The sequence below is a fragment of the Electrona antarctica genome (genome assembly GCF_951216825.1).
Source record: "Electrona antarctica genome assembly, chromosome: 10".
NCBI classification, from domain to species: Eukaryota; Metazoa; Chordata; class Actinopteri; order Myctophiformes; family Myctophidae; genus Electrona; species Electrona antarctica.
Window position 1 is genome coordinate 14,469,265 of NC_136791.1, and position 124,792 is coordinate 14,594,056.

Below are 124,792 nucleotides of genomic sequence, written 5' to 3' on the forward strand. Positions count from 1 at the left end.
TGAAAACATTTTGCTGTTAATAGGGCAGATTTGGCACTTGTTATCGGCATTATCATGATCATTCAGTAATCATCTTTATCCGAGGCTATGCTGGCTAATGCATGAAAACAACACGACATGACCCACGCGGACGCTATAGGGTTTAACCCTTTAAGACCGGGAAAGCATCTGTGTCTTTTTAGATTTTGAGCTAAAAGAAAATCATTATTTGATACTTTGGCTACTCAAAAATAGCAGATATGGTAGCGTGACACAAAGATGGAACAAAAGAAAATGTGGGATGGGGTTGGCGGCCAAATGCATATAATTTTGGGGGTCCTTGACATGAAAAACTGCACCACTGCATGACACCCTGGAAACATTCGGAAAACGGTTAGGATTTAGAAGACATGTGTGTAGCGTCGGCCTCATGAAGCTGTTAACTGGGTTAAGTGGATGACATGTGGTATGACACATCGACCCAGACCAGAGTGTTATTAGGATCTTATAATTGAGCCGGTATTACATCTGTCTTGTTTGTAGAAAGGCCCGGTCAGTGAATAGCGGGGCTGTGTTGGTAACATCGAGCCTGCATGCAGCCTCTGATGCTCTGCCAGTTAGCACAGCACACACAGCGGAGACGGAGTATAGCTCTAAGAGGACGTCCGCAACACACACGCGTACACACACACACACACACACACACACACACACACACACACACACACACACACACACACACACACACACACACACACACACACACACAGCCTCATCCGGCCCTTTCGCCGAAGGAACATAAATCCCCTTGATGTAAATTACAACAACTTTGGTTTGCTTTCAGAAAGCATTACATCTCATTACGATGTCGGCCTTTCAAAGCCTTGATTTTTCTTTTTTTTTTCAAAGCACTGAAGCTTTTTTTGCTATTCATAAATGTTAAAAAGAAATCTCTAAAGATGAAAAAACGGCTGGTCCGCTCTGGCCTCCTTTTCAGCATGCAGGAACGCATGAAGCAGTGGTGTAATGTAACTACGTACATTTGTACTTAATTCATTCTCTGCTAAGTACGAGATATCTCGTACATAAAGCTTTACACCAAATATGAAACGGTTTAGCCGAAAATCTACTCTTAACATTGGCCCGGTTGCTACGCAACGCCTTCGATCGTCACCCCCTGCACCAACCTCCATAGAGCTCCATTCAAAGTAGGATCTTCTATGCCTCGTATCTCTGAAACTACGAGCGTTTTGATCATCCATCCGAGATGTGATTTGTGATCGTTCGCACCTGACATGGTAATGTTTCTGGCTAAAGGTAAACTGCTAACATTAGCCGATCCTTACAATAGCGGCTTATCTACCCTCTGCTGGCAGAGAAAGAGTAAAGTACAATTTTGAGGTAGCCTATAATTTGTACTTTACTTGAGTAATTCCAATTTCCAAAACTTTTACTTCTATTCCACTACATCCCGGATACAACATGGAGATCCCTGATGTCATCAATATCAAGCCCATATATGGAGATCCCTGATATCATCAATATTGGCCAGAAACTCTACAGCTGACCTCAAACCTCAAACCCTTAGATCTCCATATATGGAACTGACCTGTTCTGACATTCCATTATGTTGATCCTTCCCCATCCATCCTTCCTCTTCGATGTCTCCCTTTTGACTGATACCTGTCCACTCAAACTCTAGACGGGCCTGCCCCAAAGTTATTAGTGCAGCTGCGCCCGGCAGCCGGCGAACTAGAGTTGTTAACAGGCCCAACAATTAAGATCTTACCCCCCATGCCAAAGCGCCAGCGCTCGCCCAGCAGTCTGCTGTCACCCAGGCAGATATGTTGATCTGACCCAGCATTCCAAAGTGCCAGCCCTCGCCCAGCAGTCTGCTGTCACCCAGGCGGATGCGTGTTTCTCGCCCACAGGCGATTTACTGGTTATTATTATGTGGCTAATTCGTTGAGTAATATGTGACACTTTAAAATGTGTATATGAATTGTAATGTCTCTGGACATTTGGGGAATTAACTGGTTAGCCTATTTCAGAAGGGAGATGACCTGCCACTGCTTGGTAGTGACGTAGTGACTCTTGAGGAGTAGACCCAGGGCCAATCTATCCAGTCAGTGCTGTATGGAGTTTTGCTGTGCTTCATTTCTTTTAATGAAAACAAACACCACCACTGGCATGCAGTACGTATGTAGCACGTGCTACGTTGTGTTGTGCACGGTTCTATCTATCTGCTGTTAGTTGTTGACGGATGTGGTCGGGGTCGCGCACAGATGGCCTCGAAGCCATCAACTGGAACGGTGGAACAAAGAGTGTCGAGGCCATGCAGGGCGACGCAATTAAGCTGTTTTCTTGTTGTTAATTAAAAGCAAATTAGCCGCTGAGACAGGAGTTGCAGTCTAGGCGTAATCGCTGGCAGCATGCATGCCCCCACACACACCTGGCGCTGTCTCTCCACTAGTGTTAATGATGTTGACTAACTATGACAATACAATGTGTGTTGCCTGTCTTTTTCCACTGACGAAAACAAAATAAAAGCTAAGCTATGATGACTAAAACTATGACTAAATATAGAACAAGTAATTTTATGTATTGGCTGCGTGCTGCGTGCTGACCAAATCTCCAGCTCAATCATTCATATCCTGTTTTCTTTTTGTTCTCCCACCTGTTTGCATTAGGGACGGCGAGGCAAGCCCGGAGAGCCCGGTCCCAGAGGTCAACCTGTAAGTACTGACATGACAAACACCTCATGAACACACCTGTGATTTTTTAAAATGAACATTTTAACTGAAATCTTTGCTTCTGGTGGTCCCTGGAACAAAATAATCAGCCAAATGCATATACAATTGGGGTAATATAGGGGTCCTTGAGGAGTTACGGGTCTGCAGGGCCGGATCTACCATATGGGCACTTTAAGCACGGGCCCCAGGGCACGTGCCACGTTCCACAGAAATGTCCCCACTAATCTGAAAGAAATGAATGGAATAAAAGACGTGAGTCCGCCATCCGGCATTGCTTTGTTTTCATTCTGCACGCATAGTGCGTCAGGTGGCTCGACAAAAAAGGTAAAGACACTGAAATACAGGGGGGGAACTTCCCTCAGAGGTGCTAATCCAGCCCTGCAGGTCTGTAACTCTGAGAGTAGTCCACTCCATACGGCAGGGTTCCCCAATTAATTTTCCTCAAGGGCCATATTTCGACTAGGGAACCAGGTTGGGGGCCGAGTCCGCACGCGCGAAAAATTGGGTTTTTCATTAATTAATTAAAATCACACCTGTGTGAACTGAGTGGTGCAACTCCCCCCCCCCCCCCCCCCCCCCTCTCTCTCTCTCTCTCTCTCTCTCATTAGCAGGCAACAGTGCAGCACTATCTCTCTCTCTCTGTTTCTGGCACGACAGCGCCCCTACTGGTACTCATGAGTCACACATGAGTCACACACACACATAGGTTAACACGGACATTGCTGTTCCTTGGAGTGGTTGCACCACTCAAAAATTGTTCTCAACCAGTGGTCCGGGGACCACCAGTGGTCCTTGAGGGGGTGCCCAGTTTGACATGCATAGGCTACTGACCCCCATTTAATGCCATTTATATCTGGGACACCCCCGAAAACAAAACAAAAAACTGAAATTCTTCTAGGGGCCACAAGGGGCGCTCTGCGGGCCGCAAATGGCCCAAGGGCCGCCTATTGGGGAACCCTGCCATACGGTATATGTATCCATTTGGGTTCCATTTGAACACTCTCGAGTTACTGAGGATTTCACAATGTAGATTGGGGTCCAGGAGGTAAATCAAAATAATAATATCAAGCTAGGTTTGAGAATCCCTGTGGGGTTGTCTCAATTCATGTAGCGTAACCTTTGGGACACAACAGGAAGTGAATATGGAACGTCCTTAATGAGGTACTAGGTTCTGTGGTGGGCTGTGAGGATACTGCAAGTGGTCAGTGGTGGAAAGAGTATCAATAAAGAAGAAGTACTCTGAGTAAAAGTCAGGAATTTCAAATTTACTTGAGTAAAGGGTATTGGTATCAAAATGTACAACGGGAACCTCTTTTTGTGACTAGGAGGACGGGAACACCTTTTGGGGTGTAGTTGTTGCTATATGTTTAGTCATGTTTGAATAAATATTTGAAGGTTTTCAGAAAACTTAGATCAGGATTTAGAATGTGTTTTTAGAATCGGCCTCAGTCCTTAAAGTACCAAAAGTAGAATCTCCCATTTCAAGTTGTATGATGTATGATATGTATGATAATGTGTCGCATCGCAACGCATTGTGAGCTTGTAGATCAGCTATGTTCAAATGAACAAAATGTATAATAGGACTGAAGTGGTTACTGTATGTTTTGTAATAATAATACAAATCTACAAAGTAACTTGTAACTAATATTTTCAAATAATTGTAGTGGGGTAAAAGTACAATAATTGCCTCTGAGATCAGTGGAGTAGAAGTAAAAGACTGAAAATGTATATATTCCAGTAACGTAAAAAAACAACAACTATGTCTACATAAAATGCTATCCAAAATCCATAAGTTCAGCCTTTGCATATGCCAATAATGTCGTCGAGGCTAGGGCAAGTGCTACAGCAAGTGCTACGGGCAAAGATGGAGTCTGAAGAGGTGGGTTTTCAGAGTACGGCGGAAGATTGGGAGTGAGTGAAGTTCTGATTGCAATAGAAATTGCGTTGCATAGTTTTGGAACCAGAAGGGAGAAGAGTTTGGAACGTGTGGAGCGTTGTCCCGTCGTTTTTAGTGAATGTTCTTCCAGCTTCCCTGTGTTGGCTGATCTGAGTGCGCGGAAGGGTTTGTAGGGTCCGATCAGACTTTGAACATATGGGGGTACCATACCTTTGGTTGCTTTGAAGGCCAGCATGGCAGCATCAGAGTTTTGTACTCTGTGCAGGCAGCGACTGGGAGCCAATGGAGGGAGCAGAGAAGGGGGAAGACATGTGAGAATTTTGGCTGGTTGAAGACCAAGCGAGCTGCGGCATTCTGGATCAATTGGAGAGGCTTAAGTGTGCTAGGCCAGTAAGGAGTGAGTTACAATAGTCAAGTTTTGATATGACTGATGTCTGGACAAGGAGCTGGGCTGACTCCTGGGTCTGACCACTCTACCCCTGAGCCACCCCCCCCCCCCCCCCCCCCCCCCCCCCACAGTGTAAACCTACAGGATCAAGTGACCGCTGTAATGTGTGCTTTGAATGAGAGCTGACTGTCCAGGACAACACCAAGGTTCTTGGCTTTTGAAACTTGGAACCGAAGTTACCAAGGCGTCTATGGAAATAGTTAGCTCCTCCATGGGGCAGGACTTATAGCTGGGAAGAAGAGAAGCACAGTCTTGTCTGCAGGTTCAGATACTTAGTTACTTTACAACCACTGCAAGTGCCCCCAAATGATTGTAAATTGTAAATGTTCAAATGTCATGGTACTTTTTCGATTTACACAATTGATTGATATTCATCATTAAAATAAAATGTGCTCTGAAAATGCAGAATGCCCACCCATCTGACCGAGGCAGCTGGTTGCCATGTTAAGTGGCACATGATGGATGGACCGTGGACAATTTTAGGTATTTTCTAAGTGTGCCATGCAATCTGTTAAAATTTACCATTAGGTGCATTTTAATTCTTGCAATGCATTAGCCACTAATATTTTCAAATAATTGTAATGGGGTAAAAGTACAATAATTGCCTCTGAGATCAGTAAAAGTACAATAATTGCCTCTGAGATCAGTGGAGTAGAAGTAAAAGACTAAAAATTTATATATTCCAGTAACGTAAAAAAACAACAACTGTCTACATAAAATGCTATCCAAAATCCATAAGTTCAGCCTTTGCATATGCCAGTAAGGTCGTCGAGGCTAGGGCAAGTGCTACAGCAAGTGCTACAGGCAAAGATGGAGTCTGAAGAGGTGGGTTTTCAGAGTACGGCGGAAGATTTTTCTACAAGAGCGCCTTAGTCTCTTCTTTTTTGCATCAATTCTGTCACCCAGTTGTACCAAAGAAGACCTTTTTGAAGGTCAAACAGATGCGCTCCTTCCTCTCTTTTTTCTACCCCCTACTAGATGATTGGATTCATCTCTTTTGTTCTTTGAGGCCATTATTATATGAAAGTGTAAACTGCCATTTCCTGTTCTGCCATGACAAGACTAGAAGAGTGTCAGTAGAAACCTGCAGGGGGTAGATTAATGTCTACCCATAAGGCCTGTGTGTGTGTGTGTGTGTGTGTGTGTGTGTGTGTGTGTGTGTGTGTGTGTGTGTGTGTGTGTGTGTGTGTGTGTGTGTGTGTGTGTGTGTGTGTGTGTGTGTGTGTGTGTGTGTGTGTGTGTGTGTGTGTGTGTGTGTGTGTGTGTGTACTACCCTCAACATCCGTATTGTAGGGGAAAGAAGCTATTTTCAGCGAATATCAGAAAACAGAAAATACACTAGTATGGAGCCCTAAGGGACACCCGATGCTCAACTACAGTATATATGCTTTAGGTGGTTCATTGAATTAGTAAAATCAATAGAACAATATGTAAGAAGCTCATCGACACAGTTGCAGCCCTATAGTCAGCTTCCTCGCTATATACTCTGAATTAAGGACAAGCAGTCATTTTTAGTCATCATAAGATAATACTGTACCCCACAAAAAAGAAGAAGAAGAATATATTAAAGCCTCTGTTCTTTGTCGGGGGCTGATTGTTTTCACACACCGGTGCTCTGATTTAAGCGTCCGATCAGGGACACGTAGTTTATTTTATTTTTATTCCATCCAAGAAATCCCAGAAAGGTCTCCTTTCGGCTTCCTATCACCGTTATGCTCAATAGATTCCATTATGTTTGGTATAATTGAGGCTGCTCACTGTTAAGTCTCTCCCACATGACTCAATGTATCCTCCTTTAATATCTCATAAAGCTAGAGGACACGCAGTCATTGGTGGAAAATGTACTCTTGTTTTTTTTGTTTTTTTACTTACTGTAAGTAGAAATACCACACTATAGAAATAGACTGTTTCACTTTCAAGTAAAGGGCCTGTATTCAAAATGTTATCGGAAGTAAAAGTGAACTATGATTAGCATGAACATATACTTAAAGATGGAGTGCCATGATTTTTTTCCACCCTAAAACATGATCATCAGGTATTATTATAATATAAGGAGGAAGAAATTTGTGTACAGTATTTGTTAAAATCATGCTTTTATGTGGACACGCCCACCAGTTCATTAAGTATGCCAGGTTTGCCTGGTGGGTGGTGATGGATGGTGATCCACCTGAACTGAAGCCGCACCCACAGCTGTAGTTGTTTGATAAAGGGGGAGGGGTTAGGGGAGGGGCTGATAATGTGATGTCACTATATTTCTGTTTATTTAATTGGCCCGTTTGTCTGTCAAGGGTTCAGCCTCCAGGAAGAAACCCTAAATACAAAGTTAATACACCATTGCACATAAAAACAACTCCAGGGTGTCTAATGAAGTACTGTCACCTCATAGAAAACACATGAAAAACTGGAAAAATACAAACATTGTGGCACTCCATCTTTAAAGTACCAAAGTAAAAGTATGATTTTATTCATACAAATAAATATAATACAAATAAAGTCCAACTTTTTGGGCATCACAACACAAAGCACCATGCATCATGCACTTGTAGATCAGCTATTATGAAATAGCCAACAGTAGGCCTATCAATTAGGGTTTATTGGTTAAAATTGCCCGGAACTATTTAATCCATTACATTCATGCGCCCAGTCGATTTATAAACACGGACGCCTTTTCCGGACGGACTGGCGGAAGTTCATGATGTTGTGTAGCAGCTAACAATAGCCACACCACTCTAGAGTCGATCGACAACAACGGGAGACAAGAATATATCTATCGAGACTAGCGACTGGACCGCGGAGCGCCGTCTAACACAGGATCTTTTTTCAGAAAAAGACGGGATGACAATACTTCGTCCTGGGCATCGGGCGTTATTAATAGAAAAAAAACTAATCTAAATCTATAAAGTAACGTTAAAGGTTACTTTAGTAACCACGGTTGTATATATAAATTGAACGAAATACCTTTCGTTTATGGGTAGGTTTCCTTCAAAACCTAGCTGCAGAACATTATTTTATGTACTCCCAGGACAGAAAATTCTAGAATTTTCGCTGTCCTGGGCTCTAAGGGTGACGTAGGAAGCCACGCCTATCCCGTATAGATACCTGCGTGGCTACGTCAGCCCTCATTCGGAACTTTTCTTCTGCTTTAGAGAACAGAAGGGCGTTCCACGAAAGGTATTTCGTTCAATTTATATATACAACCGTGGTTACTAAAGTAACCTTTAACGTTGTATTATATAGAAATTTCACGAAATACCTTTCGTTTATGGGACTTTATGAACTCCCGTGACCTGAACTTCCAGTGGGTCCCAGGTAAACCTTTTGGGAGGGGCTCGGACCCTTTTGGGTCCAGAACCTAGTCCTTGTGGAGAGCAGGAGGCAGCGCTATGCTGCCCTGATGCTTTACTGAGCAGCGGCCCCCAAGACCGCGTGCGCTAGCGAAGGCGCTGCCACATCTAGGTTATAGTATGTGGCGAAAGTCGAGGGTGTAGACCAGCTTGCTGCTGTGCAGACTTCCTGAATGGAGACACCCTTGTAGAGTGCCCAGGAAGCTGCCACACCTCTTGTGGAGTGGGCCCTCAGGGCTTGAGGGGAATCCACGCCTTGGCTAGTGTAGGCCAGACGGATGGCTTCCACTATCCAGTTAGAGATAGTGACCTTCGTGACGGGCTTTCCTTTGGTCCTGGCACCCCAGGACACAAAGAGTTGGCTTCCTTGTCTGAAGGGAGCCAGTCTATCCGCGTATATGCGTAAAGCTCTGACTGGGCAGAGGCAATTAAGCCTGCTGTCTTCGTCAGAGGAGAACGGCGGGGGATGGAAAGCCTGTAGGTTCACTGGCACACACACTGAGAGAGCATTTTTGGGAATGAAGGCGGGGTTTGCCTTTAGGGTGACCTTGGTCGACCCCTCATCGAACCTCATGCAGTCTGGAGAGATCGAGAGCGCATGTAGGTCGCTGACCCTTTTTGCTGTCGTGAGTGCGATCAGGAGAGCCACCTTCAGGGTTAGGAGCTTGAGGCTCACGGTTTGTAGTGGTTCAAAGGGTGCTGTAGCCAGAGCCTTTAGAACCAGGGACAAATCCCACGAGGGAACGAGGGATCTGCATGTCCTATGTTCCCTGCGTACACCCTTCATGAATTGTTTTACCAGCGGGTGCTTCCACACCGTCTGGTTATCAAAGCCTGGGTGGCAGGCAGAGATTGCCGCCAAATGGACCTTGACTGAGGAGAGGCCTAGACACCTGTCTAGGAGCTCCTGCAGGAATGACAGGACGTCGATCACTGAGGCCTGGTAGGGGACTGTTTGGTCTGGTCTTCGTGAGCACCAATGCTCGAAGACGCGCCAGGCTGTGTCGTAACGGTCCCTTGTTGACTGGGCTCTGCCTTTCTGAATCGTTTCGATTACGTTCGGAGGTAGACCCACGGCAGTCAACATCACCCTTTGACGGGCCAGACCCATAGGTCTAGGTCCTGGGGGTGAGGGTGGAAGATCTCCCCCCTCGCTTGAGAGAGGAGATCCGCTCGAAGGGGAATTCTCCACGGCTGGTCGTAGAGGAGAGGGGTTATTTCCGACCTCCAGACCCCCCACGACGGGGCTATTAGGAGCACCTTCAGACCCTGAGTCCTCACTCTGTCCAGAGTGGGGCTGATGAGGGATAGCGGGGGAAAGGCGTAGAGAAGGGTTTTGGGCCATTGGTGTGACAGAGCGTCTAGCCCCAACGTTGATGGTCCCCTGATTGCGAAGAAGAGGGGACACTTCGTGTTCTCCTCTGTGGCAAAGAGATCCACCTTGGATTTCCCAAACCTGCTCCAGACCTGGGCCACTGCATGAGGGTGTAGTGACCAGTCTGAGTAGCGGAGAGGTCCTCTGGACAGCAGGTCTGCCCCTGTGTTCAGAAGACCTGGGACGTGACACGCTACTATTGAGAGGACGCGTGTGTTGCACCACAGGATCAGTTTCTGAGCCAGTTGATGAAGACGAGGGGACCTGAGTCCACCTTGTCTGTTGATGTAGCACATGGCCGTGGTGTTGTCTGTCCTGACTAGGACATGGCAACCCAGGATGCGCTGCTCGAAGTGTTTCAGGGCGAGGAAGACTGCCATGAGCTCTAAGTAATTTATGTGAAGGGCACGTAGTGGCCCCAACCATAAACCTCTGGCTGTGAGTCCTTCCATCGTGGCTCCCCAGCCTGTCATGCTGGCGTCTGTAGTGATGACTTTCCTGATCAGAGGCTTTCCCATGGGGACGCCCTCTGAGAGGGTTTTCCTGTCTGACCACCATTGAAGGGCTAGTATGCATTGTGATGTTACTGTTACCTTCTGGTGCCGACGGTGCATTGGTACATGTAGAGAGCCTATCCATCGTTGGAAAGGTCTCATATGTAGCCTTGCTAGGCGGATTAAATAGACCGCAGAGGCCATTAACCCCGCCATCCGGAGGCATGCATGAAAAGGAATCGAGCGTCCCCTTTTGAATGACGTCACGCACTGCAGTGTTGCGTCTATTCTCTCTTGGCTCAGGCGGGCCGTGTAAGAGATTGAGTTCAGTGTTATGCCTATAAAGTCTATTGACTGTGTTGGCATAAGCATGCTCTTCTCGTGGTTTATTATAAACCCAAGCGAGTCGAGGTGGCTGAGCACACGATGTGTGTGCGACAGTGCTTCTCGTGGAGAGTCTGCAAGTAGGATCCAGTCGTCTACGTATGTAGCGAGACGGATCCCTTGCTGTCGGAGCGGAGCGATAGCTGCCGCGGTGCACTTTATGAAGACTCTGGGACTCAGTGACATTCCGAAGGGAAGGACTGTGTACTCGTACACTTTTCCTCTGAACCCGAAGCGCAGAAATTTTCTGTGCGGCGGGTAAATCGGAATGTGGAAATATGCGTCTTGCAGGTCTATCGACGTAAACCAGTCCCCTTCGCGAATTAGGCGTAGGAGGACTGGTGGAGTAAGCATTTTGAATCGCAGCTTTTTTAAGTGACGATTCAATGCCCTCAGGTCTAGAATGGGACGGAGTCCGCCCCCCTTTTTCTTTACCAAGAAATAGCGGGAGTAAAAACCGTTCATTGATTGGTCGAGGGCCACCTCTGTGATGGCGCCTTTCTGCATTAATGAATTGATTTCCTCTTGCAGAATGGCGGCCTTTTGCCCGCTCGCTTCTGAGAAAATAATTTTCCTGGAAGTGGGCGGTTTCGAGGCGAACTGAAGCCTGTATCCTGTCTGAATTGTACGGATTATCCACGGGGAAGCCCCGGATATCCGCCATTGTGACAGATGACGTGACAAAGGGTTCCCTGTGCTTGTCAGCGTGGTGCATTGCCTGCCTAGGGGAAGACTTACTTTGTGTGAAATGTCTCCCTCTAGTGAATTTTTTCGGTATTGAGTTTGGAAAAAATTGGCGTGGAGTTTTTGGACTGTGACAGCTAAAGCTGTCACAGTGTGGGTTATCTTTCCCACTGGGCCTATGCCCTTCAGAGTTGGTTTTATTGTTTTTTGTGTTTTTTGTTTTTTTGTTTTCTTTATTGAACAACGTGGAAAAACATACACATGTGAATTGCACATAACAATTTTGGGGGTCTGTACAACGGTGCTCACAGCACTGTGTACAGGCCCCCTTAAGCGCTTCAGCGCAGGCTCTGAGGTGAGATCTGTGATCCCCACCTCTGGCCTTGAACTCTGAGTGTGGTGGGGAAGATGACCCGGCCCGGGCAGGTCATTTGCGCTTCCCCTGGCCTCGGCCTCTGGGAGCGCTCCTGGCCTTGTAGGGCGGCGGAGAGGTGCGGCGGTCTGCTCTGCCTCGGCCTGCAGGCTGTCGCTGTCTATCTCCGCTCCGGTCCTGGGACCTGGGTTTGTCATCGGTCTTGGCCTTCCAGGGTGCCTTCTTAGCCTTGGGGCGGCCTACCGGGGCGGCCTGGTTGGCCAGCGGTTCGAGCGCCTTCATCGTCTTGGTGGAGGACTCGAGCTGTTGGATGGTCTCTGACATTTTGGCCAGAGCGTCCTTAAACATACTGTCTGGGTGGATATTTCCAGCCACAAACTCTTTCTTTGTCTCCAGGGAGATGGCGCTGGTCTGATCGACCCAACGCCATCTCTCCTGGAGGATGGAACATGCCATTGCCTTGGCGTTGTGGAGAGTGGAGTCCCTCTGGAGGGTGGCCATCTCGTGATTCAAGCGGCGTAACTCGGCCAGGTCTTCTGGCAGTTCCGCTAGCTGGACTTTAATGGACTTCTGTCCCATCTCAATGAGGAGGCTCTTCATGGAACCCTGGAGAAGTGCTCCTGCATTGAGGGCCTTCGCCACGAATGACATGTGTGCATACTGCCACTTGTTCAGTTTTGAGGCTTCCCTCACGCTGCTGGACAGGAGCTGCGGTTCCTTTACGTGGTGATCCACTCTAGGAGCTGCAGGGTTGGCCAGGTAGGCCGCTATAGCCTTGTCCATAGCTGGCATGAAGTCTATGGCGAGGGTTTGTTTATCTGGTATGTCGTTGGGCCCCTTGGCGCTGGCCTTGGGAAAATCCACCTTCAGGAGGGGTTCGTCCCAGGCGTGCATCATGGCCTCCTCGAAGCCCTGTGCCATAGGGAGCTTCTGTCTTCTAGGTGCAGGGGGGGGGGCGGACTCATCAGTCCTGCCTTCCCATGGTAGTACCTTGACAGTTGACTTAGGCCATGTGTGGTTACAACGTGCACTAGCCTTCCTGTATATCTCGTAAATATTGGAGTCATCCATGGGGGGTACAGGAGGCGGGGGGACAGGAGCCCTGGCTTGCTGGTGCTCCTGTATTTCCATGGCATCCAGGTCGTCGAAGGGGCGACGAGTGGTGCTGACGTAGTCCCCGGGGGAGACGTCATCATGGCCATCTCGCTCGTCCGCGTAGGCCTCGTCCAGGACGTGGTAGTCCTGGAGTTGCTCCTGGAAGGAAGGGAGCTCGTCATCACGAAGCTCCCCTTCCTCCCTGGTAGTCCAATGCTCCCCACCGGGAGACATTGCGCGGTCTGGGGAAGGGTCCAGGCGGTCCACCATATAGCTGGGTGCAACAGCAGGCTGTCTGCGTCTAGCTGTATGTCTGGGCGGGCACTCAATGGTGGCCTGCACGACGTGTTGTCGAGCACGTGGAGCTGGGGAAGAGCGGCGCGGTGCGAAGGTATCCCTTGGCCTCGCGCCATGAGCCTCGTAATCAGTGGCCTCGTGAGCCCTGGTTGCAGAGGCTGAAGTAGCGTACCTGTCTCGGCTAGCGCCGGCAGGTGCTGCTCTTGAAGAAGAGGCTCCGGTTGGGGCTCTGTTGCCCGAGTAGTCGAGCCTCTGTCTCGGGGTAGCTCGTTGTCCCTTTGGCGGGACTTGTATGCGAGCTCGTCGCGGGGGAGGAGTGGGGCTCCTCTCTCGGAGTCCGTGGGCGGCAAAGTTGTCATAATACCTTTGGACACGTCCGAGCCTGTTGTTTAGGACGTCGTCGTCCATTTCCTCACAATGGAGGCAAACGGGACCGATTTCCTCCATGGACTCACGGGTGTGGGTGAGGCCGAGACAATACATGCACTCGTCATGCCCGTCTTTGCCCGACATCGTGTTCCCGCATCCCCAGGTGGAGCACGTCTTTTGTTTGGGGCCTTCTTGACAGTCGGCGGGCACCGGCTGTCGTCGATGGCGTCTTTCCCCGGGCTGGGTCTCCCTCGTCAGCGACATGGTTGCTTGTAGAGAGAGGAGTCCGGGTGCTTAACAGCCACAGGTTTATCTTCCTCGTGGCGTGTAATAGTAGACCACAGGCGTATCTGCCTAGTAGCGCTAAGCTAACTATCGATAGCTTTAAGCTAACAAACGCTAGCTTTAGCGAGAGAGAAAAAGAGGCGCGAGCTGTTTTTTCGACAAGCTAGCGTAGCAACAAGTTGCCTAGAACTCACTTGTGTCGAAGTTCGGCTTTTTTTTCTCGAGAAGTATCCTTCTGTTTGCTTCGAGAGTGTGCCAGAGATCTCACGGTCCTAAAGAATTAATCTCTCGGCCGAGTTTGCGAGATATATTACCCTGCACACACTGGAATGTTAAAGTTCGTTCTCGCAGCTTAGCAGAAGAAAAGTTGAATGAGGGCTGACGTAGCCACGCAGGTATCTATACGGGATAGGCGTGGCTTCCTACGTCACCCTTAGAGCCCAGGACAGCGAAAATTCTAGAATTTTCTGTCCTGGGAGTACATAAAATAATGTTCTGCAGCTAGGTTTTGAAGGAAACCTACCCATAAACGAAAGGTATTTCGTGAAATTTCTATATAATACAACTAACTGTTAAGTATGTGTAGTAGAGTAAAAAGTACAATATTTGCCTCTGAGACGTAGTGGAATAGAAGTGTTGGAAATCCATCAAGAGCTCCACCAGAGAGCTCCAGAATGATTTCCCTCTCCAGAGCAACATTAGTAACTTCCTCCTGGGGGATCCCGAGGCGTTCCAAGGCCAGTGAGTCGATGTAATCCCTCCATCTCATCCTTGGTCTGCCCGGGGGTCTCCGCACAGTGGGACGTGCCTCGAGGACCTAGAGAGACGCTCGAGAGGCATCCTATGATCCTAACCAGATGTGTTAGAAATACTCAAGTAAAGTGAAAGTACTTAAAAATGGTACTTAAGTGCGATACTTACTTAAAGTAAATGTATTTTCCACAACTGCTCAGCATTATGCTCCATTGCGTCTCCTTAAACCATTAAGTCCTGAGGCCGATTAGTCTATACGAATGTCTTCTAAATCTTGTCTTTACAGCACTTCATGGCAGTGCGGAGTGTTGGAAATATTCAAATAAAGTGAAAGTACTTAAAAATTGTACTTATAGTGCGATACTTACTTAAAGTAAATGTATTTTCCACAACTGCTCAGCATTATGCTCCATTACGTCTCCTTAATAACTCATAAAGCTGTAGGACGCAAAGTCATTGAAGAAGGGGGAGGCGGGAGGCGGAGGGGGAGGTGTGACATTTGGAAATGGCACCGTACCCATAATAATACCTACTGTATAGCCAAGTGCCAGCTTTCCTGCTGTCCTCTGGTAGATGCTGGCATTTATGACTCACCTCTTCTGCTGAGTTTAGATCTGCAGGGGTTAACTGTATATGAACCCCGGCAATCTTCCTGATGTGGTAATGTCATATCTTGAGCGAAAGTAGCCGAGCGACACTCGGCGAAAGCATGCTGTGTGGATGAAGGCCGTTTTCTATATTTGATGTGATGAAGTTATTTTCTTGGGTTAAAACGAAACTTTGTTGTGAGTGAAACGGTTGAAGCTTAATATTCTGATGGCAATCATACCTACAGAGAGTGTTGTTCAATAACAGGGGTCTCTCCCTGTCTCTTAGAAAAACAGAAAGTATTATTATTTTATTTTTTTCAGGTGGGTTGACAATTTCATCCAATCGTGAAAGAGTACCTACCCATTCAGTGATGTAAATAGGTTTTCAATGTAATGAGTCCCGGGATGCAGGGGTGGTCTTTTAGATGAGTCCCAGGGACATTTGATGAGTCCCACTTCAGCGACGTTTAAGAGTCATATTTTGCCATTTTTACAAATTGCAGCATTTAACTCCCATTTCATCTTATATGGTTATAATGTGGTTATATTCATGTAGAAAACGAAGAAGAAATTATTATTATAACTAAAGCTAGCAAAATAAATTATAATAAAAAAAAACCTCTACATTCATACTACATACATATTTCATATGATTTTGGCTATATGAAATCTATAATAATTCTGCCAGTTTTAACTGTTAAAAATCTTTATGTTGTTTTCATGACACATTACACAATACATACAAAATAAAAATGAATGCTACAAAACTAACCTGGAGATTAAGTAGAAGCAGTCATGGAGGAGGTAGGCTGTGCACAGCAGCACACATCATCATCATTAGCAGATGATGATGTTAGATTTAGGGTTGCTAATATTTTTTGTTGCCCTGCAGTTGGCTTTGGCACTTCTTTTTTTGGGGGGTGGGTGGGGGCATGTTAATGTGTGGTGGCACCGGTCCACAACGCACAACATACAACAGTGTCGGCGTTTGTTACAGTACACAATGTGTGTTTCCCATTCAATCGGGTCTACTCTGTTTGTCATGCTCAAAACTGTTCGCCTGTCTTTCTGTCGGAGGCAGCGCCGTGTAGATGAGAGAGTTGCGACAACCGCGTTCACTGTTTATTCACGGAGCTTCATGAGTCACTGAACGGTATGTTGTCGTCACTCTCTCTCTCTAAACGGCTCTGGTCTCCAGGCTGCGCTCCGCTCAGCGCTCGACTCTGAGCAAGATGGCGGCGCCCGTCAGACTGTGTTGTTGTTAACTTACAAACTAGTGGTTCTACAACGAGTCCTACGTGGATTTTATCGTTTATAACGTAGGATGAGGTCGCATGCGGCCATGCAAAAATGATCGTGTCCGTAGATTATTTGTTTTACCGCATTTTTTCCCGCGATTTTTATTTCTCACGTGGATTATTATTACTGTACACTGAGTACAGTAGTGCATCCCGTGGACGCACGCATGTTTTTGAAGTGCGGCCCAAAACTATAAAGTGCGTTTTGGGACGCAAAACGCACCCTATTTACATCTTTTCCAGTTTAAAATGTGTCAAATTTAACTTGTTTATCCTGTATGAGGTTTCTCTCTGGAAATAAGTGGGATCCCAACCTGAAAATGCTTTTTCCCTTGTCACTGTAACAAACACTTTTAGAAGGTTTTTTGGCATTTTTAGAAGTAGCCTAAACGTGGGTTAAGAATATAAAGCTATTTGACATTTATCTAACAAAAGAACATCATTTTCTGCACATTTAAAACGCCCACTCTAAACACATCTCAGCCTCGTGTTTAGTGATGCCCTATGAATGTACGTCGTAATTATTTTTCAGGGTCCAAACATAAAAAGCGATCATTGTACCATGAAGATGCTTCATGCACCGTGACAGGAACACGGGCAAACACGCACCGTACCTCAATGATGAGTGATCATCACAACCATGTATGCTGCAAAATAACACGTGTTCATTAAACTCTGAAATGTCCGAGTCAACACTCAATAGTCTTTGTAGCCTAAAGGTAAGACCTTGAAACTTGAAAATCCTCTGGGTAGTCAGAGGATTTTAATAAAATCTGGGAATACATTTCTTACCATGACTTTTCTTCACCAATGTATTTGTAAGGGTGTCTACTAACATATCCCACATTGGTTAATTTCTATGCAACGACCCTAGGGGAATTTTTGCTGCTGAAAGTTGGCGTACCATCAACAACCAATATAAGGCAAAATGTTCTAAATGTCATTATGCATAGCACATGCTAAGCATGTGACAAAATTGTGACATGTCAAACTAGGGGGTTTTCATGATTCTGAATCCATTCCAAGCATTAGTTTTCTTTTTGGGCATTTGGGCAAGTGGCTATGGCTGAATTTAGCCCAAGGAGTGTTTTTTCGTGCAAAACTAATGCTTGAATAGATTCAGAATCATGAAAACCCGCTAGTTTGACATGTCACATGCTACAAAGCATTATGACATTTAGAACATTTATTATCCTTATAATGGTTGTTGATGGTCAAAAATTCCACTAGGGAGGAATACATAGGATAAATTTGTGCGACTGTAAAGACGAAACGGAAGTGGCTTCACTTCCGCTTTATCGCTTGATCATGAGAGCCTCCGTTCTGACGGAAAACCTTTGGGCTCCCACGGGTCACAGACAAAGTCAGAGAGAGAAGGATGAGGCTGGCTGGGCACTGCGTCAGGAACCCAAACATGGTGACAAGCAAACTGACACTCAGTGTCAACACAAGGCACAGCCTGCAAGGGAAATGGGCGAGCTCCAGCAAACTGACACTGTGGGAGCCAACCCAGGGCAAAACCAGAAAGGTGAAAAGGCAAGCTCAAGACCATGATGCCAGTCAGCTAGGTCAGCGATTCAGGAGTCCCGAGTTGGTGTTGGCTACGTCTGCACTCTCGCATCACATCATCACATTTGTAATTTTATGGATAATCTCTATTATAAATTATCTCAAATATAGTGAAAATATTGAGTTGTGAATACTTAAGTATATCCAAACCACTTTATTTACATAGAACATTTTACAACTCGAGGTTTACAAAGTGTTGCACAGGAAAAAACAAAACAAAAAAAATGCAACAGCATGCACATTTGAATACTTAGTATTATTAAGTTTGAGTCTGAAAAGGAAACCTCAGTCTTAACCGGCCACATAGATTGGACTAACAGACTTATGGGCATTCCCCTAAGGAAGCCTGTTGTGCCTCAGGCTATGGGATTTATGCTATGATATCTCACTGCAGCGAGAGAAGGCTAATGTTTGTAGCCTGTAGCTCGCACAGCCCAAGGGAGAGAGAAAGAGGGGCAGTGCTGAAGTTAGTATGTTCATGTTACTCATTTCTCAACTTGAATGTTTTCAGGTACATATTGTAGTTTATCATTAATTTAAGTGATTCACTGTCCGGACGTAATCTTGAATAAGACCCAAAACAGAGCAGCCCTGTATGACTAAAATCACATGTGTATATGCTATGGGAATCACACAATGGATGCAATCTTGTTGCATATTTATTGATCATATGGGTTTGCTGATCATGTAATCATGCAGTATGTTTGCATTTGACAGAAAGTAATTTAAGATTAGACTTTTAGGGACATTTGAATTTATTGGTATGCCCTCGTTATGAACACCTAGATGCTATAAAAGCGTGAAACCTTTTATTATTTTATTTCATCTGCACTTTGAAGGTCATGTTTTATTGGTTAACAATTACTTTGGCTGGCTAAAATGCCAGCCATTCTACAGTAGCACTTGTGTTGCACAGTTTGTCAAATGTTATTGTTTGTGCCGTGTACAAGGACTGGTAAAAAATACCCCAGTGTTAAGGTGTATCCTCTTCTCTGTCTCTCTGTGTTCTTCGTACTGCAGGGTCCACTGGGAATCTCTGAAGCGGCAAGAGTTAAGGTATTGTGTGAAAAAATATTCATCACCAAACTAATTACTGACACTTGGCATTTGAAGCTGATGTATCAGATTTGATACTGTATTTGAACATACATACATACATATACGATACGCTTATCCCAGTAAAGGTGAATTCTTGAGTTTAATTATTAGAATAATGGTTTTTGGCTTTGAAAATCCTGTTATATAATGGAGGCTCAATGGAGCTGGATTTAAAAATCCCATAGCTGGTGGGGACGGAGGCTCTCCATACTAACTGGAGCAATGCTAAAAGGTAAATTGACGGTCGCCGCTGTCATATATAGAGTATACGGTTGTCTACGAACATACGCGTAGTGAGCACCTTTAGGTACCGATAGCCTAGCTACGTTTATAAACGTAGATAACAGCGAAAAAGTTAATGAGTCATGCTTGATGTAAACAAGTCTTCATACTTCTTATGCCCTGTCTTGTCTCCCTTCCTATGCTCTTCTGTCCTCCGTTTTCCTCTTTAACATCCCACTTTAAATCCATTTTACACTTGTCTACTCACACACAGAATTCATCCTTTTATTGGTCGTAGACATGCTACACTATTAGACACTATAACAATAATCCCCGGGAGCATTTATTTTGTGCGATTAATTTGCATTCATTTAAATCCACATTCATTTTAATATGAATGATGCATTTTGCATAAACAAATTAATAGTTTGACGTGCGACATTCACATCATTTCTTCGCGGTGGCTTTGGTAGTTCAGCTGTATGCTGGGTTTGGTGAGTGACTCATAGAGCCATGCGGCTGTGGAGCCCAAACAGTCTCAATGAATAGATGGGTCACAGCCAGGACCCTTAAGATGCAATGCGCTACACCAGAATCAATCGTTTTGGACGAACAAAGTCATGTGCACATTTGGCACATTCTATAGATTTCCTGCCACGACGACACACGCACACACACACACACACACACCCCGCAACCCCAACTTGCTGTGCCCTTGACTGACATTTCAATGCTGTCAGAAAGCAAAAAAAGAAAAAGGTGCTCATCTCCTTTCCCCCGGCACCTCTCAGTCAATCGACAGAGTCTATCTGCTGTGCAAATTAAATAGCTTTTCCTCACAGTCATCTGCTCTGCTCTTCCCGTGGCCCGGCGCAGCGTGACTCACCGCTCGCTCTCATAACAGACAGATGGCCATTATGCGCGATGCCTTTTGAAAAGAACGGAGAAAAAACATTAGAAAAATATATATAACTAAGGAAAGAAAAAGAAAAAGGGTCCTGCAATCATTTTCATGAAGAGGTGATGTAGCTCAGCAGAGGCATAGGAGATGCATCCTGTAAAGAAGCTGTGTGATGCACAGCTTCACACACACACACACACACACACACACACACACACACACATGCTGGGCCTTTGGGGTTGGTTGATAATCTGTTTCCTTTGAAAACCTTACACCCACCTCTCCACCCACCCTCTCCAATGCACTCACACATAGAGTACACCTCTACCCACCCTCCCCATTGTACTCACACATACAGTACACCTCTACCCACCCTCCCCATTGTACTCACACATACAGTACACCTCTACCCACCCTCCCCATTGTACTCACACATACAGTACACCTCTACCCACCCTCCCCATTGTACTCACACATACAGTACACCTCTACCCACCCTCTCCATTGCACTCACACATACAGTACACCTCTACCCACCCTCCCCAATGCACTCACACATACAGTACACCTCTACCCACCCTCCCCAATGCACTCACACATACAGTACACCTCTACCCACCCTCTCCAATGCACTCACACATAGAGTACACCTCTACCCACCCTCCCCATTGCACTCACACATAGAGTACACCTCTACCCACCCTCCCCATTGCACTCACACATACTGTAGAGTACACCTCTACCCACCCTCCCCATTGTACTCACACATACAGTACACCTCTACCCACCCTCCCCATTGTACTCACACATACAGTACACCTCTACCCACCCTCTCCATTGCACTCACACATACAGTACACCTCTACCCACCCTCCCCAATGCACTCACACATACAGTACACCTCTACCCACCCTCCCCAATGCACTCACACATACAGTACACCTCTACCCACCCTCTCCAATGCACTCACACATAGAGTACACCTCTACCCACCCTCCCCATTGCACTCACACATAGAGTACACCTCTACCCACCCTCCCCATTGCACTCACACATAGAGTACACCTCTACCCACCCTCCCCATTGCACTCACACATAGAGTACACCTCTACCCACCCTCCCCATTGCACTCACACATAGAGTACACCTCTACCCACCCTCTCCAATGCACTCACACATAGAGTACACCTCTACCTACCCTCTCCAATGCACTCACACATAGAGTACACCTCTACCCACCCTCTCCAATGCACTCACACATAGAGTACACCTCTACCCACCCTCCCCATTGTACTCACACATAGAGTACACCTCTACCCACCCTCTCCAATGCACTCACACATAGAGTACACCTCTACCCACCCTCCCCATTGCACTCACACATAGAGTACACCTCTACCCACCCTCCCCATTGCACTCACACATAGAGTACACCTCTACCCACCCTCTCCAATGCACTCACACATAGAGTACACCTCTACCCACCCTCCCCATTGCACTCACACATAGAGTACACCTCTACCCACCCTCCCCATTGCACTCACACATAGAGTACACCTCTACCTACCCTCTCCAATGCACTCACACATAGAGTACACCTCTACCCACCCTCTCCAATGCACTCACACATAGAGTACACCTCTACCCACCCTCCCCATTGTACTCACACATAGAGTACACCTCTACCCACCCTCCCCATTGTACTCACACATAGAGTACACCTCTACCCACCCTCTCCAATGCACTCACACATACAGTACACCTCTACCCACCCTCTCCATTGTACTCACACATAGAGTACACCTCTACCCACCCTCCCCATTGCACTCACACATACAGTACACCTCTACCCACCCTCCCCATTGCACTCACACATACAGTACACCTCTACCCACCCTCTCCATTGCACTCACACATACAGTACACCTCTACCCACCCTCTCCATTGCACTCACACATACAGTACACCTCTACCCACCCTCTCCATTGCACTCACACATAGAGTACACACCTCTACCCACCCTCCCCATTGCACTCACACATACAGTACACCTCTACCCACCCTCTCCATTGCACTCACACATAGAGTACACCTCTACCCACCCTCTCCAATGCACTCACACATACAGTACACCTCTACCCACCCTCTCCAATGCACTCACACATAGAGTACACCTCTACCCACCCTCTCCAATGCACTCACACATAGAGTACACCTCTACCCACCCTCTCCAATGCACTCACACATACAGTACACCTCGACTTGGGGTGTATTTTTGCGCTGTGTCTCCTCAGAGGTGAGAAGCCCTTTTTGTGAATAGGTTTTCAATGTAATGGGTCCCGGGATCCCAGGGGTGGTCTTTTAGATGGGTCCCAGGGACATTCAGGGAGTCCTACTTCAACAACGTTAGAGTACAGTACTAAGTAGAGTATTGCATCCCAGGACCCCCAGAGGGTGACATGATTGCGTCTTTTCTCAATTTAGTGAGTCTAAGGATGCAGGATGCAGGCTATTTGCATCACTGGCCTATCCCTAAACTTTGCCTTTTTGAGTCGTGCCTACAAAGACTGGCCGCGTGTGTGTGTCTGTCTGTATGTGTGTCTGCAATACCGCTGGGTGACCTAAACAGTGGCACTGTTGAGCAGCCTAAAAGGCCATTCACACTGAGCACTATAACTATCACTGCAGTCAGCCAGCGGTGTTGTTGAGCACCCTGCACCGCTCGGTTCGCACTAGTGTGATTATTATTATTCTTTTTAAAACATTTTAAAATTGTTCAACCAGCCGATCTACATCAACACATTGTGAGTGTGTGTGTGTGTGTGTGTGTGTGTGTGTGTGTGTGTGTGTGTGTGTGTGTGTGTGTGTGTGTGTGTGTGTGCATAAGCCACATAAACCTATTTTAATTTTGTGTCGCATTCCTGAGCACACCGTGGTCTACATGAGATCCACATGATTAGATGTTTGGGCTGTTGTGTGAAGGTATTCACACGTATCACATTATAAACAACATTTTTAATTGGGTATTATTTTGACAGCCTGTGCTGAATTCACAAAGAAGTGAACTACCCACCATCAGCAGGCAGCTAAGAAGATCACCTCTTTGTTTTTTGAATTGGACATTACACACACACACACACACACACACACACACACACACACACACACACACACACACACACACACACACACACACACACACACACACACACACACACACACACACAGGCTAACAAAATAGATGCGGCCGGGTTGGCAGGACCAAATGCATAATCATTTTGGGGGTCCTTGACGTGAAAAAGTTTGAGAACCACTGATATACTGTAGAAACATACTGGTACATGTTTTTTCAGAAAACTGTTAGGATTCGGAAGGCATTCGTAGAATAGGCCTCGGGTCTTAATATAACAGGTTAATTTCACCGCATATAATACATTACTGTACCCTCGGCCTCCAGTGGCCCACTTGTGATCAAGCCACGGAGTGAAAGCTATTGTGTAGCGGATGCCCTCCTGACCTCAGCTGTTCACTTGATGTATAGGCGCGCGTGTTGGTTCCGTGATGTTGTCGAGCTCAGGCCGCGTACGGCACATTCCTCCTGCTCTCTCTCTCCCTCGGCCCAGAGGGGAGGGGGAGCCGTGTCGGGCCGGGCCGGCTGGCGGTGCCAACCTTGGAAAAAGGAAAGTTATCTGAGCTGCGAGGACACTCTCCGTTTTTGTACCTGGAAACGAATGGGATTGCAACAACTGTACTGTGCCACGCCCGCCTGCCCGGGCCATGCCACGGTTTTGTTTTTAGCCAATAAAGACCTGAGGAGGAGGCCAATTCTACAAAATGTTCTGCCGGTTTTCTGAGAAACATGCGTTTTCTGTCAGTGGTGCTCAAATGTTTTCATATCAAGGACCACCCACAATTATATGTATTTGGCCTGGAAACCCCCAAATCAAAATATGTTGTGACCCACCCAGAAGCAACGATTTGAGTTAAAAAAAAAAAATTATTTAAATTTTAGCCAACGCGTATAAAATGACACAGGTGCTTTCCCGGGCTTAATAGAGGGAAAATGCCATGGCGTTGCCTTCGTCCTAGTATTGTGCAGTACACTTCGTCCTAGTATTGTGCAGTACACTTCGAAGGATGGAACAACCGACAGAGGTTACCTCGATTAGCTTTTCATCAATCAGTTTCAGACTTTTACTCCAGGCAAAACATTTCTTCAGCAAATTGGCCACTGAGTTGTACATTTATTATCTTTGACTTGAGTCTGAAACGTCTCAGAGAATGGATGACTCCAGACTGGAGCTGGGGAAAAAGGAAAATGGCTTTCCACGTTGCAAGGAGTTGTGCACACCTGTATCTGAACGTAATTAATTTCCTTGTCTGTGCCAGTCTCTTAAACAGAAGGCTGGTGGAGTTTAGCCTCGCGTAGCGATACTAATATAATATAATATCACTGCGTGGATATTAGTCTCGTCCCTCTCAGTATTAGATTGTCTTCTGCAATGTCCTGCCCCATATTTGCATACTGGGCCCTGGTTGGTTATAGCCTGGTTCCAGACAAATCTGGTCGGCTCGTCACCACCTCGGCTGTGAAGTCCTACCACAATTGAGAGGGGCCAGACTTAAGGCTCATACATAGTCTGGATTTTCGGTGGTTAGGTGACCACCGAACTACAACGTCACAAGCCGCGGTGAAGAGCAAACCACCGCCACCGCTCCAGCCCTTCTCTCTGTTTTTACTCACCACCGCTCAACGTTATTTCAGCTCCGGTGGTCAGCTCACCACCGGAGCGGTGGTCACCTCACCACCGAAAATCCAAACTATGAATAGGCCTTTAATCTGCCTGGGGCAATATGCATTGCAATTTGCAAAGGTAGATGAAGGCTGGCTACGCGAGTCTTGGTGCATTTACAACTTAAGCTTCCGTGTGTGCTGTTCTGTTTGACAGGAGATGATCCACTAAGTTTATACAAAGTCTTTTGTAGTGTATTGTATTCTATTGATTAGGATAGTGTGGTTGATCGCAGATGGGCCAGCCTATTCTACCATTATGGCCGCTGGATATCTGTCTTCTAATGTTTTAGATCTTCATGTTCAATGCGATGTAGTTTTTATACTATGAATGTACAAACATGCCTGGAGAATGCCACTTCTCAAGCACCTGGACGGTTTTTAGACTTTCTCCTTCACATTTTTATTGACATTGTGTATAATTTTTTAAATATTTTTGTACAAAAATATTAAAAAAATGGTGGTCCCCTGCTTAGGAAACCAGACACCTGCAGCCGTACAGAGCTCGTCCAGAATTGACTAGTGCAGGACAGGCACAGGATTTAATTCAGAATGCTTGTTAGTAACTGCTTTAATGCTTGTTTTAAAAGTGATTTCCAGACATTGCATTCGGCTTTAATCACTCATACGATGCCGTCAAAGGAGAGATCATAGCATTATCATTATACATCCCTGTGTTCTCTGGCTGACGAGAACACTTGTGTATCCCATGGCATCGCTTTCTATTTTAAACTGACATAATGAAATGACTACAGCCATCCATTTGGAGGAGTTTAAAGAACACACGAGGGACTGCCGTACGAGAAGTTAAATCATGACACCGCTGACAAGAATGACAGGAAACAATTGCCATGTTCAGTCATAAGAGACAGCCATCAGGGATTCAGTCACTCCATTATTATTATTTTTTTTTAGCTTAAAAAAAGACTCTGGTAAGACTAAACCGCTGCTTGGGCAACATCTGTGAATGTGAGCCGAGCCGTCTCTCACTCAGTCAGCGGAGGCTGAACAAGTTTAAGTAATGTGGGGAAAAAAGGTTTGAGTGGCACATGATGTGCAAGGACTGGGAAGAGACGGCGTGCTCATGAATCATGTCTTTGTAACTGTGTTTCTCTCTCTCCCGTCTTGACGGTCTCAAATGGGCCACGTCCAACGCTGCAGATATTGATGGAGAGGTGGTGTAGGAGGACACAGACAGGTGTAATTGCAGTTGGATGACTAGAGGTGTCCCAAAGTAAACAACTCAACTGGTGGACCCAGAGCTAGCCAGCAAAAAATAAATCTAGTCTATCTGGGTACTTTTACCAGTTTAGTCCCCCCCCGCTCTTCTGTAGAGACATTTTGACCCTGGAGTTGCATATACAGTACTAGACCGGCTAGTGTAAGATTGGATCCACTTCTGGTTCACATGAGGTTTCACAGTTCACAGGATCCACAGTTCACATGAGGTATTGCATGAATCTCAAAGCATAATATCTCCCGTAATCTCTACCGCAATGATGATGACATCTATATGCTTTTGTTCGTTTGATTCCTACACTGGCGGTGTTGTTATGACAGGCCGACGGAACCGCATTTTATAAATGTTGCCTTGTTATTTCCCTCGATTCTTGTGTGCTTATTATGACATGCTTTTTGGATCCGCTGCTGGGAGCCCAACACAGTGGGCTATTTATGTCACTGATACATCAGCACACAAATTGGCTGTCAGATATCTCCCAAATAGGGGGGGGGGGGGGGGGGCTGCTACACCACTGATGTGAGGGCTTTTAATGTCAAAGGCTCTGAATGTCACATGAATTGAACGATGCCATGCGTCCCTTCATGGCAACTGTAGCATTTGTCATTGTTTTAACACCCCTGTAGTGCTGCTGCTATGTGCCCATGAGCAAGACACTGAACTGCTCCCCGGGTAGTGTTGATTTTGACAGCAGATTTAGTTGTAGTCATAGTGTTTTGAATAAAATTCCATTTGGTTTTAGTCACATTTTAGTCATCTGAAAAGTTTAGTCAACTAAATATATTATGATTTATATTATAATATACAGTTGATTTAGTCACCTAAAATGTATTCTGGCAGGCCTTGATGGCGTCTTAATGGCAGATTTTACACTTGGTTGCATGCTGAAAATAGCCGATGTACTTGTAGATCTGCTGTTTTTAGCGTGCAACCTAACATAAAATGACTTGTCTTTTAGTTCTAAAAGCCGCTAATTGCTGACCGCTTTGGCGGTGCTTTTTGCCTTGCCCTGCGGTCCCAAACCTGTGCAGGGCCACATTAGGGCCCTGCAAAGGCCCCTGAGTATTGGAGTTCGACACACCGCGCTATGGCGCTGCTAAGGACCATGTGCAAATAGTGTGCGACTTCTTTCACAGTGTCACTGTGACCTCTCTACCACTACTGTGTCCACTACAGAGCAGCTGGTGATATCTCAGTGCAGACACCGTGTACATAATGCAATGCCTGTACCTATCCCCCCTCATTGCGTCGTAGAAAACAACCATTTTCATTAATAAGTAACCTTAGTGTCACTGTCTGTGACATCTCTACCACTACTGTGGCCACTACAGAGCAGCTGGTGATATCTCAGCGCAGACACAGTGTACCCTCATACTGCGTGACCTGAGATCAGATTCTAAAAATGTCTTCTACATCCTGACAGTTTTCTGAAAAAGCTATGTTTCTATGTCAGTGGTTCTTCGATTTTTCAAAAATAGCAGACCTACAAGCTCGTAGCGCGCCACTCGGTGGCGCGCTATGAGCTTGTAGATCTGCTATTTTTCAATAGCTAAAGCATAACATAATGCCAAAAGGGGTTCCCGCCCAAAATGGGTTAATAAGCCCCCCTTGTCTGAAAGTGTGTCTTTCTAGTTGGATAGGTGAAACTTGGCTGGGAAAACTGGGGGCGAATGTTCTCGGGTGAACATCCTGCAAAACTAGCTGATCTACAAACTCACAGCACATTGCGTCGCACCACACTGTGAGCTCGTAGATCGGCTGTTTTCGGCAGAGATATTTGGCATATAGAGGGAGACAAGGGGTGGGGGGGGGTTCGGGGGTCATAGAGCCCTGGGGTCACCGGTCTAGTCTGCTACATTGTATTCTGAAGGGCCGGTTTTAAGCAGTTAGTAACTGCATTTTTCAAGTTTATAGCAACTTACTTAGTGGTTTAACTTTCAGATCATAATAACAAAAATAATGCCAATAATATCCTGGGATTTCCAAATGTTTTCCAGCTGTATAACAATGACAACAGCGAGAAGATTGACAGCAGTAAAATCTCAAGCTGTAGAAGTAGAATTTGCATACCTGTACGTGCGACACTATTCCTAAAGTCCCCAAGGAAATGAGTTGGTCGCTTGCTTGTACTGTATATTCAAATATATACAGTACAGTATAAGCACTGTATTGCCTCATACACTATTTAACATGTTATAATCCTGCATAGTGCATGCAGTACCTGGGCTTAATATAAGACAAGTGCATGCTGTTGTGCAGTGGTACTTTTGAGGTATCTTTACTTTACTTGAGTATTTCAAATTTTCAATACTTTTACTTCTGCTCTACGACATCTTAGAGGTAAATATTCTACAATTATTTGAAAACTTAGTTAGATTTAGATTAATATTACAAAACATGCATTACCCACTTCAGCCCTATATACGCTGAAAATAGCCAATCTACAAGTTCACAACAAAAATCGACTCATTGAAGTTATGTGTCTTGCCGATGTGAAGGAATTAAATAATGAATGCAGTGGTGTAAAAATATCCATACATACCGTAACATAACAATGCTGTTACAAGTAAAAGTCCTTGAATAAAATAATTGGCTTCACATCATACCAGAAGTAAAAGTACAGAATGTCCATTTCAGAATTATATATAATCTTGTTGCTGCCTGGGCAGGAATTATTGATCATTAATGCACTTAAAAGGTCCAATGACACGCCCCGAAAATATAATCGATGATACTGTACATTACGTGGTCTCACTGAAAACAGTCTGAAACTGCACGTGACGCTATAGCGACTAGGCAGGCTTAGTGGCTAGCAGGTTAGGCTAGTCATTTGGATGGCACATTTGCGTTCGTACTGGCTAAATATGGCATTACAAAAATATGAATTTCTATTGAATATCTTAGTTACAATGCAATTGAGGTTGACGTGTTTTTTTTTAGGGTAACTGTTGCACAATCGCATACTGTATATAACACTCAAGTCCCACTCCCTCTGTCTCCTCCCGGTCACCAAGCCCTTGTCTCCCCACTGAGCCCCTGTCTCCCTCTGTCTCCTCCCGGTCACCAAGCCCCTGTCTCCCCACTGAGCCCCTGTCTCCCTCTGTCTCCTCCCGGTCACCAAGCCCCTGTCTCCCCACTGAGCCCCTGTCTCCCTCTGTCTCCTCCCGGTCACCAAGCCCCTGTCTCCCCACTGAGCCCCTGTCTCCCTCTGTCTCCTCCCGGTCACCAAGCCCCTGTCTCCCCACTGAGCCCCTGTCTCCCTCTGTCTCCTCCCGGTCACCAAGCCCCTGTCTCCCCACTGAGCCCCTGTCTCCCTCTGTCTCCTCCCGGTCACCAAGCCCCTGTCTCCCCACTGAGCCCCTGTCTTCCTCTGTCTCCTCCCGGTCACCAAGCCCCTGTCTCCCCACTGAGCCCCTGTCTCCCTCTGTCTCCTCCCGGTCACCAAGCCCCTGTCTCCCTCTGTCTCCTCCCGGTCACCAAGCCCCTGTCTCCCCACTGAGCCCCTGTCTCCCTCTGTCTCCTCCCGGTCACCAAGCCCCTGTCTCCCCACTGAGCCCCTGTCTCCCTCTGTCTCCTCCCGGTCACCAAGCCCCTGTCTCCCCACTGAGCCCCTGTCTCCCTCTGTCTCCTCCCGGTCACCAAGCCCCTGTCTCCCCACTGAGCCCCTGTCTCCCTCTGTCTCCTCCCGGTCACCAAGCCCCTGTCTCCCCAATGAGCCCCTGTCTCCCTCTGTCTCCTCCCGGTCACCAAGCCCCTGTCTCCCCACTGAGCCCCTGTCTCCCTCTGTCTCCTCCCGGTCACCAAGCCCCTGTCTCCCCACTGAGCCCCTGTCTCCCTCTGTCTCCTCCCGGTCACCAAGCCCCTGTCTCCCCAATGAGCCCCTGTCTCCCTCTGTCTCCTCCCGGTCACCAAGCCCCTGTCTCCCCACTGAGCCCCTGTCTCCCTCTGTCTCCTCCCGGTCACCAAGCCCCTGTCTCCCCACTGAGCCCCTGTCTCCCTCTGTCTCCTCCCGGTCACCAAGCCCCTGTCTCCCCACTGAGCCCCTGTCTCCCTCTGTCTCCTCCCGGTCACCAAGCCCCTGTCTCCCCAATGAGCCCCTGTCTCCCTCTGTCTCCTCCCGGTCACCAAGCCCCTGTCTCCCCACTGAGCCCCTGTCTCCCTCTGTCTCCTCCCGGTCACCAAGCCCCTGTCTCCCCACTGAGCCCCTGTCTCCCTCTGTCTCCTCCCGGTCACCAAGCCCCGTCTCCCCACTGAGCCCCTGTCTCCCTCTGTCTCCTCCCGGTCACCAAGCCCCTGTCTCCCCACTGAGCCCCTGTCTCCCTCTGTCTCCTCCCGGTCACCAAGCCCCTGTCTCCCCACTGAGCCCCTGTCTCCCTCTGTCTCCTCCCGGTCACCAAGCCCCTGTCTCCCCACTGAGCCCCTGTCTCCCTCTGTCTCCTCCCGGTCACCAAGCCCCTGTCTCCCCACTGAGCGAGGACTGTCTGTCTGCTCAGTTCCATTCCGTTCCACCCCTACCCTCCCACCCCCATCCAGCTGAATACAATCTCAAGTTGTTGAAAACCCCCCCTTCTTCCAAATGATTGAACTCCAGCCATTTTTGCGAAGCCGCGGGTAGGGTTAATTATGGGGAAAGGGGAAAAGAGAGTGGAAGTTGGCACAATGAAAAACACAGTGACGATGTTGAGGCATGTCTACTCTTCTAGTGTTGTTTGTTAGTTGTCGACTTCTCTTGTATTCTTCCTTCTGCTCTGAGTCTGACTGAGTCTGAATGTCAGTTCACGTGAAATAAGAAGTTGACTAACAAAGGGCGGGCCGGGGACATAAACATCCGATACAAAAATAAATCAATGAATCAAATCAATCGATGATATCAACCAGAGTTCTGGCTCTGGTTGATATGAGGATAAATAAAATAGTGAATGGCCACGCTGTGGCAGTTCCTGCGATGTATATATGTCCATCCATCTCTCCATCCATCTCTCCCCGGTCCATCCATCTCTCCCCGGTCAGCAAGTGCCTCTGTCCCCAGTATCAGATGCTTGGAGTCCGGCCATACATTTATGCTGACATCTGCGGATAGGCTCGGAGACCCAGTGCGCTGAATCATGATTGAATGACCAGCGATTTATATAATTTTTATACATTTACAAAAACAAATTACTTCACATGAACAATATGTATAAGATTTGGTGGGGGATATAATAAAGTTAGTAAGTTATTTTCCTCTGGTATGTAGTGGAGTAGAAGTTTCAAAGAAATGGCAATACTCAATTTTTATTTTTAAAGTAAAAGTACTTCTGTACACAATTTAGTACAGTTCTTGAGTAAATGTACTTAGTTATATTCCACCACACTACTGTTTCTTGACTTTTTCCCACATCCTTGAAAGAGAGAAATCCTGTTTTACAAACTATTGGAAGCACTTTTCACCTGCAATCATCAAGTGCCATCTGTTGGCAGTGAGAGGAATGACTCAGAAAAGCCAGAAAAGTGCTGCAATGCAACAGGGGCTCCACTCATTCATTATTTCACTATAGCCTAGAAAGTCAACCTTTTTAAGCAGTCATATTTAAGCAGTAATTTAATTGCACTTTCAAGCAGTAAATGTTGTCTGTCAAAAGACTGGGAGATGAGCAAAAAGTACTCAGATTTTTTCAATACCACAATGTAGAAGTACTTAGAAGTAGAAGTCCTGTGTTAAAAAAATATATATTCAAGTAAAAGTGCAAATCAAAAGTAAATCAAAAGTCTACATTGCAGTATAATGATATACTTTTACTTAAGTAAAACATGTGAGTGTTTTTTCCCCCACCACTGACGTGTAGGTACATGTATTATTATTTCCAGCAGTGTCAGGGAGTAGGAGGCAGAGTTCCCCTGGGGTACTGAGAACAAAGCCAGCAGCAACAATGACATCAGGCTTTATAACGTTGCAGGAATCAGACAAGCAGAACAGGAGGATCTGTGGGTTGAAGGTTGCTTCAGCGAACACTTGTGGGTGTGGCCATGTAGATGCACTGACTCGGATAGGATATAGGCAGGAGGAGGCTGTTTGAAGACCTGAGTCCCATTCTACAAAATGTCTTCTATATACAGTATCCTAACAGATTTATGGAAAAAAAACTCATGTTTCTATGGCAGTGCATGGTTCTCAAACGTGTTACTGTCACAAAAGCTCCAGGCGTCTGTTGAGTTTAGAGAGCCCGACTCAAGCTGCTGCTGTAATTACAGTAGCATTATTAGACCCGACCAAATGGAGATATGGCGATCCCTGATGTCATCAGGAACCGCTAGTGTTGTGTTGATTCTTTCACAGAAGCCGATGGGTCGGTTTTGACCAGTCAGGGAAACCGCTGCCTACGCCCCACAAACACGTCACCACAGACTGACCCATGGACAGATTGATACAGATGTTTGTGTTGTCGTTTTTGAGTGGCGCTACCCGCTCCAACGCGTGGCTCTGTGTGTTTGTCTACTAGGGCTATCACGAATACAAATGTATAAGTTGACGATTGATTGTCACACAAATAATTGCAATTGACTATTTAAGTGTGTTTTTTGCATTGAACATTGGAATGTTAGAGGGTTTGTAATCACAAATTGAACACGGCAGATATGACATAACTTAAATATACAGAAAGAAATCACTGACACGTTTAAGATGTGTCAGTGATTTCTTTGTATATTTAACAAAAATAGCAGAAATAGCAGGTCTGCAAGTAGAAATAGCAGATGTACAAGCCTACAACACGTGTTGTAAGCTAGTAGAACTATTTCTGCAATTTCTTTATTTATTGAAAATGTATGGACTTGGAAACGATTGACAATTATGCAAAAATAATTATCTCAAATTATTGCGATTAGGTGATTATGTAATAATTGTGACAGGCCAATTTATGTCTATTCTGCTCTCTGTTTTGTCACCGCTCACGTCACGCAAGTGTGAAATAGTCTATGTATAAGCATTGTGATACGTACCGTAAGGATTAACATTATGCAACTGCTAATCAGCCATTGCCATTTGAGAGAGAAATGTGTGCAGATAAATATGTCCTTCAACGGCAAATGTAGTCCACTGATGCATGAATGACAATGTTTCTGCACAAATCGGTTTTGTAATTGACGTCATCGGTTCGTGTCATCATCAGACCAGAGCTCCGTTCAGCATGCATAAGATGTGAAGATGTCTTGGAGAACTTACTTTTAGTATGAGTATGGCAAGGAGGTATAGTCTAGGGAAACTAGGGAGTCTCTAGAGAAAAGTCTAGAGAATATATGGACAAAATATTCCAGCCACCAAGAGATTCCGTCCAAGAAAAAGCTTTGACGATGGACCAATCTTCCAAAGCTCAGGTCTTCTGTTCTGAGTGTCCGTACGCCTTCACATCTCGGGTCGTCCTCCATGAACACATGAAGAGAAGTCACAGCGACACCTACTGTCAGATCCCCTCGTCTTCCTGTCAGAGAAGCATCAGCTCTCTCACCGGCCGGAAACGAGGAGACACCGAACAACCGAGATCTCACCATCAGGACTCCATTTCCACCGGGAGAGGGGAAGACACGTCCGATGACTTGTGCGTCGTGAACCACGCGTGCAAACAGTGTTTCAGCCTCTTGGGTGACCTGAAGAAACACCAGCGTGTCCACACTGGAGAAAAACCTTACCAATGTAAATGTTGTAACAAGAGTTTCAGCAATAGTAGTAACCTGAAAAGACACCAGCGTGTCCACACTGGGAAAAGACCTTTCCATTGTAAACAATGTGGCAAGAGTTTCAGTCGGTTGGATAGCCTGAAGGTCCACCAGCGTGTCCACACAGGAGAAAAACCTTACCACTGCGGACGTTGTGACAAGAGTTTCAGTGAGTTTGGTAACCTACAGAAGCACCAGCTCATCCACACGGGAGAAAAACCATTCCTCTGTAAACAGTGTGGCAAGACCTTCAGTCTGTTAGGTAACCTGAAGACACACCAGCGTGGTCACACTGGAGAGAAACCGTTCGATTGTAAACAATGTGACAGGAGTTTCACTCAAGTTTCTGACCTGAAGACGCATCAGCGCATCCACACTGGAGAAAAACCCTTTCACTGTACACAGTGTGACAGGACTTTCTGTCGGTTAAATAATCTGAACGCACACCTGCACGTCCGCCATGGAATACAGCTTTTCCACTGTCAGCAATGTAACAAGGGTTTCGGTCAGTTACGCAACCTGGATAAACACCAGCATAATATCCACACTGGCGACAACCCTTGCAGTGTATGTAAACAATGACATGCGCTAGACACTCAGAAGACGGAAGGGCTTCTCCTCACTTCCACAATTCAGTCCACCAGATGGCGACGAAAACACCAAAACACACATGGCCTGAAACACAACCACCGGAAAGAAGCAGTTCAACTATGCACACCTAGGTTAAGTGACTGGTCAGTCGATCTCAGGACCCTTCTCCATACTTTAGGAGTTCCGATATGTACAATATGTACCGGTAAGACGCCCTGAGGGCGAGAAGCGACCATGACCTAAAGGGCGAGGTCGCGCTGAAACAACAGAGATTCTTAATACGGCACAGTTGAGAAGCAGGAGTTGAACTATTAATCTGGTGTCTGAGGTCAGATGTAGAGTTGCTGGCCGGCTCCATTTGCAGATCTTGTATGTCAAACCATGTATGGTCATCCAGGGTTTGATGAGGTCAGTGTCGTGATTTTCATATATGGAGATCCAGTTGATGATAGTCAACAACAAAAAAAGACGACACCAGCGGTGACTCCCATTGTAACAATGGAATGCGGAAGTGCTCATTACTTGTTCTATCTCAATGGGATAGTTCCAATGTTTTGGAACTACAGTATAGCCCATAGTACCCCGCTTTGTGGCGCTATCAAAGCGTGTCGCGACTCTCTTCTTCTACTGCTCTGATGATAGTCAGCTCCATATGGAGATCCATGTGTTGTAACAACTTGGTTCATTTGCAAGTGTGACTCGTGTTGCGGCAACCACAGTGGTTATCAGCCTTTGCAGTGGCCGCCCCTTCACTACGTGGAACTCACTCCCAACTCACGCCAGAGCTGCCCCACCTTCAAAACGTTCAAAAGCACACTCACAAAACCCACCTTTTCAGACTGGCTTTCCCTACATAAACCCCCTCCCCCACACACTTTGTGTTTGTCCACCTTTGGTTTCTAGTTTTTAACCTTTTTAACCTTTTAATTAGTTTATTTTTCTAATAAAATTGTTTTTATTTTTCTGTTCTGTAAAGCGACTTTGAGTACCTTGAAAAGTGCTATATAAATTATTATTCAATAGTCATGAGGCGTAATGTGGCATGACGTGTCATGAGGTGGTGACCATATAAGGAGCCGTGACACGACACGACTGTTGGGAAATGCAGGTTTTCATAGTAACTGCGACCTACAGTCACAACAAGAGATAGAGAGAGAAGTGAGGGGCGCTCTTCATCGTCATACATCATCATACATCATCTCATTCTGGCCAATCACAATTTGCGTCCTCACTTTAATTTCCGTCCTCACTTTTCTGTCTTCACTTTTCTGTCCTCACTTTAGCCTCAATATGTACTTTGCTCAGCCAATGAAATCATGGCTATATGGGGTGATCAGCCAATCAAATCATTGCTATTATTCACACAAACACACAAAGCTGGGCATAGGAGGGGCTCAAAAACAAACATTAGAATCTTAAACCGGATCCTGTAGCTGACAGGGAGTGTAGGGAGGCGAGAATCAGGGAGATGTGGTCATACTTCTGTGCCACTGTTGGCGAGCGGCCACGTTTTTTACTAACTGTAGTTGTGACAGGCAGGCTTGGGTAACAGCAACTAAACGTACATTTGAGATTTGAGATAAAAGCATGTATATGGAAAAGATCAAACTTGGACACATTGACACATTGATGACCTTATCCTGATTACTGTATATCTTTTTATTCTTTTTTTTAGGGTTTTATAATAACAAGATAGGGTGCCCTTGTAGTTCCACTCTGTCAGCTCTCGGCTCTCTCTGGGTGCTGTCAGTCAGTCATTGTGTGTGTGTGTGTGTGTGTGTGTGTGTGTGTGTGTGTGTGTGTGTGTGTGTGTGTGTGTGTGTGTGTGTGTGTGTGTGTGTGTGTGTGTGTGTGTGTGTGTGTGTGTGTGTGTACAGGGAGTGAAAGGCGATGCTGGGGTCCCAGGAGAGAAGGGCGACCGAGGAGATGGCGTATGTACTTTTCCTCCTTTGCAGTGACATTTGATATGCCTACAGTAGTCTCTGCTACCACCATGCCTACAGTAGTCTCTGCTACCACCATGCCTAGTCTCTGCTACCACCATGCCTAGTCTCTGCTACCACCATGCCTAGTCTCTGCTACCACCATGCCTAGTCTCTGCTACCACCATGCCTACAGTAGTCTCTGCTACCACCATGCCTACAGTAGTCTCTGCTACCACCATGCCTAGTCTCTGCTACCACCATGCCTACAGTAGTCTCTGCTACCACCATGCCTAGTCTCTGCTACCACCATGCCTACAGTAGTCTCTGCTACCACCATGCCTACAGTAGTCTCTGCTACCACCATGCCTAGTCTCTGCTACCACCATGCCTACAGTAGTCTCTGCTACCACCATGCCTAGTCTCTGCTACCACCATGCCTACAGTAGTCTCTGCTACCACCATGCCTACAGTAGTCTCTGCTACCACCATGCCTACATTAGTCTCTGCTACCACCATGCCTAGTCTCTGCTACCACCATGCCTACAGTAGTCTCTGCTACCACCATGCCTAGTCTCTGCTACCACCATGCCTACAGTAGTCTCTGCTACCACCATGCCTAGTCTCTGCTACCACCATGCCTACAGTAGTCTCTGCTACCACCATGCCTAGTCTCTGCTACCACCATGCCTAGTCTCTGCTACCACCATGCCTAGTCTCTGCTACCACCATGCCTAGTCTCTGCTACCACCATGCCTACAGTAGTCTCTGCTACCACCATGCCTAGTCTCTGCTACCACCATGCCTACAGTAGTCTCTGCTACCACCATGCCTACAGTAGTCTCTGCTACCACCATGCCTACAGTAGTCTCTGCTACCACCATGCCTACAGTAGTCTCTGCTACCACCATGCCTACAGTAGTCTCTGCTACCACCATGCCTACAGTAGTCTCTGCTACCACCATGCCTAGTCTCTGCTACCACCATGCCTAGTCTCTGCTACCACCATGCCTAGTCTCTGCTACCACCATGCCTAGTCTCTGCTACCACCATGCCTAGTCTCTGCTACCACCATGCCTAGTCTCTGCTACCACCATGCCTAGTCTCTGCTACCACCATGCCTACAGTAGTCTCTGCTACCACCATGCCTAGTCTCTGCTACCACCATGCCTACAGTAGTCTCTGCTACCACCATGCCTACAGTAGTCTCTGCTACCACCATGCCTACAGTAGTCTCTGCTACCACCATGCCTAGTCTCTGCTACCACCATGCCTACAGTAGTCTCTGCTACCACCATGCCTAGTCTCTGCTACCACCATGCCTACAGTAGTCTCTGCTACCACCATGCCTACAGTAGTCTCTGCTACCACCATGCCTAGTCTCTGCTACCACCATGCCTACAGTAGTCTCTGCTACCACCATGCCTACAGTAGTCTCTGCTACCACCATGCCTACAGTAGTCTCTGCTACCACCATGCCTAGTCTCTGCTACAACCATGCCTAGTCTCTGCTACCACCATGCCTAGTCTCTGCTACCACCATGCCTAGTCTCTGCTACCACCATGCCTAGTCTCTGCTACCACCATGCCTACAGTAGTCTCTGCTACCACCATGCCTAGTCTCTGCTACCACCATGCCTACAGTAGTCTCTGCTACCACCATGCCTACAGTAGTCTCTGCTACCACCATGCCTACAGTAGTCTCTGCTACCACCATGCCTAGTCTCTGCTACCACCATGCCTAGTCTCTGCTACCACCATGCCTAGTCTCTGCTACCACCATGCCTACAGTAGTCTCTGCTACCACCATGCCTAGTCTCTGCTACCACCATGCCTACAGTAGTCTCTGCTACCACCATGCCTAGTCTCTGCTACCACTAGGCTTGGGCAATATACCGATATTACCGTTTATCGTGATATTATATATCGATACCGGTAATATCGCGGAGTATATAAATAATACCGAATACCGGTAATATCGTGGAGTATATAAAACACCACTCAATAATACCGAATACCGTCATAATACCGAATACCGTCATAATACCGGGGAATTTTGACTGGGGAGGGGAGGGGAGGGGAGGGGAAATTTTGACTGGAGAGGAGAGGAGAGGAGAGGAGAGGAGAGGAGAGGAGAGGAGAGGAGAGGAGAGGAGAGTGGAGGGGAGGGGACATTTTGACTGGAGAGGAGAGGAGAGGAGAGGGGAAATTCAGCCCGTCAGTGTGATATATTAATGTTTTATTAATAAAACCGATAATACCGATTATCGCGATATTATTCACGTTATCAATATCGATATCAAAAAATCAATATCGCCCAAGCCTAGCTACCACCATGCCTACAGTAGTCTCTGCTACCACCATGCCTACAGTAGTCTCTGCTACCACCATGCCTAGTCTCTGCTACCACCATGCCTAGTCTCTGCTACCACCATGCCTACAGTAGTCTCTGCTACCACCATGCCTAGTCTCTGCTACCACCATGCCAAGTCTCTGCTACCACCATGCCTAGTCTCTGCTACCACCATGCCTACAGTAGTCTCTGCTACCACCATGCCTAGTCTCTGCTACCACCATGCCTACAGTAGTCTCTGCTACCACCATGCCTAGTCTCTGCTACCACCATGCCTACAGTAGTCTCTGCTACCACCATGCCTACAGTAGTCTCTGCTACCACCATGCCTACAGTAGTCTCTGCTACCACCATGCCTACAGTAGTCTCTGCTACCACCATGCCTACATTAGTCTCTGCTACCACCATGCCTAGTCTCTGCTACCACCATGCCTACAGTAGTCTCTGCTACCACCATGCCTAGTCTCTGCTACCACCATGCCTACAGTAGTCTCTGCTACCACCATGCCTAGTCTCTGCTACCACCATGCCTACAGTAGTCTCTGCTACCACCATGCCTAGTCTCTGCTACCACCATGCCTAGTCTCTGCTACCACCATGCCTAGTCTCTGCTACCACCATGCCTAGTCTCTGCTACCACCATGCCTACAGTAGTCTCTGCTACCACCATGCCTAGTCTCTGCTACCACCATGCCTAGTCTGTGCTACCACCATGACTACAGTAGTCTCTGCTACCACCATGCCTAGTCTCTGCTACCACCATGCCTAGTCTCTGCTACCACCATGCCTACAGTAGTCTCTGCTACCACCATGCCTAGTCTCTGCTACCACCATGCCTACAGTAGTCTGTAATATAATATAATAATCAAATATCACTCAACTACAAGTATTGTGTAATTTATTCAGACTAAAAAAACTAACATAAAAGACATTAATTAGTGCAGGTCCATACCGTACTTAGCTTTAGGACATGACCACCTGTTTTTCTTTATTCGCCGTTGGGTTTACAGGACTGTTGCTGTATATTGTTCAGATTTTTACAAAAACAAAAAGACAAAATATCCTAAATTAATCTGTAAATTGACAAGACTGACAGCATACAGACACAGTCTGCTTGAATAAAAAAATTACAAAGATGTTTTGCTCTGGCTCCTCATCTGAAAACAGAGTTTTCAGAGTTGCACCACTCACTTCACACGGGTGTGATTTTTTTAATTCTTTCTAATTATTTGATCTGCCCAAAACATTGTGTTTATTGTCATGATTTGTCACGAGCCGAGTTGGCTTTGTCCGCGGCATAAACGTCTTTAAATAAATACTTTTTGAAAAGCCGATGGAGAAAATGAATGGGGAATTATTTCCTGGGCCACTCGTTGTTCTGAAAGGGGGCGGGACTGCGACGCTCTATTGTCAGTATATTTAGTCTTAGGTTTAGTCACCGTAGCTTAGATTTTATTTAGTTTTCGTCAGTGAAAAAAGGTAGTTGACAAACATTTCTCGTCATAGTTTTAGTCGACGAAATCAACACTGGGTCTTAACCCATTTTGGGCGGGAACCCCTTTTGGTGTTTTAACTAAGCATTATGTTATACTTTAGCTATTGAAAAATAGCAGATCTACAAGCTTGTAGGTCTGCTATTTTTGGAAAATCGTAAAAATGCGGCACAAATCTTTGAATATATATTCTTTCAGAGCAAACGTTTTTTTTAATTTTGACGCCAGGCCTAAATGGGTTAATATGTAAGGTACAGATACTCCAGTAATATGTACTGGGGTACTGTCCAGTATTGCAGTGACATTTAGAATTCCTCCAGTGGTCCCTGGTGGTTTCATTAACCCTTTATCCTCCTCCTCTTCCTCCCACAGGGGCTGTCAGGTGGTGGCGGCATGAAGGGACAGAAGGTAAGTGACATCGCTGTCAAATGTCAGATATAATGTCATATATGATATCTCCGCCTGTCCATGCTCCCCTGTGTGCGTGCGTGCGTGCGTGCGTGCGTGCGTGCGTGCGTGCGTGCGTGCGTGCGTGCGTGCGTGCGTGTGCAGAGAGAGAGAGAGAGATGCAGGCAGGCAGACAAACAGAGAAACCGATGTGGTATTCTGCCCTAATAAACCTAAAAGGATCTTTTGAAGAAATACAAAAGAGCAGTTGAGACGAAGAACCATCTAAGTACATAATTTATTCTGACCCCTCCCCGAAAGGACCTATCTGCCCTGACCCCTTATCCATGATTTATACATTATGGATAATTAGTATGGACTCATATGGTTATTAACTGCTCAAATATTGATATGATTAAACATGCGCTTCAATTCGAATCTTAATTCATTACAAAGCCTCTAATTTTTTCTTTTTTTCTTAATCGAGTGGAACTACAACTCCCAAAATCAGAGTAAGGAAGCTGCCATTTCGGTTCACGAAAATATATTTTAAAATATCTTGACATTTTCATTTTTTTTCCATTTCTGCTACGCAGCAAGCTTATGCTTAGATTTTGATTCGTATTAGGATAAATTTGCACGACTCTATAGACAAAACGGAAGTGGGGAGGAGGCTTCACTTCCGCTTTTTGCTCAGGATCAGAGCTTCCGTTCTACAGACTGTACGGTGGAAGCATTTGAAAATTGCAGGAGGCAACAGTCTGGCAACACGAGACAACCAGAGTCCAGCACTATGTTTTATGCTATGTTGATTTTTTTGTTTTGTGTTATACTGAATCAATCAATCAAAGACCTCCATGTACAGTACTGTATGTTGAGAAACCGTACCACTAGATGATGTAGGGATTTAAGGTTTGTGCTCAAGGATGCTTCTCCCACTGAATGGTCACTTCCAACCAATGTGATGTGATGGAAGCTGCCAAGCAGATCTGTTTCAACACAACCAATGTGTGTTAGCCTTGCTCTTCCTAAATGCAAATGTGAAAAGTATTGAGTGAATTTGAGTGTTTCTCTGGAATGTAATATTGCAAAAAGCAATACATTAAGTGACCCCCCCTCCCCCCCCCACCCTAACCCCACCACCACCACTTCTCTGCACAAAGTAATATTGTAGTCTTGGTCTTCTTCTACACTGTAACGTCATATTGACACGTCATGCATAACTGTATCCCATAATATGAGATACATGTAAGGTTCTGATTGATTGGTTGATTGATTGATTGATTGAAAATGTTTGCTGAATGGGTACAATTCAAGGAAAGTACAGGTCTATACCAAATCTGTTAAGAGGATAAAACCAGAAAGAGTACTATAAGACTTGTTTGCATAAAGGTCCTCCATTTTCAATTAATAAAAGACTATAAAGTAACAATGTAATTCAGGCGTGCCGTGCATGGACATTTTATTTACTAGGGGTGCCCTGAGTCCAAAAAGTTTGAGAACCACTGGCATAATAGAGTACAGTAGAGTAGAGTATGCGCAGCCCCTCACCTGAAACACTTGTGCTATTAGTTTCTGCTCATGTGTGCGATACATTACTTCACCTGGGAGCAACCTGTTGGATCTTTACCTTGTTCTTTCACACAGTGCACTCATTCAACCTGACAGTGTTCCGAGGTGACATTGAGTTCCCCTGTCCCTCTCCATTACTGTGTTGCTGCTGGGTGCACTGCACACACACTGCACTGTATTAATAGATGAGTAGGGTAGGTAGATTAGATAGCCATACGAGAGAGAGAGATACAGATACAGGTGATACCTCTGCTGTCGGGTAGAAATCAAACTCCAAAATGTTCATTTTTCAGAAAATTCAAAAACATCACACCCGTGTGAAGTGAGGGGCGCTCTTATCATTTGCTCAGACACTATGACGTAAAATTGTCCATTCATTGTCAATGGGAATTTAATGTTTGTGTAGGACGAAAATAGCCGATTTGCTCAGACACATGACGTAAATTCTCCATCCCATGTCAATGTTTGTGTAAAACGAAACAACATAAAGGGTGTTCAATAGCACTGATTTATGCAAAAAAATATAATAATACAAAAAATGTAGTTAGGTGGTTTCCTCCCAACAGCAACGATAATATATAGAGGGGTGGGTGGGTGGGTGGATGGATGGATGGATGGATGGATGGGGGCAGGGGAAGTGAATAATCTTATCTAGATTATTCCGTTCCCCTGCCCCCATTCCATCTGTGTTTCTCTCCAATAGATGGAGAGAAACACAGATAAGTAGATAGATATGATAGTATAGAGAGAGAACAGATAGATAGAGATGATGAATGCATCTCTCTCTCTCTCTCTCTCTCTCTCTCTCTCTCTCTCTGTCTGTTTCAGTGGTTCTCCGAGGACCCCTCCCAACCCCCCCACCCAACCAGGGGTCTTTGGCAGGTTCCAGATGGTCCCCCCACCCAACAAAACGATTCATAGTTGGGAACCAAATGGTCTGACAGTGTACAAATGGTTCCATTTGTACACTGTCAGAGAGTTATGGCCTTATACAGTATTAATTATACCAAACTGGGGTTCCTCGGAATTGAAAAGATTGAGAACCTCTGTCTGTCTGTCTGTCTGTCTGTCTGTCTGTCTGTCTGTCTGTCTGTCTGTCTGTCTGTCTGTCTGTCTGTCTGTCTGTCTGTCTGTCTGTCCGTCCGTCCGTCCGTCCGTCCGTCCGTCCGTCCGTCCGTCCGTCCGTCCGTCCGTCCGTCCGTCCGTCCGTCCGTCCGTCCGTCCGTCCGTCCGTCCGTCCGTCCGTCCGCCCGCCCGCCCGTCTGTCTAGGGACGTGCAGAGAAAGAAATAGAGAGGCGTGGGCTAAAAGGGAACGGCATAAAAACCCATACTGCAACACGGAGCGAGTGGCAACAGAACCTAATGTTACGAGCTAGACAAAAGCCATAACAAAACACAGTGAGTGAACCAACAAAAAGAACGTCGGAAATGAACGAAAACGGGCGCTACAAGAGCTTGTTGCACCTGGCAGTTATGACTGAGTCATTCTTGTTTTTTTACAGGCGGGTGAATGGGCAGAGGCTGAAGCCCCCTTTGATGTGTGCACTTGCCTGTGTCTGTCTGTCTGCTGTGTGTGCGTGCGTGCGTGCGTGTGTTGATGTAGTCTTTGCTGGCCTTCTGTGTGGAGGTGATGGTTGTCCTCACTCACTCACAGCTGTAATGGGTCGGTTCTTCAGCCAGATGATTGATGTGTCCTGTGTTGTTGTGTCTCCACAGGGGGAGCTTGGCTCCAGAGGTCCTCCTGGTCCCGTAAGTACAACGCCCCCTCACAGACCCCCTGCCATGTGTCATTCATGACAGTTCTTTCACAATGGCTCGCAACGGCCTCAAACGGACCTATTTATGTGTTGCGAGTAAATATCTTATTTCAAAAGGAAAAAAATATATCATAAATAAACGTAGACACATGCTACTTGCCTTAAGGTGGCTTCAGTGATTGGCATCAAGAAGGGCCTGTCAAGGGCCTGGCTTAGTAGGCAAACCCACAATGTAAATCTTTGTTTTCAAGAGTGTGACGTCAGTAACATTACATCGTTATTAAAAAAAAACTATTACAATGTTCACCTCTATTTCCCATTCCAAGTGTGTTTGTCACGCCAGCTCATGTAAGGCCAGCACTGCTATTCCAAAGCCCCCTCGGGTACATTTTCAGAAATGGATAATATTTCTTTGGGTTGTTAAGTCATTTTAGAAGTAGTTCTCAAGTCAAAAAAGTGTGGGCACCCATGGCCTGTATATCTATAAGGACTCACAAGACTATAACTATGGGTGATATTGTGCCTCCATGGGCTTTAATGTAGCCACACATGAATACCCACAAGGACAAACTACACATGTACAATTAGGAGAATACTTGTTTTAAGTGTAAATATTACGCTGTGCGACGACAACAGATTAATCTTGCTTTTCAGTCGTCTTTGAACTTGTGTTTTTAGGTTCCCCAAATTGGCCCAATTATATATAATACAGCTGTGTTTCAATTGATCTTTCATCTGGAAAAGAAACAAAACAAAGCGTCTGTAATAAAGAGATAATTGTGTTCATTGTTGTGTGCGAGCCGAGGTGCGAGCCACCCGGGATCCTTATTCCATTGAACAAGGATGTTATAGCACACGTTAATGGTGCAAATGTTGTGTGTGTGTGTGTGTGTGTGTGTGTGTGTGTGTGTGTGTGTGTGTGTGTGTGTGTGTGTGTGTGTGTGTGTGTGTGTGTGTGTGTGTGTGTGTGTGTGTGTGTGTGTGTGTGTGTGTGTGTGTGTGTGTGTGTGTGAGAATCCCAAATTTCCCCACAAATAGTAGAATTTGATTGAACAGAAATGGTTGTTTTATATTCCAAAAAGATTTGGGGAGGTTTACAATTAAGAAAAGTTTCCGACTGGTGTTAGGATTTGGATTAGGCACTTAGAGGTTTATTATAGGAGATTTAGGCTCATTTATACTTTTATATCAGAATGTGTGTGCTGGTGTTACGCACTGAAGATTACTCACAATGCGTAGCAGCGTGACCCGCTGCAAGCTCGGAGTCTTATTTCCGGCTTCAGGACAGAAAATGGCAATAGAAATAAAATCCTCCATGTCCTCACATGTATTGATGTATAGCAATAAGTGCATGCGTGCGTGGACTGTATGTGCACTGTACGTACGTGCGTGTGTGTGTGTGTGTGTGCATGTGCTCTCGGCAGATAATTTTGGCAGTTAAGCATTGATTTTCCTTACTCTGCAGAAGCGAGCGATCAGACCATTACCCTTCCTTCATAAACCTCCCTGCTGCCTCCATGTTTATTAGTGCTGGCTGGGGAGGAGAGCATCCCCCCCCCCCCCCCCCCCCCCCCCCCCACACACACACACACACCCAATGCCCAGCCATAAAAAGCCTTTTGGCTCTAATATACTAGCTCCTGCTTTTTATTGTCAATGTACACTTCTAATATCCCGAGTGTTCATTGAACTCAGAGCACCTTATCGATCAGGCTTATCGAGTCGGGTTCTTATCGAGCCCACTATCGAGCATTTTATATTATTTTGTGGAAAGACGGGAGACAATAACTTCCCAATAGAACCAGTATCTTTTACTATAGGGTCTTCAAATACAGAACTTTTCTGACAGATGGAAGGCATTGGCCTTTTTACCAATACAATAATATTAAAGAAAAAAACAGACATATTTTAGCTTGCTTACCTTGCTGTCGTTATGATAAAAATCGCTGAATAATCCCTCACGTTCATATTTTGAACGAGAGGCAGGTCAGAAGTCAGAAATGAAGAGCTTATTATGTCCATCTGATCAAAACCACAGAGAGCTCCCTAGTTTAGAAGATACGAGGGATTCTTTCTGCAGCGGTAAACAGGGAAGTGAACGGGACTGCGCAAGTGCGAAGAGCAAGGAGTATATGGTGGCCTTGGAGGCCAACTCAAAAAACAAAATTCAGAATATTCTTTGCTTGTTTGATATCAATGAAAATGCTCTAGGACGTGTGTACACGTCCTTTAGATCCGTCTGTTGGATTAGTTATGACGTTCCCACACGTCATACGGTCTGAATGTGTTAAAAGCTACATTTTGTTTACCTGGTCAGCGCTGGTTGGCAGGTATCAATACACTTTAAGACCGACATGTTTGTGCCAGGATGGATGATTACATTTATTTCTTGATCACCTCGTGTCTTGATTGTTTAAACATGACGTCATGGGCCGCTATGCTCGATAACAGGCCCAAAGCTTATTGATAACGGGTACTCAATAAGCTTGTTATTGGATTTTTTCGGGTATCGGTTATCAAGCTCCATCCCTACGTACAACTGGAACCAAATGAGTCCATTTGGTTCCATTTCTAAATTAACACTGAGGGTTTTATGTATGCCAAAAAAAAGAATTTCCGTTTTATATCACAATCTCTAAGCTTAATATGTTGATGTTAAAAGACTGTAAAATGCACTTGATAACAATACTCTTTTTTTGGAGGGACTTGCAATTCGGAGCACGCAGGCTCACAGTTTATGAACGCTTATTATGAAATATTATTCTCGCTGTTCTTCCAATCGTCCAGAAATAAGTTTGCACTTTACTGGAAAGGATAAAAAACACAGACAAAAGGCTGTGTGTGTGTGTGCGTGTGTGTGTGTGTGCGGGGGGGGGGGGGGGGGGGTTTGGGCCAGCCACGTGAGGCACAGTCACATTATTTTCTTGGCAGAGTTTAGCATTCTGGGCAGAAATGTTGACTCACAACTCCGTCTTATTTACAGCAAGGACGTAGGGAGTGTGCATATGCGGGTCAAGGTGGTGCGCGTGCTACAGCTTCACATGCTGTGCATACCAATTCCCCTGGGATGGCGTCCTCCCCCTGAGGTTACTTTGAACATGGGGTGGTTCATTCAATTCATCCACACATGTTCCTGCCTGCAGGCGGATGGAGGGAGGGATGGATGGATGGATGGATGGATGGAGGGATGGATGGATGGAGGGAGGGAGGGAGGGAGGGAGGGAGGGAGGGAGGGAGGGATGGATGGATGGAGGGCGTCAGACCAACATGGAATGAATTCTGTACTGGCCATATAAGGAGCATGTCTTGAGTGTACAGGGTTTGATGAGGTCAGATCAACATATGGAATGTCAGAACAGGTCAGCTCCATATAGTATATGGAGATCTAAGGGTGATAGCGGGGACATTCTCTTGAGTGTACAGGGTGTGATGAGGGCCCAGGTAGGGTCGGGCCTTAATTTTCGGGCCTGTTAAGAACTTTTCGCCGGCTGCACTAATAACTTTGGGGCAGGCCCGTCTATAGTTTGAACAGGTATAAGTCAAAAGGGAGACATCGAAGAGGAAGGATGGATGGGGAAGGATCAACATATGGAATGTCAGAACAGGTTCTGACTTATATCCATATATGGAGATCTAAGGGTTTCCAAATAACTATGAGTTAACTGAGTTAGTTAACCGAATCTATGCCAGACCCACGATTTCTCGGGATTCGTGCTTGCAACCTCCTTTGCCAACATGATAAATCTCGGGTTTGTTTAATGCAATTTAATCCAGAATTAATAGTATTTTATTTACTGTTTTTAGCATCCATCGTTAGCCTCTGGTGGCTCACCATGGTGAGTAATCATCGAATATCCAAAATCTCCTCGTGCACGCAAACATTAATTTGAGGTTGCGCTATGCATAATAATAGTTCACGCATTTCTCAGGCACTAGCCTCACGTTACCGCCTATGGTAATGGGTAATTAGATTAATGCATGCTTAGATCCACGTTCCCAAAGTGGCCATGGGTTTCCGCGAAATAATTCAGATTTTGTCTTTTCTTTTTTTCTTTTTTTGACAGTGATTTTTGTGTTTGTTTGTTTTTGCTGTAGACAGACAGACAGACAGGCAGGCAGGCAGACAGGCAGGCAGGCAGGCAGGCAGGCAGGCAGGCAGGCAGGCAGGGCAGGCAGGGCAGGCAAGGCAGGCAAGGCAGGCAGGCAGGCAGACAGGCAGACAGACAGACAGACAGACAGACAGACAGACAGACAGACAGACAGACAGACAGACAGACAGACAGACAGACAGACAGACCTTTCAGCCTACCAGTTGAAAGCTTGCTTCCCCGTGCAGTGGTCCGCTATACTGCCCTAGTACAGTAACTATGTTTTTGGACACACTGACTTATTTGTGTATCCCAAATTATTCTTTGGGATTTTGGGGGATTATGTCAAGAACAGATATACAATTAGTGTAATATCACTTGCAGCTGATATCTCATTTGCCTGACCAGTTGAAACCCATTTTTCATTTAATTTTTTTGTCGTAGTTACTGCACTTTGGCTTTGCTTAGGGCAGTATTGGCTTCCAACATCAGAGATGGGTTTGAGCTAACCTGGAAACCAGATGAATTCACCATTGCACAAAAACAATATGTCATCGGCTAATTTGGTCTTGCACCACTCAGTTGTAATTGGATTTCACTCCCACCGAAGTAGTGAGGGACTAATCGGGGCCCAGTGTGCAAATATGGGGCGGGGTTATCACCAGAGACATTGTTTTTAATGGCCCTTTGGAAATGTAGGTTCCACACAGAGATTCCAGACTAATATCTACGCAGTGATAGCCTGGCAAGTCGGCCAAGCTATGTGTGAGAATCAGGCAACAGCATACATGCACTATAATAATTACAGTAGCTTGAGGAGGCTGAGGACATTTTTGAGATTTGACGAGTTGGGGACGGAACGCAGGCAAAACCAAAAAAGTAATCTAACAGTCCAGATTGCTTTGCTCAGCTCAAATGTTGATACATTGGCTCAGCCTGAGCACACGGGAGCTCCGAGCTGATTTATGGCGAGGCCCTGGACAATGATGGGTTGCCGGGCAGACCTCAGTCGCTTGGTGTCAAGCCCCTCTTTGCCGTGTTGCTTTTAAACTGTTGTTTTTAAAGTCCCACGCCACTGACCTTACCACCCAATATCTAATCTGTTCTGAAAACACTCTATCTCGAAAAAAGGTGATTTATGTTTGTCTCTGACGCTTGGCCGTAGCCAATCGAAATGAGACACGGGTGAGAAGTGGGGGAGTCGGTCTAGTCGGTCGTGTGTGTGTGTGTGTGTGCGTGTGTGTGTGTGTGTGTGTGTGTGTGTGTGTGTGTGTGTGTGTGTGCGTGTGCGTGTGTGCGTGCGTGCGTACTTGTATTACTATACTTATGATGGCCAAATGTCCCCACAATTATAGTGCAATTTGAATATTAGACTCTATATATACAGTATATGTATACACAGTAAAAATAAGAATGCCTTTTCCCTTTCATGACTTTTAGGTGATGACAGCGCATGGATTAAGACAGATCTCTGGACCGGTAAGCATGTGATCAAACTAACCAATTTAATCCTATCTTGCTTTCATGAGCCTATACTGAATAATGTCATAATTGGCAAACATTTCGCAAAAGTAGACAAGCATTTGGCCCCAAACAATAGCTGATCTACAAGCTCACAAGGTGTCACATTGCGAAACATTGCATGGTAAGCGTGTACATGTAGATCTGCTATTTTCTGCAAAGGGCTTTGGTTTAGAGGGGCAGAAAAGAAGGGGGCTAAGTACACACTTTATACTTCAACTATTCAAAAATAGCAGATATACATGCTCATAGCATGTTACTTTGTGCTGTGCTACGAGCTTGCTATAAATGGTAAATGGTAAATGGTGCATTTATATAGCGCCTTTATCCAAGGCGCTTTACATAGATTGTGCATTACATTCACCCATTCACACACACATTCATACACCGATGGCAGCGGAAACCATGCAAGGCACCAACTAGCACATCGGGAGCAATTAGGGGTTCAGTGTCTTGCTCAAGGACACTTCGACACTGACTCTGGGGGAGCCTGGGTTCGAACTGGCAACCTTGCGGTTCCCATCCAGGCACTCTACCCCTGAGCCACCGCCGCCCCCGCTATCTTTGAAATATCATAAAAATGTGTGCATGACTATAATATTCTCAACATTTTTAACTACATTTTTTTTAAATGGGGGTCGACGACCGAATACATGCTATTGAGTGTCCTTGACATGAAAAAGCACCACTGATAGCAGCAACATACGATTTTCAGAATAATAAGGCATTTGTAGAATCGGCCTCAGGTCTTTATGGGTTTAACCCATTCTGGGCGGGAATCCCTTTTGGTGTTAGCATTATGTTATGCTTTAGCTATTGAAAAATAGCAGACCTACAAGCTCATAGCGCGCCACCGAGTGGCGCGCTACGAGCTTGTAGGTCTGCTATTTTTGAAAAATCGAAGAACCACTGACATAGAAACATAGCTTTTTCAGAAAACTGTCAGGATGTAGAAGACATTTTTAGAATCTGATCTCAAGTCAAAATGGGTTAAGTATGTACGCCGTTCGATAAGATTGCTCCTATGTGTTTTCTTTTTCGTAGGAAGATGACTATAAGGAGAAAGGCCAGAAGGGAGACGAGGTAACAAGTTCTACCAGACATCATACATTCACTATTGATTTCTATTCTCCAACACATTTCACACAGCGGAATGGAAAGTCCTGTTTTCATCGTTTTAATATGGCATCAACCAGTGTAGTGCGGCGCTGGCGTTTAATTAGGGGAATGAGAACGTATGGACAGTGCCTGCTATTGAAATGGAAATGGATTCAGCTTTTTAGTTTCCGTAATATATATTGTCGCTGTCCAATACCATAAGGTCATACAAGAACATTTTAAAACAATTCTAAACAATATAGAACTTTAGACCATGAAAAGTTCAATCATACACTTCAATGCAGCCAGATAAAAGATAAAAAGATAAAAAAGAAAGAAAGAAAGAAAAATCGATTCTGAACTTTGCGATTCAATTTTAATATTGTGGCATTACAAATCGTGATTTATCCCTGCCATATAGAGCAACTTCTGTTCAACTTTGACCCCTCTGTCACGTGGAACTATTTTGTTGTGCTGCTGTTGGCGTAGTGATACTACTGGACACAAAAGATAGGTCCATGTGACAAGCTATTATTGGTCTCTATCTATTTGTGCGTTATCTGACTGAAATGTCATTTTTTTGTATCCCCCTCGACTTATTTCAGCAACAAGAGGGCTTTGCGTGAGAGCTTCCCGTTTGTGTGTACAGTACATTGTGTGTACTGTGTGTGTGTGTGTGTGTGTGTGTGTGTGTGTGTGTGTGTGTGTGTGTGTGTGTGTGTGTGTGTGTGTGTGTGTGTGTGTGTGAGGGCTTTGCGTGAGAGCTTCCCGTTTGTGTGTACAGTACATTGTGTGTACAGTGTGTGTGTGTGTGTGTGTGTGTGTGTGTGTGTGTGTGTGTACAGTGTGTGTGTGTGTGTGTGTGTGTGTGTGTGTGTGTGTGTGTGTGTGTGTGTGTGTGTGTGTGTGTGTGTGTGTGTGTGTGTGTGAGGGCTTTGCGTGAGAGCTTCCCGTTTGTGTGTACAGTACATTGTGTGTGTGTGTGTGTGTGTGTGTGTGTGTGTGTGTGTGTGTGTGTGTGTGTGTGTGTGTGTGTGTGTGTGTGTGTGTGTGTGTGTGTGTGTGTGTGTGTGTGTGCAGTACATTGATAGATGGCATTGTTGTGTGTGTTGTACCTTCTGCAGGGTGAGAAAGGAGCTCAAGGACCTCCAGGATTCAAGGTAACCTCTTAGCTTTTGGAAAAAGCGTAGCAGAGTGTATTTGACAGATGATGAATGCCGCTACGGTCTGATGCTTTGGGCGCACGCACGCACGCACGCACGCACGCACGCACGCACGCACGCACGCACGCACGCACGCACGCACGCACGCTCGCACGCACGCACGCACTCGTCAGTAGTGAAAGAACAGGGAAACCTCGCCACCTAATACAAATCTGAAATCTCTATATGACACAAACATAAATATGTATTAATTAGATATGCCTACATGTACGTGACATCGCAGAAATCAAACACATTGAGCTTATACAGTATGCACTGTAATTAGTAGTGCCAAATATTTCTTTTCTACCCAGATACCTGGGAATACACAGAAATAGCTACAAAAACAGCAGAAAGCTCTGAAACCAGAAGACTGTTGGTGAATTCATTTAACTATGAAATCGTGCATATGTGCATACTGTATGTTGATCTGACCTCATCAAACCCTGTACACTCAAGACACGCTCCATATATGGCCAGTACAGAATTCATTCCATATGTTGATCTGACCCCCATGCCAAAGTGCCAGCGCTCGCCCAGCAGTCTGCTGTCACCCAGGCGGATGTGTGCACGCGACCTCTCCCTTTTGGGCGAGGTCGTTTCTCGCCCTCAGGTGTCTTACTGGTAGGCTACTATAGCATTGCTCCCTATCACAAAGGACACAGTTATTATTTTTAAATCTAAGAAAAGGTGATTTTGGGTGCCCTCAACAAAAATATCAATACTGCAATGTAGAAATAGGGGGTATGTGCTTGCATAAAGTAAGTGGCAAAGTGGCGGCTGTGGCTCAGGAGGTAGAGCAGGTCGTCCAATGATCCATGGGTCGGCGGTTCGAATCCCGGCTCCTCCTGTCTACATGTCGAAGTGTCCTTGGGCAAGACACTGAACCCCAAATTGCTCCCGATGTGCTGGTTGGTACCTTACATGGCTTCGGCCGCAATCGGTGTATGAATTTGTGTGTGAATGGGTGAATGTAATGCACAATCTATGTAAAGCGCCTTGGATAAAGGCGCTATATAAATGCACCATTTTAAAGTTAGTTTAACGTAATGCACTCAGATTCACGCAGCCATGGTGACCATGTGGAGGTCACTCCCGGTGACAGTTCAGTGTGCTAGCCTAGCACTCTTTAGCTTGGTGACCATGTGGAGGTCACTCCCGGTGACAGTTCAGTGTGCTAGCCTAGCACTCTTTAGCTTGGTGACCATGTGGAGGTCACTCCCGGTGACAGTTCAGTGTGCTAGCCTAGCACTCTTTAGCTTGGTGACCATGTGGAGGTCACTCCCGGTGACAGTTCAGTGTGCTAGCCTAGCACTCTTTAGCTTGGTGACCATGTGGAGGTCACTCCCGGTGACAGTTCAGTGTGCTAGCCTAGCACTATTTAGCTTGCAGCCCTTAACAGTTAATCAGCCTTCAGTCTGATATCAGTTTTTATCACTCCCTTCAAAAGGCCCAAATAGAATGCTAGAGCTACTGCTTGTGATAATACCATTTAATAGAAGGCTTTGTCGAATGCTCGACTCCGATGGGTCCGTCGCAGCATTCCGTTGCCTCCGTTTGCATCGCTATAGAAGATGAAAGCTTCTAAAAATCATTTTGAATCCATAGTATGCGTAGGCCTATCGATTTGAAGTAGTTGTGTAATAAGCAGAGGTGGTTATAATTGGAAAATAAACCCCAACAGGACTGACGCGAGGCTTATTTCCCCCCCACCTCCAATAACCGTATTATTATTATCACTGTATTATGCCTTACATATTACATGTCTTTTGTTGTGTGTAAGCCTAGTGCTGCATGGAACACACATTGTCCTGGTGTCATTATAGATAATCAGAGCCTAAAGCATAAAGATAACTCTGCTTAATGGACTATTCTGTGTTCCATACAGTATGTGCCACTTCTCTCTGTAGGTGATCATATAGTAATAAAGAAGATTACCCTGGTTAATCCCTGTGGGGATTCAACTGTACACACGCACACACACACACACACACACACACACACACACACACACACACACACACACACACACACACACATGCAATGTAGGCATTTAGCAGACACTTTTATCCAGAGAGACGTAATCTCATAAATAGAATGAGAGCAGTGTAGTGCCTCAAGAATTGATAGGATAGCAGGTAAACAATGAACCTATAGCATCTATCTGAAACAAAAAATGTGTAGATACGGTGGCCTTACGGCCTGCCACAGGCGCCCGCCTGGGAACAGTTATGGGTTCGCTGCCTTGCTCACGGGCACACGGGCTACCCGGTCCACACACTCACACGCTGCTGGACACCTGGACACCAGTGGTGTAAAGTAACTATAGTGCAAATGAGTACAATTTTGAGGTACTTTTTACTTTACTGGAGTATTTCCAATGTTGCTTACTGCTTACTCGACTACATCTCAGAGGCAATTATTATACTTTTACTCCAATACAAATTTGTTTTTAAACGTTTGTTACTTTGTAGATTTTTGATACATTACCCACTTAGCCCTATATACATTTTGGCCATTTGAATGGCCAAAATGTAGTACTTTCTACTTTTTGTACATACTGTATGAGTACAATAAAAAAAATGTACTTTAACTCAAGTACATTTTTAATTCCAGACTTTTTACTTGTAAGTTGTAACAGAGTATTTCTACAATGCAGTATTGATACTCTTACTTCCTTCCACGCGATACGTCCAACCGGGGAAACTCACCCCCTTGTCTGGTGAAAAGAAGCGGCTTGGACTCCTCATGCATTGAAGTGTAGCGCCCAGGATTACACTAGACAATATAACACTCGGTGAAAAAAGAATCTAATAATAAAAAAGTACATATGAGCATATGAGTACCTTTTCCACCACTGCCCTGTCCCTATAGACTGAGCATTTGCCTCCTCTGGGAACAGAGGGAATCGCAGTGTACTGTATATAGATTCCACAGTGGAGCACGTTGTACCTGTACCGTGAATGTGGATATAACAAAACCTTCAATTAAATCCCATGCTCTCTTTTCCTTTTTGTCTCTCTTCCTCCGTTCATCATCCTTCTTGTGGGGGTTTCAAAGGGATCTTTTGGTCTGCCAGGCCTGAAAGGAGACCCAGGACTGGAGGTGAGTGTCACCATGTCACTGTTGGTTGGGTTGCGAGACCTGTGACGTATGTGGTCAGAGCAGCAGTTAACCTGCTACAGTGCTAGTGACAATACAGTGTTATATACCCTGCTCTGAGAGAGGTTTGCATTGGTAAAACATGTACAGTTAAAACAGTAGATGCTTTTGGCAGTGGACGCCATTTTAAAATGTTTTGTGCCAGGGACCCCCTAAAAGAGAAGATCTAAAGCTTGTGTTAAAAAAATGTAAAATATTCAAAATATTTCCAACACTTCAAAGACATTTCTATCACACGTTCCTCACGTCCCCCCTAAATAAATAAATTGCTGATGTACAAGCTTGCAGCAAGGCACACGGTTTTTGGTTTTTGAGAACATTTAGTAGCCTATATATAGCTAAAATATAAAAAGGCACAGATACATAATACATTAAACTGGACATGAGCATGGCATGTGTGTAAACCTAGAACTGCACAATGACATATTTGGCATAAATTACTGATTAATAAGTGCGTTGCACAGCAGGGTCAGTGTGTCGCTAATTAAAGACTACTAATTAAAAAGTCAATTGGAAGTCAAGTCAGTCGGCGTACCTGGCTGGGCCAACACTGCAAAGCTTCTGTACCGCGACTGCTAAACAAGGATAACCCATTGAAACCGGAAAAGCATCCGTGGCATTTTAGATATTAGAGTTGGGTATTGTAAAATAGCAGATATACAAGTTCACAGTGTATCACTACTGTATGAGCTTGTACATCTGCGATTTTTGAGTCTGTCTGTCTGTCTGTCTGTCTGTCTGTCTGTCTGTACCATCGCAATACCGCTGTATGGCTCTGTTGAGCAGCGTCACACACACACACACACACACACACACACACACACACACACACACACACACACACACATTTTTGGGTATTTTTATATAAAAAGTCCATAAAATCGAATTTTTATTACTTCCTGAAAACGAAAACGTACTGCGTGATGACGTGTCGAGGCCCACATCAATAAAAGCCAATAAAAATGAAGCTCACCCGTTTGATTCCCATTGCTGCATCATCCTCCAAACACAGCTGGTTTTTATGACAAACTACTCATCTTAATCATCACGCTAAAATATGTATATAGGTTGTGTATAGGTTAGAAATAATCCCCTGGCACTTTGTTTACAAACGACACTGCACGTGAGAGGAAGTCACAGACTTAACGTCCCATAGCCTGGAGGGATGTGATGCTTTGATTGGTTCAGAAACTGAGGTCCTAGCGTTTGAGGCTGAAACTTCAAAATAAAATGCCCACCGCTTCCGTTTCATCACGTCTTTAATCTACCAGGCCGAAGGCATGGGGAGAGAGTATGTTTTGCACTCCGTCCGTCCGTGTGTGTGTTCGTCCGTGTGTCCGTCCGTGTGTCCGTCCGTCCGTTACCAACTAATCTCCGGCACCGTTAACCCGGTCATTGCCAAACTTTGCACACACACTCCCTAGATGCCAACATTGAACCTTTCCAGAAAAGCTTGTTATAGCGCCACCAGGAGGCCGACTTTTGTAAAACAATTTTTCTTATATTACTCCTCCAGATTTTGTCCAAAAATCCCGCAAATCATTACACAGTATCTCTATAGTCATGTGCTCAAGACGGATCTGTCCGATATTTCATATTCCATCCAAATTGGCTAACATTGGCTTTCAAAGTTTGCAGGATTGGCCCGTTTTGAACAAAAAGCCTAAAATCTTGAACGCGGCGTGCAAATTACGTGAAATCTTTCACACACCTACTAGGCTGAGGAATATATCCCACCCTTTTCACATTGGCCTGTTATAGCGCCACCAACAGGTGGATTTTTGCAAAACACATTTTTGGAACAAAATGCCTCAAACCATCCAATTGCCATCAAAGGCGTAAGAACAAATGGCACCCTTTTCACATTGGCCTATTATAGCGCCACCAGGAGGCCACAACCTGACCTGGCCTGGTGGAGACCTGTGCCCCGAGGGCACTTTTTCTAGTTGAAAATCTTTTGAAAAATCTTGAATGTACAGTATGAGAACTACTGGTTTAGAAAGCATTAGAATGGGCCTGAGGTCTTAATGGGATAAATAAAACCCAAGTATTGGATCTCTTCTTTCTTTTTCTTCACTTTCCAGGGGAAAGAAGGACCACCTGGCACCATTGGGCTCCCAGGGCACCCTGGAGAACCGGTAAGAATACAGACACAACCTTAGCTTTCAGCTGCTTGTCAAACCTTGCATCCACTCCTTGCTTGATCTGGTTGGTTGCTGTTTTCCTCCCAACGCCGTCTGCCAGATACAAAGAGGGAAGACCTTAATACATTACGACGGCAACTATCCACACGTTTCTTAGTGATTTATTCCATTGACTTTCAATTAATCTGATAGTCAAATAGTTAAAAAATATAAATATTTGTTGTTTTGATATCAACATATCGATTAACCGCCCTAAGCGTTATTTTTTTTGTGTGGTGCATGTGTAATTATTTGGGGGGAATTCGTTTGACTTAATATAGCCTAATCGATTACATTGATTTGTTTGATTAACTGTCACAGCCGTGGTGTACATACAGGTACTGTACTGACTGTACTCTATCAAGGTTAGGAAAACGTCCAAAAATCCGCCCAAAATTTTCGACAGACGACCGGTAATCAAATTTACGAATTAATTAGTGGAAAGAGGCAAATGTGATCCCTTTATGTGAGGGAACAGAGGCAGAGGAACCCAGTCTGTTCTCGGCACCTGCTGCAGTAATGAGCATCTGTCTTTATCCCGCTGACACCGGGAAAGCATCCGTGGTATATTTTAGATTCCCAAAAATGTGCAGATGTACAAGCTGGCGTACAAGCCATGATGTGAGCTTGTAAATCTGCTTTGAGAAAAAGAAGGCATTTTAATGGGCAGTATTATGCGTGTCTTAAGTACCAGGTCTTATTACTTAACTTACGACCTGGAGGTGTGATCAATGCCATTTGGCTATTCTGAGTGGCCAAACAGCATTGACCACGCCTCCAGGTATTAAGTTAAGTAATAAGACCTGGTACTTAAGACACGCATAATACTGCCCAATATTGTGTTGAATGGGCCATTGACGGCTCCGGTCTGAATGGGTTATTCAAAAAGCAAGGGAGGGAAAAATAGGAGCGTTTCATAAATCCTGGCTTGGGGGAATGATGTTGGAACAGAACAGGCGGCTGAAGCTGCCAGAAGGAAGAGGAGAAGGAGGAGGAGGAGATTAAATGTGTGCTGAGAAGAGGAGGATGAAGGTGCTTCTGGTGATATAGATGTCTCTCTTTTCCCTCCACTCTATCTCCAGGGCTCACCGGCCGAACCAGCGGCGTCTGGGAGAGACGGCCCGAAAGGAGAGAAGGTTAGTGCTGTATGTAGACCAGTGGTCCTCAACCTGTAGGTGGGGAGACGGGACCCCCCCCCCGCACATGATCTTGTAGGGGGTCCCCAGGTGACAGTGAAGTGGCAATTTAAGGACTTTTAAGACCCTTGTAATACCTAAAGAAAGAAAAGAAAAGGTTACTGCTTCAAAAGTAGTCAACAAACTATACTATAGAAACTGGTCAAACATTGGCCAAATTGTCAAATAATCTCTGAAAATAAATGGCTGATCTACAAGCTCAAAACGCCTTGCGTTATGAGCTTGTTGCTATTTTCACAATATTTATATGTGGGTCCGAGCCAAAGAAAACGTAATGCCTCGATCACATCTTATATTCCAAGTGCTTGTCAGGGTGGGGGGTCCCCAGTTCAATTATGATTATTTTGGGTAGTCCCCTATTCAAATATGATTATTTTGGGTGGTCCCCAGTTCAAATATGATTATTTTGGGGGTCCCCAGTTCAAATATGATTATTTTGGGGGGTCCCCAGTTCAAATATGATTATTTTGGGTGGTCCTCAGTTCAAATATGATTATTTTGGGGGGTCCCCAGTTCAAATGTGATTATTTTGGGGGGTCCCCAGTTCAAATATGATTATTTTGGGGGGTCCCCAGTTCAAATATGATTATTTTGGGTGGTCCTCAGCTCAAATATGATTATTTTGGGGGGTCCCCAGTTCAAATATGATTATTTTGGGGGGTCCCCAGTTCAAATATGATTATTTTGGGTGATCCCCAGTTCAAATATGATTATTTTGGGTGGTCCCCAGTTCAAATATGATTATTTTGGGTGGTCCCCAGTTCAAATATGATTATGTTGGGGGGTCACGGCCTAAACAGGTTGAGAACCACTGCTGTAGACTTCAAAATGAAGTTCTTACCTCAGAGGCAGGAAAAAAAGGAAAAACATTGTCGCTGTCTGGCGGAAACCTGGATATGACATCCATCATATCTAATTGATGGATATGGGCGCTCAGATCGCTGAACTAATAGGATCCACCGCCTTGTACTCGCCGGCGCCCGCCCTCGCCCCTCTAGACCAGAACTCACACAGGCTACTAGATTGGTCTACTTTTGCCTCCTTTGCCCCACACTCTTGAAACAGGACATTCATTTACGAGAAATAAATTATAAAAACGTTGATTTGACGTTATGGTGATACGGCGTTTCTGCCCGACAGCTATGCTGTTTTATGACAGGTTGTGAACATATTCAGATTACTAACCCCAGCGTGTGTTTTATTACAGGTCGTGAAGATATTCAGATTAGTAACCCAGCGTGCTATTTTCAATAACGCTGTAACTTTACCTCTCTGTGGTTGATGTCTCTTGACTACTCTGTTATTTATATAAATTAGTTTTAGCAGGCAGGACTTCCAGCACAATCTGTGCCAGTGGAAGAAGTGTTACTGTAAGTGGAGTTGCTTGTTTGATAGGGTGCTGGCACCTGTCATAATATAGGGATTATTAATCAAGATGCCCCACCCACCAGAGTTCCCCGCTGCTCCAGGGTAGAGAAATACACTTAAAAGTACACCATCATCCCTCATCCGTCTAAAAAATAATAAAAAATAATAAAAAATAAAAAATAAAATCTCTGTTATCATTACTCACATTGGTTCTGATCAAAGAGAAGGTTCCGTCCGCCTCTACGGTAGAGAGTCATTGTCAGAATGAGAAATAATTTATTTATGATCAAAGGACGAGCAAGTATATACATATATATTACATGGAAGAGGCGCTCGAAAGTTGGACTTCTGCGTCTGTAGTGAGAAAGTTCATTTGGTGAAAGTAATTTGAGATTATTAAATGTTCCAATTTCGTAAGTGCCAAAAAGATGTAACTTACGCTAGAAGACGAGAGGTAAGGTGAGACAGAGGAAGTAAGGCTGACAAGCTGGACACTTTGACTCGAATAATGGGAATCAGGACTTGGGGCTGACTGGAATGCTTTAAGACTGAACTTCACTTGAGACCTGATTAGATTTGACGACTGTAGCAATTGTTTATCCAAAGAAATATGCGACTTTAAAAAGAATCACGTTTTTGTCTTTCAGTAGTGTTTGTTCGAAGTAACCTTGGGCACTCATGGCTGGGCATGCACTGCCAAACCGGCTTGATATTCAATTAGGAGGCTGGGCAGAGCTAGAGACTTGAGACTTGGACTCAACTCTTGGACTTGGACTCAAGAGAGTTGGACTCGACTTGGACTTGTACCAAAAGACTTAAAAGACAGATCTGACAGATCTGCCACGTTTAACAAACTACAAACGAATACATGCACCGGTGCTGGGCATATCACCAGCTCATGTGAGCTGTGATTGGACAAGCCATCTCCTTCCAACCTACTGATATGCAAACGTGATTTTCTTCTTCTCCACTAGCCTCTGTGTGTTTGTGTGTGTGCACAACACAATATTCCCAGGTCTGCTGGGGAAATTTCACCTATAATAATCTGGCATTCTGTCAGAGAGAGATGCCCATGATCTATGTAGCCTCCAGGCCACAGCTTTTCTGTCAGTCCAACTGTCTTGTCTGTCTGTCTGCCTGCCTGTCTGTATGTCTACAGGGCGATTCTGGGGGTGTGACTGGACCCCCGGGCCTACCTGGACTTAAAGGCGAGCCTGGAGAGACTGTACCTGGACATCTGGTGGGTACAGAAGCATATCTTACTTTATACTGTATTTGTTTATTTCAACGGGACAAAGCATATTAATGGTCATTACAAATAAATGCAATGTAAATTCACCAGATTTTGCAAAGATGCTTTGGATTTTCAGCCGCAGTCTCCACACAAAACATAAAAACTAAACAGGCAGGCAGTGAAGCAACATTACACTGCGAGACAAAGCATAAAAACATACATACAAGAAACAATCTACAAGGTATATTCATTTTCTGACCTTGTTAGCTTCTGCCCCAAAGCTCCGGGCTACACAGATCACTATGTCCAAACAAGTACTGGTCAAGACATCATAGGCTTTACTGTTTTGATAGGAACACACATGCTGTGACCAGGCGGTGGCCAAACGTGGTTTTTCAAAGAGGGACATTTTTGAAAATATTAAAAATTCATTCGGGCCGACTACATCTGCAGTCACACGCAGTGGTGGAGAAAGTACTCACATGTTTTTACTTAAGTAAAAGTATCAATCAATCTATCATCTATCTATCAATATAGAAATACTCTGTTACAAGTAAAAGTCCGGAATTCAAAATGTGCTTGAGTAAAAGTATTGGCAAAACTAATAATTGAAAACAATAAATAAAAAACAATTATACAATAAAATGAAAATAGCCTTTCTCACAAGGAACAAACAAGATAAGAACCCTTACAACTTCTACAGAGAATTAACCTATCTGCCCGGGTTAATTTCAAAACACTCTGCAACCATGGTGTATGAATTTCACATGACTATTACCAGCGGGCCATACATAATACATAGCGAGAAGGAGGCTGGGGGGGCTGTATAAAATCTGTCCTCGTGTTATGATTCGCTCCCGGGGCGGACTTTGGACATGTCTGCTGCACACACACACACACACACACACACACACACACACACACACACACACACACACACACACACACACACACACACATACATCACGCAGTAAATTCGGCGTGGACAGGCGGAGCATAGATCAGGTGTAAACAGCTGGGACGGCAGCAGACAGCGCTGAACGGGACCACCTCCCGCCAGCTGCCTCTCTGCCATGACATTATGGAGATGCAATACCATTAACTCAGCCACCATTGGATATAACCTCAGCCTGGGTATAATCACCTATCTGTTCCCATTTTGGGTCTCATGGCTGTCGAGGCACTCTCTTTTATGGAGCATGCGTTGCATACCGACGCTGTCCCGCAGAAACCTTGTATGGCCATATTTCCTTTCTATTTTATTTATTATAACTTTTTCGGTAAATGAATGCCCTCTACTCAAACAACACCATTGTGAGCTTGTAGATCTGCTATTTTCAATTCCGAAGAAACATTCTGAAAGTGAAAATGCAACAAATTCTGTGGGTTTAACCGAAGTATTTAACTGAAAAAGTGGATCAACAAGAACGTGTGACTAAATAACTACATTGGATCCATTGAAACCAGTGTTCTTTTTCCACATTTCCAGAAAAGTTTTTGACATACAAGGTTTCCGCCCTGACGGCGACGCTATAGAAGTGTTTCATTTATTCCGGATACAACGCCACAGCCTATGTGCACCCACGGCCTACTCGGTCTATGTGCACCCACGGCCTACTCGGTCTATGTGCACCCACGGCCTACTCGGTCTTGGTTCGACACAGCCACACTTCCACCTTTCAATCACAAATAAGTACATTACCCTGGCGTCGGACAGTCGTGTTTGTTTGTATTTGGAGGCGCTAAACTGCACATTAAGCGTGACAGCGGACCTACTCATCATTGTGCTGTGGATAATGTGCTCAGTTCAGTGCGGAGTAACAAGGGAAAGGTCGCATTCAGGCAGAATGTTTAAACCTTTTTAATGTGCTTCTGCTCGGTGAGAATGAGAGTTAGATGGGGACAGAAGGGCAGCCTGCGCCCGCGTGCGTGCTGTCTGAATGTGCGTGCGTGCGTGCGTGCGTGCGTGCGTGCGTGCGTGCGTGCGTTCGTGCATTCGTGTGTGCATTCGTGTGTTGTGTGTGTCAGTGTGTGGGTGTGTATTTCAGATAAGCCAGTATAGGCACTCTGGGTAGTGGGTACATAGTTAGACAGAGTTGTTAGAATGAAAACAAATCCACGCTCTCTCCCATAAGCGAACGTCTGTAACTGTGACCTATAGTTTTTACATCCAACAATCTCCTATAGTCGGGTGCTTTGTAGTCTTAAGAAAGTCTGAAGAATGCCATTTAAGGCAAGGCAGGGCAAGTTCAATTTGTATAGCACATTTCAACAACAAGGCAATTCAATGCACTTTACATAAAACATTAAGCAAAGGAAATGCATTACAAAGGGATATTTGAATTTAAATCTAAAAAAGGGAAGAAGTTATACACCTACTGTATCTCCTTAATTGGAAACACCTATTTGGGACATAGAGCAAAACAACACGTACAAGAACCAGTGGTTCTGGATTTGGAGTCCATGCAGGGAGCGCCAAATGTCTTCCCTGTCTTCGGGCATCTTTAATGAATCCACCATCTGTTTATCTATGTCCATTATTTACCAGCAGTCTCCTTCTATTCCAAAATACCTGCAAAGGTTTCAGGCTTCATGTCATCAGAGAACCAATTTACTCAGCTTTCAAAGGAGCGATCCTGACACATTGTCTATTATTATTGTCTATTGTCTATTGTCTGAATTCATCTCAAAGACACACGCGTGGACAGGTGATCATCACATCGTGAAAATGACGACTGCATTTTCTCTAACCCGTGTTGTATTTTCTTTCTGTAGGGAGAGGACGAGAGTACATCCTTTGTTTATTTATTTACCAAACTTCAAAAAACGCTGCCGTAGGTCGAATCTGACTTCCCAGAGGCTAATTTACATTGTGCAATGTATAGGACTTGTAACACTAATACATGCTGACCGCAGAAATCAATGTCCACGTCCTGGAAGTGAGCGGTAAATAATGCTTACAAGTATCCCCCTCGATCCCAATCAGGGGGCTTTTTTTGTGTGGCATAGCATTATTGTTCTTGTCTTTCTACATGGAAAGTATTGAACAGGGGGCTCATACGGTGTTTGCAATGCGGTATATTCAGACCGCACAGTGGACTGTACTTCAGACACATTCAATATATTCCAATTTAACCCATTCTGGGCGGGAACCCCTTTTGGTGTTTTAACTAAGCATTATGTTATACTTTAGCTATTGAAAAATAGCAGATCTACAAGCTCATAGCGCGCCACCGAGTGGCGCGCTATGAGCTTGTAGGTCTGCTATTTTTGAAAAATCGTAAAAATGCAGCACAAATCTTTGAATATATATTCTTTCAGAGCAAACGTTTTTTTTATTTCGACGTCAGGCCTACATGGGTTAAATTCCTGCAGCGGTGGAACAGTCTCAAAGTGAATAGCTGATGTATGGGGCCGCATTATGCCGCATTGTGATGATGATTTCTTCCCGCTGTTTTTTTCGCAGGCCGACGGGGGGCTGTCTGTCCCCAGAGGATCGCGTGGGCCTAAGGTAGGATCCCCTACAGTGATGGAAATGAGCCAATGCAAACCAACCAAAAAGTCTGCCACAAAAATTGCATATTCTAAAGTTGTACGAGCGGAATGGTAATGCGGGTGGGAGTGTGGATCCTCTGCAGAACTTTCTTCACGTCCGTTGGAGGGCTTGTTTTATACTCTGCTGAGCAGTGCCGGTGTTGCGGGCCCGAAAATGGCCGATCTACAAGCTTGCAGCGCGTCGCGTTGTGATCTTGTACATGGGCGATATATTCTAAGCGCGACACTGCCGCACAGCCCAGTAGAAAATAGGGTCAAAAGTGCCAGGAGAACTAATAGACAAATGTCATTAATTTCAAATATGTTAATTGATGCAGTGGGGCCACCCTGAGTAATGCCATGTCACATTTGAATAAACGCATTACTCAGAATTGACGGGCACAAGTTCAAAATGTCGTTAGTGAGCTACTACGGTAATAACATTGTAAAGTTAGATGAAGTTGAGTTGAAACTGAGTTCAGGCATAGTTTGCTATTGGCTGTACAGCTACGGTACTTCTTCAGCCCAGTGGGAGTCCAGCAGAGAGAGAAATGATGATATTGTGACAGCGTGTGTGCAATGTCAATGAAACAGCTCAGTTCTTCACCAAAGGTTTGCCATTATCTTTGCTTTGGAGCAATCAAATTGCAAACTTCACTTGGCTGAGGCACAATCTGAAAACGTATTTTTACTGCAAAGACTCTGTGCATTCTATGCACGTTCTCTACTCTCTCTCCCTCTCTCTCTCTCTCTCTCTCTCCCTCTCTCTCTCTATCTCTCTCTATCTCTCTCTCTCTCTCTCTCTCTCTCTCTCTCTCTCTCTCTCTCTCTCTCTCTCTCTCTCTCTCAAAACTAATATTTATCTTGTGAGGACAAGGAAATTTGTATTTGTATACAAGGGTTCCCAAACCTTTCAGGTCGCGACCCCCCCCAAATATTCACATTTGAACTGGGGACCCGCCACCCTGACAAGCACTTGGAATTGTATAGCATTACATTTAGTTCCACAGATAAATATTGTGTAAATAGCCAAACTACATGCTCACAACGCCTCACTGTGAGGCGTTGTGAGCTTGTAGATTGGCTATTTTCACAATGTTTGCCCTTTGTTATGTAATATTTGGCCAATTTGGTATTAAAAAGGCCTTAAGAGATAAGATACCTTTTATACACTTAGTTACGGTACAGCCAGGCTACCGTATGTTGGTTTGTTTACGGTTGAGTGAGAAATCAAGGTTGCACGTTAAGCAAACCATCTGGGGACCCCCCCAAAATAATTTGGGGACCCCCCCCTCGGGAACCATTGCTGTACTAGTAGCTCTATGCAAATGGTTGAATTAATTCTGGTGTATCATTAAAACTCCTGTTGTGTCTCTTGTCATGGTGTCAGGGGGAGAGAGGGGTCCCGGGGCTGCCAGGAGACCATGGTGAGAAGGGGGAACCAGGGGACAGCATCGTCGGCCCCCCAGTGAGTACAACACCGTACGGACCACCCTTCATTTTACCACACGCCCTTCCCAAACCGTTTCAGCTCAACACCCAAAGGATCATTTTGGTGTCTCCTGGGACTTACAAACTTACAAACAAAATTACGTTATGAATTTATAACTGAGATGCTGCATGATCTCAAGGGGCTGTCTGATTAATTTCAACTTTAAGTAATAAAACCTTTTCAAACATGGCAGACCCAACTCAATTAGCCTTCGCTAAGTCCCTCCCTAACCCGTCCTTGTCCAATAGGCTCGTTAGCAGCGAGGAGACAAGACAAGCTGTCCTTCTCCCCCATTGAGATGCATGTTCAATGACGGGATTAATAATCGATCATTTCGTTAGCAAAACCTTCAAAATGTCTTCTAAATCTAGTCAACCAGGCCTGCAGTAGGCTATGCACTGGACAAATGTGCATGACATTATTTCAATGAACTAGAAATGTGAGGAAATGATGAGAAATCAACTTTTAACGACCATGTTGCAAGGTAAGACTACGGTCATTAGTATTATTGCCATCACCTGGGTGGGTCAGTCATGTAACTTTCTCGACGTTAAGCTGTGTACTGTATGTGTTCAACAACACAGCCATGCAAAATAACACTGACAGCTATGAGGTGTCGAAAGATTGGCATTGGACAATCGCTTTTTGAGGTGGGATTTAGCGAAGGGCTAATTGCATTTCCAAAATAATAAATGGCCGATCTACAAGCTGTTTACGCTATTTTCACTATTTCTTAAACGTTTTGGATATTATTATTATTATTATTATTACCCTTATTATCATTATTATTATTATTATTATTATTATTATTATTATTATTTATTTTTCTTCAGTTTTTTGTTAATTTTAAATATAGGAAACAAACTATTCACAACCCATAAAAATGGTTGCATGACCCAAAAATGGGTCCCGAGTCCATAGTTTGGGAAACACTGCTCTACCATACTTTGACATTTGTATGAATCTTTTGAGGTTTCCTGCCGGATCGAGAGGCTCAAAAGGTGTTGAGTGTCGCCCTGCGTTGCCGTTTGAAATACAGGCGTTGTAAAATACAGAGAATCAATAGAGCAGAAGGTGTCTTAACACTACTTTATTGGATCCGGGGTGCTGAAGGAAACAATGGTTTTAACAATGTTGTGTGATGTTTCCTTAGGGTCTCATGGGATCTGCAGGAAAGCCTGGAATTGAGGTATGTGGGGTGGAAAACCTATATGTCTGAATCTGCTGATTCACAAAAAAAGGCAGTTCATTCGGTGTCTATTGTTTTATTAGGATCCCCATTGGCTTTTGCCTTGACAAAATTGTGCTAGTGTTCCTGGGGACCGCCAGAGATAAACATTTCAACAAAAACATTAATTACATCAGCTTTATAATCACTATAATCTAAATAAAAATACAAAATAATGATGCAATAAAAGTAGTACAATTAAAACTAACCCAAACGTATTCTTGCCTACCAGCACCTTCCAACTCTGGATCTGATCTGATCATGGCGATAATGTGTTCATGTTTTCAGGGCCCTCGCGGAACCCTAGGTTTATCTGGCCCTGTTGGACCTTCAGGAAGAGAGGTGAGTGCTATAATCCGCCTATAATCTGCCCTGTTTCAGCATTCTATATTCTGTGGTTTATTGTTGCTACACTGCCTGTCTCTGTGCATTGCAAATAGGACTAAGAGACTCATCGTTGCGCTGAATGATTGTATTGTTATATACAGTAGGCCGGGAAATCGGGTTAAATATTCTGGAAAGGTTTTGGAAAAGTTTTGGAAATTGATTGGTAAAAATGTGTGGGAACCCTGATGAATCCATTAAATCAACTATAGTTTGATTAACCGTTGCGTCTCCTCCTGAAGGGCCCTCCAGGTAGAAGCGGTTCTCCAGGACTTCCTGGACCTCCAGGTGAACCAGTAAGTACTGTGACCCCGTTGAATTTGATATAGTTTTATTCATAGCCTTTTGAATAAAACTCCATTTAGTAGTATTTCAGTCATCTGAAATGTTTTAGTTTGATTCTAGTTTTAGTCGACTAATTCTACAGTTGATTTTGTCGAAGGATATTTGTATTTGCCCCGCCGTGATGGCGTCGTGATGCCTGATTTTACACATGGTTGCATGCTGAACATTGCAGCTCTCAACTGAGCTTGTAGATCTGCTATTTTCAGAGCGCAACCAAGCATAAAATGACTTGTCTTTTAGTTTATTTGTTGATGAAATGGTCAGTCTCAGTTTTAGTGATCATAGCTTAGTTTTTCTTTTGATTTTCGTCAGTGAAAAAAGGTAGACGAAGAAAGTTTTTCGTCATGGTGTCAGTTGACGAAATCAACACTGACTGTGAGCTTTTCCAGTTCTATATATCTGTGGTGCTGTGAACCAGTGGTGGAAAGTAACTAAATACATTTACTTAAGTACTGTACTGTACAGTTTTGAGCTATTTGTACTTTACTCGAGTATTTCCAATTTGCTGAACTTTTACTCCACTACATTTCAGATAAACTCTTATTTGAACACTTTAGTTACTAGTTACTTTGTAGATTTGTATTATTATTTTGAAAATAGCCAATCTACAAGCTATTTTCATTTGAATGTGCCATTTCAAACTTGAAATGGCACATTCTGCATAATGAGTACTTTTACTTTTAGTACTTTAAGTACATTTCGGTGCCTATACTTTTGTACTTTTACTCAAGTAGGCCTACTTAGTTCTATATTGCAGTATTGATAATTTTACTTAGGTAAGATTTGCGAGTGCTTTTTCCACCACTGCTGTCAACACCACTGAGCTTCTTTCAACTACATAACATGATAACAGTCACTTTGGACTGAGCAGGAGGTATAACTCCAATATAATTGCTGGGAGAGTTTGAAGGCTAGTGGCAGATTTCTTTTTTTATGACCAACACCAACTGGCACCACAGACCACAGCACTCTCATGCTAGAATGTGTTAGAAATCTTTGGGCAGGTGTGATACTATACTCACACAAACACACACACACACACACACACACACACACACACACACACACACACACACACACACACACACACACACACACACACACACACACACACACACACTCACTCAAACAAATGTTTGTATTACTATGCCTGTGAGGACATACCAGTGTGCAACCAAGTTAGAAATATAGTAAAACCCTGAATCCTAATAAAATCTGTTTGACCATAAAACTATTTTCTCTCTGCCCGCCACCACAGAGGTTGTAGGACAGGAGCTTTGACCCAAAAGAAATTGCAATAGTTATCGTTCAAGGTTTTTTATTGGTCATCCAAATAGCATCCAAATAGCATATACATTTTGGATCATGGTAAATTCAGGGTTTGAATGTCATTTGTGAAGAAGGCCATAGCCGTCTTCACAAATGTGATGAGGTCATCACAATTGGGCAAACAAACCTTGAATGATTACGATCATTTATTTTGGGTCACGCCCCTTTTTAGCTTAGATTGACTGGCCTATTGTGGGCTCCAATCCACCACGGTGCATCCGGCTTTGTCGAGCATCTACACGAACACAGTTGGCCCGTGTTCGGGGGAGGGAAGCCAGTCAGGGAGTGTGAAAATTTCATGGTCATTGCACGTACTCCTACGGGCTGGGGCGACACCTGTCAGCTGGGAGTGTTGGGCGGGAGGAGTCGGACGAAGACTCTATGTCCTCCTGGTCGGGGCTCCTAACTGGCAAGTGAGCCAGTAGGATACAACATCAGTTACAACAAAGAAATGTGTGTGGAGAGGAATTAATTGGCGTAACGACTAAATTGGGGAAATGGTGGTACAATTTACAATTTAAGCATTTAGCAGATTGGCTACTCTTAAAAAAAGAAGAAAAAAAACATCTCTCGTGATGGAAAATATCCCAATACTATACACACACACACACACACACACACACACACACACACACACACACACACACACACACACACACACACACACACACACACACACACACACACACACACACACACACAAAGTGGTTACTTACAATTTGCACGTGCATCTTTTACTTAATCTTTATCTACTGTGTACAGTATAATGTGTAATGGAACTTTTCTTCTCTCTTTGACAGATTGCCTTGCCAATTATTGGAGACATGGGTACTTTTCTCAAGGTACGTTCTTCATCATCATACAGTAGTTTATGTCAATGAGAAGAGGAATGTAAAACATGTATAAATGCAGTGGTGGACAAAGTACTCAACGAGTCAAAGTATACATACTCCTGGTCAAATACTCAACTGAAAGTTGCTCTGTCAAATGTTGCAACTACTGGAGTATTTGCTTAGTATTCAAAAGTGCAAATTAGAAAGTACATTTCATTTTTTTGTATCAATGCATATCTGTATTAAAAGACATAAAAGAAAAAATATATCCACAAGTTGCATCGTGAGTCGTGACACATTGCGATAGGGCTTGAGTGGTTCATTAAATGTACAACCAGAACCAGGTAGAATGTAAACGTGGTGCTCTATTAGGATGACAGGGAGAGTGGGGAAAATGTGTTCAGAGAATACTGTAAGAACTCCCACAACCTATTAGTCACTGTCCCTTTAATAGCTTATTTGTGATTGTTTTCCAAGCCCTCATAGCAGGCCTCGTTACGTGCCGATAGGAAGTGGAAAGACCTTTCACACCAATTTATTGTGCATATTGAATGAAAAAAAGTTTGAAATTCGAGCCATGATCCGGGTCCTCAAAGGAAATAGGCTCCAAGTAAACAAACAAACAAGCAGTCATAAACAACGTATCAGATTATTGATGATCCCCCCATGGGGAAATCACAGCAGCAACACTGGCGAGAATGAAACACGGCAGAGGTACAGTACAGGTAATAAGAATAAACTTACATTTTAGATTTTTAGGCACGGTTTCACAGTCGGTAGTGCTGTCGCCTCACAGCTAGATGGTCCTAGGTTCGATTCCCGCTGGAGACGCTATGGGCGCTGGGGTCGTGTTCTCTCCTCTGCGTCATCAGTGCCCATACCCGAGGCGGGGTTGGCGAAAAGGCCTTTCTGTGTGGAGTTTTCCTTGTTCTCCCCATGTCCCCTAGGGTAGGTACCCTCACATGTTCTCCCCGTGTCCCCTAGGGTAGGTACCCTCACATGTTCTCCCCGTGTCCCCTAGGGTAGGTACCCTCACATGTTCTCCCCGTGTCCCCTAGGGTAGGTACCCTCACATGTTCTCCCCGTGTCCCCTAGGGTAGGTACCCTCACATGTTCTCCCCGTGTCCCCTAGGGTAGGTACCCTCACAAAAAACATGCAGTAATCCTGGTCTCTATACTACTACTGGAGGAGAAAGGAATAACGTGTTCCTTCCACGCGCTACGTCCGGCCGGGGAAGCCCCCCCCCCGTCAGGTGAAAAGAAGCAGCTTGGACTCCTCATGCATAGAAGGAAGCATGAGGTCAGTCCGCTGCCCCCCCAGGTTGGCAGAGGAAGTGTAGCGCCCAGGATTACATTAGATATTGACACTGAGGCAAAAAATGGGTTGCAAAATTGTGAGATCATTTTCTTTAATTAAAAAAAATATATATAGATTTTGAATGAATGAGTTTACTAACATTATGAACATGGTGTCACGAAATATAAAGAATATACTGTATATCTATCGTCACGTCACTATTGCTTTGATCCAAAAAGCCAGGAAAGTAGGTACTAAAAGAGGCTATTTTAACATAGCTTTTTGAAAGGAATGTTGGGTTATAACTGTGAATAGTTATAGTCCTGAGCAATGCACAGACTGTAGGTGTATAGGTAAAACTAATTGAAATAAAATGATGTCCATTTAAGCCTAAGTGGTAGAGGAGCTAGCATCATGGAGACATGATGACTAGAGTACAGTATATGGTTTTCTGGCCCCTGGCAATGTGCTTAATCAGCACCATGGAGAGAGTCACGGAAACACTGTATATCATCTCCTACACTACAGCACATGAAAGCTGTTTAAATGGAGAAACAAGACACATTCAGTGTATAACCTACACTGCATGAAAAGCTGTTTAAACAGAGAAATGGTCGACTTTAGCCCGAGCTCATTGATTGCTGAGATTGCTGAGACACTACTGCCAAGAGTTGAATCAGAATGAGTCAGCCATTAATACGGAACGTGTGTGTGTGTGTGTGTGTGTGTGTGTGTGTGTGTGTGTGTGTGTGTGTGTGTGTGTGTGTGTGTGTGTGTGTGTGTGTGTGTGTGTGTGTGTGTGTGTGTGTGTGTGTGTGTGTGTGTGTGTGTGTGTGTCTCTCTCTCTCTCTCTCTCTCTCTCTCTGGAAAGGTTTATTGTGTTCATTTCCTTGCATGGCGTATGCTGTAACTATGCTGTGTGTGTAGCCTATCCCATTGGTTCCCAAAGTTTTAATTTCAAGGACCCTCCGTTTGGTTTGCGTACCTTTTTCAAGTGTACAAAATGGAAAATTGGGGGTCCACGTGGTTCCATTTGTAAACTCTCAAAGTTACAGATCCATAAAGGTCCATTTGGATACAGATCCGTAAAGGTCTTGTCAGGAACACCTCAGTATTTGGACCCTTATGCAGAATAACCCAGGCAACAACGACTTGCACTCAAGCACTCTTGTATTTAACTCAGAAAACCCTCCCAGGGCAAATATAACATAAACTCACAATCTCGGGAAACACAGCATTATAATCGAGCAACCTAACCAATAACACAGAGTCCCTAATATACCTTCATACTCATTAACCAAAGTCTCTTCAGCTTAGAAGCACAGGTGGACACAGTCTCACAATCAGCCAGGGGAAGGGAGGCAACAAAGGGGCAAAGTCAGCTGGGAGGCGACCCAGGCATGGCACCCTCGGGCAAGAGTGTGACAGGTCCATTTGGATACAGATCCTTCAAGGTCCATTTGGATCAATAATTCAGCTGTGGGGACCACCTGGAACCCCCTCAAGGACCCCTGGGGGTTCCCGCACTTCACTTTTGGAAATATTTCCCATTCCCGTACAATAGTGGGGTGCCAGTGGCTCAGGAGGTACACCGGCCGCTTGGGAACCGGAAGGTTCCCAGTGTGATCCCGGGCTCCCCCAAGAGTTAGTGTCGAAGTGTCATTGAGCAAGACGCTGAACCCCTAATGGCTCCCGATGTGTAGGTTGGTGCCTTGCATGGTTTCCTCCGCCATCGGTGTATGAATGGGTGTGTGTCTAAATGGGTGAATGTAATGCACAATCTATGTAAAGCACCTTGGATAAAGGCACTATATAAATGCACCATTTACCATTTACGACTTTGAGAACCACTGGCCTGTCTTGGCCCACGCCCCCTACCCCATCGCAGTACTCTCTCTCCAGTCGACCGTAAAACATGCCCGGCCTGCGGGGTTCGGACAGATCCATGCATCACCATGCCATACAGTTTGTCCCGAGAGACACACACAAAAAAAATGCAGTAGCCTCGTGATCATCAATGTCTTCACCACAACTACAGTCTTCTACAGATAATACCATGAGGTCACCTACAGTAGCAGCACCAAACCTGGCACACCGTATTTGTGCCAGTATTTTGTCAATGTATCTTTTCAGACAAAGGAATCACAACTCTGACAAGTACTTATTAGGCAGAAGGTCCCATTTCACAAGTTTTCAAATTAATAAAATGTCTAAAATCCTTTGAAAATAGCAGATTTACGAGCTCCCGAGTAGCAAAGTGACGTGCTGTAAGCCTGTATATCGGCTATTTTCAAATTGCCAAAGTATATAGTGGGTCTGAAATAATTTCTTCAAAGTAACTAGTAACTAAAGTTTTCCAATAATTGTAGTGGCGTAAAAGTACAATATTTGTCTCTGAGATGTAGAAGTAAAAGTACAGAAAATTGGAAATATTCCAGTAAAGTGAAAGTACCTCAAAAAAGTACTTTAATTTAACTTGTCCACCAGTCAGTACTTTTAATCAGTTCAGTCAGATAACTCACACATAGAATGAACCAATATTTTCGAATGTGAATACAACTGTGGATATATTTTATCTTGACATTCAGGCTGATACTTCTACTTAAGTAAAACATGTGAGTACTCTTTCCACCACTGGATGAGTGTGCATGTTTCGGTGCTTCAGATGCCTTGCCTCGTGTCCTTTAGTTTGGGTGATGGATAGTGGCTGTCACGTGCCGGGGGTCACAGGAGGATATCGTCTGCCGGCTGCACTGCAGGTTCCTTGGCGGAAGATCTGTTCAAATGGATGACTTGAAGCATGACGTGCTAGAGAGAGAGAGAGGCCATTTTCATGCCATCAGACAGCGGCAGTCGACTGGCTGGGGATTTTATTCTTCATGGCTAGCGAGTCGTAACGCAGTGGTGTCGCACAACGGGACAGTCTTGTGTAAAGACAGACAAGATAATTTGAGAAATTAGAGATTTCTCCATCAACCTTTTTCCAAGGGCTTTTTCACACAAGAAGTGACAGTAATTCATTTTCAATGAGTGGCGAACAGGAACAGGCGCATGTGGGGAGGCACGGGAAATCTGACAGACGCACTCCCGTGAAACTGTCGCACCTGTCACAACTATTACATAATCAACTAACCGCAATTATTTTTGCATAATCGTCAATCATTTCCACGTTGAAAAATCTTCATACATTTTCAAACATTTTTCCAAAATTGCAGAAATAGCAGATCTACAAGCTTACAACAGGTCACTTTGTGACGTGTTGTAAGTTTGTAGATCAACTATTTTCCGCTATTTTGGAAACATTTTGGAAATAAAAAAATATTAAATGTGTTTGTGATTTAAAGTTTTAGATTTAAGTTATGCGCATCTGCGACAATAGATGAAATGTGTTGAGTTCTTTTATTATTATTTTAAATTGTACTTTAAGTACATTTTGATACAATACTTTTGTACTTTTACTCAAGTAAAATTGAAATTTCCGAACTTGTACTTACAGTATTGATACATAAGTAAAGAAATGTGAGTAGTTTTTCCACTGCTGCTGCTGTCCAAATTATGAATGCTATGATACTTCCAACCATCCGCCCTGCAGTGTCTGTGTAGTCTCTCAGACAGACAGACGTGCAGCTGTTGTCCCTCTGTATCTTTAATGTTTGGTTTTATGACTTCCAGGATCCTTGGAAGGAAGCGTGGTAGAACAAAGGCTGCGTAGATTAACAGCCACATTGTCTCCCAGTTGTATATATACCTTTTATAGTTTGATTCATGTACATGAAGTATCGTCGCTGTTGACTGCAAACCTTGTATGTCCAAAACACAAAGAAAAAAAATACGAAAAGAAATCCAAGATACAAGGTTTCTGCCCGACAGCTCGTCTCCTCCTAGTTAGAGCTCACCACCACCTCTTTTACGGTGAGAAGTGTCAGAGACCGTATCTAGATTGGATTGAGAGAGCAATGATATTTACGATTGTCCCCCATAAATGTCACCGTCAATGAGTTTGACAAAGTTCACCCGTTTCACCAAGACGGGAGACCCTCTTAGAGTGGGTTTGGGATTATTTCAGCTCCTCCGCAGACATTTACGGAACATTTATGTGTCACTCGGGCCATTGTCCTCCACTCAGGGGGATGTGACGCGATGAAGGACACAAATGGCAGTCCACCGCCTCAGCTTGATAAAGTTCTAGATCTGTCACACCGCAGTAAAAAATAGTCAGTGTTCATTAATCCATTTGTAACTCAGAGAGACCCTTACTACGGATCCATTTGGTTACATTTGTACTGGTTTATTTAAATGTATCTGCACGGTAGAATAATATAACTAATGTGCTGTACAATATACAATGTAACAGAATCAGCTTTATTTTCACATGACAGGTTTACTAGTGTAGAGCTGAAATGTGTTTATATGGGGGGGGGGGACAAGGTTAAGGTTAAATATAACACATATAATTACACTGTATTGTTTTTGTACAATATCATAATATAACTAACAGTATAACTGCAGCGATTGGAGGTCCTATTTAGATCCTGTTGCCGGGTAGGACACCTACGAGTTGACACAGATGTACGGTATACCGTATCGCGCGTGAATCTTAACGTGTTGCAGCTTCAAAGCGACCACACGACTGACCATGCATGTGGTCCTGTCTTTGCTTCGACAGAACGCCTGCAGCGTGTGTACGACCAGGGTGCCAGGTCTGCCCGGCCAGAAGGGGGAGAAGGGAGCCCTCGGTGTGGCGGGAGTGGAAGGCTTGGAGGGAGTCAAGGTAGGAGTCGTGTAGTCGTGACTAGCAGTGGGTTCCCTATGGAGACACAGAGAAGCTTAAGAAGGCTTTAAAAAATATCCATGAATTCAAGTCTCCATGGGGTGAGTAATCGATAGAAAGAAAGTTACTTTCGGGGTGAACTACCCCCCGCCCCCTCCCGTCCTTTCTCTGTAAATATACCTTACGATTCTGTGCTTTATTCTAATATATTCTGTATGTATTACTGAGTAGACTTTTTGTGTTAAACTTTTACCATAACCTTTTACAGTACTACCTGTACTGTTAATAATCATGTTAATAAAGTATTCAATGAGTGTTGTATCTGTCCTAATCAGGGTGATCCAGGTGTGAGAGGTCCTTTTGGTAATCCTGGAAAGGAAGGCCCAAAGGTAAGACTAGGATATTATAGCCATCACCCATTATTGACTCCACAGAGGCTGTGATCACATACTGTACATGTTTCATATAGGCCTACATGAGTTATTAACTGTTATTGACTCCACAGAGGCTGTGATCACATACTGTACATGTTTCATATAGGCCTACATGAGTTATTAACTGTTATACACATTACAATGTAGTAAAACGTCTAGGTCTAGCTTTATAAACCTTTTGTACATTCCGTTTATCGGACGATCTTTATCGGCCGGGTCGCACGCACACGCGCGCGTGCATGCGTGCGTGGTTATTTCTCATTACATTCCCAGTTTACTGTTTCAGTGCCCTGGACAGTGGACAATAAAGTGGATTGTTACATAGTGTTGTCTTAACCACATTTGAGGGATCATCGCAAAGAACACATTTATATACCTGTAAGTGTATATGCATAAAACATATCAGCCCATATATCAGTATTTCTTGCTGACTACTGTTCACACTGGCACTAGCGTTCACACTGGCAGATGCAAAAGATACAAAGATGCAAAGCTCCACAGCATATTTGTATCTTTGTATCTTTGTAGCTGAAGTTGAAACCAGCAAAACTTGTTGGTAGCTGTGTAGCTGTTGTAGCTTTTGCACGGATGTATCTTTGTATTCTCATGTCACTGACTTCCGTTGAACATGAATGGTAGACTCTATCTTTGCACATGCCCGTGTGAACACAGCATAATACTGGTGTTAGCGTTGGCCCGAAAAGCGATGAAAGTAAAAAACTTGAAAGCCTACAGTAAGTAGTGCTTGTACAACATATACTGTCCATGCACTCTCCTCTGCGGTGGCCCGGTGGCTGCACAAGCTGTTGCTATGGATACAGTGATATATAACCGTGAAGTAGGCTAAGGCAATTCCAACACATCAGCTGTAAGATTTGGCATTTATATAGATCTCAGTTTCATAGGGCTTCCACACAGCACCTCACAGGTACCGCTTCCCTTCTCTACAGGGAGTAAAAGGAGAACGAGGTTTCCCAGGCCCTATAGGTGACAAAGGAGAGGAGGTGAGTTTAAAAAGTATGCCCTCGTTTTTAGAAACAAAAAGAATGCATTATTCATTCCGCCGTGGGCGCAGGGAAGTCGCACTGAAACTCACATTTAGAAGTAGATTTCTTTTTAAAGACTTCCACGTAATACCTTCTAATTCCTTGTTAAGTCTCCACATTAAGCGTTTGGAAGGGATGCTTTTCAAAAGCTGTCGTGGTGTGGGCGTTCTCATTGGCTCACATGGGAAGAGTGCACGGGGCGACGGTGGCTCAGGGGTAGAGTGGCTGGATGGCAACCGCAAGGTTGCCTGTTCGAACCCGGGCTCCCCCAGAGTTGGTGTCGAAGTGTCCTTGAAGAAGACACTGAACCCCTAATTGCTCCTGATGTGCTGGTTGGTGCCTTGCATGGTTTCCGCAGCCATCAGTGTATGAATGTGTGTGTGAATGGGTGAATGTAATGCACAATCTCTGTAAAGCGCCTTGGATAAAGGCGCTATATAAATGCACCATTTACCATTTTACCATTTGCATGCCACATACTCTAAATGAGGCCATAGCCCATCCCGCAGCGGGCCCAGGTTTTGACATGCTGTCATCCCTTCTTTTTCTGAACATACCTATTTACACGCACATCGACGGTGGGTGCTGGGCCAATAAGGCAATATATGAAAGGAGATGTGGCCTGCACACCGGTTTTAGGCACAGGGTTTACTTTATTTAGCTTAGTGACAAGATTTTGATCTCAACGGATCTTCAGAGGAAGTACTTTTACTGAAAGAAGCTTGGTGTGTATTTTGGGCATGTCATTATTGGCGAATATTTGCGCCTACAAGGTCATGCCCAATATTGGCCAAAAAAAAGCAGATCACGTTGCTATTATAATTATTGATGCATTAAGGTGTAGTTAATGATTATATTTGATATTGCCAATCTCTATCTGCAAAGTAAGTAACTAAATGGAAATGTAGTAGAGTAAAGGGTATAGAGGCCACTTGGGAACCGTGAGGTTACCAGTTCCATCCCGGGCTCCCGAAGTGTCCTTGAGCAAGACGCTGAACCCCTAATTGCTCCCGATGTACAGGTTGGTGCATTGCATGGTCATCGGTGTATGAATGTGTGTGTGAATGGGTGAATGTAATGCGCACCTATGCATCTATGTAAAGCACCTTGCATAAAGGTGCTATATAAATGCACCATTGACCATTTAGTGCAAAATAGAAGAAAATGTAAATGCTTTGGTCAAATTTCTTCAAAATTGTAAAGTACTTGAGTAAATGTACTTTTCACCACTATGAAATTCTTTTTCAGGGGACTGGTGGAGTTCATGGACTTCCTGGAATGACTGGTCGTACCGGTGCACCGGTAAGCTATCCAATTTATACTTAACTAACCTGGCATCCCTAATTTGGGCTTAAAATACGATATTATATGATAATATTGCACGTAAGAATGTATGATCTCTGGTTGTGTGTTTTCAACATGACTTATTGAAAACACAAGCTTGAATTGTTGTAACCTGTTTGCAGGGACTTATGGGTAGACCTGGACCGCTGGGCCACTCTGGACCAAAAGGAGATAGAGTAAGATGTTCTGTCATGAAGGATTCTCTAGTCTTCTTGCTATAATAATACTCATTTATTGATTCCTGTACATAGATGTGTATGTGTTTTAGCCATGAAGCCATTTTAACATAATAGACAATAATTATGGTTGGGTTTTGATTAAAACACTGTTCCATTGCTTACTATCAAGCTTATATAGTAAGTGTGTTACTTCCAGTTGAGGAAAATTAAGTACTCCATGTCAACCGCAGACCTTGACAAGGTTATTCATTGAAGTGTTTTCAGTTTATTGGCCTACAGCAATTTTACAACTTGTTTCACCTGTTTGACTATTGGCGTTGCATTCTGATTGTGTGTGTGTGTGTGTGTGTGTGTGTGTGTGTGTGTGTGTGTGTGTGCGCGTGTGCGTGTGCGTGTGCGTGTGCGTGCGTGCGTGCGTGCGTGCGTGCGTGCGTGCGTGCGTGGCAGGGAGGCGAGGGCCAACCAGGCAGACCGGGGCTTCCAGGACCTCCTGTAAGTTCTTCCTTCCTCCTCAGGCTCTCTCTTTCTCTTATCTCCACCGTGCACTGCACGGCAGTGTTGATTTCGTCGACTAAAACTATAATGGAAAATGTTCTGCGTACCACCTTATTTCACTGACAAAAACTGAGAAAAAACTAAGCTATGATGACTAAAAAGATTGACAATGTCATCAACAAATAAGATTGAGACAGCCTCGGAACGCCCACGGGATCCCCCAAGATGAAGTTTCTAATGTTGCTTTGGAGAGGGAGATCGGGAGCTCTCTGCTGGAGCTTAAGATAAGATGTGCTCATTTACTGCTCAAGACTAAATGTACCTCAAAATCGTACTTAAAGATGACCACGGATATAATTATGATGACCACGGAAATATGATGACCACGGATGGGTACAGGCTTTAGTTCCAACATACAGTACTATTGGTCCGACTTGTCAACCTACCTCAAACCCTAACCATAACCGCAAGCACGGAGCAGCGCATGTTCGCCAACCTTAATCCGATTGTTGTTTCCGCATGTCGGTCCTATGGTGTGTCGGATAAGCGTGCGCACCCCCCACGGATATGCTCGCCCCCTTTGTTCCCTGTACTCTCCTCAAATTATTGATGCAATTATCTATGAATTAATGCAGGTATACTATAGTATGTATATGAGCTGTTTGAACTTGTAAGAGGTGTGTCATTGATTGATCCCCAAAAGTAACTATGTCCCTTATCAGTTCAATGTCTTTTAGTTTGCAAATAATGGACAATTCCATGTTTCAAGGGGTACTATGTACAAGTAGGGTTGGGATTCGGTACCGGGTCCATTTCAGACCCGGTTCCGACATTGCGGATCCGGAGCCGGTTCCATCGTTTTTTTTATTAACGGTTCCCCAAACGGTTCTCATCAGTCGTCATTTAGCTCCGCTGTGTCTGCATGCATGCAAGCAGAGCCTGGGTTGACGTCACCACACCTACATGAGTGAGTGGGGTCGGGGAGGATACGCCCACTGTTCTGTGCATTCAGTGACCGCCGCGGAGTGAGTGGGACAGTATGTCAAAGAGATCTCCAAAGTGTGGTTAACAGAGAGGGAAATGACTCTGAGGCTGAGCACGGAAAGTGCAATAAATGCGATGCTATAGTTCCCTGCAACGGTTGTTGCAACTTGTACCAGTTGGACCACGTCCACATTGAGGAAACATCTCAAAATCAATATGCCTACACGAGTCCACAACTCACGAGAATAATCTAGGCACATCGCGTTTGTGAGCCATGCGGAAAGCCGTGCCCCCACTCCCCGCAGCTCCACCACAGCCGGCGGGGTACGAGGATGATGCAAGGCTGGTTCACTTTCCCCAGGCTAGTAACGTAATAGAAAATAAAAACTTACTGTATATTTAATATACAGTACAAATTGCAATATACAGTACAAATTGCAACAATGATATTGTTGTGGTGGCTAGCTGGTGGTGGTGGTGGTGAAGTTTAAATAATAGTGCCACCTCATAATTGTAGTACCTCATAAAAGAGCATTTTCAATAATTGAATTAATGAATTTGTGTTTATTATGTACTTGGTTAGGTTAGTTATAATATAAGCATAATCTATGTAAGAAAAAAAGGGGGAAAAAATTATATTAGGATCCGGTAAGGGAACCGTTAGGAACCGGAACCGTTAAGAGGCATCCGAGAAGGATCCGGAACCGTTAAGAGGCATCCGAGAAGGATCCGGAACCGTTAAAATCCTAACGAATACCAACCCTATATGTACAAGCTCACACGTCAGTGTAGAAAGTACAGTATTTGCGAGGGTCGCAGAAGTATAAAGTATCAAAAAATGGAAATTATAGTATAGTATACCCAAGTTATAGCTTAATTAAGTGTAGCACTTTAATAAATATACCTAGTGACTTTACACCACTGGGTTCCCTTCCATTCTGGGCTTCACCCATGGGATGCCAACGCCGTTGCCCACAGCGCTTAGCGAGGCGTACTAGCGAGGAGAGAGTAGTGCCAATGCACAGTGAGATTGTTGAGACCTGCAGGCAGGCAGGCTGGCAGTCGCTGGTGTTGTTCCTCTCTTTAAAAGGCCAGTGAGTAAGCACTTCTCTGAGGCCAATCTATAATTCATCAGGCGTCCCCTTGAACCCGCTGTGCCCTCCTCCACACACCCAGGTCCCATAAGCTGCGGTCGGGACGGGAAGGACGCGGGATTTCTGCGATGCCTCTGAAAAAGGGCACAGGCATCATCCTCTAGCTTCTAAACGAGAACCTTGACTTCTCTTCGATTCCTATAGACTAGCTAATTTCCATTTCCAATGTCTACCTTCTCCCAAAAGGTGTACATTTCAGATATGTTTAGTAAACAACATTTGTCACCGGAGTATTCATTTTAGAAATTGGAGAAATTATGGCATTTGAGGAATCAGTGCGTGCTTTTTATTTTTCCTCTGCCACCCCTCTCCCATTCTCCCTCCGTCTCTCACTTTATTTCTCTCTCTCCACCAGCTTTCTCTCTAATCATCAACTCTGTAATGTTCAGTCACTGTATCAATCTCTCTCATGTAGCATTTAAGGGTTTAACTGTGTAAAACTGCCCCAGACCTATAGTTTTCTCTGAAAGTGTGAGCTTGTTGCAGATCTGTTATTTTCAGAGCACAACACCCGAGTGTGGATCTCTTCTCCACTAGTCCCTCCTTAACATTTTAGTCTAGTTTTTATTTGTTGACGTGACGAAATTGCCAATATATTTAGTATTAGCTTTAGTCACCATAGCTTAGTTGTTATTTAGTTTTTATTGAGTTTGCATCAGTGAAAAAACGTAGTCGGCGAACATTTTTCACCATAATTGTTTTTAGTCGACGAAATCAACACTCCAGCCCTGCTTACTGTTTGTTTCTGTGCCTCATGCAGGGTGTTCCCAGTGTGGATGGCAACGGCAAAGGGATGAGCAGTCTGTACAAGCTCCAGGTGAGGGCGCTGTTCAAATCACATGACCCCGCTATCATGTACTGTTCAAATCACATGACCACGCTATCATGTACTGTTCAAATCACATGACCACGCTATCATGTACTGTTCAAATCACATGACCACGCTATCATGTACTGTTCAAATCACATGACCACGCTATCATGTATACTGTTCAAATCACATGACCACGCTATCATGTACTGTTCAAATCACATGACCACGCTATCATGTACTGTTCAAATCACATGACCACGCTATCATGTACTGTTCAAATCACATGACCACGCTATCATGTACTGTTCAAATCACATGACCACGCTATCATGTACTGTTCAAATCACATGACCACGCTATCATGTACTGTTCAAATCACATGACCACACTATCATGTACTGTTCAAATCACATGACCACGCTATCATGTACTGTTCAAATCACATGGCCACGCTATCATGTACTGTTCAAATCACATGAACACGCTATCATGTACTGTTCAAATCACATGACCACGCTATCATGTACTGTTCAAATCACATGCCCATGCTATCATGTACTGTTCAAATCACATGACCACGCTATCATGTACTGTTCAAATCACATGACCACGCTATCATGTACTGTTCAAATCACATGACCACGCTATCATGTACTGTTCAAATCACATGACCACGCTATCATGTACTGCAGTACACTTGTTGTAGAGTGCATGGCAAAAAGGTGAATAGGTAAAATAGCTAAACATGAATTGAACATGCAGTATTACAACTTTTTCCCCCTTCACTTCATACTGTGAAGATACAGTATTCAGTCATATAATGATAACGGCAGTATCTTTTCAGAGCGGCGGAGCGACTCTAGGACCTCCTGGACCCCTTGGCCCACCGGTAAGGGACATTTTGCCTGAAGCAACAACAAAAAAACCTGTACCTTAAAAAACCTTCACTTGCCCAGTGACATACGGCTAATGTAATGATATGGCATTGGGCTCCACTCCACAACCTGACTAAAGCTGAACATTACACGCTGTATATTGAGGAGTGAGTGGTGCTGGAGTGTTATCTGGCCCTTGGAAGCCCCTGTGTGTCTGTCGCATTATGTCCTGTTCCTGAGAGAGAGAGAGCTTGCTGGGCGCTGAAGAGGCTTCCTGCCTCTCAAACAGGTGTGAATGAATGAGACGCCTCGGGACAGAGCACAGTGTCGCTGATACCGCCGCTGTCGGGTGGAAACCAAAACTGTTTCTTTGCTGGAATTAATGGGGGTGGGGAAGAGAACCAGCGGCTCAGTGGAAAATAGCAGAACTACAAGCTCACAACAATGCATCATTTTGAGCTTGTAGATCTGCCATTCTCGCTATTTTTGCTTTATTTTTGCGTTAACGCCCTACTTCACTGTACAAGGGGCGTCACGCCCCTTGTACAGTGAAGTAGGATGTTAATTTACAAAATAAAACATTTAAAAATATATATATATATAAATAAATTGAGATACAAGTTTTTTCTGCCCGACAACCACGATTATGTAGAACGGACTCAGAACTTAAGCCGCTCTGCACCGTCCGGGGCCGAGGCCATGTGACCCCATTTCCTTATCAGCGCGCCCTGCTCTTCTGTTATCAGACAGACTGTAATCTCACCCATTCATGGCTGGCTGTGGGAGACATTCACTCACTGCACAGTGGTGGGAAAAAGTACAGTTTTGTTTTTTACTTGAGTAAAAAGTATCAATACCACAATCTAGAAATACTTGGTTACAAGTAAAAGTCCCGGTATTTAAATGTTACTTGAGTAAAACTACAAAAACATTGGCATCAAAATATACTTAAATTATAGCAAAAGCAAAAGTACTCATTATGCAGAATGTCCCATTTCACAAGTTCAATATGTACGTACACATCTTTTGAAAATAGCTGATCTACATTGTGAGCTTGTAGATCTGCTATTTTCAAATAGCCGACATATATAATAAGACTAAAGTGGTTAATGCATCTAAAAATCTACAAAGTAACTAGTAAGTAAAATGTTCAAATAATTGTATAGTGGAGTAATAGTAGAATATTTGCCTCTGGGATTAGAAACTTCAACATTGTACTTAAGTACGGTACTTGAGCACATGTACTGTACTTAGTTACTTTCCACCACTGTCCACTGCACCCAGCACTTCATGACCAGGTGGTGACGGAACACAGACATTCCAACACCCCCCCTCCTCTGTGCACAATGCACATGAACCACAGCCCAAGCCGTACAGTATAAGAACGGAGGCTTCTCCTGCTGTACTGCATCCATCACAGCCAATCGGCTCCCACGGAGCAATCAATAAGACAGCATCTTAATCAGTGTTAAGAGGGAAAGGGGGCTGCATTCATCAATAGCTGCTTATATTTAGAATGGTGGGAGATTGCTGGTGCCACATCAGAATGTACACGCTGCATATTAATGCTACTATTCATGATCTATAGTTCGTTAGATCTAGTACTGAACTTAAGTACAATGTTGTGGTATTTGTACTTTACTTGACTATTTCCAATTTCCTGTACTTTTACTTCTACTCCACTACATCTCAGATCCAAATATTGTACTTTTACTCCACTATTATTTGAAAACTTTTTTGTTACTAGTTACTTTGTAGATTTTGATTACAATTACATAACACACATTAACCACTTCAGCACTATATACATTTCGGCTCACAATGCGTCGCGATGCACATACTGTGCCAAGTGATCATTTATAAAATGCATATGGATGATGGATATGTATTGATTGATGTGATTGCTGCATTACCAGTATTAGTATTTTCCACATGGTTAATCTGCCTCCTCCTCCTTTCCAGGGTCCCAAAGGAGATGATGGATCTGCTGTGAGTTGGATTTTTATTTTTTCATTCAGTTATATAATATACCAGTAAGACGCCTGAGGGCGAGAAGCGAGCATGCATCCGCCTCGTTGGCGGCAGACTGCTGTGCGAGCGCTGGTGCTTTAGCATGGGGGGGGGGTCAGATCAACATGGAATGAATTCTGTACTGGTCATATAAGGAGCATGTCTTGAGTGTACATAGCAATTATCAAATTACTCTGGCATTTTATTTTGCCAGCGGGAACTTACACTATGAACCCCCCCACCCACCACCACACGCACACACACACACACCTTACTGCCCTGAAACTATCCACAGAGCTGAGACATGGCAGCAATACAAACCGTCTCATATCAACTTGAATTCTTTATTCTCAGGGGACCAATTGCATTTTTTTTCTCTCTCTCTCTTTCTTTTTTTATTGTTTTGTTGCAGGGGGGCGATTTTTCACCGGGATGTTAATTTGACATTTTAATAAATAGTGCGAGCGGTGCCTCAGTGCCGTAGCGGAATTGCCCCAATCCGTCTCCCCATGCTGATCCTGGGGGCTGCATGGCCCACACTCTCCCTTTAGCCACACTCGCTTATTCATGACAATCTACATGTGTGACGATTACCCACGCAATTCGTCTATGTCACAACGTGTTGGCCCCCTCTCTCTTTCTCTCCCTCTTTCTCTCCCTCTCTCTCTCTCTCTCTCTCTCTCTCTCAATCTCTCTCTCTCTCTCTCTCTCTCTCTCTCTCTCTCTCTCTCTCTCTCTCTCTCTCTCTCTCTCTCCGCTGCGTAATGGCATTTCTCCATGGTAGCCCGAGCAAGAGGACACCAGACGGAGGCCATCACTTTGTTCCACTAGCTACTACATGGAACGCGGGCCTCTATCTATTTTTAGTGTATAATTGTACTTTTCAAACGGAGCTTCTGTCTCGGCACTGCTGGAGGTAGAATGTACGTGTCATGTACTGTACAGTGTACACGCTGTACTGTAGGACTGATCAAATCTATATTTAACCTCGCATCCGTATTACGGGACTAACGAGCTCACGAAGCGTTGCGTTACGACAAGTGTGAGCTTGTAGACTCTACTATAAAGTGTATACTGTACATATGGCCCCTGCTGCAAAAACTACCCTTGTAAATCGGTCGACTAAGTAAATGGTTTAAGTGGATACTGTAATTCACAGATAAAGTAAAGAAAAATAAGATAATAATTACTTTTGCTTTTCTTTTCTTTTCTTTTTTCAATAAAGACAAAAATACGTTTTAGCCCTTGTTTTTACCAGTTTTGGATGACGATGATAATGGTGCGCATGCAAAATGATTAAATACTGTGTCGGTACAGTACCATAACAAGTTACAACCCACCCGGCCGTCACTCCAGGCTGTGGAATTGACATCCATAATGACAGGTCTGCTGTTTATTCATGTCTAACCAGGCACAGCGAGAGACGAGCTATGAATTCATGTGAAATTGTTTCCCTTGACAGAAATTAATGTACTCGCCTTATCGTCTCTGTCGGGTGTAAACCTCATGTCCTAAACTGTTACTTTTCAGGATTCGAATTTGAAAAGTAGCAAAAAGCAGCAGATGTACAAGCTCAAAACGTGTCGCAAATGAGCGTGTCGGATCTGCTACTTTTGATGCTTTTGTGTGTGATTACTGTAGTAAGGTCAAGTAGGGTATTAAACACAAAAAATCGCAAAAATACAGCTACATTATAGTAGTGGCTTTGATATTTTGTCATTGATGTATCTGGAAATCACAATTAACACTAAGATAGCTTAAACAACTGTTTAGTGTAGTGTGACATTACATTGTCTTCCAGCAGGGCAAACAAGTCAGGACACAGTGGCTAGGAATCTCAGAATAGCCAGTGGCTTGATGACCACTAACAAATGGTTGGGTGTCGCTTGGTAGGCTTGCATGTTAGAACACCTACTGTGCCTCCTAGCACTGGGCTTCCTGGTGACCATATATGTTTGACAATTTGGGACGAAGGGGGTTTGGGTAACCTGAGACCACCTTTGTCTCTGCTTTCAGTTGTATAAAGGTCTACTGTAAATGCCTATCTGTACGTGTGTTAGTCTGGAAGCCGAGAGGCTGAAGGATCCGTGGGGCTCTGTCCCCATGGCTGATGCTGTATTGAACTCTGCAAATAAAATGGAACTCCGGAACCTTCATCTGCCTGTCTCTGCTGTTGACTTCATGCTCCGTATTTTTGCCTGAGTATTTTCTAGTCTAAGTATTCAAAGGTCTGTGTATGGGCCTTTGATTGTAGAACAGATTCTTCAAAGTGGTGCCGAGCTCGGTCGTGTTGATGCATTTTTGCGTCAGGCGAGAGAACCAGTGGACAATTGACAATTCAGTCTAATAGGATGTTTCGGTCGGCAATTTTTGAACGGAGGGGAACGGCGACGACGACGGCGCTGCGCGCTGCAATCGAACCGACGGGGTTCAACACGGCGATCACCGCCGCAACAGGGATGGCCTGCACTGAGGGGCGACGATGCACAGCTGCGGTTCCTGCCCGGCGATGGACGGAGGGACTACAGTCGGAGTTGAGCGGCGTTCGAAGGGAGGCGGCCTACAGTCTACTCTACACGGCGGCTGCGGTGGAGGGCGATTGTGCGTGCCTCGGCGATGGACAGCGGCTGGACGGCGGGGAGGGTGCCCCGGCCCGTGGGCGTTCATCGGCGGTCCAAGGGAGGCGATGGCCACTTCATTGACTCTTCACGGCGCGTCTCGACTCGATAGGCGCCGGCGGCGGGGCGTCGTGGCTTCGTTCCATTCAGCGGCTCGACAGAGCTGATCTACAAGCTCGCAACGCGGCGAATCGCAAGTTTCTGCCTCGCGGAGGCCTGCAGGCTCCTGTGATGACACTAATTCACTTTCTCGTTTTTTTAGTCATGTTGTATTTTCATGACTGAAAGGGAGGAGGTGATGAAGTGAATTCAGATCAGAATGAAAGTTTTCGGACAAAGGGCAACTCTCGACAACAGAGCGGCCTACGCCATGCGGTGCATAAGTGTACTGCATCACAAACCTCGTTTGACCCGTGTGCGCTGACTGATGACGAAGGTGAGACAAAAGGAGAAGAAACGTTACAGAAGATTCTATTATATCAGATGGATATCGTTCCATTTGATTCCAAATGTATGTTTACGTTTGTCTAGTTCAACATATAATGGGCATGTGTGTTGATTTTATGTGTCAGGTATTTAATTAGAGAAGTTGGCTTAATGGGGATGATATGCCTAACGGGGATTTGGAGCTGAATAGAAATATTTACCGGAGTAAAATTAGTTAGATGTCTCTTTGTCAGGCGAAAGACAGCGCTCCTGTCGTACGCATAAGTATTAATCATCCTAATGGTGCATAAAGTTCTTATTTTTGTTCGAATAAATTTGTGAATGGGAAAAGTCAACGAAAGTATTTCTGCTATGACATGTGGGGAAAACTCTAAAGTTATATAAATTACTCTAGGATTTTAACGTAAGTGAATAATAGTAGCATGCACGAGGTGGTCAGGTCTCGCGTTGGTTTTTTATGTTGTTTCCGTGGGTGTGAATCACAAAGAGGTGGTCAGGTCTCGCGTTGGTTTTTTATATGTTGTTTCCGTGGGTGTGAATCACAAAGTGCCGCAGCTGTTATTTGTACGAGCCTTGGGAAATCTAGAGTGTTGAAATAATTTGGATGATTTCTGCATGTCCTAAAGATGAGTTAACTAAACAAAAATGAATCATTTTATGAATGACTATGGTAAAATTTATCCTTAACATTAACTGATGCTAAGAGCATCAGATGTAAAGTTTGAAGAACTGTAACACACTTTGTATTCAATAATTGGGTGCTTTGGAGTGAAGCAAAAGGGGTTGGATACAGCGACGGTGTATTGTGTCTAAATGTCAGATATATGTTTACGGGTTATCATTTATGTCAATGATCATGTTTTGAGTTATGTAAAGGTTTAAAGTGAAGTTAATTACAGTACAGAGAAGTTAGGGTGTAAGAGAGAACACAGAAGGGAGTTCTATAAGCACACCGATGATAATACTGTAATGGAATGAGAACACTGGTAACGAGTTATGTGATTTGAATGCCTAGAAGTCTGCAAACCATTTTTGAATTCTACTGTAATTGTTGATCTCTTTGTGTCATATTTTTAATGTTCCAGTCAGTGCCAAAGGGAGGACGAGGGTCAATAATTGTGTTTCCATATTCGTTTTTATGAGGCATGGTTGCCTCAAAGGGAGGTCTGATGTATCTGGAAATCACAATTAACACTAAGATAGCTTAAACAACTGTTTAGTGTAGTGTGACATTACATTGTCTTCCAGCAGGGCAAACAAGTCAGGACACAGTGGCTAGGAATCTCAGAATAGCCAGTGGCTTGATGACCACTAACAAATGGTTGGGTGTCGCTTGGTAGGCTTGCATGTTAGAACACCTACTGTGCCTCCTAGCACTGGGCTTCCTGGTGACCATATATGTTTGACAATTTGGGACGAAGGGGGTTTGGGTAACCTGAGACCACCTTTGTCTCTGCTTTCAGTTGTATAAAGGTCTACTGTAAATGCCTATCTGTACGTGTGTTAGTCTGGAAGCCGAGAGGCTGAAGGATCCGTGGGGCTCTGTCCCCATGGCTGATGCTGTATTGAACTCTGCAAATAAAATGGAACTCCGGAACCTTCATCTGCCTGTCTCTGCTGTTGACTTCATGCTCCGTATTTTTGCCTGAGTATTTTCTAGTCTAAGTATTCAAAGGTCTGTGTATGGGCCTTTGATTGTAGAACAGATTCTTCATCATTAACTGTGTGCTAAATGGTTGATTGACCGACCGTAGATTATCTCCCTGTACGTTCCTTTGAAGACCTGCTGTTTACTGTCTTTGGGGAGCATTTCGCAAACAATGGGTCGGGACTAGGGATGTCCCAATCACGTGTTTTTGCTCACAATCACGAAAAAACATATTTATCTAATGACTACAAATGTCCCAAGAAACTAGCTAGCCTAGCCACTGACTACCGAGTATGCTGCACTCTGGGAGAACAGAGCAGCTGAATTCTTTGTTTTGATTAGTCGTTCCATGAGGCTGGTTTGAAGCACGGCTAGAAGGCTGTTTCAACCAATCAGATTGCTTCCTCGAAACGACCTATTGTATACCGGTAATAGTGCTTAAGTGGTTGATTCATAATGTATTCGTGTACATTTGTGAAGCCCTAATCTGATGTAAATGTGCTCTCTGTGGACAGGGTGAACCAGGACCCATGGGACTGCCCGGTCTGGAGGGTCTGCCCGGTTCCAAGGTAAGTTCCAGCATGGCATCTGGGGAACCCCAGGGGTCCTTGAGGGGGTTTCCAAGGGGGTCCAAGCCATAAATCAGTGGTTTTCAATCCTTTTCGTAAAGGTCCATTATTTATTCGGCACTTGAGATTAGCCTCTCAGACCCAAAACTTTAATATTTCGATATTTCTTTAATATTTCCGATAACATTTTGTCCACAATTCCATGATTGATGTTGGTACATCAGAGAGACAACAGGCAAACGTTGATCAAAATAACACTTCTTCTACATTCTCTAATTGTGTAGACTTCTTGCATATTAATGCAGATGTTTAACAATAATTTAACTCTTGAGAGTTATCTTTAACTCTCACGAGTTAAAGATCTATAAGGGTCCAAACTCCGTCATTTTGCTGTGGACCACCTGCAACCCCCTCAAGGGCCACTGGTGGTCCCCGGAGCACTGGTTGAAAACCACTGTTATAAATGATTGATTGTTAGAAACCAAATGGGCCTGTAACTCCTAAGACTGTACAAATGAAACCAAATGGACAGGTCTGTAACTCTGAGAGTACGAGTTAATTTGGTTCCATTTGTACACTCTGAGTTATGGGAGTCCTTGAAAATAAAATGTTTGAGAACCCACTGTACCAGCTGCACTAATAATATGCCATAGTGTCGTAGTAAATCAGTGTCATACTGTACATATTCTGAAGAAAACCTGGAGACTGACATTCAGTAATTGGGTCTTATGATCAAACGTTTCAAAATAAGAACATTATAATGGTGTGTAAAAACTACATTTAAAATGTTCCACGGACGAGGCCACGTTTTGCCACGGACACATTGACGATGACCCCTGGTTGAGAATCTCTGAGCACATTGACGATGACCCCTGGTTGAGAATCTCTGAGCACATTGACGATGACCCCTGGTTGAGAATCTCTGAGCACATTGACGATGACCCCTGGTTGAGAATCTCTGAGCTACAGTACAGTTGTTTTGCCACGGACACATTGACGGTGACCCCTGGTTGAGAGTCTCTGAGCTACAGTACATTGACGGTGACCCCTGGTTGAGAGTCTCTGAGCTACAGTACATTGACGATGATCCCTGGTTGAGAATCTCTGAGCTACAGTACAGTCTGTCATCCTCCGTGACATAAACAGATTAGAATGAGGGCATGCTTCCTCTCTGTGAGTCAAATGACAGCAGTAGCACGGTGCACGGCTGAGCACTTACCAACACTAATATATTCTTAACACTTATGCACTTCTTAGAGTGTATATATTCCTTTACATCTTTGCCCAGATATGCTGTCTGTAAGACCCCCCACCCCCACCATGTCCAATTGGCTCCATTCAGCATCATGGCAGAAAACGTCTATTTACCTTGCATATTTATCTGGATGGCAAAATTAGAACCGGTTTAGTATTGATTTGTTGTGAGAGGCCTGCAGATTGCAGGAATGCCCAAGATTTAGCCAAGGCATTGGCTAAATTCTGTTCAGTGTCTGTGATAATTGGCAGTCGCTAGTCGCTACATATTATTGTGTTTCCTTTGCTTGATGTTTTGTGTAAAGCACATTGAATTGCCTTGTCGTTGAAATGTGCTGTATAAATCAAATTGCCTTGCCTTGCCTTACATTTGGAGGAGACGATGCTTCCCGGTATCCATGAACCCTATCCTGAAACACATTGTTGAGTTTCCCAAGTTTGTGCATTACTATAATTGCTTGTGTTCAAAGAAGAATGTGAATGCAAATGAAGATGTTAAATGTGTGTCTACTACTATACCGGTACTTGTCAAATGTCCCCACAACTATAGCATAATTTGAGAAAAACAATATTGTGAGGACACTTTTTCTGTTAGGATCGAGCATTTTGAGGCTACAGTAGGTTTAGGGGTTAGGCCTGTTTTGCCTGACACACCAAAAAGAGCAGATCTACAAGCTCACAACACATTGCGCTGCGACACGTTGTGAGCTTGTAGAATGGCTACTTCATGCTTTGAGGTTAGGGTTAAAAATGGCAATTATAAAAATTGCCGCTGATGTGTCTTTTCTTCAGGGTTCTGTGGATATTTTTCTAAGTTGCTCGTTGAGAATGAATATGGAGATCCAGGCAGGCACATAATCCTTATTTCCATTTATTGGTCAGCATCAGTTACAGACAGGTTACAGATATCATCGTTCCATCATATTGAGGCCTGCATCTCATGCAGGGCCCCCCTTGTCTCTCTCTCTCTCTGTCTCTCTCTGTATCTCACTCACACTCTTCTACTGATCCCCTACCTGTCTTATACAGTCTTAACATGTGGGTGTCACCCTGTTCCTGCGTGTGTGTGTGTGTGTGTGTGTGTGTTGTTGACCCTCAAGGCTTAGTCAACAAGCTACCACAGAGTCAGCAATCAGTCACCACAGGGGTCTTTCTGTTGAACGCATTCCTTGGGTGGTAAAAGTCACTGAGCCTACTATATATGACAGGAAGAACTCACAGCTGTTATTTAAGATAGCTGACTATCCCAAAGTGTCCCTGCGCCATCTTTAGTGACTGGCTATCCCAGATGGGACTCAATGTGACCTCCTATAAGCCAAAGTATTATGTGTACAATTATGACATATGTTGAGATGCATAAGCTATCAAAATATACATCAGACCCCCCTTCTGGGGAATTAAATATTCCCCAGACATAATTCATATTTTATAAATGACCAAAATTAATTTTCCAAAAAAATGTTCACTTTTTTCTTTTTTTTTCAAAAAATCCCAAAATGTTCAAATTCCCCAAACGGTCTCCCTTCGTAGGTAATTACCCTCTTCCCCCCTGGATAATGTGAAGATGAAACACAGTCAGGTTGACACAAAACTCAAAACAAAATGAACAAAATCAATCTGTTAGACAATGACCCTATCAGTCCGAAACTGTTTGTTGTCACACCCAGATAAAATAAATTCAAGTGAACTGTTCCTAGGCTAATTACTATACTATTTTTAATTTGTTCCCCAACATTAGATAGGCTGATTCCTGTACCTGTATAGACATCAATATTTGTTTGGAAGTGGATTCCAATATCGACTTAATAAGAAATAATATAATATTCCCTTCTCCCCCCCTTCTTAGTTAGTGAGCAACTTTCATGGAATAATGGATGAATGGCCCTGCAGAAACCATCCATCCGACACTCGGAAAGTTGCACACAAACTAAGAGCTAACATGTAATACTCATGGTGAGTTCCAACCTGTATCAATATTATATGTGACTATTAACATAGTAACATTATACTGACTCCATCAGTTCAACATTGTCTGCAATATATTACTCGATAACCTAAAGCCTACGGGTTACTTCATCCTGTTTTAGTACTTGGTAATGTTCAGTACTTTGGTCTGTTCCACCCATATAAACAAGCACACAGAGGCGACCCCTGTGAACCCTGCCTCCCCAGGCAGACGAGTCAATTTAGTGCATGTGTATACAGGTTCCAATACCAACTCACTCACATCTTCTGACGTTAACTCATTATCCTAATGTAGGCCTATTTTAACTAACAATCAAACAACATTTGTATTACTAACTAGAATATAATTCCCATTCCTTAATTGGACTTCACTGTGATACTTAAGGAAGTTATCTAAAATGAACTCATATTATTACCATCAACTATTATTTTCAAACAACTATTTTAACTATCTATATTGTACCAAATTAGAACCGAACCAGCATGGGGCTTGTTCCGTTGTACCTCTTGTATGACAGACCTGAAACTGAACCATATTTAAAACAGAAATTAAACTCCTTATTTAACTGAAATCCTATTTAGACTAAATCAAATTCCTATATTGATTAAATACAAATACCTGTAAAATGAAAAGTTAACACTCAAAGCATGACAAAATGGTTAGACCATCCCTTTAACAGTACTATTTCCAGTACCTTGTTATATCTATTTTGACCTGCCAGCACAGAATACAACAAAACACAAACATTAGAACAACATTTTCCAACATTAATCACAATTCAGATGAACCGCGATTTTTTCCCTTCATGACGCAAATTGTTCAAACGTTCAACGCGCTAGGGAAATGGTTCCCACAATTCTTTTTTCGCCTATAGAATAAAAACGCTTGGAACATCCTTCTTGATTCTCAGAGCTAGCACAGCTCTCTGATCTGTAGGTTCGAAGCAGACAGTTTTGTCACCATATGCTCCAGCACCAATGAACCACAGCTGAACTGCAGTTGGCAGTAGAATCTCCTTTAACCAATACTTAAAATTCACACCATAATACACCCTTACAAATGTAGTCCTTAATTGCGACCTACTTGTTGACATCAGACTCCAAAAGCAGACTTTCTTCCCATCTTTTTCTCTAAATAGCACCCCCAATGAACAGCTCACAGCGGGTCAAACAGAGGTAGGAGGTATGGACAGGACAGGACAGGAGGTCCACAGGAGGTCCCTAAAGCCCTCTCCCTGTTATCTGAAACTAAACAAGGTATTTATTTTAGGGTGAGAAGGAAATAGCTCTCTCCCCCCTCTTTACCCTAAAGCACATTCCGTCAGAGCATATAAAGATTGACTCTCCAGTATTCGTATTCAGCTCTGTATGTATTTGCTCATTTAACTATCACTCTTAGAATGGCTTCTACTAGCAATCCTTTTTCAATGAAGTTCCCTTGCCTGTAGCCTACACTCTCATACAGAGTTGATTCAAAATACTACCACAGTGTAGTAGTATTATTTTCCAACCCTTCAAACATAACTCACCTAACTCACTCACTTCACACAGTCGAACAGAGAGGGGAGAGGGACCCCCCTCGTCTCACTCACTCATGCACTCAATCAGGCGGTGTCCCCTTTCACACACACATTTCAATAGAGAGGGGCGTGTCAAGTCAACTGTCAAAAGAAGAGCATGGCACTTCTCCTTTAGCTGTAGGTCCGGTCAACTTGACTTCCCTCAAAGTTTCCCAATGTGGTTTCTGATCACATTGTCCAGAAAAATGACCATATATCCCACATTTATGGCAAACACCTCTCATCCTCCAGCTTTCCGGGCTGTGACGTGTCTGTGGCTGTACTGCCCCCTGATAGGGTCGCACAGGTGGCTGACATCCCCATTGCCACTGCGTCCTCTGTTGTGGCCCCACGAAACCAGGAGTCTCTCGTACTCTCCATGGCAGAAGTGGTTGTGGCAAAACAGCCGTGCAAAAACGCTGCAAGTGCGTCACATCGCCACACCTATAACAGCCTGTGTAATAACGTGATCCACTCGGCTTGGGATTATGTGGACGAAACTGTTCGGGCTGAGTCTTGTCAACCCTGGGTGCACTGGGTAGGTCAGGAGCCGCCTGGGGCTCAACCCCAGCTGTCACGACAGCCGCTTGTATGATCTGTTGTGCGCCCTCCAACTGGGTCTTGGTCAGCAGTCGAACCATTTCTGTGTGACTTTGTTCCTGCTCATCTGCCTCCTTGCGAGCAAGTCCAACGCAGTGTACAATGTGATCCGCGTACAGAGCAAGGGGCAATTTCGCCAGGCCAACCACTGTCTGCAGATTGGCCCTGACTTTCTCAGGAAGACCTTGTTCAATTTTTGAGTGGACAATAGACCGTTCTAAATCATTACGCTCAGGGTCCTTTCCTGTGGCATCCATCCATTCCTGGTACACGCGGGCGACATATTTACGTGGTGGTTCGGAGACCCCCAGCGGAGATATCATAATCGTATCCGGATGTACGACAGTGGGGTACAAGACTCTCAGCACACGCCATAGTGCTCCTCTGTGACTCAAGAAAAGGTCTGCGTCTCCAGCCGTCGTGCATGCGTACAGTCGAAGTCCCGCACGGATAAGAATGTCATCTAGGCCGTCTATGTCAATCAGATTTGCCAGAAGTTGTTTTAAGTCACCCACAGTTAGCTCTGTCCCAATCAAAAGGTCCTCAAACTTCAATATCCAGCGGTGCGCACCATCCCGCAAAAGGGGAAGTTGACGCACAATGTCAGTCATGTCGACGGACGCCCATGGCTTGTATTCCATATGTCTGCCCTTCCCCAGCACCGGGAGCATCCTGGGGCAGTTATCATCAATGTCAGGTGTGGGCCTCTTTGATCTGCATGGGCATTCGTTCAAGGCCCCCCTGGAGTCTTTCACACGTCTCCGGCTTGAACGTGTGCGAGTGCCGGAATGGCTCTCACAATCACTGCTGTCCTGTTCAAAATCCTCATCACTTTTGTTGAAGTACTTCCTCTTACTCCCACTCTCCCTGTCGTGACTCGGTAACACACGTTTCTCCGTGCGTCCAGCAGCTCTGTCACGGCAGTGTTTGCTCTCCAGCTCTTTCAACGCATCAGAATGGTCATTGTACAATCGAACCAAGTCTTTTTCTTGAGCAGTCAATCCAGCCAAACGCTCCGCCAGGTACGTAGTAGCGGCTGAATCCTCAATATTCTCCCGAAAACTCTTCTCCGCCTCAGAAATCTGCCCATGAAGAACAGTGAGACTATCGCCAAGAGAGTTCAGCATCATGACAGCGTCCCCCCTCACTTCCTCCTGTGACAGGTTGCTGCCGCTCATGGCCGGATTGGGGCTTGCTGTCCTTCCGTAGATGTCATCACCTCCATGTAAACTGTGGCTGTGTGCAGCCTTGTCACTGAGATCACCGATCAACTGTTTCTCCCTCACTGAAAGTCCATTCAACTGCGTCTCAATCATACGCAGAAAATGTCTGTGTGCCCTCGTCGACACAGTCAATTCACTGATCAAGTCCCTTTTCAGGCGCCGGACCGATCCCAGCTCCTCTTTAATACAGTCTGCTTGTAGCCCAGGTTTTGACTGCTCAGATGTTCTCACGTCCCTGTTGTCCACCTCAGTCTGTGCTGAGTTGTTGCTGTGACCCTCAGTGTCAATGCACTGGTTGTCTGTGCTGCAATCAGCGGAAATCTTCTCATCGGGCAGTACTGACACAGGAGACAATGGTACGGACAATTTCCTGCTCATCTCCTCACTGTCAATATGACTCGTTCTCAGCTGTCGACCTATTTTTACTTGAATCTGATGCCATTTTTCTGAAATTCTGGGAATATTCTTAGATGAGAATTTGTTTTGCACAATGCGCACTAGAGTGGCAGCCATAACTACTAAATTGTAGATAATCTCACTCACTGTCATAAATTCTGGGTGATACACTCTGTACTCTGACTGCAGTCTCCTCTCACCTCACACAGACACGCATACTCATTTGCATACTAGCCCCAAAGAATGAGTAGATAGTCTACAAACTCATGTAAAAACATGTAATACTTTCTCTCTCACCATTCACACAGGAAAGTGTAAAATAAAGAAATGAGAAAACTACTGACAGTGACAAAGAAATATAGAAATGCCTCTATATTTCTTTTTAGACTAGCAAGTCAAATCACTGACTGAGGGAAGAGATTGACCCCCCTGCATGCACTCCATACAGGCGTCAAATGCACTCAATCGCTCCCTCATTCACATCTAAGCAACTGTTTTGTCCCAGAATCAAATTACCCCTGCAGGCTATATTTCTTTGACTAAAATAAAAAACCTGTATGCTTAACCATCCAAATTAACCTATCTAATTTTACAAAGGATAAATGAAATATCCTAAATGTGATCATTTACAATGAGAAATGTATTCTCAATTATACCTCCTAAATTTAGCTTGGACCCCCAAATTAAAGCCAATTTAACCTGAATTAAATCCCCATTTTAATATCTATATTACTCCCCCCTCAGAAACATGTCCCACATGCTTCAGAAATACCTAAAAGAAAAAATAATACTATAGGCCAACCCAAATAATAACACCCAAGCCTAAAGCATAAAATCCTCCCCCGCTCCGTCGCAAAGACAAAGAAAAAGGCCTCCCCAGCATGCGGCATTCAACCCCAACTCACAAAGATGCTCTAGCACACACATGTACGCACAATCATACCACATAAGCTACACTACCATCTAACTCTTAAACCCTGTCAACACCCTAACAGAAGCAGACTCCAAGTACCTAATCACTAACCTAACCAATAACCTGCCTAACACAGCGTCCAGATGTACACTATGGCCCTAACACGTACGCTTAACACAAGAATCACAAACCTATTCCATCATCCTAACTTCAGTCCCAGGTCCCATCCAAAGTCACGTCAAAAGCAACAAAAAATCCACAGATACGCAGGTCCGTCTCGCGTGGCGCAGAAAAATCCCCAGACTTTTCCTCACCATCCACCCTCCAACGTCTGGCGCCATTTATGATGTGTCTTTTCTTCAGGGTTCTGTGGATATTTTTCTAAGTTGCTCGTTGAGAATGAATATGGAGATCCAGGCAGGCACATAATCCTTATTTCCATTTATTGGTCAGCATCAGTTACAGACAGGTTACAGATATCATCGTTCCATCATATTGAGGCCTGCATCTCATGCAGGGCCCCCCTTGTCTCTCTCTCTCTCTGTCTCTCTCTGTATCTCACTCACACTCTTCTACTGATCCCCTACCTGTCTTATACAGTCTTAACATGTGGGTGTCACCCTGTTCCTGCGTGTGTGTGTGTGTGTGTGTGTGTGTTGTTGACCCTCAAGGCTTAGTCAACAAGCTACCACAGAGTCAGCAATCAGTCACCACAGGGGTCTTTCTGTTGAACGCATTCCTTGGGTGGTAAAAGTCACTGAGCCTACTATATATGACAGGAAGAACTCACAGCTGTTATTTAAGATAGCTGACTATCCCAAAGTGTCCCTGCGCCATCTTTAGTGACTGGCTATCCCAGATGGGACTCAATGTGACCTCCTATAAGCCAAAGTATTATGTGTACAATTATGACATATGTTGAGATGCATAAGCTATCAAAATATACATCACCGCCCGTACAGTATGGCAATACAAATGTTGCAACACGTGTGTGTGTGTGTGTGTGTGTGTGTGTGTGTGTGTGTGTGTGTGTGTGTGTGTGTGTGTGTGTGTGTGTGTGTGTGTGTGTGTGTGTGTGTGTGTGTGTGTGTGTGTGTGTGTGTGTGTGAGTGTCAGTCAGTGTGTGTACATGTGTGTTTGTCACATTGTTTCAGTTTTTCTCTTTACAGCGAATATGAATCGTCCTAGAGGAGAATATTGTCAGAAATGTGCTAAAGGATCTCTCAGTAGCAGAGTGCTAAAACATAAAAGCAAAGTGAAGGTCGTGCAGTGCTCTCACAAATCCTCAGTATTCTACTGTGCATCATCTGGAACACTTTGGAGAGAGAGAAAATATAGTCTTTATCTTTAAAAAATAAATAAAGAAATTTGCCCTTTTCTCAAGAATATTCCAAGAAGCAGCTGGTTCAAAAGGCATGTGGGTGTAATGTGGTTGTTTCTACGCATTCTGGCACCTATTGTAAGACTGCTGGAACTCTTCCCTTTCCCACAGGGAGATATCGGCCTCCCGGGCATCCCAGGAATATCAGGGCCTTCCGTGAGTCAGTTGTTCTTTTCTCATTTCTTCTTTGCCATTTGAAATCCAACCCTGAAGTAGATGAATGACCTGCAACCAAATGTAAATGTACCATCGTACTGTACTGTACTGTACTGTACTGTACTGTACTGTACTAGGAATGCACGATACATCTACCATCATGTCGGTATCTACAATATATATTATGCAATATTGATTGCAAGTTGAGCTAATACTATGCATCTGCAGTCCTAATACATTATGCACTTTTTATGCTTTTTGGTGTAAAGTAAACCCTACTGGAAGCTTGCATTGTAACATCAATATCGGTCGATTATTTAACCGTGTAATTAACCGACAATTGGCCAAGATGTCAATATCATGCATCCCTTGTGAGTACTAAAACAAGAACGTCCCTGAGAAGCGGAGGGCTTTGTGGCTCCCAAAACTGTGGAACGAACTCCCTATTGCAGTTAGAACTGCAGCAGACTCACTCCCAGCACTTGCCGTAGCGCTAAAATGTAATTTAGATGGCATGTTATGTAGACAGATATCAGGTCACTATTGACCTGGTATCCTATAGTGTTCATAGTTTCAATGTACAGATTCTACAGTAGATTATTTGACATTAAGGTATACTGTTTAGACTGATGCTAGGTTATTGGTTTATCTATGATCGTAGATTAAAAAATGTTTATGCATTTGATGTATTACCTCATGTTTACCGTGCTTACTGTAAATCGCTATGGATTAAGAGCGTCAGCTAAATGCCTACATTTCAAATTGTAAATCGTAAATTAAATGAGAGTGTGAGTGACACTGCCGAGGAACCTGTCTCACGCGCACTGCTCTCTTCATGATTGACAGGGGAAGCCTGGCGCTCGCGGAGATTCAGGGATCCCAGGAGAGCCGGTGAGCCCAAGCTTTTGACTTGTCTTTCAGCTGTCAATCTGCGCGTCATCCCTTTGTCACTGCTGACTGACTGACTGACACCAGGGCTTTTTTCCTGTGTTCCCTGACAGGGTGAGAGGGGGCCCATCGGAGAGACGGGATTCCCAGGGCCCGAGGGACCCCAAGGCGTTCCTGTACGGTTCCTACCTTCAATTCTTTATTCAGGAGAGGTCCCATGCTCTGAAATCCATTGTGGAGTCGGGGCTTTGGGTCATTCACTTGTTCCTATTGCGTCAGCAGACTTGTACCCATTCGTCGCTGTCGGGCGGATACCTTGTTATCTCCCCTTGTGACATCTTTCTTTTTATTCTTTTTTTTAAAATAAATGAATGCCCTATTTTACACTTACACAAGCGAAAATAGCCGATCTACAAGCTCCATATTTCTCTTTATGCCGTCTTTGCCTGATTTTTTTTCCATAGATGAATGCCGTCTTTTGTACTTTGTCTTATGACGTTGTGGCACAAGAATAGCCGCTCTATAAGCTCACAATGCTCAAGACGCGACATATTAACAGGAGCTTGTGACTAAATAATAACGGCATTGGATCCAATTTGGATCCATTTCCCGAAATGTAAGCAGTGTTAATTTTGTCGTTAATTTTGTCGACTAAGGCTAAGACTAAAACCCTAAAAGGTTTTTTATATTTAGTCGACTAAGACTAAACAACTAAAACTACATGGTGTGTTAATCAACATACGAAGACTAAGAATAAATCAGAATTTGCTGTAAAAATTAACACTGAAAGTAAGGGCATTTTTGGCTACGATGTCCAAGGTGTCCGCCCGACCACGACCGCATTGTTGTTTTTAAACATAACGTGGACAAAGTGCAACGTTTCAAGGACGATATATTACGGAGAAATAACCATGTCAGCCATCACTTCTTCTGCACGACCATTACATGACTGTATATAATGAACCATCAGAGATGGTTTCTGTAGTGTTTCGCCTGTATAATAAGCACAGAATGGAACGGTGTTCACATCATGGCAATCAGGATCATTATTACGGCATGCTTGAGATATGTCTCATTAACCGTGGAGATTACCAGGAGTGCAACAGCGCCGATCCAATCGAAGGTTGGGAATAATAATAATGTCTTTGTTCTTTGCGTCTGTTTCCCTTTTGCGCTGCAGGGGAGATCTGGGAAAGATGGAATTCCTGGATATGAGGTGAGTCCTCCTTTCCTTATATAGCACAGTTTCTCAACGTCGGGGTTCCGGGAACCCACCACCAGGGGTCCGGGAACCCACCACCAGGGGTCCAATGATGGGACATGCAAATGGTACCAGATTTGGTTCCATTTGTATGTTCTCTGAGTTAAATGAACACTGATGAATTGTACAGTGTCGACTGGGAGTCCCAGAGATGAGAAATTGTATAAAATGTAATGTAATGGTGATGTAAAACAAACGATGCCAACACAAACATTAAATGCCATTGTTCCCATTAACAATAAAGAGACAATATGACGTAATGAGGCACATTATGACGTACATTTTCCCTTCATTGTCAATGGCGTTTACAAAACAAACATTGAACTAAAGACAAACATTAAACCTGTATATAGGAGGGGCCCCTCAAAAATCAAACTGGTGGACCCTTGAAATGAAAAAAATTATTTAAAAAAATCACTGAATTAGTTTAACTCTGAGAGTGTACAAATGGAACCATGGGCTCTTAAGCGTCCATTTGTTTCCATACTCTCTGAGTTACAGACCCATTAGAGCACAATTTGGACCGCTGCTTGGGTCCCCGAGCCCTGCGCTGACAACCCGGTGCCTCATAGAAGGTGCTTCACATCAGCCCGGCTCACAGAGAGATGGCACAGCAGATTTCTATCTCCCTTCCCCCAGGCTATGGCGTCCTGAGAGTGCATTAGACGTTATTTGCATATTTGAGCATTTAGTGATAACAACTAAATGGAATCCTGCAGATTTAAGGCTTTGTTGACTTTTACTCTCTTTTTTTTCATCCTAATTATACAGTTAATGCCTTCGGGCAATGATAAAATTGCAATTGTAATAGAGAGCGGCTAACCCTTTGAGATGAGATGAAATGGGGGTTTTAGATGGACCTATAACGATCAAAACAAATATTGATGCAGTAAGATCTGTTTTTGAGGTGATTACCCTATCTAAAATCTCGTGTTACAATTAGCAATTTAGGCGTTTAGCAGACTTGCAATAAACTAAATAATCACATAGAGTGCATAGAGAACAGTGTAGTGCCTCGAGAAACTAACTAGGATACCAGGTAAAACAATCAACCTAACATCTGTCTAGATAGCATGTTGTATATTTGAAACTATAGGATGCCAGGTAGACAATCAACCTAGGATCTGTCTAAACAACAACTAAATCACATTCTGTACATGTGTGGTATTAGACACCGTGGGTACTGTACACTGTAGAGTACAACGATCTAACTAACATAGTCATAGACATACCAAACAGATAATACAGTCAGATTCTTTTGAATGAAATAGGTCTCTGACTAATACTGTTTGTCGCTTTGATATTGCAGTACGACTTTATCATCCAACACTTGAATGACAGGGTCGACTCCTCTCTGTTTATTTTTTTTGTTTAGTTATTGTTCTTCCATCAACATCTCACTGCAGCACACACACAGACACTCACTGCAGCACACACACACAGACACTCTCACTGTGTGTCCTCTCTCTGGTGGTTCTGCCTCTGGGCTCCTCTGGCGGTTTCGGTGGGGCCACAGTGCCATCTAGCAGGTGACTTTTGCCCCTGCATCCATTCCTGCTCGTTGCCAGCAGCAATACCACTGTATCATTGCTCTTGTTACAAGTCCGGAATAGAGGGTATGCGCATGCTTAAAGTGAATGGCACATCGAGTGGCAAATCGAGTGGCAAAGCAACATGCAAAGTGAGTTTAACATTGTTTAACGTTGTTTAATGCAATCAGACTTTTCTGTTTGGATGCATGGGTTGTCAAGGCCAGAAAGTAATTTTTTGCCACTCAGTAGACATTCCTGCATAACTTCCGGGTTTGATGATGATGTCACGCGCATACCCTCTATTCAACATTTACTTCAGTAAAAGTATTGGTATCAAAATGTATTTAAAAGTACCAAAAGTAGAAAGTACTCATTATGCAGAATGTCCAAATTAATAAAAAGTATACACATCTTTTGAAAATAGCAGATCTACAATCTCACAATGCAACGCATTGTGAGCTTGCAGATTGGCTATTTTCAAATGGCTGTAGTCTGAGATGTAATGGAGTAGTAAATTACATTTATTATTATTATTATTATTTAGAAACAATCTATTATAAAATAAGGCTTACAGTAAGTTGTTAATAGATGTTTTGTAATAATCAAAAATCAGCTAAATAACAACTAAGCTGCCAAATATATTTTTTTTTTACTTTTTACTCCAATATAATTTACTCCAATATAATTGGAGTAAAAAGTACAACATTTGCCTCTGATAGTGGTAGTGGAGTAGAATGTACATAAAGCACTGGGGGAAACCCCACTTCACAAGTGAATGTATACCTCAAAACTACAAGTCAAATCTGTCAGGTGGAAACCTCATACAGTACTGTATGTCCAACATGGTAACTTTGCAGGATTCCAGTTCAAAACTATCATAAAACATGTCAGGTCTACAAGCTCTAAACGTGTCACTTCATGCCACGCTTTGAGCTTGCCGATCAGATTTTATCCCCCCGTAAAGGGGACAAGGACCGGCAGATACAGGGATCTCCATATATGGGCAATGAACGGGCATAGGCTATCAGTCAGATTGGCGGTGTGATGTAGGTGTGCCCGAATACATTAAAAAAACAAAACACACAAAACGTTAAAATATGGAGATAAGAGGTTTCAGCCTGACAGCAAAACGTACTTGAGTAAAATGTACTTAGCCACGGTACTTTCCACCGCCACATGCTCGCACGTACACTGCTTCACAACTGACTGGCTTTGAGGTTTTCTAATGTAATGCTCGGGGAAGCACATTTCAGTGGGCACGATGATAGATTTAAGCCCCCCTCCCCCCCCCCATCAGGCGTTGCGTTGGGGGAATACGGAGTGCGGGCAGATTAAAGCAGGCAGAGTAGGAGTGGCTTCAGAAAGACATGCCCGCTTATTTTGCTTTTAACCCATTTTTACCTGGGAACGATTCTATAAATGTCTTCTAAATCATGACAGTTTTCTGAAAAAGCTATGTTTCTATGTCAGTCGTTCTTCGATTTTTAAAAAATAGCAGACCTACAAGCTCGTAGCGCGCCACTCGGTGGCGCGCTATGAGCTTGTAGATCTGCTATTTTTCAAAAGCATAACATAATGCTAACACCAAAAGGGGTTTCCGCCCAAAATGGATTAAAAGGGATGTCGTGCCACATTGTCTCGTTGCATTGGCTCCTGTAATCCTGCAGGAAATTGATACGAAGAAGCTCCCAGAGGTAATGAATGAATGCAGTCAGTGAGCAGCACACAGTGGGAATAATAACAGGAGAGCAATGAGGGATGATAGCAGCGGGTGAAGCATATATATACTGTACATCAAATCTAATCACATTTATATGCAGTATAGCACATTAAAAACAACTCCCATCGTATCAAAGTGCTTCAGAAAAAACAGCTATACAGTAAAAAGAAACAGCAATACTAGACAGTCAATGATAAAACAACACACAAATATAGTAGAAAAACATTAAGAGCATTAAGAGAAGAAAAGGCAAACCTTTCTTAAGGTGCAAGTTCATCAGGGGGATTCAAGGCTTGTGAAAAGGGTTTTACATGTCGTTGCTGTTGTGCTGATACAGTAGCCTACATATATTCTAACATTTGGCATTTTGGTGTTGTAGGTGGATGCAATCTCGGCCAATGTTTTTCATCACCTTTGAGAGCAGTGTTTTGCGAGAGAAATAAGCAACTACGTCTATGAAAATGAGCCCAAAAGAAGCGACTAGGCCAAGGTTGCTTAATATAATAAGTGGAAATGGCAACACTGACAGTGTGCTTATACTGATAATATCCACATTGTCATGGAAGAGGAGTCACTAGAGCGTAACTTCTCCCAAGAGCAAACAGCCCTCCTCGCGTGGAAGGGTCAGAGTTGGTGTCAGTGCCTCATGTTCCCTGTACTCTTCACACCAGTGCACCTGTACATAGTCAAATACACCCATTCTGTCTCGTTTCTGTTCCCCAGGGTGCTACAGGTAGACCGGGGGACAGAGGATCCAAGGGAGAAAGGGTGAGTACCTACCTGTCTATCGGCTTCTATTGTCCTGTTTGATCGATCAATTGGAAACTTTTTGCGACCAGGTCGCATATACTATGAAAACGTACATTTCCAGTCAGTTAATTAGTTAGTCACCCCCACGTCACGTGATATCACGTGACATCATCAGGAATGGAGATCCCTGATGTCATCAATATTAAGCCCATATATGGAGATCCCTAATGTCATCAATATTGGCCAGCAACTCTACATCTGACCTCAAACCCTTAGATCTCCATATATGGAGCTGACCTGTTCTGACAATCGATATGTTGATCCTTCCCCTTCCATCCGTCCTCTTCGATGTCTCCCTTTTGACTGATACCTGTCCATTTAAACCCGCCCCAAAGTTATTAGTACAGCCGCGCCCGGCAGCCGGCGAAAACTAGAGTTCTCAACAGGCCTGAATATTAGGCCCTCATCAAACCCTGTACACTCAAGACACTTCCCCCGCTGCCACCATTAGATGGTACCCTTACTGTACGTGGTACAGTAAGCCAAAAGGATGATACAAAAGAGTGCTGCATGGGGACAGAACCTAAAGATAATTTCCATGAATAGCAATTTAAAGTTTCCTCCTCTTTTCTCCTTAGTATTAAAACAAGACTAATGCCTTGCAGCGCATGAGATCAAAAGTGTTTAATGCTCAATGCAAATGTCCTGTTTTGTATTTAAAAGTCTCAGTTAAAGAGCTCTGCCACACCTTGTACAGTAATCCATTCCAAATGTGGGATAATACGGGACAGAAAGTAAGACTCATGGCTTTGCAATAGCCTGTGTAGTCCCTCGGGAGAGGTGACTGAGTGGACACACAGAGAGTAATTGGTGATTGTGCGTGGCATGTCTAATGGGACCACATTGGTGGATGTCTAGCCTAAATAGAGTGATGTCAGTGCTGGCCTTGTTTGTGCAGGAAATGTGTATAGATCTCCCCTGGAACTAAATGTGAATAAACAGCATGGCCAGGGTTTGTTTAAAAGGTGGTCTAAGTGATATTCTTTAGTTAGTCTCTCTCGCGTAGCCAGACAACTATTCCACAATCTCAGACTGCTATATAGAATCTGGAATCTTATACCTCCCGAAATCGGAGCAAGGAAGCTGGCATTTCCGTTCATATATATATCCATATATCCATTTATGTTAAGCAGCAAGCTATATATGCTTAGATGATTTTGATTGTTTTGCGCGACTGTGAAGGGAAGTGGGGAGGAGGCTTCACTTCCACTTTATTGCTTGCTCATGTTCAGAGTTTCCGTGCTCCAAACTGTATGACGGAAGCATTTGAAAATTGCAAGAGGTAACAGTCTGGCTACTATTTAGTTAAAGGAGCATTCAGTGATTTGGGTGATTTGGAAAACCTCCCGGTCCGCCCAGTAACACGAGGTAACACCACTGTAATGCACGCACTACAGTGGGGGGGACACATGACAGGCCAACAGCACACACACCAAGGCCCGCCCCTGCTTGATCATGATTGGCGGAAGGCCCCTCTCTATCCTGATTGGATGAAGGCTGGGCCACCTAGCCAAAAACGAAACCTATGGTTTTTTGACCCCCAGGGGTTAACTGGGGACAGGGAGGAACTCCTTATATGGTCAGCACACTCTATAGTAGGGAGGATTATCACAACAAAACAAAAAAATAAGTGATATTTGAATTAAGTGAAATCACTGAATATACCTTTAAAACAATGTTTTTTGGGGTTTTTTAATAGTTAAAGTTCTACAACATTTTGATTGCTAATTGCTTGTTGTTGCTCTGTTCAGTAACATGGGGGTCTCCAGCTCTTTAATAAACAGAAAATACATTTTCAGGTGGCTTGCCAATTTCAGCCAATCAGAATAGAGTACCCATTTATAGTGTTCAACTCCCAAATGTGTCTGCTCATGTCTTTGTGTCACCACATCCAATTTCACTTGTTTATCCTGTACGCTGCATAGTACTCCCTCCTGATTGGATAAAATTGGCATATATCCCGAGCCGAAAATGCATTTTCCGTTGACTAAAAGTGCAGGAGATACGGTCGGGGAGACGCCTGTTTACTGAACAAACGCTTTAAAGCAATGAATACTTACCAGAGTACAGAGCTATGTTTAACACTAACAGCATCACGTACTGCGCCTTTAAATCCATTGAAACACTGTGTGTGTGTGTGTGTGTGTGTGTGTGTGTGTGTGTGTGTGTGTGTGTGTGTGTGTGTGTGTGTGTGTGTGTGTGTGTGTGTGTGTGTGTGTGTGTGTGTGTGTGTGTGTGTGTGTGGCAGGGTGACCCTGGCATTCCTGGAGGGAGAGGCGTTCAGGGCGAGAGAGGACGGTCAGGGGAGGATGGACCTTTTGGGCCGGTGGGACCTCAAGGCCCAAAAGGAGATGTCGGCCCTCCCGGTTCCTTGGAGACCATCAGCCTCTTGGTATGTAGGTTATGAAAGTGGTGGATCGGGCAGTAAATAAAGTACTCTCCCAGATGGTCAGAATCGGCACGTCAGCCAAAAAGGACCAGGAGTCGGTTTAAATAACACTAACCGCAGTGCTGTAGCGCACTGGTTCTTCTCAGCGTCGGCATTATGGGAGACCGCTAGGGGATCCAGTTAACCCTTTTGGCTCCGTAACTCTGAGAGTGGAACCACATGGAGCCATTCCATTTGTACGCTCTCGAGTTAATTTAACACTGAGGATTTTACAATAATTGTAAATTTGGGTCCCAGAGATTAAAAGAAATCAGACCGGTCTGAAGGGAGTGGTGCAACAGTGCCCCCTGTTGGTACTCTAAACATAGGGACATTGGTACTCTAAACATAGGGACATAGGGACATAGGGACATTGCTGTTCCTTGGAGTGGTTGCACCACTCAAAAAGGGAAATTGTCCGTTAGTGTTGTGTTCTACCGTGTTACTCTATGTACAGTACGTACAGTAGTATACCGTCCAAGAACAATGGACAGCTGTGGTCTGACGTAATGTCAGTGACCATAGTAACCATGCTCATTTTTTTGGGTACAGGTACACACACGGGTACAAACAAAGCTGGTTGTTGGAGTGGTTTGCACCACTCAAAAAAGGCATATCTGATACGCAGGAGGAGGGGCTGGGGCAGCAAGAATGTAGACTTCAGTTCAAATAGCCTTTTTCACGTGATGATGTGGCGTCTGAGGTGACGTGTGGCTATTGTCTTGAGGTGATAGTGACCGCTGGCCATTCAAATTTCAATTTCAAAGTAATTCACAAATTAACTTACCCGGTAACAATAGAGCAGTTATTTCATTCGGTGACCTATACGCGCACGTGGGAGGGATATATTATGGTATAACACAGCGCTGGTGTCTGTGACCTAATCTATCTCACACTGGGGATGCTTGAAATGGCAAAGCTTGAGAATCACTGAATTAAACTGTACTGGAACCCCAATTTAACCGATTACATGCCACCATTGACTCCGGCACTGTGGTCGCCAGTGCCAACAGAATGCACCGGAAGTAGTAATCGGCCATTTTGGAGCCACAGTAGATCCCCTTCACTATAGCGTCAGAAGCGCTAATATTCAGATTTTTCATTGAGCTCCTAACATCATCCCTCACCGGAAGCTAAAATACGGTAAATATAATAGTATTCATTCTGGATTTCTTTAAATCAAAGAATGAGGACATTCTCGCCATCTGGCACAGGCACGCTATATACAAGAAATCTCGACATTGGTATAGATTGTGTTAAGAATCCTTATTGTTTATTTTAACTCTGAGTGTACAAATGTATGGATGTATGTAAGGATCTGTGTATTAACACTTTCTGAGTTACAGACCCGTAACGTTTCCATTTTGACCGTTGAGGATCAGTGCTGCTGTAGCAATTTTTTCACTTTAACACTAGGGAGGGTGAGGTCACAGATTTATGTACGTGAGGTTTTCGCGAGTGAGTCAGGTCAGCTGAGCATAACAGAAGGTCGGGGAGGAGATGAGAAGAAGAGAAAAATAGAAATACATACAGACCACCAGAAAGCTCTGCAGAGCATCAGACCTCCCTATGGCAGACATTGTATACATATTGCATATAACGCCTTAACCCTTTAAAGGAGAATTCCATACTAGAAGGCTTTCTTACCTTTATTTGTAGTTGTTACATCCCCACCAAAGAGGTCCAGGTGTTATTTTGTGCAAAAGTGCATTATTGGCTATTTCCCCTACCATAAGCCCTCAATGGGGGTTGGGTTTTTGTGCTAATTCGCTTATTTCCATCAAAATAAGTAGTAAAGTCTGCCGCTTGGGATACTATTTACATTATGAAGAGAGGATATTTTGATTTTGATTTTTGAGCGATGGAAATAAGCGAATTAGCACAATACCCCATAGCCCCATTGAATTCAATGCAATTCATTGAGGACTTATGGTAGGGGAAATAGCCAATAATGCGCTTTTGCACAAAATAACACCTGGACGTCTTTGGTGGGGACGTAACAACTACAAATAAAGGTAAGAAAGCCTTCTAGTATGGAATTCTCCTTTAAGACCTGAGGCCGATTCTACAAAATGTCTTCTAAATCCTTATGTTTCTATGTCGGGTGTGCTCAAACCTTTTCATGTCAAGGGGTCACCGACCCCCATTTCAAAATATTTTGTTCCAGGAACCCCCAGAAGCAAAGATTTGAGTAACAAAATGTTAGCTTAAAAATATATATATTCAAAGATTTGCACAAATTATCACATTCTTTGAATAGCCAAAGAAATCTAAAATTACACAGATGCTTTGCCGGTTTGAATTGGTTGAGCAAAGTTTATACGTTTATTAAAAATCGCAAAAATCTTTGTACTAGTGTTACACAGTGAGCGGTGGCCTGGAGAAGGATATCATAGGATGATAGGATAGACTTTATTGTCCCTTGGGGGGACATTTGTCATGGACACATTATAAAATGGAGCTTGATGAATGATCAATGGACTTATATACCGTAGGTGTGTGTCAGTTAAATGGACAACTTAAAAAATGTCTGGGGTGCCGGTGCACACGGAAGCCTGAATAGACCAGAACAGTGTTTTCAAGTGAAATTCCCCTGTAAAGCTTGCACAGGGGGTGGGAGGCTGTAGTGTAGTGTCCGCCTGAGGGAATAAGCTGATGGGACTTACGAAGATTGTTCCAATATTGCATTATTATATGTTCACTCCGGTTTCATGGCAGAACATTTCCAATATGGCCTTATTCAGCTATCCCTGCAAATTGTACACAGACGGTGGGCGTTGATGCAATGTGTCTTCCTCCACAAAAACAAAAAGAAACGCTCATTGCCGCAAGATGAGCATAAGGATGGGGATATTTTCATGCGATTCCAATGCTTTGAACAACGATGCATTCCGAGTTCCTACATCCATTTCGCTTGTATGTAGCCTTTAGCTAGGATCATGGCAGGCATATCGCAAAGCTATGTGGGATTGCACTGAGCAGTCAGAAAGCAAGTATAAAAGTATAAAATAGTTTCCAATGGCAATTTCCATTTCTGTCTACAATGTTTTCAATGACACAAAAGCTTTGAAAACTTTATTTTATTTTAATTTATTTTTGTAGAAGCAATCTGTGAACGGAGGTAGTTGGCAGGTAGTAAGGTATTTATTATGCCGCGATATCTTCATCACCAGTGCTGCTGTTTCACCATGAATAAAACATGAAGTACTGCTGCTGTCTCTTAATTGTATTTTCTTAATCTGTTAAATACCTTTTGGTGAAGTTTCTGTCTCTCTCCCTCTCCTACACACACGCGCACACACACGCGCACGCACACACACACACACACACACACACACACACACACACACACACACACACACACACAGGAACACGTCAGCACCATGGAGGATATGAAAACGTTCATCCGGAATGAAGTGCTGAAGGTGTTTGAAGGTACGACGGAACGTTCGCTCTGGAAAACAACTTCCAAAAAGTACCATTGATCATGCACATTTTACCTCCGTGCATTGGGGATATTCCAAATCGTGAATAAATCTTTATTTTCCTTAACAGAGAGACTATCCGCGCTGCAGAAGACGCCGGCGAACATTTTAGCGACACAAGTTCAACACGGGCCCCCGGGACCTCCTGGCAAAGACGGTTTGCCGGGCCCTCCGGGAGAGCCGGGACCCCCTGGACCCCCTGGCCCCCAAGGTACTGTAGGAGAGGCCACGAGCCGCTCGTCTAAAGTGCTGGGGAACCGCACTCTACTGTACCTCGCAGCCATAACCACAACCGCTAGAATGTTGAGACAGTACAAATAACACACTTAACACACTTTACACTTAACGCCGTTCAGGGGGAAAGCCTCGGAATATACAGTAAATGAGTGATTCTCAAACCTTTTTTCTCAAAAGGACCCCCCCCCCCCCAAAGAAAAACAATATATACAGTATATATATATTCAAAATAGGGGGGGTCCACGGCGCACAAATACATATATATATATATATATATATATATATATATATATATATATATATGTATATGTGTATATTTGTGCGTGGGCCCCCCCTATTTTGAATTGTCTGCCAGGGACCCCCCCATTAGAGAACTTTAGCGTTGTTAACCCATTTAGACCTGTTGTAACCTACTGTAGACGTTGTTATACCTTTCAATCGGGGAGCTACCTCTGTGTCTCATTAGTTGTTGCTATACATTTTATTTATTTATTATTATTTTATTTTTTCAAATATGAATCTGAAGGTTTTCAGAAAACTTAGGTTAGGTTTTAGAAGTTTTTATTTTTATTTTTTAGAATCGGCCTCACAGTCTAAATGGGTTAAAAGTTTTCAAAATCATTCCAAATATATACACATCACGTTTCTATTTATTTTTATGTCTTGAAAATAGCCATTTACAAGCACACAACGTGTCGCATCGCGACTGGCATTTTCAAACAGACAAAGATGGTTAAAGGAGAATTCCATACTAAAAGGCTTTCTTACCTTTCTTTGTAGTTATTACGTCCCCACCAAAGAGGTCCAGGTGTTATTTTGTGCAAAAGCTCCTTATTGGCTATTTCCCCTACCATAAGCCCTAAATGAATTGCATTGAATTGAATGGGAATTGAATGGGGCTATGGGGTGTTGTGCTAATTTGCTTATTTCCATCGCTCAAAATGATTATTTTTTGGTATATATCCTCTCTTCATAATGTAAATAATATCCCAAGCGGCACACTTTACTACTTATTTCGAAGTACCTTTGGTGGGGACGTAACGACTACAAAGAAAGGTAAGAAAGGTAAGAAAGCCTTCTAGTATGGAATTCTCCTTTAAACAGAGTAGGGATATGACTATTTTTTCTACTATTAAAAAAAACTTCACAATTAATTAGCCGTAGAGGCTCAATATAATCATGGAGAAGAAAAAACAAATAAACATTTTACACAATAGTTGTGAATAACATTTTTAAGCAGAGATAAAAGGACACATTTTTAAATGCTGAAAGCCCTATTGGCAAGGGAGGAGTATTATGTGTTATATATATTATGTGTAAAGCCCTATTCGCAAGGGAGAAGTATTACTGTAGCCTATGTGGGGACCTCTAATTCCCTGACATCTGTGTTCCGTGTGGCGCATTGGCACGGGATAAGCAACGTCTGCATTTTACCTGAATTTACTGACATTATCGATTATCCTCAAAGGGAACCAAAACCAAAAAGGTAGAACTGAAAATATTTATTTTTTAATAACAGTTGAAGAACCTTGCAGACATGTAGCTTTTATTTACATCCAAACAGATTGTTGTTTATTTTTATGTATGATTTTTGTACTTATTATTACTTGACTACTGCATTATTTGACTATTGTATTATTTGTGTTTTGAAAGGCAGCAACTTGTAAAGAAAAAAAAGCCAACATTTTGTGGGGAAAATAAAAACTCTAATTTAGAAATGCTCATGTGATTTTATACATCCCTAGTGTTGTGCAAGAACTTTACGCATAATAATCATTACTGTCTCCGCCAGGCCGAGGGAGTGGCAGAGACTATTTGTTTTGCACCCCGTCCGTGTGTGTGTGTGTGTCCGTCCGTCCGTCCGTGTGTGTGTGTCCGTCCGTCCGTGTGTGTGTGTGTGTGTGTGTGTGTGTGTGTGTGTGTGTGTGTGTGTGTGTGTGTGTGTGTGTGTGTGTGTGTGTGTGTGTGTGTGTGTGTGTGTGTGTGTGTGTGTGTGTGTGTGTCCGACCGAAACACACTTTTTATATTACTCTTATATATTTTGTGCAGGCATCGCGCAAATCGGTACTCAGTATCTCTATGGTCAAGATGGATCTGTCCAATTTTAAATGTTCCATCCTGATTGACTTCCACGTTTGAAGGAGTGCAGGTCCGCTTTGAACAAAATGCCTCAAATCCTGTCCAATTTCCCGGTTGAAACTCTGCAAGCACATTCCCACTAGGCTGAGGAAGTAATGTCCACGTTTTCACATTGTCCTGTTACAGCGCCACCCGGCCGCCAATTATTTTGCTGAACACATTTTTTTTTTACTCATACAGATTTTGTCCAAACATCACGCAAATCGGTACACATTATCTCCATATTCATGTGATCAAGAGGTCAAGACGGATCTGTTTTCATATTCCATCCTGATTGGCTAAGATTGGCATCTAAAGTTTTGAACAAAATGCCTCAAATCATGAAAGCAGTGTCCGACTGCCGTGAAACTTGTGTGCACACATTCACCACCCCTTTCTCCTGTGGCCTATCATAGCGCCACCAGCAGGCTGATGTTTGCTAAACACACTTTTATTATATACAGTATTATATAATTATTAGGCTATATATATTATATATTACACCTACATATTTTGTCCTGACATCACGCAAATCGGTACACGTTATCTCTATAGTCATGTGATCAACACAGATTCGTTATTGATCTTCCATCCTGATTGTCCAAGATGTTTTGCATCTGAATTTTGCAAAAGTGGCTCGCTTTGAACAAAATGCCTCACATCATGAACGTAGCGTTTCCACTCTGCTCTATAATAACTGAATTATTGCGGACATCGCTGGCCCACAATAACCCACCTGGCCTGGCGGAGACCTGTGCTCCGAGGAGCACTTTTTCTAGCTTCTCTCTCTATAACTGTACCATCAAAAGCCATAATCGTCCCATTCCAATACTGTAGAGAAACAGAAAAAAAAACGATTAACTGTGAGGTGAGAAAAGCTGGTAGCCACGCTCCCAGATCACCACAGTGTGTGTATAAACCAGAGAGTCACAACAGCACAGCAGAGATTACCTGTGATGATGAAGACGAGGAGGGCACAAATGTGGACTGACAGTGTGTTTGTAGGGATTCATGGGGTCTTTCTCTCTTGCTTAGAGCCATATATCAAAGCAGACTGAGGGGCGGGAAGGAGAGGAAAGGCCAGCGGTGTGGTGCAGAACACAGCGGCTCTCTGGGAAATATGAAGACAGACGAAGAATTGGCCCGAGAATAAGAAAGCGATATCGTTGTGGACAGAAAAGAAAAGAGGTCCCAGTATTGATACTTCGCTCCACGAAAAGGGAAAACCTCTGAAAACAGAAAGGAGCACAGGCAGGAAAGGAGGGTGGACTTATTTTTTCCCTTTTTTTTGTTATCAAACTGCTAGGACTTGACTGCCCACACCGCCCCAACATCAATGACAGTTTGCTGGTCAGGCTTCATAAGACATCTCAAAGCTGTTTAGAAATTCAAAAAAAGAAAAAAAATGAGGGCACTCTTCTTAGGCTTAAAAAAATATTTATTGTCAAGCTAGTTCATAATTGAACAGGCTTAAAAATGCCAACACGTTTCCGCCCAACGGTTTCCTTCATCGGGGTAGACACATGTTGGCAAAATGTTACCCTCTTCAATTATGGATTCATTTTTGTTTTTGTTTGGATGCTTTTCCCCTTTTCTGAGCCAAAGAGCACCTTCTAATAACGTTCAACAAGTCTTACCCTAGCCCTCCTTTTCTCTATTTTCTCCTGTTTTAGAATGAATTACATTGTGCCTTTTAGCAACGTTTTGGAGAGACATGCAGGAATGTAGCGTGTGCTGTTGCTGAACAACATGCATTGCCAGCGCCATGGCTTCTTGTCTTCTTTGTGCATTTGAATCTACCTCACATGACCATTTTACAATTAGTCTTACTTAAGATGACTCAAATATGACTATAGTTATATTAGTATGACTACTAATATAACTAAATCAATATTTGTTGTCAAAATCAACACACACACACACACACACACACACACACACACACACACACACACACACTCTTCTGTGCTATTGTTATACCGTACCCCAAGTGCTGTCATACTGTAAATTATGCAGTCTGTCTTGAGAAGTACAGGAGTGACCTTCATTTCACCACATGCTGCAACCTAAATAAGCTACACAGAAAAACCCTGAGAGAACTCACAGGGTCCATTTTTACAGTCTTATCCTGTTAAAACTGGTGTGTCAATGCTGTGTCAATGCCAGTCGCACACTACACTAGTACACACACGTCTTGCTTGTTGTGTTTTGGTATTATGCTTCAAATTACTTGTTTTTTTTATATGATTCTTAACGCAGCTTTTGCTAAACAAATATTTATTGAGGAATAAAGAGGAAAGTTATTTCCCCTTGATAAGAAAAATCCAACAACTTTTACTTGCTTTGTTGACTCAGGCCTCCTCTCAGCTGGGGAGAGAGTTTGAGGGTAATATTTCCTCATTATTTCTCGTCATCCTCCGCTGGAGACGATGCTCCTCTGGAATATCCAATTTGACATCTTCCCCAACGTGCCAAAATGAATAGTTTATGGAGAAAAATAACCCCTGTGTTCCACCCACCGTCTTATTTTCAAGCTCTGATTTCACTTGGGTTGTGTTCTGAAGCTGTTATCTTGGAGAATATCAGTGTTAAATGATTTTTGTTTCTTTGTTTTTTCTTGCGTGTTTTGTGCCAATTTAACTATTTATCTATTCGCTATTTTCTTTGAACTGACTCATTAGTCTTATTAGTCTTTGTGTTAAAGTGTTTGTTTAAATAAATTGGATCATTGTTTTGCTTTGTTTAGAGTCATACTGTGTAACATTTTCAATGAAACAAAAGCTATTTTTGATATAACCTTTCACTAGTATATTTGTCACAATAACCATTCCACATACATTTGTTTTTGACAACTTCTCTGTCTAAACACCAGAAACATATTTTTTTTATTTGTGAGTGTCGGGGGCACTGAAATGACGTAGGTACCGGAAATGTATTATTTACGCTAATGAATACCATTTCTGACTACGTGTTTTACTAAGTATGCCCCGGCGCCATGACCCTGCAGCATTCCTGTTGCAGCGTTCCTTCCGTACATGACCCTGCAGCATTCCTGTTGCAGCGTTCCTTCCGTATCTAAACAAACGCTGTAATGACAATGGAGCTAAAAGGGGTGTCGCTAAAAAAGAAAATGAATGTTACACAATATGACTTTTTAGTTTCCTATACAAGGCTATTGTGTTATTTGTTATGAAATAATATCAATGTGTTTTTGCTGGTTGTATGATGTGATCATGTGACATTATACAGCAACTGTAATTATGATGTTGGACTGTGAGCTGCATATTGTTCAGAAATGCTGCGCAGTGTGCTGTATAGTGTTGTAAATATCCCACAATTAGTGTCCCTTGTTGTAGCAGCTGTTCAAAGTAAAGCTTGATTTGTTAGGCTCTGCGTGAAGGGAGATTTTTCGGACTATTGTTGTGAACGCTACTACTTAGATTGTGCAACAGGTGCTTCATGGCAATGCAATCAATCACTCCCCCCCCCCCCCCCCCCCCCACACACACACACACACACACATGTTGCAAGGTTATTTCTCATCCTTGTACTATATGTTATGCATTAATGCCCTACCAATGTTTTCTACAATCCATTTTCAATGAGTAAAGACACACTATGGCATTTTCGATTTACCAGCGAGCGCACCAATTCAGAGTGGCAGGGAAGCATCTTCTTGCCTTGTGTGCTTGCTGTTCAGTATGTTTTGTGCTTAAGGTACAGTGCTCTTTCCTCCATGGAACGCCACCCTCCTGAATGAATGCCCCGGGCTCCGTGAGTGTTGAAAGAAGAAGTCTCATTATAGCGGAAATGCGTGGATAGCCTCTCTCTCTCTCTCTCTGAGAAACCCATTCTCGGAGCATCCATAAGCCTTTTTTCTCTGAGATGTCCAATGACTTGTAAGCATTGGAGCGTTTCCCCTTTGGGTCTAACAGTCAATGTTTCCGACACACTCCGTGCGACCGACCACTGGTCCTGTGACTCCATTACTTGAAAATGCCTCATGGGGGAAATCCGTTCATATCCCCCCCGACACATTCTGATGGTATGCTGCTGTTTTGTACCGTGAACAATTATCAGCTTTTATTTTTGTGAATGAGCTTGCATGGAGTGATGAAGAGTCCTTTAGATAGTATGTGCTCGTGTACTATGCCAATATGTGACAAACGTAATGGCCTGGGATGAGGACTCCTGCATATTATGCTTCTGCTCAATAGCCTACTGTCTTTTGAGTGGTGCAAACCACTCCAACAACCAGCTTTGTCTGTATCTATGTTTGTGTACCTGTGTACGTGTCCGTGCACAGGTGAGCATGGTTGCTATGGTTAGTGTGTGACGTCACTGACATAGCTGATCAGACTATATAAGACCTTGCACCACTCGGTTCACACGGGTGTGATTTTTTTGATATGATCAGCATGTGTATGAGGCCTTCGACAATCATCTTTTGGAAAATACAAAACATCTAAAAAATATCAGACTTCCCCACACACACACACACACACACACACACACACACACACACACTCACGTAACTGTCTGGCCGGTTGGGTCATTCATATGTATGGATAGAAAAGAGACAGATATGCAGAGATCAACTTATATGGCATACAGATGACACAGACAGCAGTGGTGTAAACTAAAGTAACTACTACTCAAGTACATTTTTTAGTTACTACTCCACTACTAACATGTTGGTACTTTTTCCACCACTGACAGGCAGACAGATGGCACTCGTCCAATGGGTAATTCATTACTGGAGAGGCGTATGTTCCCGACGGGCAGTGGCCTCGTAGCATATAAACAGATATTGCTTTCCGCAGGAATCAGTCTTTGATTAAGCTAATCTCGGATCGCTCTCAGTCTCCATGGTGACCCCTGTGTCTGACCTTGTGATTACGAAAGCCTCTTTTCTCAGTCTGAGAAGAATCTTCAAAGCGTTTTCCCTCTAAGTTGACAGAGCGGCCACATCCACCATGCCTCTTTCACTGCCAAACACAAAACACACAGGACGGATTGTTAAAGGATCTTGTTTTGACAGGATGTCAGTGAGCTTTGTATTATTCACAAGCCTGCCCTTGAGTCTGAAACCCGGGAGTTTAGAGCAGCCTGTTTTTCTACAACAACCACCAAAGTGCTCTATCTATGTCTTGTAACACACAAACACAGTTTATGCTAGGTAGGATGTTGTGGCCGTTTTCATGTTGATTGTTGCTCGGAGGAAATCATCTATTTCCACCTGACGTTGATGTTCGCTGAAGATGTTTTGGCACTTTGTCTGTCTGCATTGCATTCTAACAGCATCTGCACTTTGGCACTGATCCTACTTACCGCAAACAAACATCCACGCAAACGCAAACATTGTGCAACTTTTGATATTGTACTGCCGGAAGTCCAATCGGAGTGTTGGTGTGTCTGTCCCCTCAGGATACAGAGGTATGAAGGGGGAGCGAGGTCAGCTCGGGTACGGACTGCCAGGAGATCCAGGACCACCAGGACCTTCAGGTAAGACCCCTGCATAATGTCTCACTTTGTAGGAAGGAGAAATCCGCCCAAATCCGTTTTAGTACCCTTTTCTGATGTTATTATATCCCATAAAGACTGGTACAGGTTTTTTTCTCCCGAGTCCCCTCGCAGCCTAGAACGCGAGCGTACGGGAGAATCGCTAGATCGCCTATTAAATCCGCTCCAAACTGCATCTTTTTGCAGAGATACAGTATGTTGTTCATTATCACTGCATGCACTCCACAGCAGTGGTGTCCCGACTGACTTTGCTGTAGTGTTGATAAAACGACTTGGAATCATCATCATTATAACCTTTATTTAAGCTCGGAGTACGGAGCGGCAGGCCCTCATTTTCAATGTAGCCGAAATACAAAACACAAAATCAACAATTAACGTATGAAATCGCTTCTTTGAATTCTCTGGACAAACTGGAAATGCACTGTGAGTATATTAATAGCAAACATTTCACTTTCATCTTTCAAAAGGATCATCCGGAATCAATATCCAAGGCCCGACCGGCTCCACGGGACCCCAAGGGACCCCCGGGCGCTGTGACCCCAGCGACTGTCGTCCCACTCCGTCCTTACAAGGCCGCAGGATGGGATAGAGACCCTCCATACATCCAGGTTCACTGTGTGTGTGTGTGTGTACCACAGTGTGACATATCTGGTCTGGCAGCATCCTCACATAATGGCTTCTTGTGGGGACAGAGTCACAAATGACCCGCTTTGTGTTCATCTTTACTGCAGCAGCTGGATGCAGTTGTTGTTTGTTTTCTTTGGTGGCTAAAATGATTTGTTTCAAAACAGAGGAAATCGTTGTTTTTGTCAAAATTATCTTTTTCCCGCAGACATACAAAATGAGCGGACAATAATATTACCAGAAACACATAAAGAGCTAGACCTGAGTGACCATAACAGGTCTGTAGCTCATATGAGTACCACTAGTGGTTTCCTAATGTGAGTGACCATAACAGGTCTGCAGCTCATATGAGTACCACTAGTGGTTTCCTAATGTGAGTGACCATAACAGGTCTGTAGCTCATATGAGTACCACTAGTGGTTTCCTAATGTGAGTGACCATAACAGGTCTGTAGCTCATATGAGTACCACTAGTGGTTTCCTAATGTGAGTGACCATAACAGGTCTGTAGCTCATATGAGTACCACTAGTGGTTTCCTAATGTGAGTGACCATAACAGGTCTGTAGCTCATATGAGTACCACTAGTGGTTTCCTAATGTGCCGTAGTGTCGTAGTAAATCACTGTCATACATATTCTGAAGAAACCCTGGAGACTTGACATTTAGCAATTGGGTCTTACGGTCAAAATAAGAACAATATAATGGTGTGTAAAACAGTAATAAAAAAATTGCCACGGACAAGACCAAGTCTTTTCCATGTGACGGACATATTGATGACCCCTGGTACTAAGTCAGCGCTGTCGGGCAGAAACCTTGATGCTGTCGTTCACAACTGCACACACAAAACATACAAAGAAATCTTTACATTTGTAGCTTTGCATTTGAAGTTGAAACCAGCCTTTGTAGCAGCTACAAACGTTGGATATATCTTTGTATCTTCATGTCGCTGGCTTCCAATGAGACTGAATGGTAGCCTGTATCATTGTATCTTCATGTCGCTGGCTTCCATTGTGTATGAATGGTAGCCTGTATCATTGTATCTTCATGTCGCTGGCTTCCATTGTGTATGAATGGTAGCCTGTATCTTTGTATCTTCATGTCGCTGGCTTCCATTGTGTATGAATGGTAGCCTGTATCTTTGTATCTTCATGCCACTGGCTTCCATTGAAAATTAATGGTAGCCTGTATCTTTGTATCTTCATGCCACTGGCTTCCATTGAAAATGAATGGTAGCCTGTATCTTTGTAGCTGTCAGTGTGAACGCAGAATGTATCTCCATATTTTCTTTCATGTTTTTGTGTTTCTTTTCATCGTTAAATTAATAACCTATATAATTTGTCGTACGGGACTATGTTGAAACAGGCGAAACAAAGTGACAAGCTATTTTGGAACTATTTTGAAAGTGAAAAGTGAAAATGGTATGTCTGTGTGTTTTAAAACTATTGACAACAAAGTGTGTGTCTAAATAACAATTGGATCCATTGGAACGCAGGTTCTTTTTTCCCCATTTCTTGAAAAGTATCCGCTTTTGGATATTACAAGGTTTCCACCTGACAGCGACGGAATGCAATAGCTTATAAAAGGAAGAATCCCTTTTTTTGGTTTTGTTGCTATGTTGTACCTTTAAATGACTTCTCATGTTTCATACTGTATCCCCCACTGTGACCTAATGCATTCCATGTTTGATTCTTACTCTTTCATGTCCATGTCAGAAATGACTTCAATCCTGCCTGAAAAAAACAATCTTAATTGTTTTTTTGAAAAAAAAACAATCTTAATTGTTTTTCCCCCCTCTCTTCCATGGGCATGGCTTTGCACATGTCTGGTCTTGTTCAGATATGCAAGGTTATTGGCAGCAAATCCACCTGAAGTGTGTTTTTCTACGTGTGTGTTTGTGTGTGTGTGTGTGTGTGTGCGTGTGTGCGTGCGCGCGTGCGTGCACACGTACGCTTGCGTATGCACACAAACGTGTATCTGAGGTGTGAGCATAATAGTCTTTGGTGTGTAAGTCTGAGAATTTCTTTTAGCGCTTCGTGCAAACCAAAGTATAGCAGGTGTTTCTGGAAAAACTATATATTTATTTTAACTGGCTTCTTATAGAATGTATTAACACAATAGTACTTATTGTAGCATGATGAATATCCTCTAACACTGTTATTAGATAGATTTTTTTCATTTATTTTTTGTCTTCTTTTATACGATTACTAAAACATGTTGCTGCTGATTTGCGTGTGCATGATGATCCGTTTTTAAAACAGTGGTGAACCAGTTTACCATATATGGTATACGCTACAAGCAGTGGTTCTCAACCAGTGGTCCGGGGACCACCAGTGGTCTTTGAGGGACTTCCAGGTGGTCTCCAGCTAAATGATGGAGAGGTGGTACCCAAAACTCTTTACTCTTTAATTCTTGAATAGTGTAAAATGAAACCAAATGGACCCTTATCCCTTACGGGTCCATTTCGTTGCATTTTGAGTTAAATTATTGTTAAGCACCTGCCTTATTTAATGCACAAGAAGTCTACAATTAGCGAATGTAGAAGAATTGTCTGAGAGGCTAAATCTCATCAAATGGTGCTCCGTGGCTCAAATGCCAAATTAATAATGGACCTTGATGACGTTGAAAACCACTGTGCTACAGTATGTGTGTGTGTGTGTGTGTGTGTGTGTGTGTGTGTGTGTGTGTGTGTGTGTGTGTGTGTGTGTGTGTGTGTGTGTGTGTGTGTGTGTGTGTGTGTGTGTGTGTGTGTGTGTGTGTGTGTGTGTGTGTGTGTGTGTGTGTGTGTGTGTGTGTGTGTGTGTGTGTGTGTGTGTATAAGACCGTTCAGTCACACTCGAGGCTATGTTCAAACTGGCAGTCCAAATCTGATTTGGGGTTCTATATTCAGATTGGAATCAGATTCTGATCACCATGCTAAAACCACATTGAAACTCTGATTTTTGTGGATCAGATTTGAACCACATTCCTAGGTGGTTTAAAATGTGTTTTGAATCTGATTTCTAAATTTGTGTCTCATCCTGGACACTGAAGCCCGATTCATGCTTTTATTGCGTGACGGTGTTGTGCCGCATGCCGAAAAGAGCCGACCTGCAATAAGCTTTTAGATCTCTTTTTTTTGGCACTGTCTGATCTGATCCCTTGCAAATAACGGTGTGTGGACAATCAGTCCTAAAGATCAGATTTGACAAACCAAACGGATTTGCCTGCGGTGTGAACAAGGCCCTCACGAGGTCACTTTTTTATATGAAACACAACATGCACCTCAAGTCGTTCGTCAGTCTACTTGTGCTCACCACCAGCCACGATGCTATACTATTATATCATGCTAAAAAGAAAGGTACGGTACATCAAGGCCAAAGTTCTTCCACGTGAACAACAGAATGTACTTCGTAAGGCATGTGTGCTTTATGAAGGTGATGTGACCTCACATTCACATTGAATCCCTTTATCTTTTGTGCGCTCTAAAGCGTTCTAATTTATACTCCCGTTGCACGACGACGTCGCTTGCTGACATCAAGACGTTTAGGCCAGCGGTTCTCAACCAGGGGGTTCTTTTAGGCGGTTCCAGCCAGGGGTTCTCAAGTTCCAGCAAAATGTGTTAACATAGCATCAAAAAACTTTTTTAAACCACTTTAATCCGATTATACATCAGCCATTTAGTACATATAGGCCACAAGTTCACCACGTGCCATTATGTTACCCGTTGTGAGCTTGTAGATCTAGTTTTTGAACAGCACAAATCTTCTTTTATGCTGGGTCCGTGGAACAGAACCTTTTCAGACGGGGCCTCCACAGCCAAACAAATTACATGTCAGTTTGGGAGGTCCTTG

The 124,792-nt window shown here is 43.9% G+C and overlaps 1 protein-coding gene across 1 annotated transcript; it reads left to right on the forward strand.

The window, feature by feature from the left end:
- The first annotated feature begins 2,674 nt into the window (after positions 1 to 2,674).
- LOC306930652 (uncharacterized protein) lies at positions 2,675 to 121,090 on the forward strand. The gene is made up of 37 exons (XM_079511725.1): positions 2,675 to 2,714; positions 19,008 to 19,043; positions 40,664 to 40,699; positions 43,968 to 44,000; positions 49,537 to 49,575; positions 50,662 to 50,700; positions 51,840 to 51,875; positions 54,978 to 55,022; positions 57,164 to 57,217; positions 58,345 to 58,398; positions 60,986 to 61,066; positions 64,527 to 64,571; positions 65,985 to 66,062; positions 67,240 to 67,275; positions 67,603 to 67,656; positions 67,941 to 67,994; positions 70,173 to 70,214; positions 76,169 to 76,273; positions 76,609 to 76,662; positions 77,658 to 77,711; positions 79,002 to 79,055; positions 79,220 to 79,273; positions 79,724 to 79,768; positions 82,670 to 82,726; positions 83,568 to 83,612; positions 85,561 to 85,587; positions 90,837 to 90,890; positions 100,293 to 100,337; positions 101,184 to 101,228; positions 101,339 to 101,401; positions 102,406 to 102,441; positions 106,462 to 106,506; positions 108,797 to 108,940; positions 112,345 to 112,411; positions 112,532 to 112,672; positions 120,244 to 120,321; positions 120,807 to 121,090. Exons 3-37 carry the CDS (start codon positions 40,685 to 40,687, stop codon positions 120,926 to 120,928), a joined length of 2,040 nt encoding a protein of 679 aa, XP_079367851.1. The 5' UTR covers positions 2,675 to 2,714; positions 19,008 to 19,043; positions 40,664 to 40,684; the 3' UTR covers positions 120,929 to 121,090.
- The last annotated feature ends 3,702 nt before the right edge of the window (positions 121,091 to 124,792 follow it).

What these genes read in the sequence shown, in the direction of transcription:
- LOC306930652 (XM_079511725.1), top strand. An exon ending in ACGGCCCGAAAGGAGAGAAG is followed by an intron (nt 58,399 to 60,985) that starts GTTAGTGCTGTA and finishes GTATGTCTACAG; the next exon opens with GGCGATTCTGGGGGTGTGAC. An exon ending in AGACTGTACCTGGACATCTG is followed by an intron (nt 61,067 to 64,526) that starts GTGGGTACAGAA and finishes TTTTTTTCGCAG; the next exon opens with GCCGACGGGGGGCTGTCTGT.